The sequence below is a fragment of the Gopherus flavomarginatus genome, chromosome 3 (assembly GCF_025201925.1).
Source record: "Gopherus flavomarginatus isolate rGopFla2 chromosome 3, rGopFla2.mat.asm, whole genome shotgun sequence".
NCBI lineage: Eukaryota > Metazoa > Chordata > Testudines > Testudinidae > Gopherus > Gopherus flavomarginatus.
In genome coordinates, this window is record NC_066619.1 from 73,599,249 (window position 1) to 73,743,427 (window position 144,179).

The 144,179-nt window shown below is 42.2% G+C and overlaps 2 protein-coding genes and 2 long non-coding RNA genes across 5 annotated transcripts; 2 read left to right on the forward strand and 2 right to left on the reverse strand.

Annotated features, from left to right (window-relative positions):
- Window positions 1-12,793: 12,793 nt before the first annotated feature.
- On the reverse strand, window positions 12,794-77,947 carry PGGT1B (protein geranylgeranyltransferase type I subunit beta). Of its 2 annotated transcripts, XM_050945915.1 has the most exons (10): window positions 77,768-77,866; window positions 75,875-75,979; window positions 65,700-65,818; window positions 45,965-46,032; window positions 38,029-38,180; window positions 32,520-32,652; window positions 26,086-26,131; window positions 22,533-22,717; window positions 22,134-22,242; window positions 12,794-13,474 (listed from the first exon to the last, which is right to left on the reverse strand). In XM_050945915.1, the coding sequence occupies exons 3-10, from the start codon at window positions 65,779-65,781 to the stop codon at window positions 13,293-13,295; spliced, it is 957 nt and encodes a 318-aa protein (XP_050801872.1). In that variant the 5' UTR covers window positions 65,782-65,818; window positions 75,875-75,979; window positions 77,768-77,866; the 3' UTR covers window positions 12,794-13,292. The 2 variants fall into 2 exon arrangements, with proteins under 2 accessions (XP_050801872.1, XP_050801871.1); XM_050945914.1 differs by lacking the exon at window positions 75,875-75,979 and having other exon boundaries at window positions 77,768-77,947.
- A 10-nt stretch (window positions 77,948-77,957) lies between these two features.
- LOC127047619 (uncharacterized) lies at window positions 77,958-91,419 on the forward strand. Its single transcript, XR_007773419.1, has 3 exons — window positions 77,958-78,143; window positions 87,819-87,968; window positions 91,306-91,419. It is a non-coding gene; the product is annotated as an uncharacterized LOC127047619 (long non-coding RNA).
- CCDC112 (coiled-coil domain containing 112) lies at window positions 82,285-104,594 on the reverse strand. Its single transcript, XM_050945875.1, has 8 exons — window positions 104,501-104,594; window positions 99,774-99,895; window positions 92,659-92,780; window positions 91,426-91,515; window positions 87,060-87,135; window positions 85,710-86,100; window positions 84,373-84,789; window positions 82,285-83,554 (listed from the first exon to the last, which is right to left on the reverse strand). Exons 1-8 carry the CDS (start codon window positions 104,534-104,536, stop codon window positions 83,375-83,377), a joined length of 1,434 nt encoding a protein of 477 aa, XP_050801832.1. The 5' UTR covers window positions 104,537-104,594; the 3' UTR covers window positions 82,285-83,374.
- Window positions 92,789-98,521, forward strand: LOC127047625 (uncharacterized). Its single transcript, XR_007773425.1, has 2 exons — window positions 92,789-94,350; window positions 98,106-98,521. It is a non-coding gene; the product is annotated as an uncharacterized LOC127047625 (long non-coding RNA).
- Window positions 104,595-144,179: the final 39,585 nt, after the last annotated feature.

Below are 144,179 nucleotides of genomic sequence, written 5' to 3' on the forward strand. Positions count from 1 at the left end.
ACAAATTTATGTTACAAATCAACAGTGAACTGCTTCACTTTGTGTGGTGTGATTTAGACCTTGAAATGGCTTGCATACAAATAAATTTCAGCTGCTATAAATCCATTTACCTCATCTGAAGCTCTGCCTCCTTATCAGAATCTTACGAGTGTTGCATAAAGTAGTAATGTTTCCTGGTGCATCAGTGTGGAAGTTAACGTATAAGGGGAATGTGTATTTCCTGACCTGTAAAATGTTTCCTTTCCAAGGTCAGTTCTGGATTCGCTGGTTGGTCTCTCCATTGCTTGAATTTCTGCTGGGCAGTGAAGCTTGATACTATTTTCTTTTTTAGTCTTCCAGGATTCTTAGGTATTTGCCCTTTTTCATTAGATTGTGAATCCAGCCATGCACATACCCATTATATAGGTCTCATTTCTTGTTTACGGGTCTTCCCACATAAATCTCCACAAAGGGCTTAATGTTGCTAGCAGTCCTTACAGGGGGGAGGGGGGAAAGAGGTGCCTTTAGGAGAGTGGCTGGAACCAGTGATGCAAGCAGCAACATAATATACACAATCTACTGTAATGGAAATGAATTTAAGGAAAGATGGGAACCAGTTGTATGGATTTTGAATGGAGCGGAAGGAATTGAGATTTAGACTGAAAGATGGATACAGACATGACATTGAGGTACTAGCTCTTCATCTCACAGCAAGAAAATGCTGTTAATGGTTCAAACACCAGGAAAAGAGATACCACAAGAAAGATCAGATTATGGACAGTAGAAAAATATTCTAGTGTACAATGGGAGCAAGCTCAGCATTACACTGTACTGTTATACCAACAAACACTAGAAACCATTGAAAAGAGCTACGCACAGCCAAGAGCAGACCCCTCTGGCGAGAAACAGGACCTGCTTTTATTCTCCTAGCTACATTCAAAGAAGGATTTTATGGGCCTGTGTCCAAGTCAAGCAAAACTAGAGAACGAGTGTAAATGGTCTATGAATTTTACATAAGCTGTTCCCTACCACAGGGAATGGAGTAGATGGAAACTGCCAGCAGCTGAAACGAGAGTCAATGATACATAAAGAGCCCCCGTCACACTCCGGAGAAGTTTTACAAATACAGCACGTGCTATTTACCCAAATTCTCTGCCGAAAGCTCGCTGCTCAGGTGGGCAAGACTAAAACTCCCTTTGCAGTTGCTCTGTACTGTTCTCTTCTAAATGCCACAGACATTGTAATTTTTTCTGTCTCATCCATGCTCTGAATCCCCTCCGTTCCCAGCTACACGCTCACAATAGGTCAGGAGCTGGGAGCTCTTGAGTATGCAGGAAGGTTTAGCTGGTATTTTAAGGCCCCAAATTAAATTCAGTTAATGACATAAAGAAAGATCTTTCTGTAGTGGAGCCACGATCTCTTGTACCAACACTACAATGCTTTAATCTTCTCCCATGAGTGCTTGGCACATCTTGCAATGCCTGGTTTGGGGAGTTTATCTAAAATCTGCTTATAGGCTCACTGACTGTGGATATCATATTGCTCCATAGCACAGTTAGGGTCTTTCTTTCGATCTTGGGTCAATTAGCTCCACTGTTCAGTCCAGTTCAGATCAGCTGCAAAGAGAAGCGAATGCTGACAATAAACTACAGGCTGTGTCTACTTAATAAATACCAGTAGATACTTCCTGTTTCTGCAGGTCACACGCCATGGGGTACATAGTACAGATGGGGGATACAGCTAAATCAAGTCAGTTGACATGGGTTGGACTTCCCATCCATATTGAGAAGAAAGCCAACTAGAGTCACTTGTCCCCTCACCACCCAGAGTTGAGTCTAGACCATGAGCAAGACCTGCCATCAGTTGTTGAACACACTTCAAACAGCTTCTGAAGGTATGTCATGTGTGGACACGAAGCAAGTTTCAACCAGAAAGATACCTGGGACCAAACGCGAACTAACCTTCAACACCAATTACCATGGAAGGCAGTAAGAGCTTACTTTTTGTAGGCTAGGTCTACACTTGCCATGACATGTAGAGTACAGGCACTATAGGTGTAGCTACACACTGCAGTGAAAGACTCCAGCAGTGCAGAAAGGCTGTGTTGGGGTGAGGCAGCTGGACACTACACTGCTAAAAATAGCAACGTAGATGTGGAAGGCACTGCTTGGCATGTAGATAGGTGAGTGGGGGTTCATGTGTGTAGGACATGCTACTTTACTCACCTAAGCCATGCCTCACTGTCTACTTGGTTATTTACACCCAGGCTAGCTGGAAGTGCAGTGTCTGTATTCTACACATTGGCGTAAGCGTAGACATACCCATAATTTCACCCTGATGGAAACCGGCAAAAAGAGCATGAACATTAAACATTGGAAATGAGGGATCCAGTTCATGTAATACTAAAGTACTGCAAATAAAATAATGCATCAGTGGTGCTTTCTACCCCTTCATATCACTAGTGGCACATTATAGAAATAAATGTTTCCTGTTTAGACACGAACATTCTTATACCTAGTCTCTGACATCGCCTCTCCCCATCCTGATTTACACATGTTCAAAGCAAAGATGGACTTGTGCTGCAAAACTAACAGCTGGATTGCAAATGCATAAAGTTTTGGAGCATCAGGATCCAGAATTTTGGTTCACCCATGGTAGATAAAGGTCAGCCATGAACCTTGGATCCAGATAATTTCAACCATCTGGATCCATTGTTCTGATCTTGGTCCATTTCTAGGCTGTCAACCTTAGAGATGCAAAAGAAAAGGAAATTCAAAGTAAATTTCCTTCACTGAAGCATGGTCTGTGGTTTCCTCTGAGACTGTCTCACGTGACATTGCTGTGCTGTATCACATGCCCCTGGGAAGAAGTTCATTTCAGAAATATGGGTTAAGTATGTAGACTGCTATTAATATTTCATGCATTATTTTCAATATGCCATTATATATTTATAAGGAACCAGCCGAAGCATGTAACCATGCATACTATGAATATATAACCATTTTATGTGGCAGCTTTAGCTCATAAAGTCTGACAGTATAAAGAGAAAATCAGGTATACAGGGCTTTTAAAAAATATTAATTGAATAAAACTGGGCAGACAGTATTCTTCTTATGTGGCATCTCCATTACTGGAGGTTTGCAACCAGAGTAGCCCATTCTATGCGAGCCTCTGCTATGCGCTTTGTGGCTGGACAATCCTTTTGCTCCACCCAGGATACCACATTGTCCATCCAAGATCTTTTTTTTCTTCCTTGTGTTCTTCTGCCATCAACCTTCCTTCCAACACCTGTACAAAACTTTGCCTGACAAGTGAACCAGATTTAGTGGGGCTGATTTTCCTCACGCTGACTCTAGGGTAACTCCACTACGCTCAGATTGTTCACGGGTCAGACTCATTAACTGCTCCACATGAGTTTGTTCCTTCAGGGCACTCATATCTCTTCACAAAAATAAAGCAGTTAAAATTGGTTAATGAATGGGACCAAAAACAGCAACAACGCTTCTCTTGCTTGATAGTCAGTGACATGTTTACAATGTATAGTTTTTGAATAGTAGTGGCAAAGTGCTGGCCTTCAAATGCAAACTAAGCTGAACATTAAAGGACCAGAATGTTAGTGGTGTGTTCTACGCAGGCCTGGTCTATGCTAGAAAAGATTTTCCAGGGTAGCTGTCTTGGCAAAGCCTCTTAGGCCATGGCTACACTCACACTTTACAGCACTGCAACTTTCGCGCTCAAGGGTGTGAAAAAACACCCCCCTGAGCGCTGCAAGATACAGCGCTGTAAAGCGTCAGTGTAATCAGGGCGGCAGCGCTGGGAGCGGGGCTCCCAGCGCTGCACGCTACACCCGTAAGGGATGTGGTTTATGTGCAGCGCTGGGAGAGCTCTCTCCCAGCGCTGCCGCTCTGACTACACTCACATTTCAAATCGCTGCCGCGGCAGCGCTCCCGCAGCGCTGCTGGGGCAGCACTTTGAAATTCCAAATGTAGCCATACCCTTAGTGTAGACAGCTTATGTCAGAAGAAGAAAAAAAGAGAAAAAGAAGATTACGCTGGTATAGCTTATACCAGTTCAGTTACTGAAACATGCTGTACTGGCTAAGTTCTTTTATGGTGATATAACTGTATCCACACTAAGGCTTTTTTCCTGTATAGAAATGTTGCAAAAAATCATAAAGCAAAAGTTTCTAGCACAGACCTGGCCTAAATATCTCAATGGAGGCTCTTGCCATTAAAGCAAAATTTCCTATGCAGTGTCTGAAACTTTTTCTGCCAGTGCGATGTGACAAAGAAGCTTTTTAGTACAGCCAGTGTGATCAGACCACTTGTTTCTAATAGAAAAAAACCCCTTCCTTCACCTGCCAATTTGCTTCAAGTTGCCACAGAGGATGGCATCAGCCCAGACGCCTAGCAAAGCTGTTCCAGCTGCAGCGAGAGCAGACTGGCGAGAGGGAATGAGCGAGAGGGGAATCCAGGCCAGACTTGGTAGCTGCTCAACAGCTGCTGTAGAATTTTGTTTCCTTTTTTAGAAGGGAAACTGTGGGAACTGTTGGTCTCCAGCAGCATTCCACAGCTTGCCAGTGCCCTTAGATAGAGCACTTTCTGGGGACCCACACTACACACCTCTCACATGCTGGTCAGGCTGCCTGCCCAGGTTTCTGCTCCACAGCCCCATCCGCCTCCAGGCCACAGACAAGAAATAATTGCCTAACTGCCCTTCCTGATTCCTTTTATGGAAAGCGGCATGCTCCCTAATGTGGCTTCTTGGCCTATGCATGGGGTTACCAGGGTGTCACAGGTAGGCACGAGGGCATGCTACCACCTGGGCTTGCAGGGAGGAGAGTGCTAGGGAATTGTCATGGCAATGGACAATTAGTGGCATCCAGGCATAGTAGAAGAGTGAAGTGGATAGGCCCCTACCTAATATATTATACAGGAGCCCGCCAGCTAGCTTTATGGCTGGCCCTAATGTGCCCTTGGAGTCTGTGTTTTAGTAGGAACAAACTACCCAGCACAGTTTGTGGGAGTGTGCTCAGGAGAGCTCTAGCGAGGCGCCCGTTGCCCCAGGATAGTCTGATGGTTAGGGCCCTCATGGGGGCTGTAGAAAAAGCAGGTTCAACACCCTGATTTGGTGATTTGAACCTAGGTCTCCTACATCCTAGGGGAGGTCCCTAACCAGTGGGCTCCTGACGGCCTTCAGTGGCTGCACTCTGTTACAAGGAATTCCGTCCTGGACCTGAGACAGTTCAATCAACACTGACGTTCCCACAAAGGTTTGCTTTTGACAAATTGGCATAAAAAAATTCCCAACCAGCTCAAATGTGAGGTTCACAAATGGTGCGATGGGGGAGGGGGTGGTCCACTGGCAAATTGCCCCCAGTTGTAAGAGAACTGTACATACTTTTTTTTTTCTCCCAAACAGTCCACAATCACACTACAGGTTTTGCTTGTACTTTAGCTCCCTTGCTCCGTGAATAGATGTGGTCTGCTAGTGGAGTTACAATGAAAACAAATCCTCAAGGCATGGAGTCATCAGCGAGGAACAGCAGGCAAAGAGGAACTTCAAGCCTGGTAGTGTTAATAGTTTGCATGGTCCATTACTGTCTCAATATAGCACACTGAAAGGCAACCCTGGGCCAAATGTTACCACCTCACTGTTGTAGCTCTGTGGAAAGCCTGGGAACTATATTTAAAATCCTCCTACAGATTTAGCTCTTGACACAGCCTGTCTCTGGCCCCACTGGGCAGCTGCATATTTGAGAGGCTATTTAGGGAGGATGCTGCACAGCCAGCATGCTTCTGATCCTCAGGAGATTAACTTGCTCTCAGGTCTGCATGCTCAGACTGTACACTGTACTTTCAACATGGCTGCTTGTTTCTAAATTATCTTCTGCCCATTTGTAATACTACTCACATATTCATTCCTAGATGCCGGTTAGTTCAGTAGTCCATAAAAAACTAACAAAATAAAACAACCAAGAAAACAACCAAGAACACGCCCACCAGCAAGTAGACCAGCTTAAAAAATACTGAGTGTAGGAAGAGACAGACCAAGCACCCAAAGTAAATTACAAAGATAAGATTATATGGCCTTTAAACATTGATGAGCATCTACAGAGTTTACATTTAAAGGGTGTTTATTTTTGTTTTTTAAAATACTGTAACAGTCAACATGGAAGTGCCATGGCAAGAGTAAGAAGTTATTTTAAATTGGTTTATTTTTGTAGGACAAAAATCACAATTTAAGAGAGGCTTGCTAAAATAAAGGTTATTGTGGCACACCATGTAAACACAGGGCTGTGTCTAACATAACACCTTTAAATTAGCTGAACTAAGCCTGTCATTTAAAAAAATTTCCAGTTTACTTAGTTGTCTTGGAACCACAGTCAGACATAAGAAGCATTCATGTTTGCTTTCACTAAATTTAGGACTAGGTGATTAAAAATAAGAATAAAGTTCTATCCTGGCTTTATTCTGATGCTCCTGGTTGTCCTTGTCACTTTAATATCAGAGTGCCCTTTTGTGAATCTCCCATAAAATTACACAGACACATGCTGGATCCTCTTTCCTAGAAGAAAGGCTGCATTTTGCAAAACCTGCATATTATGCACATTGTGATTGTGGGGAGGGAGGGGGTGTTGTGGCAGGGCCATGGATGCACAAGGGAAAGGATTGGGCTACAAGAGAAACTTTAATAAAGCCTCACTGCTATGTCAGAAGAATGTTTTAATGTAGGTTTGTAAATCAAAATATCAGGACATAGGATGACCAACCCTGCCACTGGGGAGTTTCCATTTACTGGGGCTAGGTGCTTGCACACTGTCTGTGTCTCACTCATCTTGGCAGTGTTACAGGGTTCAACACGGATTAGCTCTTCATGGACAAAGTCCCCAATTTATTGTCAAACACAGGCTTCCCTTCACCATAGGCATGTTCCCTGCTCCCACCTCTTTTTTATTTAAACAAACTTATCTAGCCGCCTTAGCAATGAAAGCCCCATTCTCTATCACCAACTGATTTAAGGTATGTCTCCACAGTGAGTGGCAGCCTAGGGATGGGAGGAGCTTCAGAGCCTCAGCTCCTGCCCAAAGTACAACGTTTATATAGCTATTTTCAGTACACTAGTGTGAGCGTGGGGGTCAATTGAGGCTCTGAGACTGGCTGCCAGGGGGTGTGCAGACAGCCCCTCACTGCTTCAGGCAGGGCAAGAATGCAGGAGTGTCCCCGGGTAGTTGATTCCCTTCAGAATACAGATAGAAGGAAAAGAGCACTAGTGTAAAGGTTAGCTGTAGTGTAGTTCCTTACACAGGTGGAGAGAGAATTAGCTACCCCATCTTATTACGGAGAGCTCCAAAGCACACTGCTGTGTGAGCAAAACCATAGGGATGGGACACAGGAAGAGGGAGAAGAACTGCACCTTAAAAGGCATTAAACATGGAGGCGTTAAGAAGGAAGAACCTGGCCTATCCCTTCTTTCCCCTAATCCTAATGCATTTGTGTATTACCCACTGGTAAAAGCTGAGAATGTGTGACTTGTACAGTGATGGTTGCATTGAAAATAAATTACCACACTCCATAAATGAAAACCACATTCAAATAACCCTTTAGCCATTCCTCATGCAGGAGATCCTGTAAGTATGTTCCTTGGCCCAAATGCATCATATGCAGCACATTTATGCGATAAAAAGGTCCCCCCACAACGTAGAGTTCAACACATGGCACTCAGAGTTACTGGGGCACATTTATGTCATTCAAATCAAATCCAAGTTCTACCACCACCACTTCATCATCAACCGCTCAAATAACCCTTCTTGCCAGCCTTTTTTTTTTATTATTATTTTTATTTTTTTACACACAGCTGCCACCACCCTGCCCCCCGTTAATGGACTCATTTAAACCTACACTGCCTCTTCCAGTACATACAAAGTGCTGCAGTGATAGTTATTGTCTTTGCCCAGCATTAATCTGATCGTCACCCTCCACCAGCTCCCCACCCCCACTCCTTCAAACCAACATGTGGCATAAGCTATCAGACTGTGAGGTATGACCAAAAGGTGAAACGCCCTGTTTTGTATCATGCTGTAAATGGCAGATTACACTGGTTTTTAGCTATAAAACTGATTATTTTCTTCCCCGTGTGAAGCCAGTACATTAGTTTTCCAGTGTGTTAAAGGGTGGGAAGGGTTATGGGAGCTTGCTACTCAGGTTGCAGAGGGGAGGAGGATATAAACCCCTGTGCAGGCTACTCCCAAATGCATTAGCGCTCCTTCCCCACTCCACAGTACAGCTGATGCTGCTCCTGGCCACAGCTTATGCTCCATCGCCCTCCGAGGACTAGAAGGGCCTCAGTTGCTCTTCCAGCAACTCTAGGCTCTCCGTGACAATAAGATGGCTAGATTCATTTTTCTTTCTTAAACACTAACAACTACAGCAACATTTGGAGAAAAAGCACAGGCAATAACTCTTTAGGCAGTCTTCCTTATTTCCTATTGTCCATCACAGGGTTAATGAAACCGTACTCTGCGGCATCTACTACTACTACTTTGCCAAGATAGCCTAAGCAGTTCAATAGAACTGGTCTACTGTAGCATAGCAATTATGTTCCTGTGTGAATTACAGTTCCCTAGTGGCCATTTAGAAATGTACCAAGATTCTTATCTTTCTTCACAGAAAATGTTTCCTAGTTGATATATTGTCATGAACATCTGAATAGTAACTTTCTTTTTTACAGTGATGGAGACCCCACAAAAGAGCTGCTTATCTGAGGGATCCTCCCCTCTCCCAGCATGCCTGCTACATTCTACATCATTTGGGGCACTGGAGCCAGAGAGGTCTCTAGGTATGTCAAAAGCAGCTTTTGGAAAGGCATTCTCCATGAGGGCTCCGGCCTATGGAAATCATTTTCACTGCCCTTCCATCTAATAACCTGAAGCTTTAGGACACCCTGCAATGGAAGTCTGTAGCTTCGGGGGGGAAACAGGGTGGAGAAAGGGTTTATAGGATCTCAGGTGGGGATATTTCAGTTTTGGGTACAAGCCCCATTTGTGCAGAGATCTGTGGCTGGGTTTGGTTCTGCTCTCTCTGGGCTTGCATTTTAGTTTGTCAGGGCTACCGAGAGCATGGGACAGGTATTCTTTACGTTGTCTATGTTGAAATCAAACTGTTAGAAACGTCCAGAGTGACCCGAAAACATAGCGATGTCAAATGTACTTGGTATTAGCCATATGTATTAGAATTGGTGATTGGCCTGTTCAGACCCCTCAGGCTGGGTAGCCCATATTTATAAACTAGCTGAAAGCTCATGCTGTCACACAGATGTAATTTGTTAAGTCATGTGTGTAAAAAGTTGAAAAGGCTCTGGCTGGTAACAGACTGCAAATCCCAGTGATGACTGAACCTGGAGAAATTCTAATCAAGAGCTCTGAACCAAACTTGCAGTTGTTTCCGTAACTCCGCACTGACTCAACAGACATTCTAGGCTCCAGTGTGCTGTTTGAGGTTATGATGTGTGCTGGCTGTGTTGACTGTGTCTGAGGAGATTACAGTGGTAAATTTGTGCAGGGGGCATTCGGGCCAAGTAAACCATCATATGTGCAGTCTCTCATTCAAACAATGAAATTGTTGCATGCAAATTAGCTATAGAATAAGAGTGGTAATTGGTTGAGCAACCTCTGACATCCCAATGGTCTAGGTCGCTTGGCATGGCATAGCTACACCCTTGTGCTGTACAGCTACATTGAGGAATGTAATTTCATAAAGCCAAAATGGCTGAGCACTTAAAAACCCAACAGTAACAGACTGAATCCCAGTGACGATTGAAGCTGGTGATATTCAGAACAAAAAGCTCTCTCAGCTATGTTTGTAGTTGCTTCTGTCACTTCATATGGTCCCAAAGACATTTCAGAGTGACATTCCTGGACTTCTATTAGATGGATGCACGTCGTGACATCTTCCACCAACTATGTACAAATTCAAAGATTAAGATTACTAGGGAAGCCTTAATTTTCAATTTTTCACATTCCTTTAAAAGGTTTTAACTTCCTTGGTCTAAGGAAGCCAATTTCAATTTCTGTAGCAGGCTATGAAATCAGTACCACTGGCCTTCTGTATGGCTCAGAGGTAAACTGAATTTGCTAGTAAATAAGAGGTTACAGCTACCAAGTTACCACTCTGCTCCAGCAATGACAATTTTCAGCTGCCGACGATTAGTAGGTAAAACACACACACACACGGCATCATGGCAAGGAGGAGTTAGTAGCAGGGCTGCTGTAGTTCTGCATTTAGAAAGGTAAATCAAAATGTTCCTTCATATGTGCAGAATACCACCATCACAAAAACAATGAAAGGTCCTGGTTCAATTGTAGTTGTGCATAGTAGTACTGGGCAGTTCTGCAAACATTCTCTATCAGTACTTGATAAACTGGCAGCCATTTGTAAGCTTGGGCAAGTTAACCTCTCCACACCAAAGTTTTCCAATCTGTAAATGGGGGAGAACTACACATTTTTGTAAAGCAGTTTCAGTTCCTCCCCTGAAAGGCACCATCTGCAAGTGCCAAGTATTATTGCAGGCTTCCATCAGAATGGAGAAGCTGTGTAAGTGTAAGTGAATACATTCACTGCTTATTTAGGAATTTTAGCTTCACAAGTTTATAAACAGATCCTGTGAAAAGTTGAGGGTTATTATAGCTGGTCAGAGTTGTTATGCTTTCAAGCTACATTTTCAGCTGCTCTCCTGGTTACATAACTGTTTTCAGCAGATCTTAGAAGAGTTTCCAGGTTCTTCTCCATTTATTAATTCTCAAGAATTTCATATGGACAAGCATTTTCTTTAGTCAAGACATTTGCTGACCAAGCAAGAAAATGCAGGAAACAATTCACAGTAATATGAAATTTATATTTATGTCTACTAGCTTCAATAGTTTTGGAAATCAGAATCAAAACAGTTGCTGTTCTGGATTGTTTGGTGCCCATCGTTTGTCAACTTTGAAGACGACTGGGACATTAAGAATGACAAGTCATGCATGCCAGGTTGACTGTTTGCACAGAGACAGATCTTTGTCAATTTAAAAAGATTAAGGTTTCAAACTGATCAAAGTAATTAGTTTCAATGAGAGGCAAAGACATGAACAGTTGAGGGACTTAAGAACCAAGCCAAAGGAGTTAATGGGGAACAAATGTGACTTTATAATAATTTTTTGATTATTCCAACTCAAGAGAAACTGAAGCCTGCTGTCAACCATGCCCATATTCAGCCTGAAAAGATCTGGCTGAAGTTGTCTAGATGGAAAATGAGAAGAGAAGAGTGAGGGAAGGGAAGGGGAGGGTGTTAAATAGTTTAATTGGCATGCTGCCATAGTTTAAAATATTTACTGCAGGTTCACTAGATCTGTAGCTGGTTTTTGAAGCCAAAAAAAAAAAAGCAAATGGTATATTTGCTCTGAGAAGTGAGCCAGTTTTCCAAAATTTAAAAATGGTTATGGATTTGGCCAGGACCCACTGTTTTCACTGGAGTCCCATTTCTTGCCATTTTTCACAATGATTTTCCCTAAACACTGCAAGGCTAGATCACAGGCACAAGGTGTGACTCGTCAGCCATACATTAGAGAACCCTTTATGGATTATGCATTAGGGTCATGTGGGACAAAATCAATGCAGGAGACGTCACTCCCCACGCAGGCCAATAAAAGAAGTGCCATTTCATCACTTGCACCTACTTCCAGCACTAATGCTAAGAACACTGGCTCAAAACTTAAGAGTGCTGCTCTTCTGAAGTCTGCTGCTCCTACTAATCGTTGGGAAAAGCAGTGGGCTCTCGCCATGCGAAACCTGGCAGCTGGTTCTCCAACAAGGGAGAAATGCTTTTAAGAAAAGCTAGTTCCAACACCTACCTCCCATTTTCATCAGCAGCTTGATGTAACCTTAGAATGCCCCAGTGCTGCACTTCCCAATACCATGAGGAACTAAAGATGGGCATTGCCAGTTACGTATCTGTAAGGAAGAGGACTACCCTCCCCGTTCCCTTCTAATGAGTTGGAAAGGCCAGCCCCAGGGTCACTCTCATCCATAGCATGAAGAGGCTAAGATTTTCTTTATTTTCTCCTCTTGGATCAGTTTTAGGCAGATATCAGGAACATGCCACATGTTTGGCCTCAAGCAGTGGCTCCTCAGTGAACAGTAAAGCTGGAAATCTGTTTTTAAATGATAATTTGTGGCTTTTTGATACACAGGTCAGTGAGGTAATAAGCAAGGTTACGTGTATCATGTATTTTTCTGCTGTTTGTGAAATTTAAGCAATTGAGATGTGTCAAACTCAGAACAGCACCTCAACTGCACCTCTCCATTCTAACACAACTAGACATATTGGCACATGGCTGAAAATGTTCAATTTATTGGACTTTATTTGGAATAAAGCTATTTTAAAAAAAAGCATCAAACTAATTTTAAAATACAACCCTTTGCTCTTTATATTCAGACATTTTAAAGAGAATCAGGACTTTTTTCTCTGACATTGGAGAGAAATATTCTGAAAGAAAATCAAGACGTAATTGAATGGTATAACACTACCAACATTTCTGGCACTCTGCTCCAGAAACCCTGTGTGATGGCACCTTGCCAAATGGTACCTTTACCCCAGGATTCTGCTGGTTACTTTCCCCTCCCATTGTTAATGTAGTATATGCCGAAAAAAAAAATTAATTAAATTCTGGTTAAGGTAATAATACTTCATAGTAAGCTATTACATCTGCCTAATTTGTGCTATACAAGGGGACTATAGAATTAATGTAAGAACGCCACACAACTGTAGGAAGCCTGTCTATATTGAATAAAATAATTTTATTTTTTTGTTTACAAAGGTTATGGAAGCTGACATCTACTTTCAACTGAGACTTAACATAGGGGTTTCTCTACCTAAACGTGAGAAACATTATGGTCATTAAGAACTTTGTGAGGTTCAGTGCTATACTGTATGATAATATGTAAACAGATTTTGAAGACACTTTCCCCATTATAAACTTTGACACAGTATGCATAAATTTAAAAAAATAAAATACAAATGAAAACAAATTTGCCTCAAGGGATTTCTTAGAAGTACAAGCCATTTCAGGAGTCTGCAGTGACAAACTTCTACACAACTTAAATTTCCTTTTATCCCAGTGAAGAATAACTGGCTAAAGGCCATTCACTATCAAAGTGATGCCAGTAACATGGATTTGATTGTATGACTCCAGCACTTAAAAAGAGCACATTGGTTATACATGGCTTTTAACCCTGGGCTACAGTTACGCTACCAAACTAAGCCTGAGTCTAAATCAGTCATGTAGAGATGTGCACGTCATCTGAACACTGTTTAGAGTCCTTAGTTTTCCAGATCTGATGGAGGTGCTGAAGGCGCTCACAGGTTCTTGTGCTTACATTCAGGGCTGGGTGAACTTTGCAAATGCCCGATTCCTCCATTAATGACAGGCCACAGATCCCAAAGTATGCATGCAAAGCATCTGAAAACAAAATGGTAAAGGAGTTAGTTAAAATGTAAATGCTTCCTGGTGGATCATGCAGTAATAACCAACTGTTTGTGTTCCAAAACACCAACCAATTTTAAGTCAAGCCCTGAAAGATAAATGGCAAATAGAAGTTCCTAGTTATATTTTGCTTTATTTAATTCCAAATATAAAATAGTTAACCAAGCCCTACCGCACACTGAGTATGAGGAGATGGTCTGGAATGTCTGTCCTAAGATTAGATTCTAGGAAGCACAGCTACTTTATTCAGTAAGGAGCTCTCCCAGCTAGCTGATCACATAAGAGCCTGAGAGAGTCAGGAGCTTGTTTAAAGCATTCTCTCCCAGACATTCTGAAAATATTTCCTTCTAAAACCAGAAGAGGATTTTTTTTAGCATAGAAAAGTTACTTCTGTTACAGTATCAGCAACCTCTGCAGATGAGGGCTAGGTGATAGCTGACTATTCATTAAAACAGCAAGATGTATTTTGGTACTAGCAGCTACGAAAAGGCAGAATCTGGAAAGTACAAGTAACACTGTAACACCTCCACCAGCCCATCCAGGGGGATTTCTCTAACGCTGGGGAAGATACCTCTTATATGGCCCTTCCACCCATATCTATGCTCCATAACCTTTTTCATTTCATTGTAATTTCACAATAACCAAACTGAAGTTTGCAGAAAGATATCTGCACATACTCAGGCCAAATATCCAAAAGAAAGCCTCCTTATAAAGCATCATTGTTGTGCTCACTACACATCTCCTTCTGGGTGATCTCACTGAAAATGTGTCTGCCAGTGACAGCTCACCCCTGGGAAAACTCCCCAAGCATGCTCACTGAAATCGCTTTACAAAGTACCACTCAACTGCCCATATATGGCGGATTTAACCCAAAGGCTCTGAAGCTGTGGCAGGACAGTGCAGACAGAGGCCTTGGCTACACTCACACTTTACAGCGCTGCAACTGGGGTGCGAAAAATCACCCCCCTGAGCGCTGCAAGATACAGCGCTGTAAAGCATCAGTGTAATCAGGGCAGCAGCGCTGGGAGCGCGGCTCCCAGCGCTGCACGCTACACCCATAAGGGATGTGGTTTACATGCAGCGCTGGGAGAGCTCTCTCCCAGCGCTGCCGCTCTGACTACACTCACACTTCAAAGCGCTGCCGCGGCAGCGCTTTGAAATTCCAAATGTAGCCATACCCTAATGCAGAATTTAATGCCAGCCAAAACATACTGACTGTGACAGCCTGAACTGTGCACTGCTTTTTCTATTTGAAGCAATAACAAAAATCTCAAGGCGTTTGAAGGCCAGAAGTTGTGGAGACAAATATTTTGTGAATAAGGCACACAGGCAGAAGACAACCACAGAACATAGCAAATGGATGAAGTATCATTTGCACTGCTTCCTTGCCAAATCTTAAATTTAGGCTGTTGTACTCAAATAGTTTTACATTTAATGTTTTCCGTACATTTGTTTTGTTTTCAGATTATTCTCTCTCTCTCTCCATGTTTTATCAAGCTAATTCTCCATTTCCCATTTTCCTTCTGTCTCACCTATGCTTTGTGTATGCTTCCAGATCGCTCTCCTTTTGTTTGTATTTTGTACTGCACTTTATGTCAGCTCAGCTAGTATGGTGATGTGTGTGGTGTATAAAAATCTAGATATTAGTCTTGGTACTGTTTTGTGCTCAATATGGGGAAAAGGAAATATTTGGGGCCTATTCTCCTCTGAAGCTTTAACTGTGATGGGATTTACACACAAGTAGTGAGGGGGAAATAGATATTAATGGAATTACTCATTTTGAAATGATCCAGTTGTAAAAACAGATTTCTTATTGTTCTTGATACTTGTCACTGGGCAGCAGCAGAATTAATGCAAGACAGGGCAATCTTCTTAAATGCATAACAATGTGAAAGCTTTTTAAACAAAGAAAAAAGTTGGCTTTTGTTTGCCTTATGCAAACACTAGGGAAAGTGTATAATTAATTAATAGAACACAGGCCTATGAGTCAAGTGTTCCTGGATTTCTGCAGTGACAGATTCACCAGACAAATCATTGTCTCAGTTTCCCCATCTCAGCAGCTACATGGGAAAAATAGGAACAACAATGCTACAAGGGTGTTGAAAGACTTAATTTATTGTGCTCTGAAACGATAAAGATGTACTCTGCAATCCAGTATGCACATATCTGTCTAGTTTACTAAAAATGGAATATTCTCCATTTTGCTGTCCTCACAATTTCTGAGAATCAGCTTGAAGTATTTCAGCTACAGTTGTACTTTCAGTGATTTTACACAACAGGGAGCAGGGTTTCTTATTTAACAGCCCAGAGATCAAGAGTTACACTGGTCCAAACTTGCAGCTTTGCAGATCAAAACAGCACAAGGATTATGAACTGCATTTTTCTTGGCCCACCTATCAACAGAATTGTTAAGTTTAATTTGCAGGGCCATCTATGCAGTCCTCACTATCTTCAAATCCTGCTCTGTTACAATGAAAGCAACAGGGTTCTATAATTTCACTGACAGCATGCTTTGAATTGCAGATGTAAATGAGGACAGAATTAGGTTGGGAGAACCTTTACAACAGCAGAGAACATAGCCTGGGATCTGAAAGTCAGACTGAATTTGCAGGGACTGTCTGCAGTTAAAAAAAATCATTTAAACTGCAAATTTGTTACAGAAGCCATTGACTCACAAATGTGGAATTTTATCATGCCATTTCTATAGTCAGTCACCGTTCAGGGTAGAACTGCATTTTTATAAAGCAGGATAGTCTCTTTTCACCTATGCCACTCTAGCTTTTCTTAAAATCAGGAACAGGAACTTATGTCAGCAGCTACATGGGAAAAACAGCCGGGAAAAAAGGTGTCACAGTAGACGTATACAGCAATTGTAATTTTGTGAAGTCTTACATAGTTGATATTGAACAGCAGCAAAAAAGAAAAAAATATACCAATTTGTTACTAGGAGACATCCAGGCTTTTGGGATGTGTATATTTCATGAGCTGCCAAGGTTAGAAGAGAGTTGGGCATACCAGCGATTTTTTTTCTAGATGCAGATAATGCCAGAGTGATCAGGATAAAACGTTCATAATCCCTGCAGTTCCACATTCAACCTGCCCTGTTCCATTTTTGTGGTCAGGAAGAAAAAAAAGTTTATCACACGCATGCTCTAAAAAAAAAAAAAAAAAAAAAAAAGAGAGCGACGGTTACAGGAACACAGCAGACATGCGTTGCAGGAAGTACACAGTGAGTATGTGCGTGCCCAATACAAAAACCAAAGTAGGAAAGTTCGTTTTTACCCAAATTTCAGTCTTGAGTCTTCTTTAATACACACAGTTTTATAGTTTAAAATACATTTAAGAAACCTTTCATGCAGTTTAGCTTTTCAACAGGCTGCTTTTTTCTAGTGTATTAATAAAGCAAGAAGTGCACCTAGATAAAGAAAAGGGGGTTTTCAGTTCCCTTACAATGGTAATGATTGATCTACAAGATGCACAGCAAATACCGCTACACCTCACAAGACTTCAATCAATGTCCAAAGAATAATTTTTTCCTGTACAATTTTGTCTGAACTCTTCCTTATTCAGCACAAAGTATCCTAGCTCTTCAAGGAAAAAAGGTGGTTAGACGTTTGTTTAAATGGCTTTTAATGCAACAGGAGCATTCTGGAGCTCCTCTTGTACCAAGCTATAGGTCACTAAAATAATTAAAACTAGTCAACTAGCTAGTAAAGCTGCATATGGGGGCTTGGGATGGAAATAATGTTAAATGTTAAATCTACACCAGAAAAGCTTGAGCACATCACAAGAATGATGCCATTTAGAAGGGAAGGAGGAGACGAAAAATTAAGAGGTAACAGAGACCCAATGAAAATACTGAGGTGCTACAGCTGTTGTATAGCCTGGGGAAAAAAAAAAAAAATCCAAAAATCGCTTCTTGCTGAAAGTAACATTTTGATAGCTAAACGATTAGCAAAGTTATAGGATGAAGGAAAGATTGCTAAAAATCCACAAGCACTGTTTGCCTTTCCAAGCATGAACAGTGACGGGCCATGAGTTTTAGCCTTGAAAGTACAGATTTACTCTGAGGAACGTATGTAAAAGCAACATCTTACTCAATACAGCTGTCCATATGCATACTCAATTATTTCCTTTAACTTTACTTTTTATTTCTATTAGTACTGCAAACCCAGTTACCAGAGTAATACTTTACTAAGGTCTAGTCTATATACATAAATTGTACCACTTTAATTACACCAGAATGGTTCAAGTGATACAAAGTGTCTAGCATGGACACAGTAAGGAGTACAAAGGTGCTCATAACAGTATAGCAATTCCTGTAGAGAAGGAGAATAAGCTATGCTGGCATAAATCACTTTTATACCAATATAACAACTGTGTCCACACCAGGGATTATACCAATTTAAGTACTGTGGCGGGGGGGGGGGGAGGGAGGAGGAAAATCAACCCCTCCTACCCAATATAACAGTTAAATTGGCACAAAGATTACGTGTAGACAAGGCCTAGGTCTCAGTAAGTTATACCTGTGCAAGCCCACAGAGCGTGAAAACCAATGAGATTGGCTCAGGTGCTACTGGGGGTCTCATTTGAACTGCAGACTATTACCGGGGGTCATGCATGAGAAGGAAAGAACTCAGCCTGATCCCTGAGGAGTTTCTACAGGACCAGCAGTTACGTGCAAAGCGAGCTCATTTGATCTGGACACTGATATGATAAACACAGAAACTCACAAAGCCATTATTATAAGAGCAGAACCACTCTTTCAAACTTTAAATACTGTATGTGCCCATAAATTAGCGCTACTAACTGAAATATAGCTAGGCTGAAATTTCTGTCGCATGAAGATACTGAACAGTTGCTGCCTTTATTATGACTACATTTTATCTTCTTCTACTGAGTTACAGACTGTTTATCCTTATACTTTATCCTAAATGCTGCTACAAAAGTTATTACCAGTGCAAGGTTTGTTTTCACATTCTGATACATCTCCATTGAATCCCAGTATATTTTCAAATTGTATCCAAGATCTGATTACCTATTACTGAGCTACCTCCTTCCTACACATACATGGGCTCTAACAATTACACATATATCAAGCACATAATTAGGCATGGAAGGGGTTAATTTTTATTGATGTCAGTAAATGTCAATTTTACCATACACACAAATCAAAGATGAAAATATTTTCATCTATAATAACTGAAATTTACACTTAGGCAAAGAAAGAAAAATGTTGACTAAGAAGCTGAATTTTATTTAACTCTCATCCACATTCATGGGGTAATGGTATACCCTGTGAGTTGTGATAGCTCATCAACTAGTAGCCCTCTAACTAGACTGTTTTAGGACCTTGTCACATGTACACAGGTCAGCAAAAAAAGACTTTAGTTCAGCAACAAGAAGGGGGAAAAGGAAATTGTGGGGCCCTTACTGAATGAGGGAGGCAACCTAGTGACAGAGGATGTGGAAAAAGCTAATGTACTCAATGCTTTTTTTGCCTCTGCCTTCACAAACAAGGTCAGCTCCCAGACTGGGAACACAGCATGGGGGGTGGGGGCGGAGTGACCAGCCATCTGTGGAGAAAGAAGTGGTTCAGGACCAGGGGCGGCTCCAGGCACCAGCATGCCAAGCCTGTGCCTGGGGCGGCAAGCCACGGGGGGTGCTTTGCCAGTCTCCGTGAGGGCGGCAGGCAGGTTGCCTTTGGTGGCATGCCTGCGGAGGGTCCGCTAGTCCCGTGGCTTCGGCGGACCTCCCGCAGGCATGCTGCCGAATCCACAGGACTGGGGACCTCCCGCAGGCAAGCCGCCAAAGGCAGCCTGGCTGCTGTGCTTGGGGTGGCAAAATACCTAGAGCCGCCCCTGGGAAGGACTATTTAGAAAAGCTGGACGAGCACAAGTCCATGGGGCCAGATGAGCTGCATCCGAGGGTGCTAAAGGAGTTGGCAGATATAATTGCAGAACTATTGGCCATTATCTCTAAAAACTCATGGTGATCGGGAGAGGTCCCAGATGACTGGAAAAAGGCTAATATAGTTCCCATCTTTAAAAAAGGGAAGGACGACGATCCGGAGAACTAGAGGCCAGTCAGCCCCACCTCAGTCCCTGGAAAAATCCATGGAGCAGGCCCTCAAAAAAATCAATTTTGAAGCACTGAGAGGAGAGGAAAGTGATCAGAAACAGTCAGCATGGATTCACCAAGGGCAAGTCATTGCCTGACTAATCTAGTTGCCTTATATGATGAGATAATTGGCTCTGGGATGAGGGGAAAGCAGTGGATGTGTTATTCCTTGACTTTAGCACAGCTTTTGATACAGTCTCCCACAGTATTCTTACCAGCAAGTTAAAGTAGTATGGACTGAATGGACTAGAAGGTGGATAGAAAGCTGGCTAAATCATCGGCCTCAACGGGTAGTGATCAATGGCTCCATGTCTAGTTGGCAGCCGGTATCAAGTGGAGTGCCCCAAGGGTCGGTCCTGGGGCCCACTTTGTTCAATAACTTCATTAATGATCTGGAGGATGGCATGGATTGTACCCTCAGCAAGTTTGCAGATGACACTAAACTTGGAGGAGTGGTAGATACGCTGGAGGGTGGGGACAGGACACAGAAAGACCTAGACAAATTAGAGGATTGGGCCAAAAGAAATCTGATGAGGTTCAACAAGGACAAGTGCAGAGTCCTGCACTTAGGATGGAAGAATCCCATGCACTGCTACAGAGTAGGGACCGGGCAGCAAGAATCCCATGCACTGCTACAGAGTAGGGACCGGGCAGCAAGAATCCCATGCACTGCTACAGAGTAGGGACCGGGCAGCTAGGCAGCAGTTCTACAGAAAAGGACTTAGGGGTTACAGTGAACAAGAAGCTGGATACGAGTCAGTGTGCCCTTGTTGCCAAGAAGGCAAACGGCACTTTGGGCTGTGTAAGTAGGGGCACCGCTAGCAGATCGAGGGTCGTGATCATTCCCCTCTATTAGGCATTGGTGAGGCCTCATCTGGAGTGGTTTGTCTGGTTTTGGGCCCTACACTAGAAGAAGGATGTGGAAAAATTGGAAAGAGTGCAGCAGAGGGCAACAAAAATGATTAGGGGGCTGGAGCACATGATTTATGAGGAGAGGCTGAGGAACTGGGATTGTTTAGTCTGCAGAAGAGAAGAATGGGAAGGAGGGCGGGGGTTGATAGCTGCTTTCAACTACCTGAAAGGGGGTTCCCAAGAGGATGGATCTAGACTGCTCTCAGAGGCAGCAGGTGACAGAACAAGTAGTAATGGTCTCAAGTTGCAGTGGGGGAGATTTAGGTTGGATATTAGGAAAAACTTTTTCACTAGGAGGGTGGTGAAACACTGGAATGGGTTCCCTAAGGAGGTGGTGGTGGAATCTCCTTCCTTAGAGGTTTTTAAGGTCAGGTTTGACAAAGCCCTGGCTAGGATGATTTAGTTGGGGATTGGTCCTGCTTTGAGTAGGGGGTTGTACTAGATGACCTCCTGAAGTCCCTTCCAATCCTGATATTCTATGAATATTTATTTTATAGCAAAAATGTATATGAGATACAAATGTACTTCAAACATGTTGCACTGTTATCCTGTATTTTTAATAGTTCTGTGTACATGTTTTCTGCTAGTGAATATCTTGTATTATAACTACGTCTTCCTCACTAAGCAAGCAACGTGGAGAACAGTGAACTTGTATGTGCTGATCACTGCACATTGATGCTGATGTGTGAAATTGTATATATGCTCACACTGAACAGGACTCCTGCTAGTTTTTCAATCTGAGAGTTAGATTTAGCTTTTTCTCCAAAAACATTAAAGGAATTGTTCTTAGATTTGTAAAGCATTTGGAATACAAATTTCCCTTATGCCAAAGTTAATGTAATTTTTTTCCTCGACACTGAATGAAGATTAAGGATATTGCCTTTTTATATTTTGACATGTGATGTTGACAATTTGTGTTCTAATGGTTATATAGTTAACTTTTGGAATCTCAACCCCTCATTAAATATTGTCTGATGCTCCCCACTGTCTGAAACCCACTGTGTAATTTCTTGCAACTGTGAACATTTAAATGAATAAAAAAGTTTAAAAATAAATCCTCCTCCTCTTCCACCAGTTATAAAAAGTAAAAATTGAACTCTGCAAGCCTACAGATAGATGAAAAGTTATAGGTACCATTAGTACTTTAAGCTTTTTGCATTAGCTTTTTCAAAAGATTTAGCGATATTGTCTGATGTGCTCTTAGTATGTTTATTAAAAAGAACAGGCTCGGGAATATTTGTAAATGGGCCCTTGATAAATACCCATTACACAGTCTATGCTCTTTAGCTACAATGTTTTTAAATACATGAAAATACTATTCAGATACTAAATAATATGAACAGGTTGTTTGCCATTTTCTCTTTCAATAAGGGGCAGTTTATTTGTGACACTTTAAACAAGGAAAAGGGGCAGAGGGAGATGTATACTTTACATTAAACATATTAGCTTTCCAATTAGGTGCAACAGTAAGCCATAACATATATTTCTCAGGGGGAAGAATTAAAAATATTCCTTTACTTGTGTTAAAAATGAGCCAGCTCTTGGACCACTGGAATACATTTTGCAACACAAAACACATCAAGATTCTGAGAAATAAATTTACCTGGGTGGCTATCTGGCCACTTGGCAAATCCACCAACAAGACGATCTTGAGTTGACAAGATGTAATTTCTGTTTTTCTCAAAATTTGTATATTGGAATATTTTCAAGAGCTGGAAAAAAAAATTAGTGTTACAGAAATACCTACATAAAGAGAAGCTTTACCATTTTAACAGATATAAGTGGTGCACTGGGGCATAGTTATGGTAAGTTTTAGTATCCTGTCTTCTTGCAAGAAAGCAGCAGACATGTGTAGCCCAGTGCATAACTATACAGAGATCAAAATAGTTTAGTAATTCAAAGACCAAGCCTACTTCCACTGACTATATAATTAACTTGAGGAGATGAAGGTTGGTTAACCGAGTCAAACAGGTTAATACATATATTGTAGCAATTGTATTACCTTAAGTGTTGCTCCTACCCAAAATGAGTAGCAGGTATCTACAGGTTTGTTGGGTCGTCCATGATAGCCATTCTGTTGTCTCATTATGCACCATCTCTTTATTCTGTTCAGTTCTTTCTCTGAAAATACTTCCTCCAGTTTACCCATCAAGCACAGTGAGGCGATACCACAGAACGTGGAGCCACCTGTAAGAGAAAATTCTGTTTCTGCAACCTTTTCTCATTGAAGTTAAAACTTCTGATTAAGATCAGACAAGCTACCAAGTAGTAATAAAAAAATATCAAACAGAGAGTAGTGTAAAGGAGTACAGAAAGGTCTGAAGTCTAAAAACCCAGACAAATAAGGTGATCCTTAACCCAACACAGAGGTCAAAGTATTACACGTACTATTACAAATGGAAATTGGAGGGTCTCAGTGCTGCCCCATTTATGTAAATATTCTTGCTCATTTGCCCACTGGCAGTGGCACCACCACTACTCACTGCTGCAACATTACACAAGCAGCTAATGGGAAGTAGGAATCTATCTGAAGCAGTGGTGTCAAATTTAAAGAGGCAGGCTCAGCAAGTGAGCGAGCCACATCATTCCAGTACAAGGAAAAAGGTTTCAGTTAAAATACACCAAATTCTCGCATGCATGATTAGATTTACTTTGGAATCACACAGTGGAAGTTTCTCTCCCTTTCAAAGAGGAAGGGGAAGAAAAAGTCCCCTATCCCCTCCCAACCTCTAATTCCTACAGAACATTTACTACAGCTGTTTTCTTCCTGCTGCCGCTCCAACTTGGAGATTTACTTGTTTCAGGCCTGTAAACAGCTGGCTGCTGAACCACCTCACTCCAAATCACCCCTTCCTCATCCCAGATTCCTATGTTTCATCTACAACGCAACTGCCAGTCCTAACCAAACAAGGCTAGACACACTCTCTCTGAAGCTAATCAATGTTGATGCATCACCCAGATGAGTTGCTGCAGTTACACAATTACATAAATGTCCTCATTAAAATGTCTCCCAATCGGTTCAGTGACCCCACAATTATAGTGGGATAAAAACATAGCAGCGAAGGTAGGCCTGTTATGAACTGCTCTCAGCATTTGCCTGTTAAGCAGATACTAGTTCTAGGTTTCCTTTAATGGAGACACTGAATTGGACAAACTAGACATCTCCCAATCAGGCTACTAAACTATCTATGAGAGTACATAATATAATCTGCAGATAACTTAGTGTATTTAGTTGGCTCAGAGATTGAGTCAGTTACACACTGCTGGCAGTTCTGCACTCTTCCCAGCCTCCACATTGCTACACCTAATAGAAGCCCCAGCAAAATGCACTATAATCAGAGGTTCTTAAATTGCAGTGGTCCAGTAGGGACTGGTTGCTTACTCCACTTAAGTTTCACTTGCTGAACTGCAGTGAGAGCAAACATACCCACACTAAATACATTCCTAAAATCACTTTTCTATATAAGCAGTTACTATTGGTGCCATGGGGACGTTCTGTGATAACAGGAGGGAAGGTGGCCATAAGAAAAATCTATGTTAAGATGTGGTCTACACTATTTAAACATTTGAGGACCCCTGTATTATACCAAAGAGCACTACAATACTCAAATTGTGACTCTCTTACATTTTAAACTGAGGTTGAAGAGAAATCTGGAACCAAAAGGGAAATCCCAGTTTCTTTATGACTTCCATGCTAACTCAACTTGTAAGATTTTCTGAAACATGACTGTAGATAAAACAATGGTGAATTACCTCCCAGAATTCCAGCTATTCCTTGTAATTATACACGGAATCTGTGACACAGCCTCTGAGTAGGATAAAAAAAGTCCTGAGGAAGAACCTGAGTAAGCTGTAGATACAATAAGACATGGAGCCTGAGTCTCATTTAGACTAAGATCCCTTTACACCACTGGAAGTGTAAAGGGGCTTTGAAGTTGGTGCAGTGAGAATCAAGCCCATGGACTTTCATTCTAACCATTCAAATGTAGGAGACACAAAGTAACTTCAGCATACCATGGAAAAACATGGATGCAATTACGTAAGAAACCAGTGGTAAGATTACGACTGACTAGCATTTAGTAGGCCTCATATAAACACAAAGTCTCAAAATTAGAGATGATCCAGCTGCTCCAGGGTGTGCCTACCTTTCCCAGCACTGTCTGTTGCTGCAAAGGGAGAAATGGAATGTTTGTGCTCCAGAAAAACACCTAGTTAAGAATTCCTGACTTGAGTCACTATTTGCTTTTTTAATAAAAATTAACTGTAGTTTTAAAATTCAGCCCCAAGCAGACTCTGTGGTTCAACACAGGAAATGATTATAGGCTACATCCACAGCTGGTAGAACTGGGCTGTATCATCAGGAAGAAGTGCTGCAACAATTGACCCAGTGAAAAATGAGAACAGAGATCAGAGAGGGAGGAGATCAGAGAGTTGTTGAGGTAAGAGTACTGGAGTTAGGGCTTGGCTACACTGGAGAGTTGCAGCGCTGGTGAGGGGGTTACAGCGCTGCAACTCAGGATGTGGCCACACTTGCAAAGCACAGCCAGCGCTGCAACTCCCTGGTTGCAGCGCTGGCTGTACACCTGGTCTGCCTCGGGTGTAGCGATTCCAGCGCTGGTGATCCAGCGCTGGTCAGCAAGTGTGGACACCACCAGCGCTTTTATTGGCCTCCGGGGTATAAGGAGGTATCCCAGAATTCCTGTCCACAACAAACCAGAAGAATGGCTGAACTCTGATCTCCCCGTAGCTACTTGCTAAAAACAAACACAGCTGCTCTGTGCTCCAGCGAGCGAGCCAGCGAAGGCAGGAGAATTGCTTTGGAATGTTCAAAGCTGTTTGCTTGAGGAGAGAGGGGGGAGGGGTAATGTTGAGCAACTGTTTGTGTGGTCTGACGACTATTTAGGAGTGCATAATTAGCATTTAGAGAATAAGAGACAGGTGGGGGAAAGGTCAAAACTTTTAAAATGATTGAAGGTAGGCACTGTGTATCTTCCAGTCCTTACAACTTGCAAGGCAGGGAGCTGAGAACAGTGTCAGCTCCAAAAATCCACCTCTCTGTCTCCCCCACGCTCCCTGTCACACTCCACCCCACCCCCCTCTTTTGAAAAGCATGTTGCAGCCTCTTGAATACTGGGATAGCTGCCCACAATGCACCACTCCCAACAGCGCTGCAAATGTGGCCACACTGCAGCGCTGGTAGCTGTCTGTGTGGCCACACTGCAGCGCTGACCCTACACAGCTGTACGAACACAGCTGTAACTACCAGCGCTGCAGAACTGTAAGTGTAGCCATGGCCTAAGAAAATTCTTAGGACCTTATTTGGTCTAGTCTTGAGATGGAGACATTCATGGCAAGGGAAGAAGCCCACACGCTCTGGGAGAACCCACACGCTCTGGGAGAACCGTTTCATTTGTCCCTCTTCACCGCACTTTCCTGAAAACCCAAAACACCAACAAGGGAGGAAAGGCATGCATGCTGGATCCCAGCATTGTTTAAAGAAGCTTCATTTAATTGCTGCTGTTTTTAAGAATTGAGAAACACTTTAAGGTGCTTACCATGAGATTCAAGTCCAGCTCCCTGTGCCAGCCCATTATCATAAGACTGAAAAAGAAAAAGCTGTTTCAGAAATAGATTGTTTACACATGTATTTTGATATGTAACTTCTCACTTTATTAGCAAGACCTGCATCACAAACCACACCAACTACAACATCTATTTCAATTAGTTTTAACTGGCCAATAGCGTTTCAAAAAGGCATACATTGTGGAGCAAAAGTTATCATCACACTGACCTGTCAGCAAAGCAGCACAGTTTGAACACATGAGTTTTTAAATAGGTATTTTCTAAATTTTTTTTAAAAAAACCATATTGTTTCTGTTTCAAATATTACATGCTAAAATGCTAAAGTTAAGGTTCTAGAATTACACAGCATTACAGTGCCAAGTTAAGTGGGAAGGAAAAGCCAATTCTGTGGATGTTTTAAAATACATTCTGCAGGAGCTGTGTCCCCCTTAAGGAGCCAAAGCGTCTGCAAAACTCTAGACAAGACAAGAGACTATCCTATTTGTCTATGTCTGTTCCCAAATCAAGAGTCATTTACAGTACAAGAATGCAACAGTTAGGCCACTAGTTCATGTAAACAGCACAGTGCTTAAATACAATACATTCTGCAGAGAAGACAAAGGCCTTGTGATAAACTGCAACAACAATCTACACTTAAGGGAAAAGGAAAGCATCAGCATTCTGCTGGACGAACTGAAGTTATTCTATAAAATATCACCTTTAAAAATAGTTTAGTCATTCTGATGTAAACATTTTAAAGCAAAGAGTAAAGGGCTGATGTTGCATCCCGAGCTCACTCCATTTTCCTAGGAATTCCAATTCACATGATCCTGTATCAATGGATGTCTGTGCAGTGGGTGTTACTCGCCCATTGTGCCACAATACTGAAGCAATAGTATATACCGCAATGCGCTTTCGTTTCTGGGATTTTAAACTCAAATTTGTTTTATTTTAGTTGCAGTTAGACTTCAGTATAAACCCCCACCCCCCAAATCATTTAGTTAACTGAGTTAAGGTTGCTAGAGTGTAACCCAGTACCAGAGACCTAGGTAACAATCAACTAAGGATACGTCTACACTGCAATTAAACATCCGCAACTGTCTCATGCCGGCTGACTTGGGCTCACGGAGCTCAGGATTAGGGGCTGTTTAACTGTGGTTAGACATTTGGGCTCAGGCTCGAGCCTGAGCTGTGGGACTCTTCCCCCCCTTAGTGTCCCAGAGCCCAGCTCGAGCCTGAATCTGCACATTGACACCTCAGTAAAACAGCCGCTTAACGCCAGCCTGAGTCAGCTGACACAGGCCAGCAACAGGTTTTTAACTGCAGTGTAGACATACCATGAGACATTTAACACCCTGCCTACACTCCCACTCATCTCTTCTTCTTATCCTCAACTCCCTCGCACCCATCAAGCCACAGTCCAGATGTCTCCATCTTCATTCTGCGTGGAACAGAGATGACCCGGGCCGGGGGGATGGGGGGGAGAGTAACATATGGGTAGGGCATGAGAGACTTGAATTGCGAGAGGGACTTGGGGAAGAAGCAGGGATTGATCTGCAGCAAGTAGTACCCTGACAAACCAAGCATGTGTAACGAAAATGCAGAGTCTGGGACTGTTCAGAGGAAACATGACTGATGCATAAACAAAACAATAAATGATATACAGAAGTAATATGAAAAATGTTCATAGAAATGCGTAAACCACCTGTGGAACTCTGTCGTTAGACACCAAGTGCTTAAAGTAGGATTGCAAAAAGGATTCAATATTTATACTGACTATCCAGCGTTTGTGCGCACGTCATGCACACACAAAAATAAAGGCTCCATATAGATCCTCCTACTTCAGAGAATAAATTAAATCACTAGCAGAATTACGAAGCAAACTACCCTATGGCTAGGTTATTCCATAACTGTTGACTATAGACAGGTTATTCCTTAACTGTTGACCAGGGGTTTCTTATATCTTCCTCTGAAGCAGCTAATAGGGGCCACCATCAGAGATGGGATATTGACAAGACAGACCACTGGTCTGATTTCCACGTTCCTATTTCTAGCAAAACAGCAGGTGCCCAGCACTTCAAGATCACACGACTGTCACTGCCTGAAGGTAAATAAACTTTAAACAGGAGCATGGCCTTGGCTAACTTTGGAAAAGTTGATTCTAAGCAACCACTATGAACATTCGAAGACTGAGCATATGCAACACAAAGTTCCTGTAAGCCGTTAGTTGTGCATTTTGAGCATGGAGTCCCCATGTGCTACCAAGCTTTAAATGCCCATTAACTGCTGAGCAATGGCAAAATGATTAGCACTGGAGTTAAGAAGAGCTAGGCTGGCGAAGCTAGTTACCTCTATAAACAGAATAATTGTAAAAGGAGGTGGTGTGCTTTATGTACTGCAAAGTAATTAGCTCTGGGGAAAAGTTAAGTGTGCAACCCAAATAGTGCACTATGTTCAGCTGCACAATTAGTCTGAAATTTTAACAGACACAGGCACTAGTTGTTTTTGAGGATCTGATCCTGTTAAATTAATGGGGATATTTTTGTCTCTAATTTTCTAATTTTTATTTTAAAAAGGACAATGAAAAGAATTCTTCATTGCTACTGTATGAAAGTTAAATAATTAAATCCTATCCAAATTAGGAAATGTGTAAATCAATTAAGCACAATCTTAACTCCAACCCCTGGCCATTTGCACCACAGTCAATCTGTAGAGATATGATCATAATCAAAGTAGTTAATTTGTCCCTCTACTCTAAAGGGTAATGAAAAACGGCATTTATATTTATTGCATCAATGATTTCAAATCACCCCTGTTCAGTTCACTAATCTTTCTTCCCCCTCAGTATCACAAACTCACCCCTGAATACGAAAGTCAAAATGGACTTTAAGACACATGAACAATAAAAATTCTGCAGTCCGAACTTGATAGTTCTACTGACGAGGGAAAGCTGAAAAAATCACTGCAGAAACAGGTTCCGAACAGGAATAAAAAGAACCCACTTATTGCAGTCAGTAAAGGCATTAGGTACAACGCGAATACACAGAGAGCTATTATCTATAAAGATGCAATGTTTAGACAGTTACAGCATTAAAGTGTAGTTCTAGTCTGAAAAGCATGTTCTGTCTTAAAACTTTTCCCTTTCCTGATGTGCTTAATTCTACAATTCAAGTTGCATTAGCAATTTTTGGATTTAAAGTTTGTGTCTCAATTCTGACACAATAGGAAATTTTAGAATTTGAATGTAGGAGTTCAGCTACAAACATCTATTACAGCTAATCAATCTCACTGCTACTTAAACGAGTTATTTGTACCTCAGTTGCATGTCACAATTTGCATTACTAAAAAAATAAGTTCAAAAACTATGACTTGCACTCAGATATATAAAGAGACCTCATGTACTTGCAAATGGTGACATAAGATATGATGAAACAAAAGCACATCTTTGTATGACAGCAGTTCACTAATGATGCCATCTATTTTAACTTGTAATTAGTGGACTGTCAAAACAAGATACTATTGTAGAAAAATAATAGAGCTAAGCATTGGCAAGAAAAAAACCAAAGCAAGGATATATTTAGCTTGTATTAGATAGGCAAGTCTTACATTGAAATAAAACTAACTTCAAAAATAAATTTCCTGGCTACATCTGAATATAAATTTTTTATTTTAGGTTATTTGCAGTACTCAGAATTTAATAGCAACATTACAGATTTTCTTTCAGGGATTCTACACTTCATGCAACGGATCCATTATAGGCTGATTTAACTGTGGCTCTTATATTTGTTTATTAAACATCCAGCAAGACTTGTTTATATGGTGGGAAAAATCAATCATCCTGGCAGCCTACACAATACCACACACAGCAGTCTTAGTATAACAGCAGTGGTTAATTTTATTTTAATTTCTGATGATATAAAGCATTGGTTTCTAGCTCTACTGGTTCTTGAAATATTGGCTGCTAAAACGATATCATAATTCAAGTGTGGGGGAAGCAAAAGTGTAATCAGGAAGACGTGCTCTTCAGCTTCAATATTTTGCAAACTGTTGGGGTTAGAAAAGTGTACTAAAAAAGCCTAGGTTCCTAAATGTGTAAGTAAATGTACCTAGCCCCGATAGCAACACTTAAGCTCACCTATAACCAGGCCTGCACTGGGGTCACACCATGTAGCAGCGATTTTCTGACACTGGCCCAGAATTAAATATAGATGGCCAGGGAGAAGACACTGCCGGGGATTTCCCCGACAGAAAAGATTCCTCAGTAAGTATAGAGCTAGCAGAGCCTGTTCCTATAGATCCCTTATTATTTGTATTACTATAAAGCCAAAAGAGCCTTACTTATCAAGTAGGATCCCATTGTGCAAAGTGCTGTACAAACAGAACAAAAAGATGGTCCTTGCCCCAAAAGAGCTCACAATCTAAGAATAAGACAAATGACAACAGATGTGTATGCAGACAGATTGGGGAAGTACACGGAAACAATACTGATCAGTTTGACAGGCAGTGCTCTCAGCACGCCAGTGGCCTAACTATGGCCAAGCTTTTTATAGAGGGAAAAGGAGAGTTTTAAGGAAGAGAATGCGTTAATTTTGCAGATGTTTACTGGGAGCTCTTCCCAAGTGCGTGGGGCACCCTGGGAGAAAGCACAAAGTTGTGTGTCTGAAAATTTAACAAGTGGGCAATGGAGGCTTGTATCACAGGCTGATCAGAGGCAGGAGTCAATATCTTCACAGAGAACGACAAGACGTGTGGATAGAACATGAAGGACCTTCAAATGAAGACAAATAGCTTATGTTTGAGGTGACAGAGGTGGTGACAGCAGTGGAGGGATGTAAAGAGGAGTGACATGGTTAAAGCGACAGCCTAGGAAAATCATATTTGCAGCTCCATTCTGATTGGATAAGTGAAGTAAGATTGCAGAGTTAAGATGAGTGAGAAGGATATTGCAGTAATCGAGATGATGGGAACCTGGATGAGAGCGGTGGCTGTGAGGATGGATAGGAAAAGCTATATCTTAGAGATGTTGTTCAGAAAGCCTCTGCATGCTTCTGACATAGCCCAGATGGGAGGACCTAGAAAGAGGTCCAAGTTGAAGATGACACCCAGATTATGGGCCTAAGTGACAAGCAGGCTAGTGCTGTTGTCCAGTTATTGACAAAGAAGGGGGGAGGGGCTGGGGGGGAAGAAGGGAAGTCGTGGTGGTGAGGAGATTAAGAGCTCTGTTTTAGCCATGTTGAGTTTGAACTGACAAACATCCACAAGGAGATATCAGACCGACCAAGATGGCAGTTTGGATGGAAGAAGATAGGTCTGTAGGGAGAGAAAATACAGACAATAGCTGAAATGGTGTTTGCAGATGAAATTATCCAGAGGTAAGGTGCAGAGAGGGAATTGGACCAAGGACAGAGCACTATGGAAACTCTTCAGAAAGCAGGGGGAGGAGGTAGATGATGAAGAGAATCCTCCAAAGGTCATGCTGAAGAAGCAATGACAGCAGAAGAAGAAAAGAAGAGAAGAGTCAGAGAAGCCCAGGGAAGACAAGAGGAGTATGGTCAACTGTGACAAAGGCAACTGACAAGTCCAGGAGGACGAGGCTGGAGTACCAGTTCTAAGTTCTCAGTCATTTACAAATTACACCGAGCAATGTACAGCTACGGTAAGGCTTATATCTACGCCACATTAAAAGTCCTAAAACATTCTGATAGAAGCAACTCAATCAATCACCATTACGCTACGGCTAATTTGCGTGCAACAGTGTCCCTGGTGGAATGCAGCAGAATGCACAGATGGTGGCTTACCTGGCACAAATGCCACACCTATGTGACAGCATACGATTTCAGCTACTAGTTTTATACTATTTATAAAAAAGAAAATAGGAAATGGAGGACTGCCTATTTTTCATCTGGGTCAAAGTTACAAACTGGGAATGTCCATCTTCAGTGTCTACGTTATAAGTCTTACCATGCTGAGGGACCTACTGACTGCAACATGGCAACAGAGAGTATCCAATGTCAGTGAACAACTGAAGTCTGTCTTGCAGTATAGGAGAGATGGAATGATGTTTTAACCATGATCTTAGACTTTGGAACAGCTCTGCTTCTTTAGTCCAAGGCTGTTGCAGTCTAGAAACATGGTTACATGTTGTTCTGTCCAGTTTGTTCAGGAAGATCAAACCACATGTTAGCTGCACCAGGGAGATTACACTGGATCCTCCAAGGTTTGTGGTTTTTTTAATAGTTATAATACTACTGTACCACTACTCCTCTTTCAACTCAGTATACCAGGAAACACAAAAGGACTATATGAAAGGTTATGGCTTGTATTCAGTAGCGCTGGTGATTGTTTTAGCCACATGCTGCAGCATGCAGAAAACCTACGGTCTTAAGATTTGAAGAATATCACTAAAAAAAAAAAACCCACAACTCACCATACTTCTTCTAATATATTCTATCGCTTTCTTCATATCCATGCCTGACCAGTTGTTCAGCATGTAGCAAATACAGGAAGCACAGTATACAAATCTCATGTCATTCTCGCTACCTTCAAGCACAGCACAGAAACTAAAAGAAATACAGATTTTTCTCATTATGCATCGCAAAGGCTATCACATTATGAACACACACACAAAAAAGCACCCCCCAGGCTTGTTTATCATATACTTCTCACCTCAAGAGGAAATTCCTTAAATATTTCAAACTGTACTCTTCAGAAGGACAATACTATGTCCCTATTTGGAAGGGCAACTAATCCAACCACATATTTAAGTTTACTGAATTTTCTATTTTGAGGATATGCTATCAAGTGATATGAACCATTTACATTTAGTGGCTCAGGGAATTTTATCTAGGCAATGTCAGGGTATATGTATTAATATTTTAGTATCTGCATTCTTCAATCTGTTATATTCCACTGTTACAGATGAGTTACCATCATTACACCACCACATTTTTCTTTGCCTCTTAAGTCCTCCCTAGCAATCTTGGTGCTCATTTCGGTAAGACGTGGCCTTGGTTATTTAACCCATTTTTAATTACATCATGGAACAGATTACAAGAATGAACCTATTTAATTGGCATTAGGATTGTAAATATTGCGGTGGTGGTGGTGTTGTCATTCATGTTGTAGTGTTTAAGTTTTTCTTTAATCTTTTTACAATCGGAGAATATTTCAAAACTATTAGTTTGCTTGCCCTGATCAGGCACCGGCCTTGGATTTTGTGCTTTCAAAACCTCAAAAACAAGACTGCAATACATGTCTTGTCAGGAAGCTGTAAAGCATTCATTTAGCTCAAATATAAGCAGTTTACTTAGAATACTTAGCAGCTTTAAAAACACTTGAAGCAGGTTAAGTGTGCAGAAGTATTTTTAAATGGCTTCTTATGAGCACTAGTCTGGAGTACTAAAGTCATCCTTTTGTCTTTAAAAGCTCTACATAAACCTTAGCACTGGGCCATACTACAAGAGGACTGTGTCCAGTTGAGGTGCAAATCAATGTCTGCATGCACACAGGGCTATTCACGTGCCTAAGTTGGACAAACAAATGCACACTTGCGATTTCTTGACAGAAACGTCTGAGAATTTAGTCTATTAAATGTTAGTCAGTTGCTCTAGACAGTAGGCTCAATTCTGGAAATATCACATACTGTTGTATACACCCCCTTGAATTTGGAATTTTCAGTTTACGAAAGCAACTTAGCACTATATTTTAATAATTTTGAGTTCTTGAAAATGGTTTAACTTTATAGAAACCTATCATGTGCTATCCATGCAAGTCTCACCTGACTCGTAAGTTAAAAATAAATTAAGCTAACACTTCCATTTTAATTAACACTACAGTCTCAGTTTAATAATGAAATGGATCATAGTCCCTTCAGAAATAACATCATTACACCCTACTCTTCATTATATGCTCTTTCAAAGCTACTATCAGTTAAATTTTTAGCTACCCACATAGAATGTGTGACCTAAACAAGGACTTTTCATTAGCTATAAACCCAACCTAAATTGCTAGACATTTTTTAAACTTAGAAAAAACTAAGTCAAGGGATCCACGTTTTACAAATGTCTATCAGATATGTGGATCGGAGACATTTATAATAGCAGTGCAATTTATTTTAATAGCAGTGCAATTTATTTTAATAAGTAAAATGTAGGCTAATTAATCTCTTTATACTAACAGCCCATTATTCTGTCAATCCAATTTCCTTAATCAGAGAGGGATAAGAACTAGAATTTTATTCTTAGATGATTAAAATGGACAATAAAGCATTTACATGATCCTGATCTATCCAGGTTATGCACACACAAAAGTTGAATTGTATAAACAGTTAATTTGAGAGGGTACATGTATAATATTCACTGCTAAGCAACAATTATTCAAATAGTTTTACAAATAGACTAAACACGCAGAATCTGGACTTTTAACGTTATGAATGAGAATCATAACAGCACAACCAGTTAGAACCTACCAGTTTCTAACAAACTACATGCGCTTCTCTTGCTACTGCACACTTTATAAAGACCATTCACATTAAGTTTTCATTTCTAATCCTGATTTTTACAGAGAAATTTGGGAGTTGAGCTGAAAGTTATTTAAGTTTTAATCCTTCTGTTTTAGACCAGCCCTGCTTCCTTAAGAACCTGCTATATTCCAACTCCAAAGAATGGGGAGTGTCAGTTAGGCAATATGTTATTTGCCTCTTACTATATTTTATAGTATGGATGGACTCCCTTGGCTAGTATTCAACAGTCAAATTGGGGAAATTCTCTCCTCCAAAACTGAACGTGAGATGGTAACTAAGGGAAAATATTTCCTAAGTGATTTAGAGGTCAATTGCTAACTTCCCTTGCACTGCAGTCAAAACAAATTCCATTTACGGTCAGGTTTGCTGGGGTACTAATGCAAAAAACCATGGACAAACAGAGGATTCAGAAATGGAAGAGATGTCTTTACAGTCAAGATTCCAGGGCAGTTCATTCATGAAGGAACATACTCTCCTCAAAGATTGACAGCAGGACCTCTAGGGAAGTGCTATACACATTTCTACAAGGTCTAACAATGGATTCACAGACAGAATATAATAAAATCACAGATCAGAGCTTTACATGTAACCAGCTCTGGTGTTTTTTCTATAGTCTTCTACCCAACATTTCCTGCACATCCCTCCAAGCCTCTCTATTCTGGCTTAATTAAAAAAAAAACCTCTTTGGATATACATTTAGTTTAACATATTAAGTTCAGATTATTAAGTCAGTCTTATAGCAGAATGTGGGCTACTTTACAGACAGAGCAAGCCCTATCATCTCTTACATTTCTTCAATTAGCATCATACTTAACTAAAACTGTATTGAATTTCAAATACATTTTAAAGTGTATACATAGCTCTTACTGAAATAACTCTTGCTTTCAGTAAGCTATCCTGACTGAATCTGGAATAAAATTTAGGCTTATGAAGACCTACCAACATTATGATGGTCTTCAGAAAAAAGTCTTGAGTATTTCTAAAGCATACCTCTGGTTTCTAGAAGAGCACAGCTTAAGTTTCATGTTCTAATGTGGTACACATGCTTGGATTTTTGCTATATCTTTAAAAGTTGGGTCTAGGACTCCCATATACCTGTCATGAAAAAAAGGCTCAGAAGAGACTGTTCCATTTTCATAAACAAATTGTTGGCTTCGTTCAATCATACAGATAGTATTTCTGGGAGTCAGTGTCTTTTTGGCTGGATCCACAGAGAGGGAATTCAGTTAAAGCCTGGCATTCGTTTTTAGAATTTAGCAGCTTGGGGGTGCCAGACAGCAACTGAAGGTTATGCTGACATCAAACGTTTATGCTTTCTGTAATAGGATTAATTTTTTCTGCTCCACCTTTTCTGCAAGCAGAAAAAGCTAGTGATTGGTTGACTTAACAGTGCCTAAAGGTTAGTTCTCCTGACAACCTAAAAAATTATTTAAGAGTCTGAGAGCCCCACATACTGTTCAAAAATCTCAGTCTGTTGAAGGCTTATTAGAAAAACTTGAGTTTGTACACTGGGTCTCTTGCATCTCTCTTCTAATTACAAGGAAAGGAATCAACAAAACATGTTAATTATGCTTTTTACGGTCTTTAAAATCAGTCAAAAAGCTACCATAAGGAATCTACATTCCCACTAAAGACCAACTGGAAATCGCAAAACATAGAACATAAAAACAAACAAACAGTCTTCTTAACTTGAACTATTCTTAACTCAAAAATAAAATGAACAGTTTAAGTGTAGTGCTTACTTTAAAACAAGTTTTACACAGATAGGCAGTGCTTTTTAAGAGGAAAGCCAATATTTTCAGTCCTACAATGCATTAGATGTAACATGTTCTCAGCTAGAAAATATCACTGAAACAGCAGCAGCTGCTAAGGGTTTGTTTATACACAAAAGTTGCACAGCTTTAATCACATTAGTGTAATTTAAAGTGCTACAATCTTATCTTAGATGAAGTTATATTGCTACAGAGGTGTTTTATCAATGTAGCGATTCCTATACAGGAAGGAGAAGTATTAGGGCTGTGCTGGTTAACTAGTTCTGTTAAAAAAAAAAATCACACTAACTGAACAGGTTAGCACTGTTTGCAGATCAGTCTTTGAGACAACCACGTCACTGGTTGGGTGATGTTAAAACACTATTTTTAGTACTGAAACAAATATTGCTGAAAAAAATTGCAAGTTTTTTTTTAAATGCATACATACCCTTAATATATTATGTACACACTTAATGTAGTAACTAAGCTAAAACATTATGATTTATAACTAGAGTCATTTTGAGGGGAAGCTATTAGGTAAGGAAGTTTGTGATTTCATTAAAAATGAAAGTCTGATTTACTCTGCTATATTCATGTTGATGTTCCTCATCGAGACTGGACAAACTTGCTGTTTACATACAATTATGTACTAAGCTGCAACTTTGGGTTACGCAGACATATATTCTGCTGCAGTATAAAACTCTCTCATGTTTTAAAATAAAAACTACTTGTGGGAGTTTTTCAAATGGACATGCACAAAGATTTTGGTCCCAATGACATCTGCATCCTTCTAAACAGGACAAGATACCAGGGCACAGAGCCAGCAGTAGATGCTGCAAACTGGAGCAAAGGTCCTGGCATGGATAGAGCTCTGAATAATTGCATTAGCAGCCAGATAAGCATATTTCCTAATGACATTTAAACCTTTTGACCTTTGACTTCAGAGTTAGTTACCACTGAAGACACATTCCACCTCTAGAGACTAAGGTATTCTGAAGAGACTGTGCAGAAAGTCAAACTTTGCTGTAGCATAGTACTGCACATATTGCACTTCTGCAATCTTTCTTCTAGCAAGACCTAGTGCTTCCAACACCACAGAGAAATACACATGCTCCACATGCCATTTGCTCACTGTGTTGGAGGCAGACTGAAGAAGTTAGTGTACTGCTTGGAGGAGATGAGTATGGAGTGTTTTTTTTTTAGGGGGGAGCAGGCTGATCAATTGCCTCTCCCTGACTACATGCAGGATAACTCAGTATCTATTCCTGGATCTGAGGAACACAATAATGCTAGTTTATGCAATGCAGTTCAATCTTTACTGACTGCAAAATAAGAATCCAGATATGGTAGGGATCTTTAGTATCCTCTCCTGAAAGGCACGACAAAGCACTACCATCATGTCACCAGGTCAGCCAGTAACTTTCCAATAGTGAATGTGCACTGGGCCAAGAAATCATCCAGTCCTCGAAGGCACCAAGACCCCAATAGAGTACATGGTAACTTGCCTATATTCTAAAGTTTTCACATCAACCACAGCAAACAAACTTCTGGAAGGTGGAGAAGACATAACAGATATTTTATGAGGGTGAAGTGTATATTTTGTTCCATGGTTAGGTTTTCCTCAAAAATTTCCAATGTCTCCTGTAATAAACAATGTCCTGTACCTTCCATCTTCCAGTTGCAGAGCTCTCAGTCCTGCCAAGCAGGCATCTTTATTTACTCGACTCAAGTCATCTCCAAGAATAACCAAGCATGATAGTCCAGTGTATGTCATTGCTATGTGACCACTGTCATAGGGATGAGATATACCAGGACCCTAAAATTAAAAGAAAATAACTTTAACTTATTTTGATTTCATAAGCTCTTTAATTACAATTAAGTATTCAAAGTGCTGACAACATTTTAAAAGGTAATGTTAATTTTGTCATTCATTTTGCAGAACTGGAATTTATGTGACTAGACATGCCTGAATGCAACTATAATTGCATAGCTCCATCTAACACCTTTGCGGAGGAGCAAGAAGCTTATAAATACTTAAAAGAAACGTAAATATGAAATTGCAGAACTACCAACTGTGATATGGAACTTATTGCTTAAATCAGCCACAGTATCAGATGAAGGGAGTATTGCTAATATAACACCCATGTTTAAAAAAGGCTCTAGAGACAATCTTGGAAATTACAGACTGGTACACCCAACTGGTACCAGGCAACTGGCTGAAAACTACAGAAATCATCAGACAGACAAATGCAGTATGTTGGAGGAATAGTCAGCATGGCTTTTATAGCATTCCTCACCAGTCTATTAGAATTTTTTGAGGGGATGAACAAACATGTGGGTAAAAGGGATGCAGTCAGTGTAGTGAATTGGACTTTCAGAAAGCCTTTGACAAGGTCCCTCACCTAAGGCATTTAAGCAAACTCAGCAGTCATGGGATAAGAGGGAAGGTCCTCTCATGGATCAGTAACTGGTTAAAAGACAAGAAACAAAAGGGTAGAAAGAAATGGTCAGTTTTCACAAAAGAGAGGTAATTAGTGGTGTGCCCCAAGGATCTATACCATTCAATATATTCATAAATGACCTGGAAAAGTGGGTGAGGTAGCAAAGTTTGCACATAATACAAAAAATTACTCAAGATCGTTAAGTCCAAAGCTGACTGAAGAGTTACAAAGGGATTTCACTAAATTGGGTAACCAAATGGCAGATGAAATTCAATTTGTAAATGCGAAGTAAAACAAATTGGAAAACAATCTCAACTATACACACAAAATGATGGTGACTAAATTAGCTGTTACCACTCAAGAAAGAGATCTTGGAGTCACTGTAGATAGTTCTCTGAAAACATCCACCCAATACTCAGTGTCAGTCAAAAAAGCTAACAATGTTAGTAACTGCTAGGAAACTGATAGATAAGACAGAAAACATCAAAATGCCACTACATTAATCCATGGTATGCCCATGCCTTGAATACAGCATGTGGGTCTGGTCACCCCATCTGAAAAAAGGTATTAGGATTGGAAAAAGTACTAAGAAGGCAACAAAAATAATTAGGGATATGGAACAGTTTCCATACAAGGAGAGATTAAAAAGACAAACTGTTTATCTTAGAAAAGCCATGTCTAGGTGGGTGGGTGGGGTTGGGTATGATACAGGGCTATAAAATTGAGTGATATGGGAAAAGTGAACATTGAAGTGTTATTTATCCTTTCACTTAAAAGAAATAAGGGTCACCCGATTAGGCAGCAGGTTTAAAACAAAATGTAAATACGTACTTCACATAATGCATAGTCAACCTGTGGAACTCATTGCCAGGGGATGATGTGAAGGCCTAAAGTTTAACTGGGTTCAAAACAGAATTAGGTAAGTTCATGAACTGTCCCTCTGTCTGTAAAATGGAGATAATGGTCTAACTTTATAACTAAAGTGCTGTGAGATCTACTGACAAAGCACTATGTAGGAGCTAGGTATTATTATTATGATACATTTCATTTAGATGGATCCCCCAAGCAGTTGATAAGCTACAGTGGATGCTGCTTAATAGTAATCCTACTATCAACAACTTTTGCTTTATACCAACATTTTACTGTGAATCGATGCCACCCCATTGACTTTAATGTTAAAGGGCTTTGAACTCTACCAAGAGGCATGCCATTTAACAACTCTGGGGGACGGCTGCGGGGGAGGGCAGGGGAGGGGAGAGGGAAGAAAGGCCCTGGCTGTAAGCAGGATTGCAGGGCTGCAATCAAGGAAAGAAGCACTGGGGCTGCACAGTAGCTCTCCCTGTGCTCTGTCCTACCCTGGTGTTGGGGGCACAGACTTGGCATTGTCCCAGTGCTTCCTTCCTTCCTTCCCCGGCTGCAGCAAACCTGCTTGTGACCAAGGACCCACAGTCCATATAGGAGGTAACGGGCTGTAGCACCTGCCTCCTTGCCCAATGGGAGACACCGCCGACCCCTCCCCCACTGGAATCCCAGTGCTGTGGGCTCTGAGAGGAGGCAGCAGCAGGGCTGCAGCCCAGATGCTGGGGCTTTCCACATGGAGTGGAGGCTCTGGGGACCCATGGAGTTGCACAATGTCTCTCTTTGTGCTCTCTGGGTTGCTTCCTGACCTGGCATGCAGGACCCGGGCTCAACAAATTCCAGCACTTCCTTCCCTGATAGCAGCCCCATAGGCAAGTTTGGGGGGCTGCAGCAAGAGCAAGTACATCCCAGGGCTTCCTTCTCTGGCTGCAGCCCAGCAAACCTACTTTCAATCATACTGACAACTTCCAGGTTATCCCTCCACTGAGGCAGAACAGAGGTGCAGAATGGGAAGTCGTAGCGGACCTCACTCACTGTCCTTCTGCCGCAGCTACTCCCAGAGAGTGTCTGCGGAGAGGAAGAGTCTCCAGTCCTGACATTAACTCCACACCTAGGACCATGTTGCTCTTCCTACCACGGCTCAGACGACTGGTAAAGGAAGAGGGGTCCAAAGCCCAGGCAGAGAAGGCAGGATGTTGTTTTTTGCCATCTCCTCTGACACACCCACCAATCAGCAAACTGCATAGTACTTTAACTTGGAGAGGGAGTTCTCCCTGATGGGATTAGAACATGGTTTCAAGGATTCTAGTCACTTCAACTCTGAAGGTTGCAACACTATGTCCTTACATCGAATAGACCTTTCCCTCAATTACTTTTATTCTCAGTTGCCCACTGCCCATGATGCTCTTCTAAAATTTAAAAAAAAAAAGTAGAATTCTGACCCCAAATATATGCACCCAGGGGAGTTATCACGAATTCCTGATCTCTAGGACCACAGAATCAAGCTCAATCAAAATAAATATTCAGTTTATAAATGACTTAAAAGATAAAGTCTTTTTTTTCCCATAAAACCTGTATTTGGCGCAAACATTGCCCTGATAGCGTCCCTTGTAACTAGGAGGGTAACCAGATTTCTTTCCAAGTGTTCTACAATCTAACTTGTAGAAATAGATTAAAGTAAGCCATTAACAGATGAAAACAGTTTGGAAAAGTTCCATGATACTTCACAATTGCTTATATAACATGCAAGTAGGTCAATCATCTAAACTGAAAGGTAAATTGAATTTCCAAAGCTTTTAATGCAATGGGATTATATAAACAGGAATAGCCAAAATGCTTAAATTCTTTTACTTTGCAAGTCCAGGAAGAAGAGGAAAGATGCCAGCACTAATTATATACAACACTGAAAAAGTCAGTGTAATTCTTCCATTTGTCTGGTGACTTTTTTGTGTCCACAAATGACCTGCAGCAGCAGCTCCTGTCCCAGATCCCCTCTCTGGGCATTGCAGCCAGGCCCATGAGATCACAGCACCATTCAGGTTTGACCCAGCTGCCTCTCAGCCATCACCACAGGGTGGGGGGCCAAACCTGAGCCACACCGCAACCTAACATGCGAGGTCACAACATCCAGAATAGAAGCCTCAGTCTAGTTCGATGGGACACGGGAGCTACCATTGCCTCTGTGCCAGAGGTGAGGAAGGAGCCCCACCAGACCCTGAAGCTGCCACTTTGTGTGCCCAGTCCTGCCTCAGCATAGCAGAACGGGACTAGAAAACCTCTTGAGGCCCCTTCCAACCCTATATTTCTATGATTCTATATCATTTAAAGCCAGATTTATCAAGGCAAGGGTTCCAGAGTTTTTCATTAAATCACTTTAATTTATCTGAAAAGGAAAGAAGGTCGCATTGGCAATATTTTAAGGCTTTTTAATATCAATTATAACAAAGGCAGATCCAATTCCTTTTCACCAAAGGCAGTAGAGAATGCACTGATGCATGGATGTTAAAAAAAAAAAAAAAAAAAAAAAAAAAAAGTGCTGATATAGGAATAGTTTTTAAATACAAGAATGTACATTAACTGACTTTCACACATTAGCCCCTGGCCTCTTTCTACAAGCTAAATTACGGAGCATAGGACAGTGTTTTGGGCAGCAACAAATTTCCTGATAAGAGAAAATTCATGTCTTAAATTGTGTGCTGTTTGAACAGACACATCAAAATGAAAAAAGCACCAGTGAAATGCTAACACCCTGTAGCAATATTTAGCACTTTATCACACTCTTCATCTTCAAGGTGCTCTACAAAGACCTCAGCCAAACACCTTTTTGCTAAGCCCAGTTCCTCAAGCTTTGTGCAGGAGAGAGGATTTGGGCATAAATGAGTCGCCCAATGATTCATGGCCTGATTTAAAGTTTTATTTCAATATTATGAATGATACAGTCATTTAGTAGCCATCCGTATGGTGGATGAGTCCACTCACTCAATGTTGCACAAGTGCTGTGGGATAGCCATCAAGTTCTGATTATATGGTGATTTGAAGAAGAGGACTGGCTTACAGTATCAGACCAAAGATGTGTTTACAACCTTATTCAGGTTTTGGATTGTTATTTACATATTTAAAGGTTAATAAGATTTTAACAAGAACTCTTAAAAATTACAGACCCTCGACTACATTTATTTCTGTAAGACCATTACAGAGACTAATTTTTTCCCCATGAGGCCGTGAAACAGTTCAGTATGTAGTGGAATATGACTGAGGCTAATGCCAATCATAACAGGTGACAAATTCATCTGATTATTGCAATGTTAGAGTAAAATGATGCAGACGAGCTATGGTATAAAAAGGGGGCAAGATCCACAGCAAACCAAGAAATGAAGATTACGCTGCGAATGCAGTGCCTAGTGCAGATGTAGGGATATTAAAGAAGGTTTATATTAGACATGGTTTATATGAAAAATGATTTATTGTTAGAAATGATTTATTGTTAATTGATACTTTATAACTAAATGTTTATATTAGATATAAATGTAATTCCCAAGATTTAACCTCTAACCTGCAAACCATCAGCTGTGTTTGTGTGAAGCCTGCTCAAAGAAATACTTTGTATAAAACTTGTTTAAACGTTAATTGACTCTAAGGCCATGGCTACCCTAGAGAGTTGCAGCGCTGGTGAGGGGGTTACAGCGCTGCAACTTAGGATGTGGCCACACTTGCAAAGCACGGCCAGCGCTGCAACTCCAGAATTCCTGTCCACAACAAACCAGGAGAATGGCTGAACTCCGATCTCCCCGCAGCTACTTGCTAAAAAACAAACACAGCTGCTCTGTGCTCCAGCCAGCGAAGGCAGGAGAATTGCTTTGGAATGTTCAAAGCTGTTTGCTTGAGGAGAAAGGGGGGAGGGGTAATGTTGAGCAACTATTTATGTGGTCGGACGGCTATTTAGGAGTGCATAATTAGCATTTAGTGAATAATAGACAGGTGGGGGAAAGGTCAAAACTTTTAAAATGATTGAAGGTAGGCACTGTGTATCTTCAAGTCCTTAGAACTTGCAAGGCTGGGAGCTGAGAACAGTGTCAGCTCCAAAAATCCACTCTCTCTGTCTCCCTCACGCTCCCTGTCACATTCCACCCCACCCCCCTCTTTTGAAAAGCACGCTGCAGCCACTTGAATGCTGGGATAGCTGCCCACAATGCACCACTCCCAACAGCACTGCAAATGTGGCCACACTGCAGCGCTGGCCTACATAGCTGTACGAACACAGCTGTAACTACCAGCGCTGCAGAACTGTAAGTGTAGCCATGGCCTTAGTGCCCGTTCTTTAAGTGATACTTCGTAGTCGCTACTTTACTTTGTAACGGTCGCTGTAAGCTGTTAATTGGTTGATTGGCTCAGCGCGCTGAGCCATCAATTGACTCTGTGCCTCAGGCAAAACTGTAATTACTGCTTTGTAATCACCGCAGTAAGCCAAAACAGTAGCTGTTATAGTACATAGAGACCCCCACCCTCTGTAAGTTTTCATCTCACTTTATTTTTGAATGATAAAAGACAGGGAGTCTCACAAAGTGGTAACACCCCGAAAGGTAAAGAGACAGTGAAATAGATGGGGTTAAAATAGAGAATGTATGTGAATGAGTGCCCTAGTTTAAATAATGAATGAATGGTTAGGGAGTTACCAGCCTGAAGAATTCAGTGTCGGCTGAAGAAGGTGTCAAGTGGGATCAACCAGATGACCCCCGGAGGGCAAACTGGAATCCACCCCACCACCTCAAAGGAAGGAAAAACAAACATCTGACAACATGGAGCCAGCCACCTGCTGATTGATTTAACAACAGCAGAATGAAGCAACTCTCATGGACTGACATAGGGATAAATTCCTATAAAACTGGACTCTGAAGAATAAGTCTTTGAGTCTCTGGTTCTGCTACCACCCTCCAGGAGCATCAGGTGCGCACCTGACCCGGACTCGGCTCCACTCTTGTGTACAGGATACCTGGCCAGTATTCTGTCACAAGCAATGTTTAGGCTGGTAACTATAACATCTATACAGAACTTGTATGAATGATTGTGCGAATGAGTATATATAAGTGTATAAAAAATAAGTAGTAATAGGAATAAGTAGCCAAACAACGTTGTTTACTGTTATCTTTTGTTTCATTATGGTATTTACAATACATGTGACAAATGTCTTGTCTCCTTTAATAAGAGCCTGCTGGTTTTTATTGGTTTAATATAATTGGTATAATACAGAGATGCATTAACTCCCCTTCACAATTCTTTAGCCTTGCTGAATGTAGAAGGGAAGCTGGGGATGTAAATTACAAAAAAGGGGGTGCCACTCTGTGCGCCCACGCAGGAAACTGCTCTGCTGCCTTGGCTGATTTGCTATGCAAAAGGAGCAGGTAAATTGTTGCTCCAGTGTCAATCAACTCCTATGCACAGACGCCCACCCTCTCCTCCCAGTTTCAAACCTTCATAAAATCCTCTGATCCTATTTCCACTCTTCTCTCCCTATCCAGACACTTGGCTAGAATCTGCCTCCTGCCTGAAACTACATTCCATTTCCCACATATTAGCAGCAACTGACCTGTTTTCACCATCCTCCCAGATGCTGCACAGATCCCATGCCTTCTGCTGCCTCTCCCTGTTCAGCTTACCACTCTATTCGTATCTTCGAAGCCTAACAAAACCTCCATCGTCTTCAGCAGCCTCTGTTCACTTCCAGTTTCCCCATCATTAAATGCTATACCTCACATTTCCCATCCCCTTGGTCCTCAATCCCATTCATGGACCCCCCCCCCATAACAGATGTGAGTAGGGTCTCACCCATATTTGAGAAAGATTCAGGTGTCCTCAGGTTGAACACAGAAAGATAAATGTTGAAAACACTGAGTATCTCCTCTGCCATGCGGAATTCTGCTTTTTCTGGACATGGGCCACATGCAGTTCTTGGACCAGAGAAGATTTTTACCCAGTAAGGTCCAGTGGATTGCAATCAGGAACACCCATTTTCTAAACCAAGCACTGACTATTTGTTGTGTAGTTTGGGCAATCTACAACCTATATACCCATTTCGCCATGCCCACTTGTAAACAGAGAAACCGTACTGTGTGGGGGTGTAGTGGGGATTTTTTTTAAACTATGCAAATGTATGTAAATTAAATATTCATTTCTTTAAAAAGTTCTTGGTTCTATATTCACTTCAGATTCACTTCATGGTTATGCAGTTATGCTCTGAAGAAGCCACAAGATCATTTACTAGTTATTACAGGGATACTCACACTCACTCACAGAGCCAACTAACCTTGGATGGATTGAATGGCACCCCCAAATATGAAGATCCTCGGAAGCCACAGCGATTTAAATTTGATCCTAGGAGGGGAAAAAAAAACCTCATTTACTGTTGAAACAGCCATTTAAAATTACTACTCTTTGGATAGGATCCAGACACGTTAATTCAACATAATTCAAAAAACTACCATAGCTTACTTTTATCTTTTCAGTACATTGGCAATCTCAGCATATTTTTTCAGGGAACAGAAAGTTCTTTCAGAATGATCTTAGTGCCAAGGACCAAAGATGCTTCACCTGACTGAAATATTTTGTGCTAGCTGAAATTTCCTCCACGGTTTTGAAAGAGGAAATTGCCTAGTTGGAAAAACATAGTATAAACAGGTTGTTTTCCTCTAGATTTCCATCCACCAAGACTGTTTAAGATCAGCTCCAAAGCAGAGTCAACTACTATGGTTTTAAGTGAGCACTGATTTTTTAGCCATTTAATAATGATGGTAGATAGGCTCATTACGTTAAACCACACAGAATATGATCTAAAAATTAAAATAGCCTGAAAGGTCACAAGATATAACAGCATTGCTTATCTCTCCCCTCCAAAATCTATAAAACATGAGAAGCTTTTAAAAGAGAAAATTGCTCACTTAGCAATCATTCAAATCTGAAACGCTTATTCACAGGTTTTATATTGTGTTGATCTTCAGGATATCTGAGCAATTAGGACATACAGATGCATACCACACACCATCAAAAACGTCAAGCACAGCACAGGTCCTCTACACAGCTCAAATATGCCTCTCTGAGCTGTAGTAACATAGCTGGCTTGACTCAAGGGCTTCCAGAGATGAAAGGCTAGTTAGTGTTCCAATTCCATTCAACTAGGTGCTCGTAAGCCCCCTTAATTTTGCTTTTACACCCTTAGCTCTGATCTAAAAGTCCTAGCCCCTGTCTGGATTAGAGAAACTAACTAGACAATGTAGTCACACAGCAAGCCATAAGAATCGAATACAGATGAACTGTGCACAGATACAGAGGCATCTTACACTGGTGTGATTTACCACTTAAGGCCCCACTTTATATCTGTGTGTCCTGTCTACAGTAGAAAACTTACCAGTAACTACACTGATGCAAGTTTCTCTAACAAAAAGGTCCCTAGGATCAGGTTTCTCAGCACTGCAGTGAAAGCCCCATTGTGCTAGGGCTGTATAAGCAAGTAGCAAGAGTCTCCCCAGCCCAAAAAAAGAGAGTTCCACAATCCAATTTTACACCAGGCAACAAGTATGAAACAATGAGGGAAGAGAATGAGGACATGGTTAATGACATAAGATCATTGTTCCCATTATGCCTCTGGCATTTAAGGCAGTGGCAAAAAACTCCTCCACTCCTGACTGTTTCTGACAATGGTTCCCCAGCTGTGCCACAGGTTTTTCAGCTTGGTTTCCACAGCTCTTCGCCATGTTGTTTGCAGGCAGCCTCATTTTTGCTTGTCTTCAGGTGTCCATCTTATTGCTACTCAGGTGATGGAATCAGTTTCCATACAAAGCACATGACCAATCCATCTCCAACACCTCCTGGTAACAATGGTGCTCAGATCCTTTTAGCTGCACTGTGTCAATAGATCTTGGTTTGAGATTGTTCTGGGCCAAAAGATAGAGGATTTTTCTGAGGCAAGTTGTATGGAATGAAGTCAGTTTGGACATGTCATATGTTCTCATTCCCCAGCATTCTGCACTATAAAGTAATGTTGAAAATAGGCAGCTCTGATAAATCTTGAGTTTGGTTTTGTATGTGAATGATTTCCAGACTGTATTTAAGCTCCTTAAGGTGTTCCTGGCTTTACTGATTTTGTTCCGGATGTCCCGGTTTGTTCCACTGTGCTGGCTAATGGTGCTGCCCAAGTATGTGAATGTTTCTACACTGGTAAGAACAATCCTCTACCTGTATTGGTGATGGTGAGGCAATATTAAAGGTCACGATATCTGTCTTACTGTGGTTGATTTTCAGTCCAATTTGCTGGTTGAATACGTTGAGTCGAGTTGTTTTTTCTTGTATATGGTGTTGGATATGTGATAGGAGAGCGAGATCATCTGCGAAGCCCAGGTCTTCAAGGGGCGAGAAGTGTGTCTATTTAATGCCTCTTGCAGGGTCGTCTTTAGGATTTATGGGGCCCTACGCAGTATTATTAAACTGGTGCTCCCATGCCTGATGGCAGCCCAGGGGTGGAGTGGGGAGGGAGGGACGAGGCAGCAAAGGATAGTGAACCACCCTGCCTGCCTCATGGTGGCAGAGAGTCACAGTTCCCAGCAGAGAGCCCCGTACCCTCTCCCTCATGCAGAATGCGCGGCACCAATGCATTCAGCTCTGTGAATACGCCCCTGAATAAGGAGACTGCAGTGTGCACTGGGGGTGCGGGAGCCAACCTGCTCTTACCTGCTGTCATGGGCAGTGGGGTGAAGCTGTCACTTGGGGAAGCTCCCCAGCCTGCCAGTGGCCCCGCCCATACTCCACCCCTGTTCCGCCCAGGCCTTGCTCTCTCTCCACTGTCTCCCTTCTCTCCCTGATCGCCCCCTTCCAGCAAAATCCCTGAACCCAAAACGAAGCAAATGACGTTTGGAAAAAAAAAAAAAAAAAAAAAAAAAGAAACCCCCACTCTTCTGCAATTTCTTTCTAAAGAAAATGAAGCATGTTTTCCACTGCATGCCAGAAGGTGAAGAATGGACATGCAGAAGGTACCTAACTAAAAGAACTCAACTTGAAAATAAAAAGTCAGTTTTTTTTGATACATGCTGAAGTTTGTCAGAGATTTGTTTACAAAAAACTTTGTAGTAAGGGGAAGTCAGCTCTTCTCTGTTTTACATTTTCTTAATCCGTATTTCTAAGCTGATTTTATATTTTAAATGTACTCTTAAACCTTCATAAAATCATTCCAGATTATTACATATTTAACTCACTGAAAGACATTTTAAATCAGTCAGACGTTCAGTGTGTTCATAACGAGGTTCATTGCTTTTAGAAAAAAGGGAATACATTTACTTTGTGTGATCTCCATAACAATAGACATTATGAAATTTCACCAACTTTAAAAAACATGTTTCCAAAGATTTTAGGCAGAACAAAGGATTTTATACTAGAGCTCCTCCAGAGTAATGGTCACCAGACTTCAGCAGCTAGCTCTGGAAGCCTGGAGGAAGGGTCAGAACAGAGATAGAAAGAGGCAGGACGGTGGACACTAATGTCCAGGGATGCCCCAAATTTTCAGGTGTCCTATGCAACCCCGTATGCTGGGTATGCCTAAGAATGGCTCTGGCTTCTTGGCATGTCTTCTGTTGCATGCTGCATTACTCAGTTGATAGCAGTGTTGAAGAGGATTGCAGACATGACACCACTGATGTATTTCTGTTTTGACTTTAAAACTGAGCTCACTGTGATCAACACTGCATGTAAAGTTGAAATAAAAGCTCCTTGATTATAGGGAGAGGGATTCCATATGCCCATAGAATGAGCCATCGGTTGCTCCTGTGAATGCTATCAAAAACCTTCTCAAAGTTTATGAAATTTACGTAGAGTAATTTTATGTTAAGAAATTGAGTAAGTTTATGTACAGAAATTGGCTACAGCATAACTTGGTACTCTGAGGGTTCCATGTCATTTTTTCTAAAATTAAATAGGATCAGCTGTCTGACTGACACAATCAGAATCACTGGTTGGCCAATTTTTAAGGAAAAAAATACTTAAACTAAAATAGTAACAAACGTTTAGACTTCAGTTACAAATATATTTCAAAATCTTGCTCATTGAACAGTCTCAGGTTTATGATTATGGGACACTTTTCTTCCTTTATAGTTAGAAAGAAATATAGTAATGTTGCTTGTTGCATCTATGAATGTGCTGTGACTAGGGCTGTTTTGCAGTTAAACTGAATACAAGTTCCAATAGTTAAAGGAGATGATCCAACCCCAGCATCTACCTTTTCTTCTGTATGCAGTACCGTGGCAAACATGGAGTGACAATGCAATCATCTAAAAATACTAACATGTAATTTTATAAATATTGTATGTGGCCTGGTCAGTGAGGTGACGTTACTGTGTATTGCATTATTAGACTTCCCCAAAAGAATATGCGGATTTAACTTAATAGGTAACTGTTGCAAAAACAAACAGGAATGCAATGCAACAGCTCCCTCCAAATGCACACTTGGAGGAGCAATTACAGGGCAATGGCCTACCCCCAGCCCAACGTTACACAGCTGTTTTGCCAAAGTTGGGAGCCTAGAGATTCAAGAGACACCACAGAGTTAAAAGGACTTTTTGGAGAGAAGGGGATGCATTGTGAACTGTTTTTTCCAGGAACAAAACAATCAAGATGGAAGAGAGAAAGGTCCTGTGTGAATGTCAGCAGCAGTTGAACCCTTCCCAAAATTCCAGGGGATAAGCCTTGAAGAAGCTAGCTAGACATACTTACAATCTGTTTATTGTTTTAAAGACCATTTCCCTTTGAGATTCTAAATAAATACTTGGCTTTAAGAAGGCTCTCTGGTCACTGGATACTACTGATCTTTGCTTCCAGAGGGGCAAGTAATGAACATTACTAGATGACCTCTCAAGGTCCCTCCCAATCCTACACTTCTATGATTAACTCACAGCCTTGGTCCCAGTCTGAGAGTGGGAAGATGGAGAGATTCCAGCCTGAGACAGCTGGATGTCAGAGACCTGAATGGAGCTGCACTTAAAGAGCCCTGGAGGGGCCAGTGATGCACTTAGCAAGGGAACTGCGACAACTACAACAAAGAAGATGTGGTTTTAAAAATAAATTCATTTTTAGATATTCCAATTTTTAACTTCCTTTCAGTACTTTTACCTGTCAGAGAATGCAGTTCATGGATTCCTTTCCTGCATTATTTTGGTGTTTGATGTCAGAAACAGAATCCTGAACCCAGTAGCTAATTTTAAATTAAAAAAATGACAAAAAAACCCCACACCTCACAGTTGCTACTAGACTAACTTATTTTTGGATATTTATTTTAGTGAGTCTTCTGGTCAACTAGACCAATATACTAGTCAAGAGTTTTGGTATTTCCTGGCTAGCAGCTTAGAGGTAATGCCCTCACTCCATGGGAAGGGAGCACAGCACTCTAGTGACTAAGGAACTCCAAAGGGAGACATCTTGTCATGCTAAGTAAAAGGGCTATTTGTATTTCATGCCAATATGTGGATGCTTCCAAGAGTTGCATAGCTCATACTCCAAGTGGCAGTTCCAGAGTATAAAAATAGAAGGTTTTAAGCTGACAGAGGAAGTGATAAAGAGGAAGTGAAAACAACTAACTTTTAGCTGGGCAATTCTGGCATGAACAAGTCAGACCAAAATATTTATACGTCTGTTACATACAGACAGAGCACTGGCAGAGCTTTCCTTCTGGCTGGATGCTCCCTAGGCTGTTGTGTTTGGAGCCCATCTCACAGGGCTCTGAGTGCTCTTTAAGCCTCCTGAATCTGAACAGAGTCCAGGCACTGCCTCTGACTTGAGGTATCTAGACACACACTTGGGGTACAGGCTTGGTTTAGCACCCTCTCCTAAGAACGGAGACAACATGGTCCAACTGCCTAGCCCCTGGGGGCATGTGACAGTAAAAGCAAAACAGATACAGGTTTTGCCTTGGATTCTAAACACTATTTACTCTTTATTAAGCAGCATGAGAAATACAGGTTTCAGAGCAGCAGCTGTGTTCCTCTGTATCCACCAAAAGAACAGGAGCACTTGTGGCACCTTAGAGGCTAACAAATTTATTTGAGCATAAGCTTTCATGGGCTACAGCCTACTTCATCAGATGAACAGACTGGAACATAGTGAGGATATATATACACATACAGAGAACATGAAAAGGTGGGTGTTACCCTACCAACTCAAAGAGGTTAATTAAAATGAGCCATTGCCAGCAGGAGAAAAAAAACTTTTGTAGTGATAATCAAGATAGTCCATTTCAGACTGTTTGACAAGAAGGTGAGATACTTAACATGGGGAAATAGATTCAATGTGTGTAATGGCTCAGCCATTCCCAGTCTCTACTTAAGCCTCAATTAATGGCATCTAGTTTGCATATAAATTCAAGTTCAGCAGTTTCTCTTGGAGTCTGTTTTTGAAGCTTTGCTGTTGCAAAATAGCCACCTTTAAGACTGTTACTGAATGGCCAGAGAGGTTGAAGTGCTCTCCTACTGGTATTTGAATGTTATGATTCCTGATGTCAGATTTGTGTCCATCTATTCTTTTACATAGAGACTATTCAGTTTGGCCAATGTACATGGCAGAGAGGCATTGCTGGCACACGGCATATATCCCATTGGTAGATGTGCAGGTGAACAAGCCCCTGATGGCGTGGCTGTGATTAGAACCTATGACGGTGTCACTTGAATAGATATGTGGACAGAGTTGGCATCAGGATATATTGCAAGGAGAGGTTCCTGGGTTAGTGTTTTTGTTCTGTGGTTGCTGGTGAGTATTTGCTTCAGGTTGGGGGCTGTCTGTAAGCGAGGACAGGTCTGTCTCCCAAGATCTGAGAGAGTGAGAGATCATCTTTCAGAACAGGTTGTAGATCTTTGATGATGTGCTGGAAAGATTTTAGTTGGGCGACGGCTAGTGTCGTTCTGTTGTTTTCCCTAAACAAAATAATAAACACTTATTCCCATGTCTCAGTTTCCTCACCACTCTGAACAGTTCTTTGAACTTGAGCAGATACCTCAGGGATGTCCAGGACCCTTCTTCCGAAGCTTAAGGTTTCTTTCAGAAGTAAGGAGCCTCTTTCCCTCTCTAGTTCACCTAACTTTCTCTGATCTTGGCTGGTCCCACTAAACTGGACTCCACTGCTACCAAACCAACTGTCTGTTCCTCTCTTCTACCCCAACCTTCCTGTGTCTTGCTCTGTGCATCCCTTGAAAGCGCGTGTCCCCCTCCAAATACCTTTTTTTTGTTCTGCTGGTGATTTTCCACTCTCCACTTGACCACCCCTCTGCACAGAACCTTGGTCAAACTGGTTTCCCCACTCAGGCAACCCTCTTACCATTCCCATTGTTGGGTCAAAGCATAAATGTTAAGGTTAAAGACTTTCCATTGCCCCTGGTCTGATAGTACATGTTATGGCCCACTCAACAAATGATGGAATTTCCTCTGTGGATGTGGAATCTCCGATACAACAATTCCACAATATCAAACAGAATTCAGGTATCATACATAAAGGTTAGAACTGTGTCAGTTATTTTTAGTAAAAAAGTCAGACAGATCACAGGCAACAAACAAAAATTCACGGACACCTGTGACCTGGCCTGTGACTCTTGAAAAATAATGGGTGGTGGGAGGCTGACTGAAGCACAAACGAGAGAAAGAGCGCCCAAGCACTGCTGCGGTGGGAGTGGAGAGAAGTGTCCAGAACTTGTTGCCATGGAGCCCAAGGGCTCCAGGTTCCCTCGCACACACACTGGCGCTGAAGTGGAAAATTTCACAGAGGTCTCTGAAAGTCGCAGACAGACTTCCATGACAATCTTATTAATCATATGTAGACAGATTCCTCAAACCATTACTATGACCCAACAATAAATCCTTGAAAAGAGGTTCACACAGCAAATCTGACAAAGATATCAACATGAAAATCACTTGTCTTTGAATTTCTAACCTACTATAACTAAGGGTATGTCTACACTACAAACAAGTCAGTCTATGTTAGGTATGTTACAACCACCACAGTAATTACTGAAGTGGCTGATGGCCACACCACTCTCCTTCTGTCAATGGTGCAGGTCCTCACCAGGAACAATTCCACTGACTGAGGAGGGGCAATGTGGGGAGCTAAGAGCCAAGGCTCTCAGCTCCACATAGCTCCCTGCCAGGCCCTGGCAGCCTGCCTAGGTTCTCGGCTCCCGGCTTGAAGCCAGGGGGGAGGGAGAGGGAGGAGAGGAGCTGCCCAGGACTTCTCTCCTTCTTGAGCAGGGAGCTTCAGGGCAGCAGTCTGGCTGGGAGCGGGGAGCCATGGGCAGCCAGGATCTAGCTACCTGGCTTTTTTTGTCAATTTCACGGCTCCAACATGGCAGCTATGAAATTGACAAAACAGCCAACTGGCAAAGTAAGTAACAGTACTCTGTTGCCCTAAATACATCAAGATCTTGTCTATACTGCCACTTTACAGTGCTGCAACTTTATCACTAAGGGGTGTCAAAAAAACACACCCCTGAGCACTGCAAGTTTCAGTGCTGTAAAGCGGCAGTGTAGACAGTCCTGGGAGCTACTCCCCTCGTGGAGGTGGGATTTTTATAGTGCTGAGGGGGAGCTCTTCCAGCACTGGTGCTGTGACTACATAGCCGCGGCAGCGCTTTAACATTGCTAGTGAAGACATACCCCAATATAAGCCCTACACCTCTTGTGGAGGAGTTATTATGTAGATGTAGTATGCACCGGGACAAGGCTGTAATGTGTACACTGACAATTAGGTTGACGTAAGCTGCCTTATATAGACCTAGTTGTGTAGTGTAGATCAGGCCTAAAAGTAACAAGAAGATTGCTAAACTGGAATAGACAGCAACATTTTTGTTTTGATATTTTCCAGTTTATGCATTAATACAGTAACTCCTCGCTTAACGCTGTAGTTATGATCCTGGAAAATGCGACTAAGCAAAACGATGTTAAGCGAATCCAATTTCCCCATACAAATTAATGTAAATGGGATGGGGTTAGGTTCCAGGGAAATTTTTTTCACCAGACAAAAAACTATATAATATATAGATATATACACAGTATACGTTTTAAACAAACAGTTTAATACTGTTCACAGCTATGACAATTGTGAAGTTTGGTTGAGGTGGTGAAGTTAGAGGGTGGAAGAGGGAGGGATATTACCCAGGAATGCCTTACTGCTAAATAATGAACTAGTACTCGGCTGAGCCCCCAAGGGTTAACACGTTGTTAATGTAGCCTCTCTTCAAGGCAGCATAAACAAGAGGGAGGGGAGACAGCATAGCAGACAGATACACCTTGTGTGTGGGAGAGAGAGAGATGCACACTGCCCCTTTAAGTAAGCTGACCCACTCTTATGTGCATCGTCTTTTTAAGTGGATCAGGAAGTTGAGACAGCAGCTGCTGCCCCAAGCTCTTTCTGTCTGTGTCCCCTCCCTGCTCTATATGGAGAAGGGGTCAGTGAGGTACAGAAGGAGGGGGACACCCTGACATTAGCCTCCCCTTCCCCCCTCTGCACAGCAAGTAGGAATCTCTGGGAGCAGCTCCAATGCAGAGGGCAGGAGCAGCACATGGCAGTGGGGGAAGAGACAGCTGAACTGCCGATTGATAGCCTGCTGGGCAGCTGCAGCACAGGGAACTTAGGGGAGTGGGGAGCTGATGGGGGGCTGCCGGTCCACCCTGGTTCCAAGCCCCCCCACCAGCTAGCTGCAATGGGCTGCTCTTCCTCCAAGCAGTGAGCAAAGCATGCGGATGCCAAACGACCTTAGAAGGAAGCACTGCACAACTCTAAATGAGCATATTCCCTAATTGATCAGCAACAAAGGGAACAACGTTAACCAGGAGGACTTTAAGTGAGTTTCTGTACTTCTATATAAAACACTTTTGCTATTTTGTTACTGTGCAGTTGCACTTTCTTCTCATGCAGTAGGTTGGTGGTGTTCCACAAGGACTCACCCACTCTCCCTTGATGTTAATCAGGGTGTTGGCAACAAGGAGACAAATATTCCATTTTTTTTTTTTAAATCCAGACACTATTTAAGAGCAAGCTGTCAGAAACAGGATTTCTGGGAGCTTAAATCTATAACTTTAATAGACACTAAAAATCATGGTCTTAATAATAAAACACTAGATTTATAGCTTATTACAACTGTCTGTAACTCACTAATCCCTCCTTTCTGTCCTATGAACAGGGATGTTAAAAGGACCTTCAATGGTCTCTTAGAATATGTGCTAACTACTTACGCTAAACTATCTGTTCAATTTTGTATTTAGCTGTGACATGGAGTATCTTCCTCAGACCTAAAGAAGAGCTCTGTGTACCTTGAAAGCTTCTCTCAACAGAAGTTGGTCCAATAAAAGTTATTACCTCATCCACCTTGTCTCCGCAATTTCTTTTAGTGTTTTTTTTTTTTTAAAAGTGTAGACAGTGGCACAAGGAAATGCTATTACCTTGACTGTTTAAATACATGAAAGGACTCTAGCAAGCTGCATGTTGTTAGCTGAAACATTTAATTTAAAGGTACAGGTAGTTACAAAATAGCACCATCTAGTGTTAACTTTTGGTTTTAATGGTATGAATGCCTATTGAAAGTTTAATGCAGCAACAAAACCAAAATGAAGTTCATAACCACTCACTGTTCCAGTTATAAACAATCATAACAATAGACAGCTGGAAAAAGATCCTTTTCACCTGAGCAGGAGATAAGACTAAGTCAAATTATTCCCTTCCTTGAACCAGTTACCCCCCTCTCCCCTCCACATCCTCCCCCAGGGGAGTCAAACTTTTGCCTTGGAAAAGGCCAGATTATGTTTTAAATTATGGGCCAAGTCTACAAATGCAGAGCCACATAGTAACCCTGAGCCACACCAGAACTTCCACCAGTGACAACGAGAGTTTTACACAAAGATTGGAGGGAAAAAAAAAGTCTTCATGTAGTAACTAAAACTGTTCATTATGTGACTCTTGCACTAACAAGCATGCAGTGGAAAAAGTGATACAGGGCACCTCTCCCACCACTATTTCTGCCTTTTATTGCCATTTGTGCATGCAATTACCTGTTTTGTATGTATGTATAACTGCAGTTATTGCACACGCTAAGTAAAAACACTGAGTGCCTAACTTATCTGAAAATCCACACTCAACTTGGAAATTTGACCCTCAATATACCCTACTGAAATGGAGACTAGTTCTCACGGAGCTGTTTGAGACTCTGGGCACGTCTATTCTACATCAACTATTCCGACACAACTATGGCGCTGCAGTTGTGCCACTCTAGCACTCCAGAATAGACATGCCTACAATGACAGGAGTTTTTTCCCCGTTTATGTAGGTAATCTGCCTCTCTGACAGGTGGTAGCTATGTTGACAGAAGAATTCTTTCATCCACCTAACTGCATTTATAGCGGGAGTTAGGTTGACCTAACTAGGTCACTGAGGGCATGCAAATTTTTCACACCTCTGAGCTATGTAGCTAAGTTTTAGATATAAATGAGACCTCAGACAGCACTACAGTCTTCCGGATGTGAACTAATCTTTGTAAGCCTAAGGGTTAGAATCTGTTTAAGATTCTGAAGAACAAATCATTTGTTTTAGTCAATCATGTATCCAACTATATACTTCAAGTGGGCTAGATCCAAACCACAACAGAGGGTTAGATGTGAGTAGTCAAAGTGACTACCGATTAGGCAACTGAGTCAAACATAAAAGCAGAATCCTCAGTTGTAAGCATGACTTTGAACATATGCAATTAGACTTATTTTTCCTGTTTCTTCAGTACTGGAGCTAAGAAAATGGATGGATGAGAAATGATCATTGTAACAAATCTAAATTAAAAGTATGAGAGCATATAGGTTCAGAAATTGAGCTTTTACTTTACATTGTAGAATCTTTATTCCCTCCTCAAAACACACCCCTTCAATGGGGAAGGAAAGAAAGAAGAGAAGAAGAGTCACCTCCTCTACAGTTTAGTCTATACTAGAAAATGTTTGTCAGAATAGCTATACTGGCAAACCCTCTTGGTACAAGCTATACTAGCAAAAGTCTATGCTAATATAGCTTATACCAGTTCCCCAAACAAAATAATCACATCCCAACCAACATTATTATACCAGCAAAAGTCTCTAGTGTATACCTGGTCTAGGTCATTTTCAAATCCAGGAGAGTTCTGGAGAGACCAAATGTTCTTATCATTGTATCTGTAGTGTTCACCTATGATGGATATTAACCCATCATAGGAAGGGTGGGTTTAAAATCAGGGGGCTAAGAGTCCACTGTAACTAGCAACAGGTGCTAAGCACCTTATCCCACTATACAGAGGGAACGTGCACGGGTCTCCCTGCATCTGTCCTAACTGCTTTCTTTTTTTGGAAACACCCAACAAAAATCAAGGAAGAAATAATAAAATGGAGACTTTATTCAAGGCAATTCAGAAGCAGGCCTGACATGGCCCAGGTTGTGTCTAACTGCCCTGGCAGTAGGAAGGAATTGAGGGAGGCCAAGGCCACTCTACTCTCATAGTGGAGCACCATGAGGCACAGAGCACAGCTGCAGCCCACTGAACACTGCTATGTAAAAGATTCCGAGTTTGGAGGGGGGGAGGGGGAAGAGAGGATACACATGAACCTACAACAGGATACATACATTCAATTTCTAAAATAAACATCTGAATGTGAAATTGGACTCATTATGAGCTTCAGTGTCTGTTAATGCATTTCTATTAGGTTACTGTAAACTATACATTTGCTTGCTTATACTAACTTCTATTAAGGAACTGAAATGTTACATCACTTTTGAGGGTTGTAGCCCTGGTGTTGAGGTTCTCCAAACACTCAGGGACCTTTTCTTTAACAATAAGGCAGAGTGAATGCCATGAATCACACAAGAAGTGCACCATTAGTCTGTAATGAACACCATGGTGTGGCTTATTGCTATGGCAATATACCAATTACACCATTAAAATATATTTTAAAATATTGGAGTGTTGCGATTTGTACTTCCACTATGACAAACAGTTCCTAGTAAAAGCTATAGTAGATAGGGTTTTAAACATTCTCTATGGCTTTCATTTTTTTGAACTGTTTCGTGGACCATTCAAAATGCCTCTCCCACTCCATCGGCAGCCCAGCTGCCAGTTTAGCAGCAGTAAGCCAAGCCCATTTCATTTTACTTTTATAAAAAGTAAATTGTTGAATAAATATTTTCGCAAGAAAGCTGAATAATTATTAAGTACTGCTGAAATTCCAGCTTGGTACAGAGAGGGTAAGTGGGCACAGGATTTCTACCTGTTTTTTTCAAATAAAAAAATTCTAGTGCAGAGGTCAGCAACCTACGGCACATGTGCCAAAGGTGGCACATGAGCTGATTTTCGATGGCATGCGGAGCAGGATGAGCCACTTAGCCCACCGCTGCTGGCCCCTTACCAGCTGGGGTCCCACTGCCGGTCCCACTCAGCGCCCGCTGCTAGCCTGGGTGAAGGAACCCCAGGCTGGCAGCAGGCCGAGATCCCGGCTGGTAGGAGCCAGCGGCTGAAACCCCAGAGCGCAGGCGGGCGGAGATGCTCAGCCCACCACCAAAACCCCAGAGCTGGGTGGGCTGACCTGCTCAGCCTGCTGCGGCTCTGGAGTTCAAGCTGCTGGCCCCTCGACAGCCGGGGTCCCCGCCACAGCCCCACTTACCTTGCTTCCGGTTGGAGTTCCAGTGCAGACCTCCTGCCAGACAGGGTCCAGGCCTCCGGCCCTGCTTAGCCCTACCAGCTCCACTCACCTCAGCAGTGGATCTGGGGTTCTAGCCGGTTAACAACTGATCACTCAGAAGCCTGTGTGCAGCTTCAAGTATCCAAATATGTGCCAGACTGTCATAAACAGATAGCTAAGGGTTAATGTCTCTTTCACCTGAAGCACCTGACCAGAGGACCAATCAGGAAACCGGATTTTTTCAACTTTGGGTGGAGGGAATTTGGTGTCTAAAGTCTTTGTTTTCTGTCTGCCTTTTTTTCTCTGAGCTTTGGAGAAGTAGTTTCTACTTTCTAGTCTTCTGTTTCTAAGTGTAAGGACAAAGAGATCAGATAGTAAGTTATATGGTTTCTTTTCTTTGGTATTTCCATGAATATAAGTGCTAGAGTGCTTTGATTTGTATTCTTTTTGAATAAGGCTGTTTATTCAATATTCTTTTAAGCAATTGACCCTGTATTTTGTCACCTTAATACAGAGAGACCATTTGTATGTATTTTTTCTTTCTTTTTTATATAAAGCTTTCTTTTAAGACCTGTTGAAGTTTTCTTTACTGGGAAATTTCAGGGAAATTGAGTCTGTACTCACCAGGGAATTGGTGGGAGGAAGAAATCAGGGGGAGATCTGTGTGTTGGATTTGCTAGCCTGATTTTGCATTCCCTCTGGGGGAATAGGAAAGTGCTTTTGGTTTCCAGGACTGGGAACGGAGAGGGGGAGTCACTCTGTTTGGATTCACAGAGCTTGTGTCTGTGTATCTCTCCAGGAGCACCTGGAGGGGGGAAGGGAAAAAGGATTATTTCCCTTGGTTGTGAGACTCAAGGGATTTGGGTCTTGGGGTCCCCAGGAAGGTTTTTCAGGGGGACCAGAGTGCCCCAAAACACTCTAATTTTTTGGGTGGTGGCAGCAAGTACCAGGTCCAAGCTGGTAACTAAGCTTGGAGGTTTTCATGCTAACCCCCATATTTTGGACGCTAAGGTCCAAATCTGGGACTAAGGTTATGATACAGACATTGGAAAACTAAGCAAGGAAAAGAAGGGCAAGGATCACACTAAACTGATAAGATCTGCATTTTAATTTAGTTTTAAATAAAAACTTCTGAAACATTTTTGAAAACCTTGTTTACTTTACATAGAACAGTAGTTTGGTTATACATTATAGACTTGTAGAGAGACCTTCTAAAAAACATTAAAATGTACTACCAGCATGTGAAGCCTTAAATTAGAGTGTATACATGAAGACTCGGCACATCACTGCTGAAAGGTTGCTGACCCCTGTTCTAGTGGCACATTTTTAAAAACTGGTGCATGGATGCAACCAAAAAATGCAGCCAATGTGAAGAGCCATATTCCAAATTAAAATATAATACCATGATCTATTTTCACAGATCCTTCATATATAGAACCCAAACATAGGAATGGCCATACTGGATCAGACCAAAAGGGCCAACTAGCCCGGTATCCCGTCTTCCAACAGTGGCCAATCCCAGGTGCTTCAGAGGGAATGAACAGAACAGGTAATCAAGTGATCCATCCTGCCACCCATTCCCAGCTTCTGACAAACAGAGGCTAGAGAACACCATTCCTCCCAATCCTGGCTAATAGCCATTGATGGTCCTATCCTCCATGAAACTTATCTATTTCTTTTTTGAACCCTGTTCAGAGGCCCTCATTCAGGAAGGTGACAATACTGCGTAAGCAGGAAATAACAGAGCTGAAATTGAAAGTAGTGCAGATACAAACACCAAGGTCAAGACTGAGACTTAAATCAACCTTACAGTAATGTTGCCATTCCAGAAAACAAATATAGTAATGTTCATTTAGCATGTAAAGAAGTTAAAAAAAAAAAGTCCTTCCCATAAAAAGTGGGAGGCATCAAATTATTCAGTGACAAAGTCCTTGCAATGGAACATTATTTCTACAAAACCAAGCGATTGTCAGAGATGTTCCTTTTATATGATGGATTTGGTGCAGTAGCTTGGTAGGTTTTCACTCTAATTAGACTGGTATATCTGATTGTTTTGAGTACAAATCTGCTCTGTTTTACTCAAAAAGTAGCTACTTCATTAAAAAGGCAGTTTAGAATTCATAAGGAAAAATATATTAGTCCATAGGGGTGACATTACATCTGAATTATAAGACTGGACCAACAGGGAAAAAGATGTGCCATCAAAACCGTGGTCAGAACTCTGCTAAAGGAAGAGATGGTAGCTGAGCTACACTGTAGGCATCTGGCACTAAGCACCAGGAATTTTTATTTATTAAGACATTAATTAGAATTCTAGCCCCATTATTCAGCCACCCATTTATTCTGCATTTCATAAATAAACCAATTTGACTAGCTGAAATGTACTGAATATTATGAGTCATTTCAAAAATTGAAGAGCTGCCAATTTATCTGGTATTTTTAAATGGCTCCAGTTTTTCCTTTTTGGACACTCACTCATACCAATATCCAATCTGTTACTCTGTTAGTATTATTTACAATTTTAATCCACCTACTTCATCTATAAGACTCATTTTCTGGATAATAAGTGTGACTTCTTACAAATTTGTTTCCCAAATGAGCAATTTATAGCTGTGCTTTTTATATGCCAAACATTTTTCAAATGCTCAATGACAGTCCCAGCTCCAAGCAACTCACAATCAAAGGACAAATGAAAGCAGCTATAGGAAAAGACAAAAATAGGTGATCTATACACAATTAAAGATTCCTGCTCTCAGTGAACTGAAGTGGGATTTTCAATGAGGGTCCCACACAGAAAAGCTCAAGTGGTTGCATCATGCAGTGGGAGGCCTCAAGGAAGAGGTACAGAGGTGTCCATGCTAGAGGTTCACAAATGGTGGACAAGGCTGAGAATAGGAATAGTGTGTAGGGAACAGATAACATGAAGCTTGACAAGGCAGGGAAAGAGTTCTGTAAAGCTTTGAAGGTGGCAACAGGAAGCTTAAATTTGATGTGCTAGCAGATGAGAAGTCAATGGAGAAATCCAAAGAGGGAAGTTACAGGATCAAGTTAACAGACAAGGAAGCGGATCTTAGCAGCTGTATTTTGTACAAATGTGTGTATTTGAGATGCGAGAGAGAATGAATCGCAGTAGCCAAGATGAAGAACAAGAACCTGTTTGGGAGATTTCACTGTGGGAATGGAAAGGACAGATGCTGAAGATGTTGAGGGGCAGGATTTTGATAAGGCCTGGATATGTGGGGCAAGGGAACAGGAGGAATCAAACACAATCCTGAGATATGGGATTGAGTGACAAGTTAAGATAGCGGTATTTTTGACAGTCAGAGGGAAGATAAGGAATTCTGTTTTGTTAAGATGACAAGACATCAAGATGAGGGACTGGATGGAAATGTTACTGGTGAGGAGACAGATGTGTGACTCATCAGCATAGAAATGCATTGCCGCAGATGTGTTTTTTGCTAACTGCTCATGCCCATAGACCATCATGGGCTATAAGGTGAAAAGGCTTTACATATTGTGCTACTGCTTCAAAGGCAGCCTGGTTAGCAATCCTAAACAGCTGAACAACTGGAGTTGGTGTCTGGCCATTCTTAGAATGAAATGACACTGGCATTCCCCTTTGACTAGACAGGGCCAGAATATGCAGAGCTGGAGAGCACACTACAGGTCTATCTATTCCCATGCCTGTTATGAAGGGGTTGACTTTTCACCTGTGAGTTTTTAAGGTCTAATTTTCAGGATGGAGAGATTGCCAGTATGGTGTATGCTTACCGAAAGGATGTATGTGTGCTTAGTGACAAGGTGATAGGAGAATTTATTTAAAAACAAAATAAGCTGGTGGAGGATACACTAGATAAGGGTCTAAAGCAGAGGTAGGCAAACTACGGACCGTGGGCCACATCTGGGCCGCAGGACCCTCCTGCCTGGCCCCATAGCTCCTAGCCCAGGAGGCTAGCCCCCAGTCCTTCCCCCGTAGCCTCAGCTCACCCCATAGCTGGCACAATGCTCTGGGCAGCAAGCTCCTGGGGCAGCGCAGCTGCAGAGCCTGGCCTGACCCAGCACTCTGTGCTGCATGATGGCATGGCTGGCTCCAGTCAGGTGGCGTGGCTGTAGCGCCGTCAGCCACCAGTGCTCCAGGCAGCGTAGTAGGCGGCAGGGAGGGAACAGGGGTGTTGGATAGAGGGCAGGGGAGTTTGGGGGGGCAGTTAGAGGGTGGGGAACAGGGAGATTGAATGGGACAGTCAGGGGCAGATGTTCCAGAGGCAGTCAGGAAGGGAGGTTGTATGGGACGGTGGGGGGCAGTCAGGGGTGTGGATTCTGGGGACAGGGAGCGGGGGTGTGCGGGGACGGGGCAGGAGTCCCAGGGGGGCCGTCAGAGGAGCTGCCTCCCCTAACTGGCCCTCCATACAATTTCCAAAACCTGATGTGGCCCTCAGAACAAAAAACAGTTTGCCCGCCCCTGGTCTAAAGACGACTTTGCCCAAAATCCTGAATCTACTAGACAGTCCTGGAACAGAGCCAAAAACATCTGCTAGACCAAATGACAAGCGTAGGTCAGACGGTTCATAAACTGCCAGAGTGAGCAACAAATGCTTTATTCCAGTGGAAAACTGGGAATCAGTTATTTTGCCTTTGTTGAGAAAGTCAATTTGTTAAAAAAAAAAAAAAAAAAAAAACAAACAAACAAAAACAAAAACCCACATCCTTCAGTACTTCTGTTAAAATTGTTCACAGAAGAGAGTTAAATTTGGCTATATGAGAAGACTAGACAATACATTAGAAGTAAATATTTTATTCTTTTTGTAGTATGTATTCTATTCCTAAAAACACCACAAGAAACAGTTTCCATGGTTTTATTTGTCAATCCAGACTATCAATAACGTAAAGATTTATCACATAGTTTAGAAGGTAGAGTGGCTGAGTAATACTTGCAACTATATACTTTCTATCCATGCATCCCAAAGAGTTAAACAAAAAAGGTAGGTAGATATCCCCATTTTTTATGGATGGAAACACTGATCAGCAACATTAAATGGCTTGCACAAGACTACAATGTGAGCCAGTATTAGAGCCTGCAGGGGAATGTAGGTCTGCTGTCTCCCATTTTCTCGTCACTAAACCACAATGCCTCACAGGCATGGGTCCGTAATTGTGCCTTTGGGAACCTGCAATCCAGTCTATATATTTTCACTTTTCATACATACGTGGAAGTTGATCCTGCAGATCTTAACATAAAGAGTTCAAATCTCCCTCAGTTACATAGCTATAATGACCAGTAGGTCAATGTGTGTTATAGGCATTAATTGAGGGTACAAATGGAGCCCAGGAATAACCCTGGCACTTGGGTCTCCACTACCGTGCAAACTGTGTAGTTATTTACGCATGTGCAAAGTAAGTACGAGGTGAGTGTAACATTACAGTTCATTTCATACCCACTTTGCACATATACAAATGGCTAAACATTGTAAAGCAACAGACAGGATAACAGTCCTCGTGTTCATTAAATGTAATTGGATTGCCTGCTATTCCCTAGGATACAGCAACAGTACTGTTCATTCTAAAAATATCAGAATGGCTAAGTTACCTGTTTTATCTCCAAGAACTAGACTTTTTTTTTTTTTTTTTTTTTTAAAGAAATGGAAGGTAATATGCTGGTCTCATTTTGTACCCCAACCCTTCACTCTCCATTTTCAACAGTTGCTATCTTTCATTTCCCATTATTGCTCCACTGCTTCCTTACATGACTGACCTGTTGCTGCTTCAGAGTTGCTTACATTAATTATAAAAGTATGTTAGCTGCTAAATCAGTACAATTGTTGATAAGCACCACCTCTGCATGTGATGTGCACATCTGTCTCATAGAAGTAGCCTGTAAAGTCTCTAATGGAGACACTCAGAGTTGGTTCAAGTATGAAAAGAGCATGTGATAAGCTATCACACTTCATTGATTAGGAAACCTTACAAGCCACACAGAACTAATCGTTCTGCCCCACTGTTAATGATAGAGTTTACTAAAATTTTACTTGTTCATATCTTCAAAGTCATTTCATGGTTTCAAGTGAAATAAGTGAAAAAAAGTTACAAACTACTGGATTCTTTTGAAAAGTCAGCCGAAAGAGGCTTTAAAAAAAAAAAAAAAAAAAGACGACGACCCACAAGAACTGATAAGCACACTCAACTGTTATTTGAAGTTAATGGAAGTTGTAGGTACTCAGCACCTCTGGAAAAAAATCACATGGGTTTTCAGGGGGGGAAAAAAACTGTGCACTATTCCCAATATCTAGAAGCAACATAAAGGTGTTAATGTCAACAATAAAAAAAAAAGCTAAAAACTCACTCACTGTCTTCTGTGGGGAGGACCTGCAGGGAATAAATCCATTCTATTATATCATCTTTGTTCACCACATCTAAGGAATCCAACATATCCAGACCAGAGAGTGCGAAAAATGCAATTGTCAACCTAAAAGAAAAAGATACGACTTTCACTTCCCACCATAAATTTCACACTGGAGGTTAACAAAATGAAATGCAAAAATGGAAAAATAAATAAATCAATCAAACCTCAACTTTCAGATCTTGAGGAGTGTGACACATGAAGTCTAGATTGTACATAAGGAATTTTACCTGCTGCATGCAACAGTGTTTTTACATTTAGTTATTTCTATATTCTTGAATGAGGCTCTTCATTACATGAATCACATTTCCTTTGGTATGATTAATGAAGTGCCAGATATTTAAGTATTTGCATTGGAAAGAAAAGTGAATCAAGTATCCTAGCCTGCTAGTTGTAAGCCAAGCCTCTGAGGACTTGTCGCAGCAGCTGACACCCAAAGCTGGTCGGGGCCAAATGACTCGGGCTTGCAGGGCTCAGGTTATGGAGCTGTATAATTGTGGTGTAGATGTTTTGTCTCAGGCTGCAGCCCAAGCTCTGGGAACCTCCCAATTCCCAGCATCCTAGAGCTCAGGCTCTAGCCTGAGCCCAAACATGTCTACACAGCAATTAAACAGCCCCTTAGCCTGAGTCAGCTGGCATGGGCCAGCCATGGGGTTTTTAACTGTAGTTTAGACATACAATTAGAGGCTTGCTACAAGCACATGGATTGAGAATTGTTAAGGACAGCTAATGGACATTAGGGCAAAAGGAACAGAAGGAACATAAATCAAACAAAACCATTATTCAGAAAGGCTCCTGGGAATAAGGAGGTAGAAATGAGACAAGAATGTAATGGGTACTCTTCTACCTCAAGTACAAAGCCAGTTCCAGTGAACACACGTACATATTTCTAAAGCCACAGGAGTTTTGCTAACAGAGTGTAGCAGTGTCAATCATATTTTTGAGCTGTGGCTCTGACAAGACTTTCTTCTGGGTAATAGCCGCTAAAATACGCATTATCCCAAGGTGCCCTTTCTCAAAGAGTGCTGCATGTGACAGTACTGTATCTTTGTTCTTGTCATGAAATATCAAGCACACAATACCATACATCAACATTAGTGCAAATACATAAGATGTCTGGGGTAAATCAAGTGAAAGCTAATTTGGAAACAATGATGATTCTATGTTAAACTGACACTACCAAAGACACATCCAAATACAGAGATACAACACAGCAAGCTGTCCACCGAAAACTCTTCCATGGAGCCAAAGGGTCATTTTAATTAGAGAGCGGCAAAGTTCTTTGAGCTGCACTAGGTTAATCCTTCAAGACTTCTTACAGTGGTACCTTCAGATGATTAGAGATCTGTGCCACCACACTAGTCTTTGGCCTTGTCTACACTACAGAGTTGCAGCGCTGGTGAGGGGGTTACAGCGCTGCAACTTAGGATGTGTACACACTTGCACAGCACGGCCAGAGTGGCAACTCCCTGTTTGCAGCGCTGGCTGTACACCCGGTTGAGCCTCTGGTGTAGAGGATCCAGCGCTGGTCAGCAAGTGTAGACACCCACCAGCGTTTTTATTGACCTCCGTGGCATAAGCAGGTATCCCAGCATACCTTAGAAGCCTCTCTGGTAATCATGCAAACTCCACTGCCCTGGGCTCACCTGACCTCTCCTTTAAATGCCCTGGGAATTTTAAAAATCCCCTTCCTGTTTGCTCAGCCAGGTGTGGAGTGCAATTAAGCAATCAATCACTCAGCGACCATGCCTCCACGCACCAAACGAGCCCCAGCATGGACCAATGCAGAGCTGCAGGACCTCATAAGTGTTTGGGGAGAGGAGGCTGTGCAAGCACAGCTGCGCTCCAGAAGGAGAAATTATGATACCTATGGACAGATATCGCAGTCCTTGATGAGAAGGGGCCATGAACGGGACGCATTGCAGTGCAGGGTCAAAATTAAAGAGCTGAGGAGTGCTTACTGCAAAGCTCGTGAGGGAAATCGCCACTCAGGAGCTGCCCCCACGACCTGCCGTTTTTACCAGGAGCTGGATGCCACACTTGGGTGTGACTCCACTGCCAATCCAAGGAGCACGATGGAGAGTTCAGAGCAGGGAGAAGTGGGGGAGGTTGTAGAGGACGGCGACAGTGAGGCTACTGGCGTGGAGGGAGACACCCTGGAGTCCCAGGACACATGCAGCCAGGAGCTCTTCTCAAGCCAGGAGGAGGCTAGCCAGTCGCAGCAGCTGGAAGTTGCTGGTGAGGAAGAAGCTGCGGAGTGTGCTCGGGGTAAGCAGATTTTTATGTTTTGGGAGAGAACGGTTTGGGTTATGGCTTCCTGCATGTATGCCTAAACGTGGAATAGCCCATTGATTTGCTCTATCACGTCTCTGTAATCTGCCTCGGTCATCTCTTGAAAAGTTTCAGCAAGAGCGTTTGCAATTTGCTTTCTCAAGTTGATCGGGAGAGCCACCGTGGTCCCTGTCCCGGTCAGGCTAAATCGTCCGATCCATTGTGCAACGAGGGGTGGGGGGGACCATGGCTGCACCCAGGCAAGCTGCATAGGGGCCAGGGCGGTATCCACATTCCTGTAGAAGACCCTCCCTCTCTTCCCAGGTAACACGCAGCAGTGATATGTCTGGCAGTAGGAAACCCTGTTGAGAGCTTAGGGATACTTGAGTGCAGGGCGCCAGGTTCGCGTTTCCCCAGCCCATGGCGCTCTGTTGTTAACCCCTCCACTCCCAGCACGTAGCCAGCCATGCGGTGCGCTCCGGTGTTCCCCACCCCCCCCTCCAAGCAGGCATCCAGCTCAGCGGTGTGCTCCTGTGTTCCCCACCCCCCCTCCAAGCAGGCATCCAGCTCCGCGGTGTGCTCCTGTGTTCCCCACCCCCCCCTCCAAGCAGGCATCCTGCTCAGCGGTGTGCTCCGGTGTTCCCCACCCCCCCTCCAAGCAGGCATCCAGCACCGCGGTGCTTCCCCCCACCCTCACCAGCAGGACGGCGTGAACGCGGACCAAAGAACAACCCCCCCCCCCCCAAGCAGCTCAACACCTTCCTGTTCACTACTGTCCCCTCTTCAGGACACCAGCTACCTCCTGTACCCATTGCTGATGAACCCTAGTGACCCGTTGGTCAATTCCCACTCCCAAGGGGAAATAGAGGCAAAACCACTCACCCCATTGCTCGCCATGACTTAGCTTGCCTGCCCTCTTTGTGTTATGTGAGGTATGTGAGAAGGATGCTACCAAAAGTCTAAAATGTCCTTCAACGTGTGATAATAAACAATGTAGCCTCTGTGTATTACATGGTTCTCTCTCTCTTTTTTCTAGTGACCTTGACTACTGCAGCCGGATCACCGGCCTCACGTAGGTTGCAGAACTTGAGACGGAATCCTAGAAAATCAAAAGAGGAATTGATCAAATCTGTTATGAGCCACTACAACAGAGAAAGTAGGAAGACACAGGAATGGAGAGAGAAGACGTATGAATGGAGAGAGAGTGTACATGAATGGAGGCAAACAGAAAGCAGGAGAAAGGAATTGTCTCCCAAAAAAACCACAAAGCAGATGATAAGCCTCCTGGCTCGCCAAACTGAGTCTTTCGAGTCTCTTGTAGCCATGCAGACAAATATGTACCGTGGCAACCCACAGCCCTCCCAAAGCCCTCTTCCTTGTTCCCCAGTATTTCCACAAAACAACTTTCTCCAGCAGCCAGTTGCTTATTATCCCCAGCTGCCCCCAACACCTGTACGATCACCTACCAGCCCTGATAACTATAATTCTTACCCTGTTCACTCCACCCCCATTATTCTGCAGCATAGTAATCCTGAAGTGCAGCAGACATTGAATAGTGATCAAAATAGGGCATATTCAAACCTGTGAATGTACAGTCCACCACTCCAACCCCCATGCCTGTTATGTACTGTATGTTGTATAAAGGTTTTTTTTCTTTTTCACTACGTTATATTATTGCTGTAAGTGGTAAATATTATACACCAAGGTAAAGCAAAGCACATCAAATGCATCAAACATTACTGTTGGCTCTCAGCATCAAATTGCTTCCTTAAAGCATCCTTAATCCTTGAAGCCCTTTCCTGGGCCTCCCTATTAGCCCTGCTCTCTGGCTGAGCAAACTCATCCTCTAGGCGTCGAACCTCGGAGGTCCATTCCTCACTGAATCTTTCACTCTTCCCTTCACAAATATTATGGAGGGTACAGCACGTGGATATAACAGCGGTGATGCTGCTTTCCACCAAATCTAGCTTCCCCTAAAGACAGCGCCAGCGTGCTTTCAAACGGCCAAAAGCACACTCCACAGTCATTCTGCACCGGCTCAGCCTGTAGTTGAATTGGTCCTTGCTCCTGTCAAGCTTCCCTGTATATGGTTTCATGAGCCAGGGCATTAAGGGGTAAGCGGGGTCTCCAAGGATCACAGTGGGCATTTCGACGTCCCCTACTGTGATCTTGCGGTCTGAGAAAAAAGTCCCGGCCCTCAGCCTCCTGAACAGGGAACTGTTCCTAAAGATGCGTGCATCGTGCACCTTTCCAGGCCATCCTGAGTAAATGTCAGTGAAACGCCCACGGTGATCCACAAGCGCTTGCAGAACCACGGAGAAATACCCCTTGCGATTAACGTACTCTGATGCCAGGTGGGGTGGTGACAGAATAGGAATATGCGTCCCATCTATTGCCCCTCCACAGTTAGGGAACCCCATTTCTGCAAAGCCATCCACAATGTCCTGCACGTTCCCAAGAGTCACGGTTCTTCTTAGCAGGGTGCGATTAATGGCTGTGCAAACTTGCATCAGCACCATTCCAACGGTAGACTTTCCCACTCCAAACTGGTTTGCCACCGATCTGAAGCAGTCTGGAGTTGCCAGCTTCCAGATTGCAATAGCCACCTGCTTCTCCACTGGCAGGGCAGCTCTCAATCTCGTGTCCCTGCGCCGCAGGGTAGGGGCGAGCTCAGCACAAAGTGCCATGAAAGTGGCTTTTCTCATCCGAAAGTTCTGCAGCCACTGCTCATCATCCCAGGATTGCAGGACGATTTGATCCCACCACTGAGTGCTGGTTTCCCGAGCCCAAACGCACCGGTCCACGGAGCTGAGCACGTCTGTTACTGCCACAAGCAATTTATTGTCTTCACAGTGAGGCGATTCAATATCATCGTCTGACTCCTCACTGTCACTCTCACTTTGCAGCTGAAGGAACAGCTCCACTGCCATGCGTGATGTGCTGGCAACATTCATCAATAAGGTCGTCAGCTGCTCAGGATCCATTTATAACAAAAATCGCAGAAAAAGCGCTGTAGAATCACAATGCCGCCAAACTGCTCGGAATGTGTAGCAAAGCACCACGGGGCGTTGGAACAGGAAGCGAAAGACACTCACACTTCCTTCCCCTTCCCACAAGCCACAGCGCCGAAATGGGACGAGGTGCTCTGTGGGATAGCTGCCCACAATGCACCACTCCCAACAGCGCTGCAAATGTGGCCACACTGCAGCGCTGGTTGCTGCAAGTGTGGCCACTCTGCAGCGCTGGCCCTATACAGCTGTACTAACACAGCTGTAACTACCAGAGCTGCAAAACTGTAAGTGTAGACATGGCCTTTGTGAACAGCATCACAGCAAAAACATTTAGAGTCAACAAAATGGAAATTCAAAAATAATTAAGTTCAACTAAAATTAGAAGACCATCCAGTTTTGGCAGGCATGCACACAATATTTTCCAGACTTGACAAATGTTGCAGTAGATAATCTGTGTGCTACTCCTCAAGGTAAATGCTGAAAGATCCTTTTTTACATTATACTGCATGGCTAAATGAACATGAGCACATAAAGAACATACCAAGTCAAATACTAGGAACTTGCTGTAAGAAGATCTGAACACACTAAAGATTGTACATATGGAAGGAGAGAGTGCATAGCTAAAATGTAGTGGAAATGTGTAAACACTAACTAAATAAGCACAAAAAGGGGTCTAACTGAACAATTTGGAGCTATAATTTCCTGAACCAGAGAGGGTGCATTAGGCTAGCAGTACACAGTTGCCTTAAAACTTCCAGGAAGATGTCAAGAATAGATTTATAAATTAAGTGCTGGATTTCAAAGAAAAAAAAAAAGGATTCATACTAAAGCTAATACAAATAACTTTTGCCAATTCTTAAGCTGATATATAGACTTCATTTATAGCATCCCCATTTTGACACAAACATCAAATTGGCAATATTATGAAAAAGAGTGTGATGGGTGTTCCACCTGCCATTTCAGGTACTGCGTACATTTCAATTTATAGTAAGTATCAAACATATGTTTGACACATTTGCCTCCAAACTGAAATTTGTGAAGTCAGGAAGCTCGTACAAATCAAGAGGTCCAACAGATGTACTGATTTTGAGTCCCCTCTTTTATTTTTTGAACTCAAGCCTCAATCTGAAATTAGAGAAAAAGGTCCACACTGATTACCAAAAGCCTCAGAACTCCTGGTCCTCAAGTATGGACAGAGAATATATTTTTCAAGTACAATTCAAAAACCTTTTAAAAATGACTGACTATTTGAAATGTTGAACAAGCAACATGGAAAAGTACTGTAATGTATCTCAAACTTCAAGTAGACCTGACTCTAGGGTCAGAAGATTTTATGGTCTTCTCCTTGTAAAAGAACTCTGCAAGCATATATGGCGCTGGGCGTGATGGTAAGAATTACATTGCTAAACTATCACTGAAAAGTTGCATCACAGAATAACTAGAGATTAAAATAAACGTAAGTGATTGTGGTCTAGTGGTTTCAGCACAGAATATGGAATGCAGCATCTGAGTGCTTGTCTTTGTTCTCATATTGACTCCCTCAATGTCTCTGAACAAGTCACAGCCTTTGATTCAGCACCCCCATTGCTAACTTGGGGATAACATTTTGTCTACACTCACAAGATTACTGTGAGAATTAGATAACATTCATAAATTACTGTTTATAAAATATTAATCTAAATGTTAGCATACTAGAAAAAGGTTGTGTGTGCAAATAGAAGTTTGATGTCTCAAGCTCTACATGCTCTGTTCAGGATACCTCTGCTTTTAATTAAATTGAAATTTTAAACCTGAAAATGCTACCAACTTTTTGGGTTTATTAGAATACCTGAAAATATATGTTACAAACTGATAACTATGTTAAATCAGTTGACGTTATTTCAATATCATGCCCCATTATACACAACACTACTTACGTTTAATTATTTAAGTAAAGTACTCTATAAAAGCTACCATACAGTTAAAGATTCTCTCCACCACTAAATTGCCAGTAAATGGAGGGCTCCTGAAAGTGAAATCAGCACTAGCTTAATCAAAAATATTGCAGGCAGGCTCCATGCAAGTTTCAACACAACTCCACTAATACACCTCAAACATGGTTTACAAAACCTTGCTATTTTTAAGATGTGCAATGTTTTGGTGACGTCAATAAAAAGCTAGTGCTCTCTAGATATAAGAGCTTCAAACTCATTTCACTTTTGACTTGCACTGATATTTCAATGCAAAGATCAAAGACTACTTCACTAATCTATTGCACAATTTATATAATTAATGAAATGCATGGTAGGATGGGAGAAAAAGGATAATGTCTAAATCTGTCTTCCAGATAGTTGCAAATACTGGGAAATCCAAGTATAACTAGGCAGGTCAAAAAAGAATCTGAAGAGCAACTAGAAAAAAGACAACTAGCAGCAATTTTTTAACAAAAACATCAGAAGCAGGAAACCTGCCAATCAGTGGGGCCACTGGATGACTGAGGTGCTAAAAGAGCACTAAATGAAGATAAGGCCATTGTGGAGAAGCTAAATGAATTCTTTGCATCTGTCTTCACTGCAGAGGATGTATGAAGGAGATTCTCACACCCGAACCATTTTTAGTGAACAAATCTGAGGAACTGTCCCAGATTGAGATGACAACAGAAAACAACAGTTTAGATCAAACTGATAAAAAGTAATAAGTCACCAGGATCAGGTGGTATTCACACACAAGTTCTGAAGGAACTACAAAATGAAATCGCAGCACTACCAACTATGGTATGTAACCTAGCAATTAAATCTAATTCTGTTCTAGATGACTGAAGGATAGCTAATGCAACACCAATTTTTAAAAAAGGCTTTCGAGGCAATCCTGGCAATTATAGGCTGATAAGCCTAACTTCAGTAGCAGACAAAGTGGTTGAAACTATAGTAAAGAACAGAATTATCAGACACAAACACGATTTGTTGGGGAAAAATCAACACAACTTTTGTAAAGGGAAATGACTCAAATCACCAGAATTCTCTGAGAAGGTCAAACAAACATGTGTACAAGGGTGATCCAATGCATACAGTGTACAAGTCTTTGACAAGATCCCTCACCAAAGACTCTTAAGCAAACTACGCAATCACGGGATGAGAGGGAAGGTCCTCTCATGGATCAGTAACTGGTTAAAAAAGACAGGAAAAACAAAGGGTAGGTTTTCAGAATGGAGACAGGTAAATAGCTGTGTCTCCCAGAAATCTGTACTGGGACCAGTGCTGTTCAATATACTCAAATGATCTGGAAAAACAGTGAGGTGGTAAAGTTTGTACATTACACAAAATTACTCAAGATAGCTAAGTACAAAGCAGTCTGTGAAGAACTACAAAGGGATCTCGCATAACTGGGCGACGGGGCAACCACATGGCAAGCGAAATTCAATGTTGATAAATGCAAAGTAATTCTTATTGGAAAACATACTAACTTTACACACAAAATGATGGGGTCTAAATTAGCTGCTACAACTCAAAGAAGAGATCTGGAGTCATCATAGATTGTTTTCGGAAAACATCCACTTAAATGTGCACAGCCGTCAAAAAAAGCTAACAATGTTAGGAATCTCTCTCTCTTTTCTCATGGTTAAGACAGTGAGTATAATAATGCTACTATATAAATCCATGGTATACCCACACCTTGAACACTGCATGGAGTTCCAGTCCCTAATCTCCAAAAAGATATGTTAGAAATGGAAAAGAAACAGAGAAAAGCAACAAAAAAGATTAGCAGTATGGAACAGTTTCTATATAAGGAAAGATTAAAAAGACTGGGACTACTCAGCTTGGAAAAGAGACAACTAAGGCGGGATATGATAGACCTCTATCAAATCAAGACTAGTGTGGAGAAATTGAATAAGGAAGTATTATTTACCCCTTTCACATAACACAAAATCCAAAGATCACCCAATAAAATTAATAGCAGCTTTAAAACAAACAAAAGGAAGTACTTCACACAACGCATGGCTCAATCTGCAGAACTCACTGCTAGGGGAAGTTGAGAAGACCAAAAGTATAAGTTCATGGAGGACAGGTCCAGCTATTAGCCAAGACAGTCAGGGATGCAACCCCATGCTCTGGGTGTCCCTAAGTATCTGACTACCAGATTCTGGGACTGGACAAAGGGGGATTGTATCACTTGGCAATTGATTCATCCTGTTCATTCCCTCTGAAGCATCTGGCATGGACCATTGTTGGAAGACAGAATACTGGGCTACATGAACCATTGGTCTGACCCAGTATGGTCTTTCGTATGTTTTTATGAAATATAATGTAAGGAATAAACAACCCTATATTGGCCCAAGTGATAGGTGTGACCTATTAGGTCTTTTCCATCTCTAGGTAGGACTTCATGAATATTTCATCCTTTTGTCACGTACCCATAGATCACTGTATGCGTCTCAGATTTAAAAAATCTCTTATCTGCTCTCAAGCTCCAACAGGCATTTTACTTTCCTGTCTTTTCCCTCCCATTTGTTTATTTTTGGTTTTTCCTAGGAGCAGCACTCAGTGGACATTCTTTGCTGCCAAAGTGGGTAAACTTTAAAAGTTGTTTTTTTAAATAAACCTGTTTTAAATGTATGATAAATTATGTTACAGTCTAAAATTGCTATAATCTGTCAACATAATTTAAACAAAATAAAACTAATATGCTGAAACAATAAGCGCTCCTCAATCTGTATGAGTTAATGCTGCTTTTTTATATTCAGAATCAGGGAGAAAACACTTTAACTTCTGACACCAAGCTTTATAAATGGCATAGTATGTCTGTCACCTACTACGTTTAAATAACTTCCATTCTTTATAATGGAGTGAATGATAGTAATTACCTTCCCCTCAAATATCGGTACTTTCAGCCATACAGAACAATTTGCATCTTCTTTAATTTTTGATACCAGGTTAGCCAAATGCTTGAGTCCATTCATCAAAGTAATCTATAATTGTTCAGAGTATGTTTAAATTCACATTAGAAACTAATTAAGTAGAAAAAAAACTAATAATTTTACTCAGCTAATAAAAAAACTAAAAATCTTGGTTTTGGGCATTTTAAATTGAATTCCAATTTCCATCCAAATGCATGATCAAAAAGTTAGGTATTAGTAAATAAACACATCATTCACCATAGTATTTAATTTCCATATTTGGCACCTGAATAGATGTATATTGAGTTTTACAGTTACTTTAACAGATGTATAAGTATAGTGCATTCTCCTGGGCAGCAGAAGGAATTATCAAAACTAGTGTAATAACTATATTCAGTTGTCAATTTTATTATTTACATGTCTTAATGGCTATATCAACCAATGAGAATTTATTTTCTCAAGGAAAAGATTCAAAGTACACACGGAAAACACAGCTAAGATTACAACAATCAAGGTTTTCCACTTTCTGATTTAAATCACTGCTTTCAAACAAGTGACTTACTTAATCCAACCTGCATGCCTGCTGACCTTAAGTACACACTGCAGGCAGGAGCTCCTTCCAGTGTGAGGACCAGCCACGAGGACTGGAAGGATCAGCTGCCTACCCCAACTTTCTCTTGGCTCTTTTTGTCCCAGATCGTCTTAGGAGGGTAAAAACCGCAGTCCTGACTACACTAGTATTCGCAGGTGCTCTCATATCGCGCCTCTAACACTTGTAAGAATGGTTTCAGAATGGTCACTGTGTTTGTCTGTATCAGCAAAAAGAACAAGGAGCAGTGGAAAATACACAGACTATATATAAAACAGACTCCAGCAAGAAACTGCTCAATTAGAATTAATTTGCAAACTGGACTCCGTTAAATTAGGCTTGAATAAAGACTGGGAGTGGATAGGTCATTACACACAGTAAAACTATTTCCCCATGCTTATCTTTCCCCTACTGTTACTCACACTTTCTTGTCAACTGTTGGAAATGGGCTATCATGGCTATCACTACAAAAGGTTTTTTCCCCCTCCTGCTGATAATACCTCACTGTAACTAATCACTCGTTACAGTGAGTATGGCAACACCCATTTTTCACATTCTGTCAGCGTAACAGATATATCTTCCTACTGTATTTTCCACTGCATGCATCTGATGAAGTGGGTTTTAGCCCACAAAAGCTTATGCACAAATCAATTTGTTCGTTTCTAAGGTGCCACAAGTACTCCTCACTCTTTTTACTCGTAAGAATGTTAGTTTAGAAAGAGCAATGGTATTTTACCACAGTGACATTCATACCTGCATGATCAGAAAATATTTTGGTAGGAACACTTATGTCCCACCTACACCACCACCCTCGCGGTTACTACCAGCAGGGCAGCTGCGCTGGCGAAAGTGCAACAGGGACCGTTTTCCCATCACAGGCTGCTGCAACCACCCGTAGAAGAGGACGAGCCGTTCAACGCACATTACCCCGAGCCCCAACACGAGCTGTCCCTGAGCAGCAGCTACGAACCGTCTGTCTGGCACCCACGCGGGATCAGGGGCGAGCGGCTGCGCTGAGACCTGCCCTAAAGCTGGACGCGGGGAAGCCAGATCCACAGACCGCGTCACAGGCCAGACCCCAGCGCTGGGACATCGGAGTGGCCGAGACCAGCGGGCGGGCGGGACCCACAGTCTGGGAGCCGGCCACGAGAGGAATCCGCCCTGGAGGCGCCTCGATGTGACGGGCCCTGGGACGGCCCCAGCGCCCCCACCCCGGCGCCTATGCGGGAGCAGCAGCAGCTCCGCTCCCCTCCCCCCGGCGGGGCTGGTACCTGCTGGTCTCCAGGGACGAGTATCTCTCGGGCAGGATCTGCAGGCAGCGCTGGAAGAAGCGCACGTGCCGCTCCTTCAGGAAATCCAGCCGCTCCTCGTCCCCAGTGCCCGGATCCTCCTCCTCCGCCGCCGCCGCCATCTTATCCGCCCTCCCCACCCTGGCAGGTACCCGGCGCGCACAATGTGCGTCACCAGCCACAGCCGGCGCCCGCTCACGTAATCTCGAGGTTCGCGTGTCCTTCGGGACGAGAAGAGGCCTCGGTATCACGTGATTCAGGGATGCAACACTTCCGGCCCGCGCTGCAACTCGTGCAAACTGGGCTGGTTTTCGGGGGTGTGGCCAGAACGCGACGTGCCACGTGTCTGCCCGCGGGGGTAAGTTCAGCCTCACAAACGAGGGGGAGTCGCCGGTCCTTGCTGCTCGGCTCACTGCGCGGTGGAACGAACTATGGCAGCATCAAGCTACGATTACTAACTAATAGTGACAGCGCTCTGGTTTGCTCATAGTTTTTAGACCAATCCAATATATTGTATTTCCAAATCATTTTTAACTTTTATGGTGTGCCCGGTATAGCTAATCAATAAATGATGTTTGAAACTTTCTTTCTAACCAGGGACGTCACCAACATGTTTTCACAGATTCAAATTTGCTCCAACTAATATAGTGGCATTAATATTTCCCCTTAAATAATGTCTGAGTAGTAAATATAGGGAGATGAGGCATAGGACCATAAGCATAGCCCAAAACATTCATCCTGTCTCATTTTTCCATTCTCTCTTCCTTTTAGAGATGTCTTCCTTTCTCTTTCCTCATTCTCTTCCTCCAGTTCCCTCTTCAAACCTTGCCTCTTCCCATTTTCCCGTCTTTGCTTCCTATTCACTCCTCCCCACTTCTAAAGGTGAAGAGCCCAGGGCTAAACTCAAATTGCCTTTTGCTAAACTCCATCTTCATTCCTTCCTACTCCCTGACCCAATCATATTAAGTCAAATCATGTGAATTTCAAAACATTCTTACACAACAGTGTGTACAAGATAAATGCCCTCTAATGCTGCTGTTCAAGCTTTTCTTCTTTTTCAGCATATTGAAATAAGAGTCTCACCACAAAAGGAGATATGTACACTGAGTCCCTGAACTAGTGTGAAAAACTTGTGCATGTAACAGTAGATGATGTATCTGATCTGATGACATATTGTTTGCTACATCTAAGCACAGACACTGTAGTACCAGTGGTAAGCCCATAATCATCCCTCTCCAGTGAAATAAACCAAATGAGAAGTCAGGGTTGAAAGTGGCACACAGGAAGCCCAGCAGAAATATTTAGGATGTGCTTCTCTCTAGTCTCTAGGGAGGATACTTGTTTCATCTGGTAGGAAGAATATAAGTTCATGTTAGATGTGGGTGAACTCTGGTTTTAAACAGTTGTGGATTTTGATGCGAGTCAGGCCCGAAGCATGCAACCAAAAAGAATGAGATCATGAGAACGAAGGGTTGTTTGTATCAAACTTGTAGTGATCCTGGAAATAACAGTATTATCTTATTTAAGGTTTGGGCTAAGCAACAACAATAAAGAGAAAATGTTAATTGGGCACCAGGTGCAGTAAATAATTGGTTAGAAATGCACAGTCCAGTAGCTACAGAAAAATAGGGCAAAGTGAGATAAGGTGAAAAAAGCTTGAAGAAAGCAGAATATAGCCCCAAATTACTTGAGCTAATTTTAGCTAAAGTCCAATAATAGCAGTGACATCATTTATTTGCAATAGTGCAAGTATATTAATACATCTAAATATCCTGAGCAAGTAAGGTTTTCTAGATGTTCTTTGTCAGAGCTTTTCCTTACCCCTCCGGAGACACATAATGGGAAGGTATCTCCAGGAGATTACAAAGCATTTTAAAAAATCTATTCTGGTATGGTACAGTATAAATCAAATGAAAAACAGAGGTTTTCAGAGATGATTTCCAGTTTTTGTGCAAGTAAGGAATGAATGCAGGCAGTGTCAAGGAAAACATCTACAAGTTTCCCATCTTACAAAGGGAATTTTTAAATTTTATTGCTGAAAAACAGAAGCTGAAGTTCTTTTAGACTGCAAAGTGGGATATCATATTATATACATTAATTGCCTTATCTTATTTATAGGATTTGAATCAATCACTGTAAAAGCCTATGATTTAAAAGGCTCTATCAGCTACTCATATCTTATACAGAGAAGAAATTACTATGTTCCCAGTCAAATAAAGAATCTGGTTCAGATTGCAGATGACTAATGACTAATAGGAAGAACAAATAAAGGACTAGGGTACTAAAAGGAAGTTTATAAAGGTGCAGGATATGATTTACCATGGAAGAAGGAAAGCCAAACATTGATCATGATGGGACTAGTGCAGCAGAAGGGAATGAGAGGTAAGAAAGTGATTGGAGCAAGATTTAAAAAACTGAACTCCTACAGTTATGAATCTAAGTTCATATGTAGGCACCTAAACAGCCTGATTCTTTTTTAAAGAAGTGCTGAGCAATGGACAATTCCCACTGACTTCAATGGGAAACCAAAGATCTATTCCCAGCTTCAGCATTAACAAGCATTGTGGCTCAGGTCAAGTCACTTGCCCTGCTTTTCACCTTCCCCTTCTATAAAATGAAGGTAACACCTACCACTTATAAGGCATTTTGAGAATCTAGGATGAAAGGCACTACACATAACCAAAATAGTATTACTAAAACAAGAACTAAACAAAATAAATATTTATTTTGCAAAATAGTGTAGTATTCCTTATCCAAGTCACATTAACACTAGTACAAAAGTTTGAAGCACAGATTAGTCATTCTATTATCACTCCATCTAACTGCGAGATATTTTATTTATTCAAATATAAAAAACCACAATCTTTTAAAAGTTGCTAATTACAAATGCAGCATATGTAGTAGAAAACATGAAGGAACTGACACGCAGCATTTTTGTTAGTTAAAAATACTATTTCTTCCATTGTTTCCCCAAGTGACTATATTATATATGGTCTACGGTCTAGAATAATTTGTAAGAATGGCAATTTTGATATAATTGATTGTTGTTCTATGACATCTACATTTATATTCTGTTATTTCATTTTCAAATTTATGAAATTGTGGATGATATGCCAGTTATCAAATACATACCATAATGAATACACTGTTAACATAACAAAAAATTAAATGGGCAGAACTTGAAACCCATGTAATAATACACAATATTCTTCATTACATAAAAAAGTTTTATGAAAATTTCTAAGGACCCAGTTGGTCACTTTATTTGTATGTAATTTATCTTCTCGTATATGCAGATGTTCAGCTATAACCGTTGTCTCCAGGTTGGGATAGCTCTATGGGAAAAAAATAAGGCTGAATAGCTGATCATTGAGTGTATTTTAAAAATATATAAATCTAAGTCTTTTTCTTACCTATGTGGAATATGTAAAAGTGGCTGCACATCTTTTGGTCCAATCTCTTTTGTGCGTTCCTCCCAACCCTTGGTAGGTTTGTACAGTCTAGATGGGTCCCTGGTTACGTGAACTTCAACCTGTCAATAATATATTGTTATGCAGGGGGAGGGGCGAAGGGAGGTTGGGCAGTCACACCAACTCTTGAAGTTGTTGGGTGTGACAGCTGCCTCCCATTCAGTCTAAATGAGGGAACAATTAAATGCCCCCTTTGCTTAATGCATGCAGTGTAGTTGTAGCCCTGTCTGTCCCAGGATATTAGAGAGACAAGGTGTGTGAGATAGTATCTTTTATTGGACAAACTTCTGAAGTTTGTCCAATAAAAGATACTACAGTAAAAGCTTTGTTATCCAGCATATTGGGGGGAATGCAGGGGTTAGTCAAAAATTCCAGTTAACTGAAAGTGATACTTACCAATGGAATACTAATTTTCAAAGAATTAGAACACAATAAAATGAATAAGGTATAAAATAGTATACAGGTACTCACCAATCCAGTAGTAGTACTGTACTGCAGTGTGGTTGGTTTCTTGAAGCACTTAGGTTTATACAGGTAAAGTTTTCTATACTGTAGGTTATCTTATGACACTAAATATCACTATGGGCAGCACATGGCGTACACCCATATCACTATGGGCAGCACATGGCGTACACTAAACTATATAGAATATAATTTAATCTTTTTTTGATGATTCAGAAGGCACTTCAGGACCCTGCAGTGCCTCTGATGTTGATAATAATGACCCTATTATCATTGTAGATGTAGAAGGTGTAGGAGATTGGGCTGAATCTGTAATGACCTTATAACACACTTTTTTGAATAGATTCCTGATATCATCTTGCTCTGCTCACTTGTCTTCTACCTCTTTTGCATAAAAGTAGAGTGCAGAATGTGCAACTGCATAACCTCCTGGCCAGTATACTAGTCCCGGTTACTAGATTGAAGATTTATACTGGGAGATATCAGAAATGCCAATTAATAGAGCTTTCTGGTTGATAAAGTGTGGGACAACTTTTTTTTTTTTTTTTAAATCTGGTATCTCACCCATCTTGTCCCTTTGCTGGGGGAGGTGGGGGCCGTTTCTGATAAACAATGCAGGGACGGGATTGATTAGACTGCAGCTGTATGTCTGCGTGAGAGTAATGCAGCAAGAAACAGCAGAGCAGCGAGGAAACCCCATATTGAGTCAGAGGAGGACTTATAGAGTGACCATGAGAAAAACGTTGAGAGAGCTTTTGGATAAAATGCTGGCTGGAAAAAGGCTTGGAACTGTGACCAAAGAAACTGTCTCCTGCTGTTTGATTCCTAGTGCATTCAGGGAAACTGGACTTTGTGTACATTCTTTGTAAATAAACAGGATTGCATCAAAGAAATACCTGGACCCCATTATCAATTTCTCCTAACACAACAAAATTTGTAAGACCCTGATTACTGGCTAACAATAGGAAAAAACAGTGCCTTTCCATTTGTCACAAGAAATAAATACATTGGCTAAATGAATAGCATAAGGAAGGTAGGTTTCAACCTGTATGATGGTCCTTCCAAGAAATACAATAAATCTCATTTATGACAAGAGTCTTTGACCCACATGGAGCTTATTGCAGGATTGACAGGTTTGCTCCATGTGCTTATGGACAAGAGCAGGGACAGTCTGTCAAACATATTTTCCCCCTCTTAATTCTTAGTAAAATTTGTGCAGGAAAAAGGTGCAGGATTGGAACCCTGAAGACTGACGTCCACTATAAATTCACAGAATGAGCAGCAGCTACTGGATGCTCAACATTTGTGAAAAACAGGCAACTTATTTTAAGTGCCTAAATAATGATTCAGGTGCTTAACTTTAGGCATCTATAATTAAAAAATGTTTAGCCTTTGTTCATATGTGTTTTGGTATCTTTATCTGCTTTTCAACCACTAAGGATAGCTATTTAAACACATTTCAAAAGGAAAATAAGTGTGTTGTTCTTTTAAGAACAATTATGCGCTTTTTCCACTGTAAAAAGCCAAGACTTTTCCCATTCTGAGGTGGGTTGTTTGTTAGTTTGCCATGACAAAAAATAATCTTCAGCTGTAAGAGGTCATTTGGATAAGAAAAATAATTGCCTTTTAGAAGGCGGCAGCAGGAAGAATAAAGCTGTTAAAAATAAATTACATGCATGAAGATATGTTTGATCAGATTATAACAAGAAAAATCAATCAATTCAGTAAATATGTTAGTTACCTTCTCTCTTAACTTTGCCAGTCTTTTTTCTTTTTCTATTTTTTCTTCCTCTTTTGCCTGCTTTTCTAGAATCTTTACTTCAAGTTTATGAAGATCCTGGAAAATATACCATGGATGAAATATTGAGCACTTTTGGGAAACAAAAAGAATAAAGCACCAATCAGCATCATATGATCAGAATTTATTTTGAATGCTTTAGAAACCAGACATGTCCTAGATTTCATATTGTTTAAGCACAAAAGTGACCATTTGATCATCCAATCAGACTCATATAAAGTAGGCCATTACATTTCACCCAGATACCATTCTAGGGAACCCAATTATTGTAGTTAAGACTAAAGCATTTCAGTTCTCAGGACTCGGAACTTTGTGTGCCACAGGCAGAGTACAGGAAGAAAAACCAAAGCACACAATTAAATTATACAGGCCAGTTTCTAAAATTTACCTTTTGGAAACAAACCCTTGATATTGTACTGCTATATATTTGCAAGATTTACTTTCCATTTTTTGTAAACAAATGATAATGAAAACAAATATTGATATAGGACTGGTGCCCCACCTAGGCCCCGATTCGGGAATATACTCAAACATGTACCTAACTTTAAACAGTTAACTAGTCCCACTGAACTCAACAGGAGTACTCTTGTACTTTAACATGTGCTCAAGTATCTTGCTGAATTGGAATACTGAGGAAAAGCAACAGAACATTATTTTAGACAAAAAGATGAGCTGTTCCCAAGACACAGACAGAGCTATCTTCATACAGATGTAGTTTGTGAATCAAAATAGCTCTTAAAGTTGAAATAATTGTTATTGATAATTAACTCCCTAGTCTTCCACATTCTAATACTATATCTACTCTGTACCACAGATCCAGAAGATTTGAAACACGAGTGTGGGGTGTGACTACTCACTCTCTCTTGAAACTTAGAAATTTCTTCTGCAGCAATTCTCTTCCTCTCTTCCCTTTCAGCCTCCTCCCTCTTCTCCTTTTCAAGTCTTCGGAGCGCCTCCTGTTCCTCCTTCTGCTGAGTGTACTTTTCTAGCAGTAGCTTCAGTTGGAACTGGCGCTGGCGTTCCTTCTGTTGCTTTTTCTCTCTCTCTTCTTCCTCTTTCAGTCGAGATGCTTGTTTCATTGCAAATTCTATTTCTTTATGTCTTTTCCATGCTTCGACAGCTGCTTGTTGCTTTTTCCTTTCTTTCTCTGCTTTTTGCTTCTGAGCTGCTTCTTGTTGAAGATTTTCTGTTTTGAACATTTTCTCTGACTTCTGCTTTTGCTTTAAGATTTCTTGTTTTTCTTGTTGCTTCTTCATTTTCCACTTTTCAATAGACTGCACGAGAACAGTAAAAAAAAAAAAATCTTATTCTTCTTATAAAATCTTACTCTTCCAAGATAATTATTTCTAAAGGAGACACTAGGAGGTAGGAACTCCAGACAGATGCTTCTTTACCTTGGCAAGTAGCTTACAATCTCTTAGTTTCCCCACATGTAAAATGGAAACAACTATTTATCTACCTATCTCACAGTGTTTGAAGTTTTATATCTACAATAATTTGAATATATAAAGTTTTATGGCATCCACTTGCTGCAGAATGATTGTTAGGCTCATTAGTTAACTAGAATCAGATGTTTTCACTGTGCAAACATTTTTCAATTCTTTTTATATTATCTCTCACACACATATACGAACAGTAAAACTAAACTTTTTGCTTAAAAAGAAATCAATCAATGTTTATGCCAGCTAATCTATTACCACAAAGCAGACCCAGGTCCAGGACCCTCCTCCAAATTTCTATTTTCAGAACCATTGGAGCCAAGGTGTGTTGCAACTGTTCTAGTCCTTCTCTCCCCGTCCTCCCCCCCCCCGCCACATATCTGTCTTGTCTGTTCAGACTCAAAGCTCTTTGGGGCTAAGACTGTCGACTACTCTGTACAGTATCTAGCACAATGGGGCTCCTTCTTGACTGGTTCTTAGGTATGACTACAATCAACATGAATAATAATAATTGTAATATGCTCAGCTACTGCACACAGCACTCCAACATGTGCTTAGAGCATCATCTGCTAATGATTTCTTAGACCACCACCAACAAAGTGAAAATTTTAAAGAGAACTAGTTTTCTGTAGGAAAAAAGCTTTGTCTGCCATCACGGGTTGAGGTGGATGGAAGAGGGTGAAAAGCGTGTGTGGCTTTTAAGAAATACACTTGTTTAAAATACAAACATACTTTGAATCTTAAAATTCTCTTACCTCTTTTTTTCTTTCCTCTAAAATCAGAAATTCTTGATACCATGTCTCATGCTGTTGAATATCCTCTTTTGTTCTTCCAGAGAGATACTCAAGGGCTTCTTCTATATAGGATGGCTTTCCTTTATGCTTTGTCCATACTTTCAAAAAGTGTTGATGATCATAATCATCCCAGCCTCCTTGTCGCCCTCCTGTTTGCTGAAGGAACCTTTCAAATTCTACTACTTCTTCAGGTAGATGATTTTGCAGTGTTTTGTCTACTGGAACCTTGCCTGATGGTAATCTGAAAACTCTTTCTATGGCTGAACTACCCAGTGCCCATGTGTCAATTTTTTTCTGTAAGGCACTGAGCTCATTAGTAGCAGTCTTCTCCTCCTTCATAAGCTCTTCATATCTAAGTAAAAAAAACAACATAAACACACATTGATTTTTAAATAAAAGATCAGACAATACCAATGAGTTCACCTGAAATAGACTTTGTGATTATTCAATTCTCAGACAAAAACTATGTTAAAGTGGGGCTAAAGTTCAGATTAAGTATCACTAATTTAGGATAAAATAAATTACATTACAACCTCAGAGTTACAAACACCTTGGGAATGGAGGTTGTTTGTAATAGTAAACAAACAGGTATGGTTGTTCTTTCAAAAGTTTACAACTGAACATTGATTTAATACAGCTTTGAAACTTTAGTATTCAGAAGAAAAATGCTACTTTCCCCTTTTTTTAGTAGTTTACATTTAACACAGTACTGTACTGTATTTGCTTTTTTTGGGAAGGGGAAGGGTATGTCTCTGCTGTTACTGATTGTGTACTTCCAGTTCCAAATGAGGCGTATGGTTGACTGGCCAGTTTGTAACTCTGGTGTTCATAACTCTGGTGTTCTACTGTACAGAATTTTTGTAATTATCCCCAAACTAAGCATTATAAACCCAGGAAAGTCAGAGTTAAGGTTACTCTTAAAAGAGAACTAGATGGAAATGCACAGGTAGGGCACCCAAACAACCATACTCCTTTCCTATATTGCTATCATTAGGAGGGCAGGGAGAGAGAAAAGGAAAAAAATGTGCCTTTAAAAATCAGTTTATTCTAATCCAGACCCCTACTATTGGAATGCCTTTACCATAATCATATGGTTATTGCATGATACTACTATAGGTAATCTAGTCATAAAAGTTTGCTTTGAATATATGTTTACTTAAATGATTCATTATAAAAAAAGGAAATAAAGGAACAGGATGGAAAAAAGGAAGAGAAGAGTGATTTATACGATATATTTACATTATATTTTATTTGGGTTTTGTTTGACTGATTTCAGTTATTTCGAGACTGTAAAAGCATGTAGAAACTTACATTAGTCGCTGTTCTTCTTTAAAACCATTTATTGCATTTTCAGCTTCTTCCATCATTTCCCTGAGCTTTTCAACGACTACAAAAACCAGAAAGAGGAGTAAATATCACTTTCCCTATAGCTGAATATAGTTTTTATATGCTAGACCAGGGGTCAGCAACCTTTCAAAGAAGAAGAGCTTGCGGGCAGTGCATGGAGACCCGCTGCTCCCCTTCCCCCAAGGGGCATGCAGAGACGTGCCAGCAACCAGCCACTTCTGACAGCGGTGTGGGGCCAGAGCCCTGCTGCGACGCTGGGCTGTGAGCTGCCTATGATAAGTGCCTACTGGACAGAGCCTGTACCTCGCACTCCCTCAAGAAACAGCTGCCCACAAAGGAGCAGCCAAAAAGCTGCATGTGGCTCTGGAGCCGCAGGTTGCCAGCCCCTGTGGTAGACACAAGAAAATGTGACATTTCTTAATAAGCTAACATGAAGAATAAAGATATATAGCAGAGCAGGCAGTTTCTATTTAAAACATATACATCCCATACAGCCTCTACTTCATACACATCTCCAATAGGTAAAATAAACGTTTACTAAATTAATTGACAAATATGGTAAAATTGGATTTCCTGAAATAAAATACGATTTCCTGAAAAAAAATTTCCTACAATAATGAATTAATAAATAACTGATGACACAAGGGAATTCTTTATTTGTATTGTTAGAGTATTCTATTCTGAGTAGACATGCTTTTATTCCTCTTCATCCTTCTCTACTAGGAAACTTAATGCTGGTGAAAAGAATGTGACTGAGAGTCTTAGTTTCCAGTCCTGCAACAGGATGTGCAAGGATGGGCCCTTACAATCTCATGGAGTCTTGAAGAGTGGAGCTATGCCAGTATCAGGTGAAGTCAATGGGACTCCTAGCAGGTATACAGGTCTGCCAGCATGCTTCCCATGTGTGCAGCTTTTGGGGGTGGGTGGGAGGGATTTCCCCCCCAGAGGTGAGGCATGAGGGGGGCACATGGGGTTACATGCCACTGCCCCCCTCGCTCCTCATTTCTGCAAACACAGAGCTGCCTAGCTTGGAGGCTGCAGTCTGGTCTCAGGCTCCACTGACTCTGCACCTGAACACAGCCTCCTAGGTCCCAGTGCCAGTTGTGCTCCCCTTCTGTGATCTGGGAGCCTTCCTATTTTCTGTGGAATAGTGAGTTCCCACAGTGGGGCTGGGTAAGTGTGCGGGGGGGGGGGGGGGGGGGGAAATGGGAGAAGGGAGGTGAGTGGAGGAGGCAGTGGGGAAGGAAGGGAGGTGGAATAGGGCAGGGGTGAGGGGAATGTGGGAGTGAGGGGAAGGGGATGGAGAAGAAAAGGGGATAGGGGAATCATGGGGGAAGCAGGATCCCAGCATGCGGCATACCCTTGGCAGCAGCTGGGATTGCCCCATTAAGTAGGCCCATCAAACCTTCATCCTGACATGCCATACCCCCCTACACCTGGACCCTTCCAACAAGCCCCCCACACTCAGAGCCCCACCCTACTGAGCCCCAACCAGCTGCACCTGGACCCCTACCCCATTAAGCCCCGCTCCCCCAGCACCTGGACCCCCCCCAATTGCCAGACCCAGACCTCCCCACCAAACCCCATCTTCTCACACTCCAGGCCCCTGCCACTGAGCCCAACCACCATTATCTTGATCCCCTGCAGAGTCCCATTGCCCTTGCATCTGGAACCCCCACAATGAGCTCCTGTGCATCCAGATCTCTCACTGAGCTGCCCACACCCAGATTGCCCCACAGAAACCTCTCACCCCAAACCTCACCCCACACTAAGCCCCTCCTATCATAACCTTAGTCCCAGATTTGGACCTTAGCGTCCAAAATATGGGGGTTAGCATGAAAACCTCCAAGCTTAGTTACCAGCTTGGACCTGGTACCTGCTGCCACCACCCAAAAAATTAGAGTGTTTTGGGGCACTTTGGTCCCCCTGAAAAACCTTCCCTGGGACCCCAAGACCCAAATCCCTTGAGTCTCACAACAAAGGGAAATAATCCTTTTTCCCTTCCCCCCTCCAGGTGCTCCTGGAGAGATACACAGACACAAGCTCTGTGAAACTACACAGAGAGACTCCCCCTCTCTGTTCCCAATCCTGGAAACAAATAGTACTTTCCTATTCCCCCAGAGGGAATGCAAAATCAGGCTAGCAAATCCAACACACAGATCTCCCCGATTTCTTCCTCCCACCAATTCCCTGGTGAGTACAGACTCAATTTCCCTGAAGTAAAGAAAAACTCCAACAGGTCTTAAAAGAAAGCTTTATATAAAAAGAAAGAAAAATACATACAAATGGTCTCTCTGTATTAAGATGATATAATACAGGGTCAATTGCTTAAAAGAATATTGAATAAACAGCCTTATTCAAAAAGAATACAAATCAAAGCACTCCAGCACTTATATTCATGCAAATACCAAAGAAAAGAAACCATATAACTTACTATCTGATCTCTTTGTCCTTACCCTTAGAAACAGAAGACTAGAAAGTAGAAACTGCTTCTCCAAAGCTCAGAGAAAGCAGGCAGACAGACAAAAGACTCAGACACAAACTTCCCTCCACCCAGAGTTGAAAAAATCCGGTTTTCTGATTGGTCCTCTGGTCAGGTGCTTCAGGTGAAAGAGACATTAACCCTTAGCTATCTGTTTATGACACCTCCACACTTGGATCCTGCTGGGCTGAGCCTGCTCACCCATACTTGATGCGCCTGGCACAGAGGGGCAGGGCCCTGAGGTGTTTCTGGGGCAGACCCAGCCCTTGCACTGTGTCAGGAGCAGCCTCACCGCCGAATCCCTGTACTGGGGGAGATGGGGGCTTCAGGGTGATCTTCCACCTCGATGCAGCCAATGGCCTGAGCCTCCCCACTGCCATGCTGGAGCCACATTTATTTACTGACAAATAAAATTTGCAGAATTTTAAAATATTGTGTGCATAATTTTTAATTTTTGGTGCATAATTCCCTCAGGAGTAACTGATTTAGTTAACCCAATGGAAACCCTTGTATGGACACACTTATTTCAGAGTAAGAGGGACCCATTCTGGATTATCTTGAAATGATTCCCAACATAAGAACCAGTTTTCTCATGTTACCCTGCCAACATACCTCCATCTTGGAGAGAGAATCTCTAGGGGTGAGAGTCTTAGGCTTTGTCTAATAAGAAAGTTATATGTTAATATTTCTTCACACCATGCACAGTCAACCTGTAGAACTCTTTGCTAGAAGATGTTGTGAAGGTCAAGACTATAATAAGTTCATGGAGGATAGATCCATCAATGGCTATTAGTTAGGATGGGCAGGGATACAAAACCATGCTCTGACGTGTCTCTAGCCTTTGTTTGCCAGAAGCTGGGAATGGGCAACACAGGACAGATCACTTGTTGATTAATGGTTCTGTTCATTCCCTCTGAAACACGTGGCATTGTCCACTGTCAGAAGACAGAATACTGGACTAGATAGACCATTGGTCTGACCCAGTATGGCTGTTCTTATGTTCTTAACTACAGTAAAACAATTAAAAATGGTTAGTTAAATATGGTGCAATCCCCTGTGGACACAAGAGAGTTCACTGGTTTAACTAGCTTTGTTTTTAAAACCCAGTCAGTTAAATTGGTACAATTTCTCATTAGACAAGGCCTTCATTCAGCTTCATGTTTTTTCAATCCTTGGCATCCTATTGACAGTTTAGCAGAGAGACCAAGGTAGATGCAGACATTTGCAGATAGAAATTGAGTTGGATCAACAACATAATGAATGTAAGCACTACATAACCTTGAGCTGGTAATAGATCTTGGTCTCTAACCTGGACTGCATTTGAACTATTAAGCTACAAATGCATGTCTCTCTCATTACCAGTTCCCCAAGTGTTTCAACTCATCTAATCCACCAAGTGTGCTTTATTCATTATCAACAGAATATTCCAGCTTATATTGGTACAGATGGCCTGGAAATGTAATTCCCTATGGCCCTTGCTTAACATCCTCAGCCATCAGATGGGAGAGAGGCATACGACTGTATCTAAATCCCCAAAAAATACTTGTTGCACTTAGCATTACAGTACAATTCAAGCAGAAGGACATTGACTTCAGCACAGAAGGTACCACACCCCCAATAGGCTCCAGGGTCCCAGGCCAGTGCCAACAGAAAATAAAGGGTTCTACTCTAAAGATGATCTCAGGGAGCCTCCAGCCTTGACTAACACTTCCCTCCTTTCTTTGAAAGGACATCCATAGCCTGCACTGATGGCATAAGCAGAGACCTTCCCTGCAAGACAGTTATCCAAGAAAATTAAACTTTTGTCTATAAAAGGCAAGTATTTCAAACTCCATCAACAAGACTTACATTCCGGTGTAGGCTTCACATCTTTCAATTGTCGTTGAAGTCTCTTAACATTATTGTGTATTTTTGCTAGTTGTTGCTGGATTTTAGCTTCTGTGGAAGAAAAATAAGTTAGTCAGTCATGTTAAAAGTTTAATTGTACATCAAATTGAAATTTCTTGCCTTTACCCTCAAACCGCTAAGTCATTCAGCCCGACACCTCTGGTCTGGTCACCTTTCACATCTTCTCTGACACACCCTCCCATTCCAACAATGATGCCAGCAAAAATGCCAGTACTAATACCCTCTTCATCATCTTCTCATAGAAGCAGCTCCATCCATTCTTTCATGCTGCCCCTTGTGCTGGGAACACCAGTTCTGACTCTAGCCACTTCCCTTGCCCCATTCAAATCCCTCCTACTCACCTCTGTCATAAAGCCTATAAAATGTGGAGGAGAGAAAAGCTATCCTTAACAAACAAAACAGCACCATCAAAATGTGTATTAAATACTGAGTAATATGATCTTATTGCTATCTTTTCCCTTCCTTTCGCTGATCTGTGTGTTTAGTTAGACCCTAACATGTTAGGTCATGTTAGTTTGTATGCTCGTCTAATTATTTTATGAGGCACCTAGCATATCTTTGGGAGTGCAAAAAATAATTTAAAGATTTTGTGTTTGGGGACTTTTTGAAAATGCCTATTTCCAATGATGGTGTCACCTCCCCTGAACGACACATCAGCTCTTTTCTGAATATTGAGTGTACTACCCTGTATTTTAGGCACATTCAAAGTGTGAACCAACTTCTGCAATCCACCCTGCAACCAACATACCTTCTCATGCTGTCATCTATCCTTACCAGCCCTGGAATACATAACTGGACATTTCAGTGCCTGGATTCTCTAGGACCCACCTCCAATGCTTCAAGCTTCTGCAAATCCAGACACTGAAATATTCAAAGATCTACCTTTTTTAAGTGCTCAGTGTGGGAGACACTGAGAATCCTTGATTATTTGGTGGTGCTGTCATAAGTTTATTGTACATTAACTAAGCTATATTAAATCTTGTTATGTTTAGGTTCATACTTTTTAATTCTTCCACAATACTGTTCTTTTTATAGTGCACTCTCTCTTATAAACAGTACATATACAGTAGCAAAAATATTTTCATGAGCAAGTATCAGAATTTGCTTTGTTCTATGAGCTAATACACCAGTTAAGTGAGTGAGTGTGGACAACGAAAGGAACAAATATCCTACTTTCAGCTTTCCTGTTGTTAGTCATTTTATGTTCCAGTTCTTCCAGTGTGCTGTATTCCACCCTGAAATCACTCTTCTTGCTGTAGAGATTACCATTTTTGTCTTTTTCTATATTCACAAGTCTGGGAAAAAAATGTTGCTTGGCTTTGAAATCACATTTTAAAATCACTTGAAAATTAATTAAAAATATAAATTCACAGTCATTACCAATTAGAAATTACTTAGACTAACTCTAATTAGTGGTCATTATTTTTGACTGAATAAACGAGTTTCATAAAGCGCTCCGGACAAGTGCATCATTACAGAATTTAAAAACTGGGCTTTAATACAGGAAATATTAATCAGAAAGGCTGCTTTTAATTTATCATGTAACTAGTGTGTTCTCACTTGGAAAGATTAGATTTTTATCAGTAAATGTTGGTAAATGTCAATAAATTAAAAAAATCAGAAACATCCTTTGCAAGATGTATGCGTAGTGCAAGCCACACAGTAAGTCTGACAGAAGTAATCAGAAATCTGGTATTCAGCAAAGGCAGACAGATGTACAATTCTGCTCTTCATGTCAACAGATCATTCTAAATAATGATTTTATTTCTAATGAGCGTGCGGTCCTTCACATCCTTTAGAACTGTCTCACTTTCTCCCTCAATTTATAACTACAGTACTTTCTTTACACTCAATGTTCTACATCAGATGAGCCTTATAGAAGATGTACTGTTAGATGCCACTTTCTTCCTCAGAAGTGGCCACACTTCAGTGGTAGATGAAGTTGTCCTTACGTATCCATTATCTGCTTCATAAGGGTGTGGCTAATCATTTTGAGAACCAGATGAAACTCATTACATATGTAGAGCCCAGTTTCCCCCTTTCCCCTCTGACATTCCCTGCCATGATGATCCAGTGGTTAGGGCACTAGCCGAAGAACTGGGAGACCTGGGTTCAATTTCCTGCTATACCATGGATGCCCTGTGTGACCATGACAAATCATTTAGCGTCTCTATTCCTCAGTTCTCAATTTGTAAATGAGGATACAATTATTTCCCTACTGTACTTGGGGGTTGTGAGGATAAATATATTAAAGTCTGTGAGGTGCTGAGCTACTACAGTGATGGGGGTTGCACAAATACAATAATTAGACCTACGCCAGGGATTTTATCAGTCCTCTGGGGGGACAGAAGGGAAGGAAACCAGTGGTTAGTTGAGCATAAGCAAATAAGCAAGCTTGGATTTAAGGTTTAGTTAGAGGTGGGGAAGTCTACTGCCTCCAAGCTGTTGATAAAACTGCTCCCAGATAATGCTGCAAATCCCAGGCCAGATTAATTAGTGTAAGTGGCTACACTAATGAATGTTTGTTTCAAGGTTTTTATTTTTTTCAGTTGGTATCTTTAAGTTGCAGTGCTATTATTTTCTAACTTTGTTTCTCTATTTTTGTAAATAAAAGAGCCAAAGGAATCTATTCTTGCAGGGTTCCATTTATATTTTATGTTTAGTGTTTAATATTTCATTTAAAAACAATAACAGAATATTATTTGTGTTCAGCATCCTATTTAGTTTTTCTGATGTTTCCCCAGCACCAAATAAAGCTAAAACGTGCTAAAAATACATTTATACTGTTCTTGGGCCAAATGAAAAGGAGAGAATGGATGTTCTCTGAGGAAATGCCTGGATTAAACCAAGAAAGAAGAACACGAGGTAAACTCAAATACATTTTGGGGCATGAATTCTAGTATGCAGGAGACTAGATTAAAAACAAATTAACATGGTTGTCATTTAGCAGTTCCCAAATTCTGTAGACAAATAAAGTCCTTGGAACGCTTTCAGAGTCAGCTGCCTGGTTTCACAGTGACAGTTCTTTTCACTGTCCTCCTGCTTGATCACATTAAAAGAAGCTAAAAATACATTAACTACGTCCCTATTACTTGTCTACGTGACAAATTGATGTAGTTGCCACAAGATTGTTATTTGATCATGAACGGTAGGGGAGATGTTCCAATTAATCTTGAACAAGGGCAGAGATAATAAAGAAATTATCTTGTTGTCTAAGATTGCAGTTCACATTTTAAAAATGTATGTGAACTGATCTAGGTGCATAGTGCAGTGCAAGCAACCCTTACTAAGAGCTATCACTGAAAGGCTGAGCACAGCATGGTGGAAGACAGCAGGGAGGACAAGCTGCACTAATGTCGTTCCATACATAGGTGGAGCTATAATGTAGATGGACAGATTTACTCCAAAGTAATGTGCCTCTACAACTGTGTGATTGGAATGTGAAAATGAGATGTTTTAGAGATATCAAAATTGCTAACTTTGATAGTGGCATTTTTTTTTAAATACACAGATCAGCTGGTATGACCAGCTGATTCTGATTGTATTCCAACTTACTGTTGTCATCATCTGTATTTAAAAAGTGTCTGGTAAGGTATCATATGTAAACTGGTAACATGCTGGTCATTAATATTCTTGCATGGTATATGTACAGTAATATATGAAAAATTATAAACATGGGTAGCAAGAAAACATTCTACAAATACAGTAGAAGCAAGAGGAAGCCAAAGACAGGGTTAGACCCCTTACTCAATGAGGAGGGGAAAACAATACCAGAAAATGTGGAAATGGCAGAAGTGCTAAATGTCTTTTTTGTTTCAGTTTTTACCAAAAAGTTTAGTAGAAATTGGACATTAACTTAATGAATGCCAGTGAAAATCAAGTAGGCTAAAATATGGAAAGAACAAGTTAAAAACTACTTAGACAAATTAGATGTTTCCTAGTCACCAGGGCCTGATGAAATACATCCTAGAGTACTCAAGGAGCTGACTGAGAAAATATCTGAGCCATTAGCGATTATCTCTGAAAAGTCATGGAAGATGGGTGAGATTTCAGAAGACTGGAAAAGGGCAAATATATTGTCAATCTATAAAAAAGGGAAATAAGTACCACTCAGGGAATTACAGACCAATCACTTAAATTCTGTACCTGGAAAGATAATGCAGCAAATAATTAAGAAATCAATTTGCAAATACCTAGAAAATAATAAAGTGATAAGTAACAGTCAGCATGAATTGATCAAGAACAAATCGTGTCAAATCAACCTAATAGCTTTCTTTGACAGGGTAACATGCCTTATGGATAAAGGGGAAGTGGTAGATGTGGTATATCTTGACTTTAGTAAGGCTTCTGATAGTGTCTCACATGAATTTCTCAGAAACAAACTAGGGAAATACAACCTAGATGGAGCTACTACAAGGTGGGTGCAGAACTGGTTGGAAACCGTTCTCAGAGAGTAATCATCAGTGGTTCATAGTCAAGCCGGAAGGGCATATCGAGTGGGGTCCTGCAGGGATCAGTTCTGTGTCCAGTTCTGTTCAATATCTTCCTCAATGACTTAGATAATGGCATAAAGAGTACCCTGATATAGTTATCAGACGATACCAAGCTGGGAGGGGTTGCAAGTGATTTGGAGGATAGCATTAAAATTCAAAATGATCTGGACGAACTGGAGAAATGGTCCGAAGTAAATAGGATGAAATTTAATAAGGACAAATGCAAAGTACAGTGGAACCTCAGAGTTATGAATACCTTGGAAATGGAGGTTGTTTTTAACTCTGAAATGTTCGTAACTCCAAACAAAACATTATGGTTGTTCTCTCAAAAGTTTAAAACTGAACATTGACTTAATACAGCTTTAAAGCTTAACTGTGTAGAAGAAAAATTTTACTTTCCCGTTATCTTTTAGTAGTTTACGTCTAATACAGTACTCTACCATATCTGCTTTTTTTCCCTGTCTCTGCTGCTGCCTAATTGTGTACTTCCAGTTCCAAATGATGTGTGTGGTTGACTGGTTGGTTCGTAACTCTGGTGTTCATAACTCTGAGGTTCTACTGTACTCCACTTAGGAAGGAACAATCAGTTGCACACATACCAAATGGGAAATGACTGCCTATGAAGGCGTACTGCGGAAAGGGATCATAGTGAATCACCAGTTAAATATGAGTCAACAATGTAACACTCCTGCAAAAAAAGCAAACATCATTCTGGGATGTATTAGCAGGAGTGTTACAAGCAAAACACAAGAAGTCATTCTTCCACTCCATACTGATTAGACCTCAACTGAAGTATTGTGTCCAGTTCTGGGTGCCACATTTTAGGAAAGATGTGGACACACTGGAGAAAGTCCAGAGTAGCACAACAAAAATGAGTAAAGGTCTAAAAAAAATGACCTATGAGGGAAGATTGAAAAAACAGGTTTTTTTTAATTTGGAGAAGGATGAGCGGGGACATGATAACAGTTTTCAAGTACATAGAAGGTTGTTACAAGGAAGAGGGAGATAAATTGTTCTCTTTAACCTCTGAGGATAGGACAAGAAACAATGGTCTTAAATTGCAGCAAGGGCGGTTTACACTGGACATTAGGAAAAAGTTCCGGTCAGGGTGGTTAAGCACTGAAATAAACTGACTAGGGAGGTTTGTGGAATCTCCATCACTGGAGATTTTCAAGAGCAGGTTAGAGAAACACCCGTCAGGGATGATCTAGATAATACTTAGTCCTGCCTTGAGAGCAGGGAACTGGACTAGAAGACCTCCTGAGGTCCCTTCTAGTCCTACTATTCTGTGTGCTGGAAATATGTTTTTAAAATGTGTTTGGCAAGTAAGGCTGAAGTCACTCCACCCTATACAAAGGAATGTGGTCCCACCTGCTTGAAAGTGTCTCCAGTGTAAACTGAGCAAGGAGAGACAATGCAAGTACATTTACATAAAAGGCAAAGTCAATAAACTGGAAAGTGGAGGAGTATGACAGAACGAACCTCTATGTCCACACCCTACAAACTATTGTAGTAATAATTGCTCCAAGTATGCCTTGTGAGGTACCATTTGAAAACTCATAATTTTCTGCTCATTACTATCCTGGTAAAATATGTTTGGCAACATTGTATGTGAAGATACAGTAGAACCTCAGAGTTAAAAATATCTTGGGAATGGAAGTTGTTCGTAACTATGAAATGGAATCATAAAACTGGACAAAACATTATGGTTATTCTTTCAAAAGTTTACAACTGAATATTGACTTAATACAGCTTTGAAACTTTATTAGGCAGAAGAAAAATGCTGCTTTTAACAATCTTAATTTAAATAAAACAAACACAGAAACAGTTTCTTTACCTTGTCAGTTTTTTTTTTCCTTTCCCTTTATTTTTTTAGTAGTTTATGTTTAACACAGTACTATTTGCATTTTTCTTTTATCTCTGCTGCTGCCTGGCTGCACACTTACATTTCCAAATGTGGTATGTGGTTGACCGGTCAGTTCGTAACTCTGGAGTTCGTAACTCTGATGTTCTACTGTATAAGATTCCACTGTATGGTTTTATTAACACATGTTGCTAACTGAGGTTAGCAAACAGGTTTGTCTCAAACAAAGAAATATATGCTCTGCTTAATTTGCATTTATGCAGTAAACAGTCATCCAGCAGGATGGTGAGATAAAAAGGTGAGGAAAAGCAATAGGGAACATCCTTCCCCATAGGATTTCTCCTGAATCTTAGCTGAAAACGTTTTTCAAGAGGGGGACTGAAACTATAAAAAGGAGAGATGAACACCCTGAGATTTCCCCCCCTGCCCCACTTGCATTCACAGAACCTGAAGCATTCATTGGATTTTGGGAGAAGCGGTCCTGATCTAAGAAGTATGGTCAATAAGACTGCTAAAAGCATGTGAGAAAACGTTGCTTTGACTTTATCATAGTTTGTTAAGTTAGGCAGCAGTTGTGTTTTATCTTTATTTTCTTGTAACTGTTTCTAACTTTTATTCCCTGTTACTTGTACTCACTTAAAATCTCTCTGTAGTTAATAAACTATTTTATTTTATCTAATCCAATGTGTTTAAATTGAAGTGTCTGGGAAACTCCATTTGGGGTGGCAAGTTGCGTGCATATTATTTCTACTAAAGAAGTAATAGGCTTCATATAAACTGGTATTGTCCAAGAGAGGGGTGGGCAGTAAAGGACTTTCTGAGCAAAAATCTAAGACTGGAAGTGTCTTGGGGTCAACCCAGCAATACAACCAAGACTAGTAAGAGCCAAGGTACGGCTGGCTGGCTGCAACACACACACAGACATAACTGGGAGTTACTTGAATGTTGGAGGCTGTTTGTGAGCAGTCCAGGCTGGAGGCTACAGCAGCAAAGCATTGAAAAAGGCACCCCAGGTTAGAGGGCAGGGGTGACACAGCTAATCATTAGGCTGGACTGTATCCTGGTGTGTCACAGGGAGATATCCTCTTAACTATCTTGACGAGGGCAAGAGACTTCAAAAATTAACATGGCATCAGTTGCCTGGTGGACACAGCAGACCTCCTGGAGCCCCCAAGGAGGGCTTTCTGATTCTGTAAACAAAGGTAAAACTTTGGAAGATATAAGCAAGGAGAGAGAGCCATTTTGGTATCCTTTACTGTGCAGATACAAAAGGCTAGAACTCTTGTACATAAGAGAAAAGTGTGGAGCTGAAAGGGGCTTGAACGTCTCTGGAAAATGACTATAGCTGAGAAATCTACTTAAACCAAGACTCTAGTTAGTTAAGTTAGAATATGCTTCTAAAAGTAAAACCTTACTTGTTTGTCTGTAACCATGTCTATCCTTATACTTCATATCACTTAAACCTAATAGTGAATAAAGTTACTTTACTTTTACTATAATCCAACTCAGTGCTGTGATAGGAGTAAAGGGTTTGCCAACCCCATTTAAGTTAATAACCTTCTGGGTAGTATCTCTTTGAAGGAGCAGCAAAACTTATATGGTTTTGTGAGTTACAGTAAGTAAAGGCTGTACACTACAGAAAGATGTCTCTGCAGAACTCGGGAATAGGAGTTCACTTACTGTTACCTGCTATATAAAGTTTGGACTGGCAGAGTTTGCTGGAAAGGCAGACAAGCTGGTGTGTCCGGAACCTGAGACACAGCTTAGCAGCAGCAAAGCTCTCACTTGCTGAAGTGAGAGGGGTAACACAGAGGCTCACAATTCTGGAACCCTTGCGGATAGTCACAACTACTAATCTTAAATCACCTCAAAACCTGTCATCCACAGCAATGCCATACAGAATGTGTTTATGGTGATATTCTTTAACTTACTGATTTTTTAGTTTTTCTGCTGTTCTTATGAATTCAGCTTTCTTAGTTTGATCAGCTTTAATTGTCCAGTTCTGAAATTGAAAGTGTTGACCGGAATCTGGAGTACTGAAACAGCAGTCACTCTGTACAAAACACAAAAGAAGGCATTCTTTATTATTATTCATTATCAATAACATAGTAGCTAAAAGACAAACACATACTGTGGATGTGATTTACCACTGTGTTTACTTCAGTTTTACACAACTAAACAGTTGAGTTCAGCGTAACTCAACTGATTTTAGTGGAGTTACACCAGGGTAAAGCTGGAGTAATGCAGTGGTGAATTGGGAATTGCATCTGTAATATGCTCTTAAAAAGAACAATAATACAACATTATATCACTACAATCAAACAGTAGTTGCCTGTCATTGGAACTGCCACTCTGGATCAGACCCAGGGTCCATCTAGTATCCTCTCTGATAGTGACCAGTACCATATGCATCAGAGGAAAATGCAAAAAGCTTGCAGTACACAAATGTGGAATACTCTCCCCCCCCTCCTCACACTGCGGTCTCTTCCTGGTTTTATCCCTCCAATCATTGGGGATTGGCTTAAACCCTGAAGCGTGAGGTTTAACAGCCCATCCACATTTTCTGTTATAACTCTGGATATTCTTGATATCATAACTACTAGTAATTTAGTGTGCAGTTTTGCAATCCTCACTCTCAGACTACTAAAAGGTTGACAACAGTTAGGCTGCTGATGTGCTAAGACCACTGTCTATCATGCTGGCCAGCATTGTCTCATTGTTTCTTGGTGTCCCCTTCCTGTCTGTTTCACTTGTTGTCTCTTGTTTTACACTTAGATTGTAAATTCTTTGGGGAGGGGACTATCTTTGTTCTGTGTTTGTACAGCACCTAGCACAATAGGGTCTTGGTCTGTGACAGGCTCCTAGGTGCTATTGCAATACTAATAAATAAAAACATTGAGAAACACTGATGTGAGTAATCCCATTTAAGTTAATAGACAACTCCACTAAGTGATACTAAATTAGAGTAATGGTTGTAGAGATAAGGGCCCTTAGCTCTTACATAGGCAGGTTCAGTAGTATTCGAAGATCAGTGATTGAATAAGCATTTTACCCCCTTAGACTGAGCGTATGTCTATACTATCCGCTGGATCGGCGGGCTGTGTTCGATGTATCAAGGATCGATTTATCGTGTCTCGTCCGGACGCGATAAATCAATCCACTAATCGACACCCATACTCCACCTCAGCAGGAGGAGTAAGCGGAGTTGACGGGGGAGCCGCGGCAGCTGACTCGCCGCCATGAGGATGGCCAGGTAAGTCTAACTAAGATACTTCGACTTCAGCTACACGAATAGTGTAGCTGAAGTTGAGTATCTTAGCTCGAAACCCGGCCCCCGCCCCCTCATCCCCCCGCTAGTGTAGCCCAGGTTTTAATCTACCTCAAATCAGCAAAAGGTAGCTGGTTAACAAGCATTAGGAGTTCTCTATAGGAAAAATCATCCTAAAAGTCAATGACTTCTTAATGGGAGGGTAAGGAGACTCAAATCCCCATGACCACTGCAGCTGGAAGAAAACAGGTTATTTGGCTCGGGGTTTATTAAGCCATATAAAGAATACATGTCTCCTCTGCAGCACAGTTGAATTAATCAGACTGCTCCAACTAAAGAGTATTTATTGGAGCATCTGAACTAGCATCACATTGGTAGAAATGCACCTCATTCTGTCTATTAGGGTTGCCACTTTTTTTTCCTATTGGACAAATGCAAACTGGAAAAAAATGGAAATAATAAGATGTATACTAAACAGACTGCTTACTGGCTTTGTTCTGCTTGCAATCTTTCACCCTCATTTCCTTCACCAGTATTTTCTCTATTTAGAGTGTGCCTTGGAGCAGGAATGCTATCCTTATATCAATCTGTAAAGTGCTTAATGAATTGTTGGTACTATAAAAATAAATATCAGTAACAGACATTACATGCTGATATGAAACATCTGCATGGAATGCTAATGCATCATCACAAGCTGAAAACAAACAAAGTTAAAATAAATTCATCTCCTTGACCACTATCTAACTATGTTTATTTAAAGCATCCATGCTCAAGCAAAAAGTTTACACTCTGTAATCAAAGTGGATTATAAAAGAGTTTGGCCAGCCAGCACGTACAGGGCCAAATTATGTCATAATAGGATTTTTAAACAAAGGATTTTCTATGTCTACTTAGACTGCAGCTTTGTTTTTTAACCATTTGAAAATGTAGTTTGGCCATGTCCATGATATGTTTAAAGAGGCCACTCTTCAGAAACTATAAAAATGACATCATGGAATATCATATTTATTATGTCTCCATGATTGCATATCAAATGTGCTCAGTTTGGAAGACCATGAGATGGTATGGGAGTCAAAGATGGCATAATTTAGTCAGCAGTACCTTTATTACTGTTATCATGCACTAGAAGAACCCAGCTTGATTTTTATTCAACATGCCACATTTAGTCACTCAGCAACCACTGAGATTCTGGGCTCTGTAGAATTAAAAACCTACGTGACACCTGTGAGAATCCTACAATTCTATGAGTTACACTATATCAAGGGTTCTCAAACTTTTGTACTGACGTACAGGCTTTCACACAGAAAGCCTCTGAGTGTGACCCCCTCATAAATTAAAAACACTTTTTTATATATTTAACACCATTATAAATGCTGGAGGCGAAGTGGGGTTTGGGGTGGAGGCAGGGCCGGTGCAACCATTTAGGCGAACTAGGCGGTTGCCTAGGGCGCTGAGATTTGGGGGTGCCAAAAAGCGCCCCCCAATTTTTTTTTAAATGGTTGACCGGCCGCTGCTGCTGGGACAGAGCAGGAGTCTGAGCGCCGGCAGCCCAGGGTGTCCCCCGGGTCAGGGCGCCGCCGCAGCAGCCCACAGCCCAGGGGGTCCCCTGGGTCAGGGCGCTGCTGCGGCAGCCGGCAGCCCAGGGGGTCCCCCGGGTCAGTGCACCGCCGCGGCAGCCGGCAGCCCAGGGGATCTCCTGGTGAGGCTGACAGTTTGTGACCCACCATGTAATAACCTCCCTACCCTCAGTTTGAGAACCCCTGCATTATATTATCCAAATGCTGGAGTGGAGATACAGAGTTAGGATTATCAGTAGGAAGCCAACAAAACAGAACATCATAATGGGAAAACCCTGCAGAATGCAAGATGAAACCAAGAACTAACCTTGAATTAAATTCACCTCTACCCCACTATAACGCGACCCGATATGAGTTCATGTATAGCGTGGTAGCAGCAGGACTCCGGTGGTGCTTTAAAGGGTCCAGGGCTCTGGCTGCTGTGGGAAGCCCCGGGCCCTTTAAATCCGTTGGAGCCCAGCAGCTGCTACCCCGGGGCTGCGGCAGCAGGGCTCGCTGGTGATTTAAAGGGCCCGGGCTCCCCACAGCGGCTGGAGCCCTGCTGCCGCTACCCCGATATAATGGCGTTTCAGCTATAATGCACTAGGGATTTTTGGCTCCCCACAACCATGTTATAGCAGGGCAGAGATGGTACTTCTAGAGATGAGGTGGGTGAAGTAATATCTTCTATTGGGCCAAATACAGAAATTGGTCCAATAAAAGATATCGTCACATTGTCTTTCTAATATCCCGGGGCTAACACTGCTACAACACTGAATACAACTTAGGTCAGTGTGGGTCCTGCCTCCCTATGTGGGGACTGAGGAACATTCGGGGTAACAGGGCCACCCAGCCCCAGCTCTGCTCTGGACCTGGCTCCCAACCTCCGCCTCGCCCCGTGCCTTGGCCCCTCTCTGCCCCCAACTCAGCTCCCAGCCATACCCCCAGCCTCTGCCCTTGCTGTGTCTCTTTTCCTGCCCCAGCCCCGCTTCCAGCTACAGCCCCTTTGCTCCTATGTGCCCCCTCCCCCATGCCCCCAGCTGCAGCTCCACTCCTGGCCTCAGCTCCCAGGAAGAGGGGGCAGACAGCAGTCGCACAGCCGGGAAAAGTTCGGGGACAACTGATTTAGATACTTCTAAACAGCCTGTCACTGGGGCATGTAATTGCAGTGTGATGGACAAGGGGACAATCAGGTAACATGGCAGCAATGTTCCAGAGCAGATTGAACAGGCTATATGCAGTGTTGCTGTAGACATGTGGGTCCCAGGATACTAGAGAAATAGGGTGGGTAAGGTAATAGCTTCTGTTGGTGAGAGAGCCAAGCTTTCCTGTGCCCCACAGGGCTCTTCTTTAGGCCCTCAACTGGCCCAGGTACTTTGTAGGGAAGGTCCAGGAGTGATTTGCGGTGCAGCACTGATGGGGGCGGGCTCTGGCACAGCCCCGCCTCCAGCACAAAGCCCGGGACAGGCTGGATTATTTGTTTTAATCATCTCATGATTTTTCCACCAGCCTCTGCTCTCTGGGCCGAAGCTCAGGCACCAGGAGCTCCCTGACGTCACAGAACGTCCGGTACTGCTGTGACCGCGGTGCCTCCCTTCACCCAGGGCTGCAGGCGCCCCAGCTAAGGGGCGGCCGCGCGGGGCCCCAGGCCGGCAGCGGGTCTTGGGGACACGCTTTGGGCCGCAGCAGCTTTTCTGTTTTTCTGGCAGACACAGGGTCCGGCTCCCCCCGGGCTCTCTCCCCGCCGGCGGAAGGGGGAACAGCCCAGACTCCCTTCGACAAGGATGAGCCGCAGCGGAGTCGCTGCCCCGGGGCCCGTTTTCGTCTCCGTTACCTGCTGCTGCCCGGACGCCGTTGCCATGGCCGCCATCTTGGAGGCCAACGCGACTCCCTCCTTCGGGCGGGCCGTCGGGTCGCAGGAACATGGGCGAGGGGCGGGGCTTCGCGGGGCGGGGCCACGCGCGGGGGCTGGGTCGCAGGCCTGGGGGCGGGGCTTTGCTCTGGTGCGGGGACGGCGCGCTCTTAGCGGGGTGGTGGTGTGAGCAGCTAAGCTCCGCCCATCCCAACCCGGGGAGTCAGGGTTCCACAGCCTGACAGGCACGTGCCGAGTGGCTGAGTCTCACCTGTGGTGGCAGCCGGAAGCCGGGCCGCTGGCGCGTCTGATTCTCCTCCCAAACCCTAATTACTCAGACATAGCCCGTGTCCGGGTTCTGGGGCTCCCATCAAACGTGTGCCGTGCTCACACGACTCCAGCGTTGACAGGTGGCTGAGGTGTGGCACGTTATGACCCGTTACAAGCACAGCACAGGCTGTTTAGGGGACTGCTTAAGAAGAGTCAAATTATACCACCCAGTTGTCTGCGCTTTTGCAATTAGATGTTTTTACCCAATCGGTGCGATTGCATTTTTAGTACTAGTCTTGCAGAATTTATGCAAAAGCTTCAGCGTGAGTGTAATCTGAGCCGATTATTTATCTGTTGTTAACCACCAGGTACTTCCATCCCATGAGTAAGGACCAGCGATCTGATCTTTACTGGCAAAAAACTACATTAACATTGTGTGTTAAATTTACAAAGTTGGAAAATGTAATCCTTTAAATTAATGTATAGCTAATTTTAGCCAAGGAGTTTCTACAGAAAGGATTTTGCAATAACGATTTTGGTTTTTTTGAAAAACTATATGCAGTATACTATTTTTCCAGTTGACACATCATCTGTATTTCACAGGTCAGCTGTAGTTCAGAAAAAGGTTGAATCTGTTTTTGAGTTCAACTGCAGTTTAGTTTTTTGTATGTTTTTTTTTGCCTTTGCAATGATTAACAATAGGGAAATGTTCCTACAGAACTACAGTATTTGAACCATCTGAGTAAGAGTTGCAGTTAGAATATGCTGTTTCTGTTAGTGCTCATGATGTGGAAGGAAAAACTGTATCTTTGTATGAACCTCTGTGCAGATTACAGATTTCCATCTGTAATTCAACTGCTATTGATTGAAGGCTACTGGCAGTGGCCATGCAAACATCTGCGATTAACTTGGCTGCACCAGATCAGTAATAACCTTTATGGAGCTTTTAGACACCTGGAATAAAGGTAAGCAATGTGGCCATGGACATTTAGCACTATGCCCCCTTGCTGACTAAGGGCATTGGTGTTATGTTGTTGATTGAATGCTACCTTACTCTGCTTACTCAAGGAGGTAATGGACACCCATATACTTAAGGCCCTGTATTTCTCCTGTCACCTATCATTGTGTTGTATCATACAAAGGAGCGATATTTTGCAGCCCTTGCTTAACACAAGGCTATGGAGATGGCGTTATACATGTTTTCATTTCTGATACCAGTTATTTGGAATGTCAAACCAGTGGCTGATTCAATTAAGGCGAGTTGAGGCTGCTTTAATTGCCATTGCTCCACGAATGTCAAACCACTGTATTCCTGCTGCCACCTCCATTACAATTACTACTTTAGAGTAGTATCTAATGCCTGATCCAATACCTATTGAAATCTGTGGGAAGACTCCCCTTGACTTAATTGGACAATCTGTCTTGTGTAGTTTCAGTACTTCTCCAGAATGGTCAGCTTTCTAGTGTGTTTCTCCAGCAGCTGGGAAAATATAGCACAGTGTAATAAAGGATTATCTGGTACAGCGAAATCCTCTCCAGCTCATTGAGGAATAGAAGTTTATTGATAAACTTCAATACTTCTTGAATGGGAGGACAATAGCTAGATGGACAAGCCTGAGATGTGGGAGATTTCAATGGCGAAATAAATGCAGTGATACAGAGGATTCTCCAAATGATTAAAGGAGGTTCTCTTGGACAAAACCTTCTCCTGGACACTGACTTCCCAATCCTGTATGGTGTTGAGAGCCGCCTTCTCATCCCCTTGTAGGATTGGGCCTTGAATGCCTCACAGTCATGGAACTTAAAACAAGAAAAAAAATCAGACAATATCAGGAAGGAGACAGATCAGGTGACTGGACTCAGATGACTTTCAGAGTAACACTAGCAGTTTAAACCCAATTGAAAGTCTCTGAAAGAATCCAGGGGAGATAAATTTCTCCAACCAGGAATGAACCAGGCAACATTAAATGGAAAATACAAGGAAGCCTCAATTTTTTACCCCTTAAACTTTAGAAAACTTGGTTCTCAAGTAGTTTATTGGACTTGGACTGTTGCAGCTATCATGTACAAGATCTCATTTGTAATTTGTACAAAAGCCATGTAATCTGCAAGGAGGTCCCTATAAGTAAAAAACCCTGAAATGTAAGAAAAGCAAGTTATGCTACTACCTATACTTTCTTCTCCCCCATAACCTCAACCCCTCATGACAGGTCTGTGGCTGAGGTTAGTCAGGGTAGGCCCCGGCAGATTTTTGAGGGAGACCCAGAGACAAATGGCTGATATATACATATTATCTCTTTCCTTCATGACCAAAGGAGCTGGGAGATTTGTTTGTTACTAGCTCAAGCTCTATTTATTTGTGGATTTAAAAGTTTTCATACTGATTTATTGATCTAGGAAGACGGGAGCGCACGTCCTTTGTTATGCTGCAAAGACGAAGAAAATGTTTTAAATGTACTCAGTAAATTTTGTGAAACTCTCATGGTCTTATATTTTTGCTCACATCCTTTATTCCAGTGAAACTTTTAAACAGCTGTCAGTTGAATTTTTCTGCACACTGGAAATAATCTGTTCAAATTGTGGTTTTGCTAGCTAAAGAGATTTCAGGAACTGATGCTGTTCCCAGCTGCAGAACACAAAAGCATTCACAGATGCTAACTAAATGGCCTATGCTGAAGACATTTTATTGCCTAATTGGTGTTTTTAAGAGCATTTTCCTGCTTATTTTTCCTTTTTGTTTTTTATGATTGTGATTACATTTGATTTCTTTGTGTTGGTGATTTTTATGTATCAACTCTGAATAGAAATTAGGAGGGAATGGGAAATGTTTCAAAACCTGAAAATAGTCTTCTGTGTAAATTGAAGATTGTTCTTACAGACTGCTACCTGCAGTAGTCTGAAAAATATCTTTAGTCTTTCCATTACAGTGTTTTCTAATTTTGTCTGTATCTTGCATTACTCTGATATCAAGAGACAAGATGTATCCTGTAGTACCTGTTTGTATTTGCTTTGCTTCATCCACCGCCAGTTTATCAACAATTCTAAGGTTTCCTTTAGTGGAGTTAGCAGTTGAGAGCAGTTCAGACCTTGAGCTATGCAACACATCAGGCTTCAGCAAGCAAATTTATTGAGGGTCTCACAGTCATACTATGATTTCTCACCCATTTCCAAATGGCAGAGCCATATACAACAATTCACAATTTATTCCCCATATGCCCCAGAATCCTTTGCACTATTTCTCACTGCACTTAGTTGGAAGTGCCATGGTACACGTAGTGGTTCATAGGTATTTCTGGCATCTCAGCCCATCTCCATAGTCCTTGAGACATCTGCTGGTGCTCCTCTTGGGTGGTCTCTATGCACAGGCTGAGAACTACTGACCCAGTTCCAATGGGGATCACATGGTTGAATAGTCATTGGAGGTGGGATACAGTTCTAATTTGTGTCATTTATTTTGTTTGCAGTAACTGCTTCTTATTAACCAGCTAAACACATAGAAAAGAGTAAGAATGTCAGGATTTAGCTCTTATTAGATCTTACTCAGGCAAACTTGCATTGATTGCTTGATTTGGTCTTCAGTGGTAACGAAGGAAAGATATGCACTTGCTGAGAATGTGATAAAATCTTATTTACTACCCCTCTGTTTACTTTATATGTATAGTGCATGACATTGCATTCGTGACACACGATGCTACTGCAGTTAGTTTACATTCTTTAAGAGTGGGCAATTTTGGGGGAAGAAAGGGATGTGCTAGTTAGAGGATATTTAGGCCAAACTTTTCAGAAGTGGCTACTGATTTTGGGTGCTTCTGTTTTTGGATGCCCAGCCTGAGATACCTTGTGCCTGACTTCCAGAAGCACTGAGTATTTATCTTCAGATCAAGACAACAGGAGATGTGGGTGCTCAGCACCTCTGAAAATCAGATACAAGACTGTTCTCATTTATGGCAGGGCACACAGCAGCTCCAGGCCTGGGGGAATCCAAAGGTGAGCATTACACCATGTTTTCACCCTCACACCTTCAAATCAGTGCTGTGTGCAATTCAGCCACACATCAGGATCTAGTCTGAGGGCAGGGTTAATATTGGCTTCTGCTAATTCAGTTGTGCTGGCCAGTTGTGACTGGAACAGAATTTTAATAAAAAAGTAGGTTTGTAAATGAAGTAATGATCTAATCTAGAGACTTTTTTTTAAAGCAGTTTTATTTTATTATTAATGGAGATATACCCATCTCCTAGAACTGGAAGGGACCCTGAAGGGTCATTGAGTCCAGCCCCCTGCCTTCACTAGCAGGACCAAGTACTGATTTTGCCCCAGATCCCTAAGTGGCCCCCTCAAGAATTGAACTCACAACCCTGGAATTAGCAGGCCAATACTCAAACCACTGAGCTATTTAACAAACCTATGCTCCAGATATGTCACCCAGACAGCCACAGTAGCAGAAACCAGTACTGAAAACTCTGTTTTAAAATGACTTCTTATCAGGAGGTAAAGGTTTGCCTAGCTGGGGGCCTAAATATTAACATTGTTTTATTACGTGAGTAACTTGAAAAGGCCCTTGTTTAGAATAGTCATGGAAACCATGCTAGCAACAACCATATTTAGTTGTTGCTAGCATGATTTCTATTGTAATGTAGGCAGTCTAATCAAAACAGGCTTGCTTTGTTTTCCATGACTCACAATATGCACTCTGCCCTGACATGCATTATATTCAGCCTAGAAAACAGACAAAAGGAATTTTAATCCTCTGCAATGAGGCTTTGTACGTTGCCATTTTGTGACAAAACATACACACTATTGCTAGCATTGATGCAGCGCCAGAAGTGGTAGCAATGGGGGAATGCTAGTGCAGACAAGGAGACAAGGCTCTCTCAGCTGCCAGCATTTTTAACACTGCCATTTGGACCTTCTTTGAGCAGGAAGTTAAAAAACAAGAAATTCAGTATAGACAGCCTTAGAGTAATTCAAATTTCTGCAGAGTGGGCCAGATCCTGAGGTTCATTTATTCAGTCCTTACTGAGGCAAACTCCTATGGAAAACTAAGTAAATACTTCAGGATTTGGCTTTACAATATCCTGTCAATAAAAAAAGCTTTTTGGCATTGCTTGTACCATTTTGACCTCCCTTCAAATGCCTGTAACACCTTCTGTCCACATATTAAAATGTTTACTGTGGTACACAAGCAGTGAAGAGGAAGGATAGTTGTGGATAAAGTGCTAGCCTAGGACTTTGGAAACCCAAGATTCCTGAGGCAAGTCAGGTAGTCGCTCTGCGTCAGTTTCCCATCTCTAAAATGAGGATCATGTAGTTTGCGCCCTCAAAGGGCTGTTGTGAGGATATATACATTACAAGACTGTAAGATGCTCAGACACTAGGGTGATGGAGGCCATTTAAGTACCTAAGATAAACATAGGGACACTTGCTCTGAGCAAGTCCAAACTCCATTCTATCCCACAGTTAATAGGTCCCTCTGTTACAGTGCCTGTGTGGGCAAAAAGTGCAAACTTTGCAGCTGCAATTGTGAAATTAGTCGTCCCTTCAGTGACAGATTTGACATTAATAGCTCTCACTTGTCAACCGACTCAGCTATTGGCTGCACATGGGCTTGCGAGCATCTGAGGTGATGCTCAACTAGTCGCAGCTTTGCCTCTCCCGTCCTCAAGAACAAACCTCTGTAGTAAAGGAGGACACAATGAAAAACATTTTTTTAATGTGACATTCTATACCTTGGGGGAGCATACTGTAACCCCCATATTCCTTTTTATATAATCGTGATCTTACATATAAAGCTTGCCTTGTAAGGTATCAGCAGATCATAACCTTTCCCTGCTGAAAGTCCTTTCTCTATCTACATATGTATATCATTCATGCATATGCAGTTATGAGAATGGTGTTGTATGGTTGTCACTAAAACATGTTGGAAGTTGGGGAATCAGCCAGATATAGCTCCCCAGATGCAACAGCAAGGAAAGTAACCAGTGCCCAGGCAGGGTGTCAAACAACTCATCAACAGCCACTGTCCAGAAAAGGAACTACAATTCAATGACTCACGTGCATGAGGCCACACCAGGGGAATTGTTCAACATTGCAGGGAGACTCAGCAATGCCCCCCAGACATTCCTGGACTTGTGTTCCCCAAGCACATGGGACTGAGGGTATAAAACAGAACACAGAGGCCCCATGCTTGGCTTTCTCCTGCCACACCTATGCTACCAGCAACGAAGGGCTTGTCTACATTGGCAATGTTAAAGCATGGCACAGTGCTGGGAGAGAGTTCTCCTAGTACTCTAAAAAACCCACCTTCATGAAGGGTGTAGCTACCAATGCGGGGAGCATGGCTCCCAGCGCCGGTGCACTGTCTATGCTGGCATGTTACAGCGCTGAAACTTGCAGTGCTCAGAGGGGTGTTTTTTTCACAACCCTGAGCGAGAAAGTTGCAGCGCTGTAAAGTTCCAGTGTAGACAAGCCAAAAGACACACAGAGAAGACTGAACACTCCAGCCGAGGAGACTGGCCCAGGTTTAATGGACAAAACCTGTATATTAAGGACTGTAATATCCAGTGCGGTGAGAAAAACTGCACAGTCTAATTGGGTTGAGAGTTTAGACTGTGCGCTTATATTTTATTTTGGTAACTAACTGACTTTTTGCCTGTCACTTATAATCACTTAAAATCTATCTTTTGTAGTCAATAAATTTGTTTTACTGTTTATCTTTACCAGTGAGTTTGTATGAAGTGTGTGGCAAAACTGCTCAGGTTTGCAAAGGCTAATGTATATCCACTTTCCATTGATGAAGTGGTGAACCAAGTAATAAATTTGCACTGCTCATCTTGACAGTATATTCCTGAGATACAATGCTAGGAGCGGGAGGGATTTGGCTCTGGTGCCTTTCTCTGTGTGATTTTTGAGTGGCTCTGGGAGCATTCATGCAATCTAACTGGGTCTGGGGCTCCCTATGTGATTGTGCTGAGTGATAACAGCACCTGGAGCGGTTTGCTGCTGGTCACTAGCAAGGCATTGTGAGAGACAGCCCAGGCTGGAGAGAGTTAAGTGGGTACAGTGATCCCACGGTCCCAGGCTGCACCCTGGGGGTCCCATTACAAGCACATAAAAAAACATACAACATGCATTTTGAAAAAAATATTAAGCTGGAAACACAGAGGAAAACAATCAAAGATTTGGTAGCAGCTAACCCATGATATGCTTAACTATTTTGGGATAGCAGAGCTGTCACAAGATTGCCTCAGCAGCATCTGATATCCTAAAACCAGAACAAAGAAAAGGGATTACATAGCAATGTACCCATCCACCATATCCCCAAGAAAATGCATTTGTCTCAACATGCTGCCCCAGCACCCACTCACTGCCCCACTGCACCCAATGAGGGATACCACCCCTGATAGCCCCAGTGCATTAGGCAGCAGAGGAGGAGATGAAGGAACTCTCCGGGCTGGCTTAAGGGGCTCAGAGGGGTGTCCTTCCTCAGGGGACCTAATGTCCAGACCCACTCCTATCTCTGGATCAAAGAGTGAGCCATTAGAGTAGCTACATAACAAGAACCAGAAAAGTCAACCCAAATTAAAGACACAAAGTTACTTAAAAAAAAAAAAAAGGAACTGGGCTTATTTAGTCTGCAGAAGAAAAGAGAAAGGTGGGATTTGATAGCAGCTTTCAACTACCTGAAGGGGGTTCCAAAGAGGATGGAGCTAGGCTGTTCTCAGTGGTAGCAGATGACAGAACAAGAAGCAATGGTCTCAAGTTGCAGTGGGAGAGGTCTAAGTTGGATATTAGGAAATACTATTTCACTAGGAGGTTGGTGAAGCACTGGAATGAGTTACCTAGGGAGGTGATGGAATCTCCTTCCTTAGAGGTTTTTAAGACCCGGTTTGACAAAGCCCTGGCTGGGATGATTTAGTTGGTGTTGGTCCTGCTTTCAGCAGGGGGTTGGATAGATGACCTCCTGAGGTCTCTTCCAACCCTAATCTTCTATGATTAATCAATGAAGTCAAGCTCCTTACCTCCAAAAGATGGCAGCACACACTGTAAGAGTGCCTAAGCATCCAGGCAGGCTGGTCACCCTCTACCATCTAAAAGTGTGAAGTCACAGCAGAGCATAACCCCTAATCCTTATGGCCCCTTGGGCAGGACAAATCCATTCAATGAATCTATTGGGATAACAAAAATGTGAACAGGGCAAATATCATCTATGAATCTATAATGAATAAGCATTTGCTCCAAGGAGCTGTGCCAGGAATTATGGCAACAATCCACAGGCCCTGTAACGCTAGCAAGGAAGACTGCATGTATGCTGAGCACCAAGTATACCTAAATAGGATCGCTAGCATGGATGCACTGCACTATTACAACTAGTACTGATAATGGTATAATTCTTTAGTGTAGATGAGGTTTAAGAGCTGGTCACTGTCATACTGAGTTAAGGGAAGAAGAGATTTACATCTGGAGTTACTATTCCAACTGTATCTCTGGTTTGCCCACCAGATGTCATCTGAAAAACAGCTAATCACTTGTAACAGCATTGAATTTCCTGATAATTTTTCTTTATAGAAACAAACAGCACATATTTTACAGTCTCCGATATACGTAATAAAATACTGATATGTAAAACCAAATGGGATAGAAAGTTTCTGAATGGAAGTTCGCTAGGAAGGAGTTTGTTTCCTTGATATGCAATACACAAAGAGGCTCTAAACCTTGTCCCTAACCTCCTTTCCTTTCTTCTCCCTCCCATCTCACCAGTACATGCTCCAGCACCACCAGATGCTTTGTGAATACTTAAAATGGACAAGTGTCTGAATATAAGTGTGCATGTAACCTTGGTAATTTGGTACCACATGCAACCACTCCAATATACCCCTGAAGTCTTTGAACTGGTTCCTATGGTATTTCAAAGGAAACTCCATTTTCCCAGTACTTCTTCACAGGAATCAAAGGAACAGTTTTGTGGGGTATTCTGGAATCTATAGAAAAAAAGTTGCAAGTTGCTTTTCTGTAATAAACAGCAAACTGAGAACTGGAACATTGCTTCAAGGCATAATGCCAGAGGAAAATCAACATGAGATGCTTTGATGGTAACAGAAATATCCAGTTGATTGTAAATGATGAAGGACCATGACATTCTTCCAAAATGATAGTGGAAAGAGAAAGATGTGAAATGTCACACGGATTACTAATTGTTTGCTTGTTTTGTCCAGAACAGCCCCTTCAAATGTCCAGCAGCAGACTCTATAACAAAGGGCATTAGTCCACTAACAGGGCTGCCCAAAGAGGGGGGGCAAGTGGGGCAATTTGCCCCAGACCCTGCAGGGGCCCCCATGAGAGTTTTCGGTGGCAGGTCTTTAAGTGCCGCCAAACACACTTGGAGCGAGTGAAGGACCCATTGCCAAAGACCTGGAGCTTCTTCCGCTCCAGGTCTTCGGTGGCAATTTGGCGGCGAAGGATCCTTCTGCTCCGGGTCTTCAGTGGCACTTTGGCGGCGGGTCTTTCACTCACTCCAGGATCCGCCGCCAAAGTGCCCTGAAGACCCAGAGTGGAAGGACCCCCGCCGCTGAAGACCCTAGGCCCCCTGAATCCTCTAGGTGGCCATGTCCACTAATAGTGTTTTTTATACAGGATTCCTGAAACTTGTTAGGCTGTCTCACATGCCATATTAAACACACTATACTTCCACATTGGAGCCAGTCCAAAATTACTATTTGTACTAATAAAGGCTGTAGATCCTGCCCTAAGACAGCTAGATCATGCAATACATACAGCCCTAAGACCTGGATAAAAGTCAGGGGCAGCAAGTTATATGGGTCCGTGGTGCCCATGCTCCAGCAATATTCAGGGCATGGGGGCCCGGCTCCACCAATATTTGGGGCCAGGTTTCTCCCCTGGCCCTGCCTGCCACCCCCGTGCACCTCCCCTGAGCTTCCCTGGCCAGCGGGCAGCTACCCTGCCGCTCTGCACTGTGCTCTGCTTTGCCAGCTCCCGGCATCAACTACCACCGCAGGGTCCTAGCGCCTCCCAACCACTAGTGCCAGGGCAGGCTGACCCAGGCTAGCCCTAACCCTGCCCTTCCGCCTCAGATGGACGGACTCTTCCCTTTTCCAGCAGGATTCTCCACCAGCACAGGGGGGGCCCCTGCCACAGTCATTGCTCCTGCCCTACACTGGGCAAGAGGCAGCCCCATCCGCCACCCCCAGTGAGGCTACAGTGAGGGGCAGCAGCAGGGGAGGAGGCACACATGTGATGGCAGCCTCCCCCACCCACTACAAGGGAGGCAAGGGGGCTTCCTGGACCTGAGAGGGGCCCTAGGAGCATGTGCAGTGACAGTGGTGCGAGGTGAGTGTGCTACCGGTGGGGGGGAGGGGGGCCCCTCCCCCAGAGCTCACTGCTGCTGTCGGAGGTAGGGCTGAGGGGCGAGGGGGGGGGAAGTCCTCCTCTCTGGCTCCTGCCAGGGGCAGCTTGCCTGCACCCTGAACTCCTCATCCCTGGCCCCGCCCCACTCCAGGGCCCACACCCTCAGCCAGAGCCCGCACCCCAACCCTTTCATAGAATATCAGGGTTGGAAGGGACCTCAGGAGGTCATCTAATCCAATCCCCTGCTCAAAGCTGGACCAACACCAAGTAAATCATCCCAGCCAAGACTTTGTCAAGCCAGGCCTTAAAAACCTCTAAGGAAGGAGATTCCACTCCCTGCTCCCCAGGTAACCCATTTTAGTGCTTCACCATCCTCCTAGTGAAAATTTTTTTTCCTAATATCCAACCTAAACCTCCCCCACTGCAACTTGAGACCTTTACTCATTGTTCTGTCATCTGGTACCACAGAGAACAGTCTAATCCATCCTCTTTGGAACCCCCTTTCAGGTAGTTGAAAGCAGCTATCAAATCCCCCCTCATTCTTCTCTTCTGCAGACTAAACAATCGCAGTTCCCTCAGCCTCTCCTCATTAATCATCTGCTCCAGCCCCCTAATAATTTTTGTTGCCCTCCGCTGGACTCTTTCCAATTTTTCCACATCTTTCCTGTAGTGTGGGGCCCAAAACTGGACACAGTACTTTATGTGAGGCCTCACCAATGTCGAATAGAGGGGAATGATCACGTCCCTCGATCTGCTGGCAATGCCCCTACTTATACAGCCCAAAATACCGTTAGCCTTCTTGGCAACAAAGGCACATGGTTGACTCCTATCCAGCTTCTCATCCACGGTACCCACTAGGTCCTTTTCTGCAGAACTGCTTCCTAGCCATTTTGTCCCTAGTCTGTAACAGTGAATGGGATTCTTCTGTCCTAAGTGCAGGACTCTGTACTTGTCCTTGTTGAACCTCATCAGGTTTCTTTTAGCCCAATCCTCTAATTTGTCTAGGTCCCTCTGTATCCTATCCCTACCCTCCAGCGTATCTACTCCTCCTCCCAGTTTAGTGTCATCTGCAAACTTGCTTGACTGCAGTCCACGCCATCCTCCAGATCATTAGTGAAGATATTGAACAAAACCGGTCCCAGGACCGACCCTTGGGGCACTCGCTTAAAACTGGCTGCCAACTCAACATGGAGCCATTGATCACTACCCGTCGAGTCCGACAATCTAGCCAGCTTTCTATCCACCTTCTAGTCCATTCATCCAGCCCATACGTCTTTAACTTGCTGGCAAGAATACCGTGGGAGACCATATCAAAAGCTTTGCTAAAGTCAAGGAATAACACGTCCACTGCTTTCCCCTCATCCACAGAGCCAGTTATCTCCTCATAGAAAGCAATTAGGTTAGTCAGGCATGACTTGCCCTTGGTGAATTCATGCTGACTGTTCCAGATCACTTTCTTCTCCTCTAAGTACATCGGAATTGATTCCTTGAGGACCTGCTCCATGATTTTTCCAGGGACTGAGGTGAGGCTTATTAGCCTGTAGTTCCTCAGATCCTCCTTCTTCCCTTTTTTAAAGATGGGAACTACGTTAGCCTTTTTCCAGTCATCCAGGACCTCCCCTGATCGCCATGAGTTTTCAAAGATAATGGCCAATGGCTCTGCAATCACATCAGCCAATTCCTTTAGCACCCTCAGATGCAGCGCATCTGGCCTCATGGACTTCTGCTTATCCAGTTTCTCTAAATAGTCCTGAACCACTTCTTTCTCCACAGAGGGCTGGTCACCTCCTCCCCATACTGTGATGCCCAGTGCAGCAGTCTGGGAGCTGACCTTGTTTGTGAAGACAGAGGCAAAAAAAGCATTGAGTACATTAGCTTTCCACATCCTCTGTCACTAGGTTGCCTCTCTTATTCATTAAGGGGCCCACACTTTCCTTGACTTTCTTCCTGTTGCTAACATACCTGAAGAAACCCTTATGTTACTCTTAACATCTCTTGCTAGCTACAACTCCAAGTGTGATTTGGCCTTCCAGATTTCACTCCTGCATGCCTGAGCAATATTTCTATACTCCCCTCTGGTCATTTGTCCAATCTTCCACTTCTTGTAAGCTTCTTTTTTGCATTTAAGATCAGCAAGGATTTCACTGTTAAGCCAAGCTGGTCTTCTGCCATATTTACTATTTTTTCTGCACATTGGGATGTTTATTTCCTGCAACCTCAATAAGGATTCTTTAAAATACAGCCAGCTCTCCTGGACTCCTTTCCCCATCATGTTATTCTCCCAGGGGATCCTGCCCATCAGTTCCCTGAGGTCTTTTCTGAAGTCCAGGCCCTATTCTGCTGCTCCCCTTTCTTCCCTGTGTCAGGATCCTGAACTCACCCATTTCATAGTCACTGCCTCCCAGGTTCCCATCCACTTTTGCTTCCCCTACTAATTCTTCCTGGTTTGTGAGCAGCAGGTCTAGAAGAGCTCTGCCTCTAGTTGGTTCCTCCAACACTTGCACCAGGAAATTGTCCCCCACACTTCCCAAAAACTTCCTGGATTGTCTGTGCACCACTGTATTGCTCTCCCAGCAGATATCAGGGTGATTAAAGTCTCCCATGAGAACCAGGGTCTGCGACCTAGTAACTTCTGCTAGTTGAGGAAGAAAGCTTCGTCCACCTCATCCCCCTAGTCTGGTGGTCTACAGCAGACTCCCACCATGACATCACCCTTGTTGCTCACACTTCTAAGCTTAATCCAGAGACACTCAGGTTTTTCTGCAGTTTCATACTGGAGCTCAGAGCAGTCATACTCCTCTCTTACACACAGTGCAACTCCCCCACCTTTTCTGACCTGCCTGTCCTTCCTGAACAGTTTATCCATCCATGACAGTACTCCAGCCATGTGAGTTATCCCACCAAGTCTCTGTTATTCCAATCACATCATAGTTCCTTGACTATGCCAGGACTTCCAGTTCTCCCTGCTTGTTTCCCAGGCTTCTTGCATTTGTGTATAGGCACTTAAGATAACTCGCTGATTGTCCTGCTTTTTCAGTCTGAGACAGGAGTCCTCCCCTCTTGCACTCTCCTGCTCATGCTTCCTTCTGGTATCCCATTTCCCCACTTACCTCAGGGCTTTGGTCTCCTTCCCCTAGTGAACCTCCTCAGCCCTCCTCACTAAAGCCTCTCCCCCCAGCTCCCTCCTGCACCATGAACCCCTCACCCCAACCCTCTGCCAGATTCCTTCCCACACCCCAAGCCCCTCATCCCCAGCCCACTCCAAAGCCCTCACATTTTACATTATTTAAAAAAAATATATTGGCTTACAAGGCAGGTGTGGTGTGTTTGTATGGTGTGTGTCGGGTGGGGCGACTTTGTCCCATTCTGACCACCACCAAAAATTATACAAGCCTTCGACCCCTGATAACAGTGTTATCCATCAAGACCAATTTGTTTAATCTCCTGCATATATGAACAGTACAGATCCTGCAACACAGCGAGATTAAAATCCAGGGGAGCTGAGGATGCTTAGCATTTTACAATGATTACTCAGTTCCTTGTGAGATTGAGCCTTAGTCCGCTCATTCTAATGTTCCAATTGGTTCAGGCAGACCGAACTACCTCCCAATGACTAGAGACACAAAGGTGGCCTTCCTTGTGCTGCACCTTCATCTCAGTTTCATAACCTAGAATATGCTCTGTCCTGCCAGTGTCTAAACAATCCCATACTCCAATTAACCGTAGACTAGTCAGTGATTATACTGCACACACTCCTTGACTTTCTCCAGATCAACACACTCCACCCCACTGGCTCCAGAAAATGTTCACATAAAGCCAAGTTAGGGAAAATGTTCCTACTAGTAAAAAGGGAACATGTTCAGCTACCTGTGTAATGGCGAACTTCACAGGATTGGCTTTTTGTATGAAACATTTTTGTACAGTTTTGTTTAAAAGTCATTCTGCAAAAAGCCCAAGTATTGTAAGAACAGGTAAAACAACTAGGGGCCTGGAGACAGTGACCTAGTTTCAGCAAGTATTTCTAGAGAAATTAGATGGTAGATAAGATAAATCTGCCATCTACTATCCTCAGGAATATCCACTAAATTAGGCCACAATTTTCAGACCTTTGTCACCCTGTCCTCATTTTTTAAAATTATTTAAACACAAAAAGAAGTGTCTTTCTATCAGGAAAAAACTGCTTTATGCTTACCCAAAGTGAAAATTGAAATTCACAGTAAAAGTGAAGTGGAATATCAAAAGTGAAGTGAATTAGAGAATAAATAAATTGATAAATTCTGTCTAGGATCTCAAATGAATAAAAGAATGCTGAATTGAAGCCTCACTCACTCCTGATTTACAGCCATGTAACTGACACCAGAATCAGACCTTTCATTAGTTCAGCCTGATCCTTCCCTTCTCCTCTCCACCCCCCATTCCTTTTTTGCCTTTTTCCATTGTCTAAGATTTCCTTACATCTCCTCACTTGCAAGTAATCCCAGGACTATTCTAACTCCTCTCTCTCCCCTCACTCCTTTTCCTCCAGAAAAAGAACAAGAAAGTTATTACAAATATATCTGAAGGAGAAAAACAATGGAGTATTGCTTATACAATGAAACATGAAAAGTTCTTTGTAACTAGCATAAACTAAATCTCCAAATTGTTTTCAATGTGCCAAAAGCAATGCAATGCTTCAAAGTCCAATGCACAAGGAGAGCTGCATAACAACAGTGATTCATGTTAGAGCTAACAGCATGGCAACCAAGGATAAAACAGTGCTGAAGCAAAACTACAGAAAGCTTTAGGCTTAGCCAAGTCTCAACAAAGCAATAAAGCAGAAGCACTGCCTCATACACATTTGTATACACTCTTTCAATCAGCAACCTGATCCGCTGCAGGTAGTTAAACCTGGCACATCTGATAGGTCACATTTTAGACCCTCAGTCTTGTTGGACCTTCAACACCTTCCTCAGCAGTTGTTTCCTTCAGGTCTTCTTCATCATGACTCCTATCAGCTCCCATGACTCTCTAAAAACTGTGTGTCTTCATTCCTGACTAAAGTAGTCAAATTTGATGCACTTTGTGCCTTCTCTTTAGAAGACTCCCTTTTAAAAGCACCCTCACAGGAAAGGTGCCTTCTCAATTGAAAGGTTTTGGCTATCTGGAATCCTTTCTTCTTTCTTTTATTTAAAGGGCAAGATACTGTACCACACCACCTCAAATCACCATGAGCAATACTCTAAATATAATAAACAAGAAGTCAGAGATAGATAAAATAATTCCTCAACAACATCATGAAGATTTATTAGAGAAGTGTGCCCTGCAGAAAAAATTACTCCCAAAGTTGTGAAGAAAATGGCTTACAGGCAACAGCTGACCTTAACAAGAAGAGCAAAGAAAATGTGGCTGTTTAGGAATGTTATATCACAGACTGCAAAGAAAGATTCATCTGGCTCTGTCACAGATTTAGTACCTGATCCGACCCCCAGTAAAGTCAGTGGGAGTTTTGCCATTGACTTCATTGGGGTTGGAATAAGGTCCTAAGTTTTTAATCACATGCTTTTATTTTTCTTTCCTCTATTTCCTAGAATGCATCATAATGAGCATAATAACAAAGTGATTAAATTAGTAGAGACTGGAACTGAGGAGCCAATTTTTCATATTTGCTGTGTCCATAATTTGCATTACAATCACAGTAAATCTGCATGCAAATAATGACTTAGGCAATTTACTGATCGGTGACATACACAGATAGTGACTGCAAACCATCACAGCAACCACACCCGCAAATTGTGAGCAAACCGTTCTTGTGCATGCATTCTGAAGATGTCTAAGGACCCAAATCATGTGAATTTCATTTAAAATATTCTTCACAGAGACAAATCTTTGCAACTCAAATGAAGAAACTATAAATTAAAAGTCTGCTTTTAGCAATAGTAAAGAAATACTCATACTATCCAAATCCAGGTCCAAGATTGAGCTTTAAATGGCAACAGCAATTACTAATGATCAGGGCTGTAAATTGCAATCATAAGTTCACAGGTTTTCCAGATTTAATTTATATTCATTTTGATATTGAGGTTCCACAGCTCTCAACTCCCCAGTTTGGCTAGTAATTTCTTATTTTGTAATTTCTAATATTTTATTCAATAATTCATTTATCAAACAGAATAGCTTTTAGGTCAAATGATATATTACCTGTAATATTACACCATGCCCCAGAAAAAATGCATCTTAAAACATGACCAGTGTCTGTGTAAAAAAGTTCCCAGCATCCATTGTGACAGAATACACCCCTGTATTCACACCCTACTCACTACTGTAATAATATTCGTACAAGATATGCCTTGTGAGATATCATTTGAAAACTCATAATTTTCTGGTCAGTACTCTCCTGATAAAATATGTGTGATAACATTGCATGTGAAGTCATAAGATTTCCTTGTATGATGTTATTAACACATGTTCAAACCCCACAACCCAGACCAGGCAGAAGTCAGGTCTGTCCTAAACAAAGAAAGGACAGAATGCATGCTTGTCTTAATTGCATTTAAGTAGTAAACAGAATCATGAAACAGAGAGATAAAACAAAGAAAGTTCAAACAGGATCAGGCAACATCATTTCCTTGGTCTCAGCTGGAAATGTATTTCAAAAGGGGGACTGAAACTATAGAAACAAGAGACAAACATCCATAAGGTTCTCCCTTTTCTTTCTCCCTGGCCATCACATTCTCGGCACCTGAGATAACAAAGGGAAACAGCCTTTGGACTTTGGGGGATGGGGTCTGGACCTGAAGAGTTTGGTCAGTAACCTTGCTGGAAACATGTGGTGAGAAAGTTTGCTTTGCAACTAAGTTAGTTTCTTAAGTAGATACCAGTAAGCATTTTATCTTTATTTTTCTTGTTACCTTTTCTGACTTTTACACCTCATTACTTGTACTCACTTAAAATCTCTCTCTCTCTTTGTAGTTAATAAACTTGTGTAATTCTTTATCTAATTCAGTATGTTTAAGTTGAAGTGTTTAGGTAACTGTTTAAGGTAATAAAATGGCATCTTATTCCCTTAAAGGAATAATGGGCTTAATATATTTGTACTATCCAGGAGAGGGCTGCGCAGTACATTTCTGGGGGGAAAATCTGGGACTCTTGTGTGTACTGAGATCACCCTACAATAAACCAAGGCTGCTGAGAGCCACGGTATAGCTGGCAGGCTGCAGACACTCAGGGTGTGGTTTGAGTACCAGAAAGCTGTTTGTGAGTGACCCAGCTGGGAGCTATTACAGCATGACATTGAAAAGCACCCAAGGTTGCAGGGCAGGATTAGCACAGTCCCCCCAATCTGAACTGTACCCTTGGTATATCAGACCCACATCAGCCCTAATATAGGTTGAGTGTTTGGTCAGAGAATCTAGTGTCAATTTGTGGTGCAAGATGTGTTCTTAATACAACTATACATGTTTTCTCTGGGGACATAATCCACTTCCTCCATTGTTTTACCGATATCAAATCTATACCGTAGGACTGCTCTGTCTCAAGGTTAAATGTTTCAGCTAAGCACTCCTAACAAACTTAATTCCTGCAATGATTCTGTGGGTAAAATCACAGCCCCAAGGAAGTCAATGGGAGGTTTGACAACTTGGTTTGTGTAAACTTGTTGGCATATCCACTATCTGTGTCTAATCTCAAGTTTTTGACCCAAGAATTAGATTGTAGGAAGATTTTGCAGGTCCTCAGCACTGCCTCCAGACCTCGGGAGTTTTGGTGTTACCTCTGCAAGAAGTGCCACCGGAGCAGACTCCATAGCCAGTGATTAACAAAACATGGAGAAAACAGAGCGCAGGAAGCATGCAGAATTTTTGAGCTCCACCATTGTCCAAATTTAAAAATACATAGAGCGGGGGGGGGGGGGGGGAAACAGGTGAGAACATATTATGAGAAGAAACAGTTCAAGCAAGAGGAACAGCACAGGCTTTTCAGTTTCCCATTGTGTTCCCCAACAGCACTCTTTCTAACCATTGCTATATCTATGCATTTTGGTTATCCACAGTGCCCATTCTACAGTTCCCAGTATAGCTTCCTGAAGCAGGGGCTTATGGGAGAGAACCTGCAAATTACTGTGGCAGCATATTATTTGCAATAATGTATGCTGACAATATTTACAGGAAGTCCTTTACCTATATAAACTAACCATACAAATTGATAAGGGATTCATGTCAGTTGTGGTCATTGCAAGGTGGCAGATAGCACTATGGGATTGTAGTGGGAGGACCAACTGGACTAGTACTGCTGCAGCACCTCTGATTCCTGCCCACAACAGCACCAAAATGATTTGCGCTGAACTGGAGGAGGACAGAGGTATCCCCAAGTTTTGGTCAGAGGTGGTGGCTCATGTTGGTACTGGGACCACGTGAAACATTAGCAGCGCTTTTGTATATGGAAACTAAGGGTACATGCTACACTGCCATCGGAGGTGTGATTGCAGCTCAGGTACGCATACCCATGCTGGCTTTAATCTAGCTAGAGCGGCTAAAAATAGCAATGAATGTGTAGCAGTGCAGGCTGTACAAGCCCACCCAGAATCCGAGGTAAATACCTGCATTACTAGCTTGATCTGGGGTCTGTGCCACCATGTCTTCACTGCTGTTTATAGCCACACTAACTAGATTAAAGCTAGCCCTGGTATGCCCACCAACGATGCAATAACATTTCTAATCACAGTGTAGACTGTAAATGTCAGACAAGCATTTCAGGTATCTGAATTGGAACTGGAAACACCAATTTTCTCCAGCATAGACAGGGATGAAAAATAGTGGGACAGATCCTCCATGGGTGTCAGTCTGTGTCACTCCATTGTCCTTAGTGGACCTTTGCCAATGTATAGTCCCTGAGGGTCTATCTTATAAATTGTTTGGGTGAATTAATGCCACATTCAATGAGTATTCTTGAGCCAAATCAGCTCCAATAACAAGGCTCTGTTCTCACTATTTTTTTCTTATGTCAGAGATGTGTCCCTTTCAAAGCAGAAAATGAACACAGGCCAACAAAGCACTTTTGGCTAGCCCCCAAACATCGCAAAAAGAGTTGTGTGTCAAGCTGATGTTTTCAGTGGAAATGAAGAGAACATCAAGATGTACCAAATACCTCAGCCTACATTGGAGAAGCAAATTTCCTTGACATGCATAATATGATATCCAATACATAAGGAACTGTAGGTAGCTAGAATAGAGCAGAGGCAGCATAATACAGTGAATAGGAAATACTCCAACTCTGCTATCAAATTGCTGTGTGACCTGGCACAAATCATAATCTTTGTGTGCACCCCTTCCCATCTTTACCATGGGGGAAATACCTTTCTTTGTGAAGTACTGTGAAACTATGGATGGAAAATGTTATGTAATTACTACGCATCATTATCGTTACATATTTATGTTGTTCTTAAAATAAGAGCCTCAACTTTATTTGATTATGTGGATTGAAATACAAATACACCAAATCATTTTGAATATCGCTGGCAGTTTCCCTCTCACTTTAGTGACATTGTGTTATCCGATTTAATATCTCTGTATTACTTGTCAGCCACATGTCTGAAAGACATTGTGCAGAAGATACATTTGACCAGACAAACATGCAGTCTGTGGACAGTAGCCTCTCCATTGTAACTAGCATGTATCATAAACCCTCTGTGAAACAACAGCAGTTAGTTATATAACTTGCAGAAACTTGTTGTGACTGAAAAGCCATTGTAGGACATGGCAGCGACTGTGAAGTATGCTCATTTGCCCCCGTCACAGCACTGACAGAATGTTGTAGCAAAATGAATTATATTTTCAGCCACCAGGTATTCTGCAAAATTGCTCAAATAGTGGGGAAAGATGACGGACGGTAAGCCTGATTCTCCTCTCATTTACATGGGTGTAAATCAGAAATAAGTCCAATGATTACACTGGTATAAGTAAGAGGAGACGCTATCTGGCTATGAAATGTATCTTGGGAGATGAGTGAGGAGGGGGTATGAGCGAGGAGGGGGTATGAGCAACCATGCCATCTGTTGCATAGCTCACTGATAGCTTTAGCCAAAATGCGTTGAGCACTATACCGTACAGCTTTAGGACCTGTTAATCAGGTGAGACAGTTAATAGGGAATCACAAGGATAATGGGTCAGCAGAATTGCAGCAGATAAAAGTAATCATTTGTAGTGAGCTGAATGCAAGTGTGAACTGGAATCTAAAGACTGAGACCAGAAGGCTAGTAGTTTAAATGCAGGGTAAAGCAATATACTCATGGAGCCAGCTGCTAAATCAATCTGTGGTGATGTCTGTGAAACTGCTTAATGGCATGTACAGGAGTCAGTTTTTCACATTTCCCATTCATACTAAAAATAATAGTCCTCACCCCATTAATACTATGGATGTTTCTAGTGGCAGATATTATGGGTCTGATTCTTCTCTCATTTATATCAATTTAAATCAGGAGTGATTTTATTTTGCACTTGTGTGAGAGAAGAACCAGGTCCTGCAGATTTGGTCCAGGCTCACACTATGACCCTCTTTGTGCTGTTTTGGGAGCACAAAGGGGTTTTAATGTTGTTCTACATGGATAACTGAGGACTGTCTCATGCTGGCACTATCCTACTCACTGTCATTTTCCCTAGACTAACAGGTGTGGTGAGGACAAGCCCGTGGTGAAAGGTGGTATAGCTTCAGTGCTTAGTCCTCGAGGTCCAACACAAGTTGTCATCATTTGGAGTCGCCTTCAGGCTGCTCCAACTTATGTCCAGGGCTAAACTACTCCCCGAGCAGTCCTGGGGGCATGAGAAGTACACAGACAAATTAAAACTACCTTTGCCCCAATCCTACCTTCCACCCTGCAATAGTTATCTGATTTGTTCACGTCAGCTCTTGGTAGCCACATACTACTGAACCAGCTGCTAGACTGCTAGGCCTGCTTTCCTTTCCAAAGGCACACAGTCATAGAACACCTAGACCCTTCTCGATGCTGTATAAAGAAAACAACTTACTGAAACAAAACACCATTCAGACTGACAACTTGCATTATTAAAGCCTATGTTAAAAAGGGTATTAAACTGATGGCAGAGGACTGCAGTATTTCATTTGGTAATGTATAGATTTGGAAAGCATCTTTCAAATAATCTAATTCAAGCAGAAAAGGACCTACCCTATCAACAGTTTCCTCAGAAATCTTTAGTGATTGTTCTGCAACATCCTCACCATTAGGCAAATTGTTCTAACCTGCCTTATCTCCTCAACAGAAAGCTTTTCCTAATATCCAATCCAAATTCTTATTTTTTTCCAACTTGGCTACTTGTTTTATCAATCCATTCCACTATGAATAATGCTCTCCCCTCTTCTAAACCATCTCCTTTCAGTTAGTTAAGAAGAGTTATCATGTCCATTCTCATTAAATATAGTTTTCCTAGGAGGAGCAAATACAGATCCTTCAGTCTCTCCCTGTAGGTCAGAGTATCAAGATCATTTAGCATTTGTGTTGCCCTTCTTTGAACTTTACCTTTTGCATTGTAAGATTGTTTGTTTTGGTTCTGCAACACCACTACATGGAGAATGTCTAAAAAGTTTATCAAGTGAAACAGCCATGTGCTAGGTCCTGGGGATGTCTCAAATGGTTGTATGATTGGATCCTTCATTTATACTTCTGCTCTGTATTGTTCTTTACATTTAGAGGATCCTGATTCTCTGCCCAGCCCCAGTTTAGTTTAGAGCTGCTTCCGGGCTTCAGATTCATGGATTCCAAGTCCAGAAGGGACTATTGTAATTATCACATCTGGCCACAAAACTCCCCAAAATAATTCTTAGAGCAGATCTTTTAGAAAAGCATCCAATCTTGATTTTAAAATGGTCAGTGATGGAGAATCCCCCACTGGTTAAAAATGTTTGCATTATTTCCAGTATAAATTTCTTTAGCTTCACCTTCCAGCCATTGGATTGCGTTATATATTTCTCTGCTAGATTGAACAGCCCATTATTAAATATGTAGGTGCTTGTAGACTATGATGACTCTGAACCCACTGACGATCTCCTATGCTTGGACAGTCCCCAGCTGGGGGAATATGGGTGGTTTCCACTCTTTTTGCATCACCCAACTGGGACAAAAGGAACAGAGTGTGGTAGTGAATCTGTCCCATTATCTTGCACATCTTTACATTAAAGCTCTGAAGTCAGATCTTCCTGTACAGTAAGGCTGCTTTGTGTCATGCCTCAAAGCCACTTGAACAGGCCCTGGAGGATTTACCCTATGTTGGGGGATCCTCAAGTGGCACAGAGCTACCATAGTGGCTCCTATGAGTTCCTTCTTCCCTGGCTGATGATGCAGAGGATGTGGCTGGGGAAAAGCTAGTTTGTCTGGAGCATCCCTATGCACTGACTGCCAAAATGTTGGGTTAGGGATATAAGCAGCTGGTGCAAAATAGAACAGTCCTGAAGTTGATCTACTATATGATGGAAAGCAGCCTGATGGCTGGACATTGCCAGGAAGAGCACAGCTCACCTGCAGCTCAGGGTTTGGGGAACTCCTTTCCACCCTAGTCTCTTTGTGAGCACAATGCATTATAATTTAGACTTCTAATGACCAGGTTATTCCTGTGCACCCTGTTTCTTCCCTACCAGCTGCACTTACACATTACTGCATGAGCAAAACTGCATGGAATTGTGTGTCCCCAAATAGCACACCCCAAATATCCTCTCACAAATTAGTTTGACAAATTTTCAAACTATGCAGAGCCCTCTTTTTTTCCTATGCTGCCAGGCTTTATATCTACAAATTTAATCTTTGTCAAATTTATAGTCTACGCCAAAGGCTGGATCCTGCAACCACTTATACATGCAGCTAACTTTACTCACTTGAGTAGTCCCCATTACTAACATAAGTAAAGTTATGCACATGCAATAAATATTTGCAAGGTTGTGCCCCAAGTTATTAATGAGTATGTTGCATAACACCAGTCTCAATATAGATCCTTAAGGGACTCCTCTTGGGTACATCTGACCATTCTGATTTAATGCCATTGATAATAAGCTTATCTATCATCCCTTTATTTTCTTACCTGGATATTATACAACAAAGTTATGTCCCTATGAGCTTCCTCTGTAGTGATGTATCTTACTAAAATCCAAATAAATTTCTGTCTGTCCTCCCCCTCGTTCTAATCTATCTGGTCTGTTGCTGTACCTTACAAGCCCTGTTGGAGGGGATAGTTTAAATTTTTAATCTGTATTTTTACAGAGGGTAGCCTTCAGCTATAGTTTGAAGATGTGGAAAATGAATAAAAATTCAAGAAAGGTATTTTATCTTATTTCAACCTGAGTTTTACTGTCCCCTGAAAGAATGACTGAGATCTTTATAAATATCCCAGAGGTATTTCTGAAGAAAAACAAAGCCATCTGCTGGGGTCACGATCGGCAATTAGGGGAAATCAGCAGCAAGGGAATCTACGCTGATTGTCTGTGTCTCTTCAGTGCAGCTCCTGAAAATTAATACAGAAGAATTATTGCCAACCAAAATACACAAACATCAAGCTTTTTCACATCTGTTCCACTTGCCTAGTTGATGTTGTGGCAGATAAGTAACAGCTAGGGTTGGGTCAGAAGGTGTTCTGTAGTGATATCAAATCAGGCTATATTTCTCACTACAGTAAATCCACCTTAAACAACCACCCAACAGACAGAAAAAAATGTTTGCATAATTGAGGGTAGACTTCCCAATAAAGATGAAATAAAATTGTACTAAATGGGTCAGATCCTGGTCTGTGCTGTGCCTGCTTTCCACAACACAGGCCTGATCTACACTATGCGTTTAAACCGATTTTAGCAGTGTTAAACCGATTTAATGCTGCACCCGTCCTCACTACGAGGCTCTTTATATCAATATAAAGGGCTCTTTAAACCAGTTTCTGTACTCCTCCCCGATGAGAGGAGTAGCGCTGAAATCAGTATTACCATATCGGATTAGGGTTAGTGTGGCCGCAAATCGACAGTATTGGCCTCTGGGTGGTATCCCACAGTGCACCATTGTGACTGCTCTGGACAGCAATCCAAACTCGGATGCAGTGGCCAGGTAAACAGGAAAAGCCTCGCAAACGTTTGAATTTCATTTCCTGTTTCCCCAGCGGGGAGCTCTGATCAGCACGGGTGGCGATGCAGTCCCAAATCCAAAAAGAGCTCCAGCATGGGCCGTATGGGAGATACTGGATCTGATCGCTGCATGGGGAGACAAATCTGTTCTATCATAGCTCCGTTACAGAAGATGAAATGAGAAAGCATTTGAAAAAATCTCCAGGCTATGATACAGGGTCCACAGCACAGTGCTGTGTGACAAGCGTAACGGAAAGCCAAAGAATCAAATGGACGCTCATGGAGGGAGGGAGGGGGTACTGAGGACTCCAGCTATCCCACAGTCCCCGCAGTCTCCGAAAAGCATTTGCATTCTTGGCTGAGCTCCCAATGCCTGTAGGGTCAAACACATTGTCCGGCGTGGTTCAGGGTATATGTTGTCAATTTACCCCCCTCCCCCCGTGAAAGAAAAGATAAAAAAATCATTTCTTGGCTTTTTTATAGGTCACCCTATGTCTACTGCATGCTGCTGGCAGATGCGGTGCTGCGGCAATGAATAGCAGCATCCTCTCCCCTCCCCGGTGGCAGACGGTACCGTACAAAAGGACTGATAGTGGTCCTCATCATCTTGTGAGTGCTCCTGGCTGGCCTCAGATGAGGTCAGCCGGGGGCACCTGGGTAAAAATAGGAATGACTCCCTGTCATTCCTGGTAGATGGTACAGAACGGCTGGTAACCATCCTCATCATAGCAACTAGGGGCTGAGTTCCATCAGCCCTCCCCCTTTCATGTCTAAAGAAAAGATTCTGTACTGCCTGGACTATCATAGCAGCGGGATGCTGGGCTCCTCTCCCCGCCACCATTTAATGTCCTGCCTGGACTATCATAGCAGCTGGAGGCTGCCTCCCCCTCATTTTATCTCACTAAAAACTCAGTGTTTCTTATTCCTGCATTCTTTATTACTTCATCACACAAATGGGGGGACACTACCATGGTAGCTCAGGAAGGTTGGGGGAGGAGGGAAGCAACGGGTGGGGTTGTTGCAGGGGCACCCCCTAGAATGGCATGCAGCTCATCATTTCTGTGGGATCTGACACACAGTGGCTGTGCTCTCTGGTTCTCTGATACACTGGTTCTCTAGTACACTTGCCCCATATTCTAGGCAAGACTGACTATTTTTAGATAAACCATAAAGGAGGGATTGACTCAGGGATTCATTCCCATTTTTGTATTTGCGTCCCCGGCCGACCTCAGTGAAGGCCAGCCAGGAGCACCCATGACAGCAGCAGATGATACAGAACGACTGATAACAGTCATCTCATTGCCAATTTACAATGGCACAGCAGACGGTACAGAACGACTGCTAACCGTCTCTGCTACCTTGTAATGGCAAATGAATGCTGCTGTGTAGCGCTGCAGTACCGCCTCTGTCAGCGGCATCCAGTACACATACGGTGACAGTGACAAAAGGCAAAAAGGGCTCCATGGTTGCCATGCTATGGCATCTACCAGGGCAATCCAGGGAAAAAGGGCACGAAATGATTGTCTGCCATTGCTTTCACAGAGGAAGGAACGAGTGACGACATTTACCCAGAATCACCCGTGACACTGTTTTTGCACCATCATGCATTGGGATCTCAACCCAGAATTCCAATGGCTGGGGAGACTGTGGGAACTATGGGATAGCTACAGGATAGCTACCCAGAGTGCAATGCTCTAGAAATCGACGCTAGCCTTGGTACATGGATGCACACAGCCAAATTATTGTGCTTTGTGTGGCCTCGTGCACTCGACTTTATACAATCTGTTTTACAAAACCAGTTTATGTAAAATCAGAATAATCCTGTAGTGTAGACAAAGTACTCCTAAAGTGTGCATACCTGGACCTGGGACGATCACTCCAATAGGGGTTCTTTCAGTGTGATTGAGCTGGAATAGCAGCTCTGATTAGAGCTAGTCAAAAAAAAATGGGATAGAATGGTTTCTTAGGTCCAGCATATATATAAAGAGAGACTACCATACCACTAGCTCTCTCTCAAAATTTTTCAAAAGGTCTTGGTTTTGTTTTGATGCAGAACAAAAACATTTGGAAAACTTAAAACATTTAACGAAACTGAATTCTTGTTTTCTGGCCATCCCTAGCTCCTACACCACCTGCTTCTTCCTGCAACCTGTGTAGGGGGTACAGGTAGAAGATGTAGGAACTGCTTGTGTTATTAACAGCCAGTGCAACACACAGCAGGTCTAATTGTTCATTTTTGCTGTGTGCTGACTAGTTTTTATAACAATCACTATCAGATTTTGCTGAACTCATCTAAATTACACACACATAGTTCTCTGCGGGGTGGAGGTCAATACTCAGCAGGCTTTGGGGAACACCAACTCAGAAGCTTGAAAGTTTGGCCCTTAAATGACAAATCATGTGACCCTTCAAATATATTTCACTTACTATATTAAAAAGTAGGAGCAAGCTATTCAAAGAACAAAATATACAGGCTTTTAAGATGGTCCTTTTTGGATAAGGTTTTGGATAAGGTGTGTGGCAAACACACACATGAGTAGTTCCATTGATTTCAAATGGAGAGTTTATAGGAGGGAGGATTTTCAGGATCGGGTTCTTTTGTTGATCAGAAAGACACTAAAGGTAGGAAAAAATCCAGTTAAAGTCATCTTGTTATTTTCAACGGCCTAGGGAATAAAAGAATAAAAAATTGGACTGTATAAGCTAAGCAGTTCCAAAGTAGAATCCTTTGGGTTGCTGTTGGAATCTGTAACTAGTACAATGACTGCCCAGAGACACATGGCTCTGGCCAACAAATGGCCTGAAATAGTTGTCAACATTGATAAATAGAGTGGAAATGTGCTAAGAACATAAACTTGATAGATATATTCTTACAGATCTATTCTTTTAACAGATGTTCATAAAAGAGGGCTCCATTGTCTTGTAATGTGTGTTGTGAATGGTACTTAGTTATTTAATACATATATGTCTTTAACAGAAAGAGATTTAGTTTCTATTTTACCATCTGGAGCTCAATCAGGTTTATTCCATTCTTGATAAACAGGTGCCTCATTATACTTCTAAGCAGCTTTAACGTTGTGGCACAAAGCAATATGGTCCAATTTATACTTTTAACAGATATTCTTTAAATTAGCCCTTATTTAAAATCACCCTTGACTACTCAGAGCCTTTTTTCCTTATCAAGTGGTCTCAATATTTCTTGGAATGGAATAATTTGTAAAATATAAAGGCATAGGTGAATGTCAACACCTGGACCTTCATACTCATGAGGCAATGGACTCACTGGCACTCTTATTATTGTGATAATCTGCATTGCAATAGTAACTACAGACCCTAATCAGGATCAGGGCCCCATTGTGTTAGGCACTATTCCAGGAGCGGGCAAACTTTTTGGCCTGAGGGCCACATCGAGTTTCAGAAATTGTATGCAGGGCCGCTCAGGGGAGACTGTCTCTCCCCAAACAGCCAGGCATGGCCCGGCTCCTGCCCCATATCTGACCCCCTGCTTCTCACCCTCTGATGGCCCCCCCAGGACTCCTGCTCCATCCACCCCCCTGCTCCCTGTCCCCTGACCACCCCCAGAACTCCCACCCCTGACTGCACCCCCGCAGCCCCATACAACCCCCCCTCTCATTCCTGACTGCCCCCCCGGGACCCCAGCCCCATCCAACCACCCCTTCTCCCTGTCCCCTGAATGCCCCCCACTGCCCCATCCAACTCCCTCTCTCCTGCCTGACTGCCCCTATTCAACCTCTGTGGTCCCCGCCCTCTGACTGCCCCGACCGCTATCCACACCCCTGCCCCCTGACCACCACCCATCTCTCTCCTCTGTCCTCTCTCCAACCCCCCCTGCTCCCTGCCCCCTTACCGCGCTGCCTGGAGCACCGGTGGCTGGCGGCGCTACAGCCGTGCCGCCAGAGCACCAGGACAGGCTGCCGCACTGCCCAGCTGGAGCCAGCCACGCCACTGCGCAACACAGAGCACCGGGTCAGGCCAGGATCTGCGGCTGCGCTGCCCCAGGAGCTCACAGCCCTGCTGCCCAGAGCAATGGCAAAGCGAGCTGAGGCTGTGGGGGAGGGAGAACAGCAGGGGAGAGGCTGGGGGCTAGCTTTCCAGGGCAGGAACTCAGGGACTGAGCAGAAGGGTCCCTCAGGATGGATTGTGGCCTGTGGGCCTTAGTTTGCCCACCTCTGCACTATTCAAAGGAAGACCCACTCACTGTCCTTAGAAATTTACAATCTAACTTGTTGCATATGCGCAGCCCCCTGCTTCCATGCAGACAACAGGGCTCTGCAAAGGAGCAGGAGGTCTGCCCATGCAGACAAGTACAGGGGCCAAAGCAGAAAAGCAACATTAGAGGGTGAAGGAGAGGGAGACAATCAAATACATACAATTATCACTTGATTTCACCCTGGGCACTGAGATTCAAAAGATCTGATCAAAAGCACAGGATGGAATGCCTATGAGTCATGACTAGCAATGGGAAATTCTGATGTGGGGCTTGATCCTGCTCACACTGAACTCTCTAGCAAAACCCTAGACTTCAACAGGAGCTGACTCGGGCTCACAGATAAAGAATATAGGCCCTTATCAAAGAACCCAAATTTCTGTGTAAAAATGACTATTTCTCTAAGGGGCATTTGGGCTCTGAAATTCTAAGCAGAGCAAATCTTCCTAAAAATAAACCCTTTACTCTTTGAAGAACATTGCTTTCACAAGCACTGCTGTGGGAGGAGACTTTGAAGTGAATGTTCCTCTTTTTAAACTCTGTTCTGAACCATGACAGATTTTTCACCCTTGTTTTTTGCCAGGACTTAACTACCTTGCTAACAAATCATAAGTGCCAACTCCGTGGGTGCTATGGGGCTGGAGTACACATGGGGGGAAAAAGAGCAGTGACCCCACTGATCAACTCCTCCTCCTGCCCAGTGCCTCTGACATACTCATAGACTCATAGACTCTAGGGCTGGAGGGGACCTCGAGAGGTCATCGAGTCCAGTCCCCTGCCCTCATGGCAGGACCAAATACTGTCTAGACCATCCTTAATAGACATGTATCTAACCTACTCTTAAATATCTCCAGAGATGGAGATTCCACAACTTCCCTAGGCAATCTATTCCAGTGTTTAACTACCTTGACAGTTAGGAACTTTTTCCTAATGTCCAACCTAAATCTCCCTTGCTGCAGTTTAAGCCCATTGCTTCTTGTTCTATCATTGGAGGCTAAGGTGAACAAGTTTTCTCCCTCCTCCTGATGACACCCTTTTAGATACCTGAAAACTGCTATCATGTCCCCTCTCAGTCTTCTCTTTTCCAAACTAAACAAACCCAATTCCTTCAGCCTTCCTTCATAGGTCATGTTCTCAAGACCTTTAATCATTCTTGTTGCTCTTCTCTGGATCCTCTCCAATTTCTCCACATCTTTCTTGAAATGTGGTGCCCAGAACTGGACACAATACTCCAGTTGAGGCCTAACCAGCGCAGAGTAGAGCGGAAGAATGACTTCTCGTGTCTTGTTTACAACACACCTGTTAATGCATCCCAGAATCATATTTGCTTTTTTTGCAACAGTATCACACTGTTGACTCATATTAAGCTTGTGGTCTACTATGACCCCTAGATCTCTTTCTGCCATACTCCTTCCTAGACAGTCTCTTCCCATTCTGTATGTGTGAAACTGATTGTTCCTTCCTAGGTGGAGCACTTTGCATTTATCTTTATTGAACTTCATCCTGTTTACCTCAGACCATTTCTCCAATTTGTCCAGATCATTTTGAATTTTGACCCTGTCCTCCAAAGCAGTTGCAATCCCTCCCAGTTTGGTATCATCCGCAAACTTAATAAGCGTACTTTCTATGCCAACATCTAAATCATTGATGAAGATATTGAACAGAACCGGTCCCAAAACAGACCCCTGCGGAACCCCACTTGTTATACCTTTCCAGCAGGATTGGGAGCCATTAACAACTACTCTTTGAGTACGGTTATCCAGCCAGTTATGCACCCATCTAATAGTAGCCCCATCTAAATTGTACTTTCCTAGTTTATCTATAAGAATATCATGCGAGACTGTATCAAATGCCTTACTAAAGTCTAGTGGACCCGGTTGATCAGCTCCTCTGCAACCCTCCCAGAGCCTCCCACCCACTGCAGATAAGCTGTTCAGCAGCATGCAGAAGGTGCTGGGAGGAGAGGGCAGAACAGGGTGGGAAGAGGTGGGTGGGGTGGAGTTGGGGCCTTGGGAGAAGGGTGGAGTGGGGCCAGGGCCTCAGGTGGAGCAGGGATTGAACTCCCTTGGAGAAATTAGAAAGTCAGCACCTCTGTAACAAATGATGTGTTTATCCGTTCTGAGAACAAAATAATTGCTGGATTTCAGAAAGAGTTCTAATGGAAGTAACTAGAATCCTCATTTCTTTTGCTCCTACACAATTTTCAGTATTTCCAAAGGAACCATAAAAGCCTGAAACTGTAACAACTTCTGAGCTCTTTCAAACAGCTGGAAAAAAAAGGGTGGGAGGTGGCAGGTTTCCTGCCTAGTTTTTCAGAATGAAGAGGAAGGTTTTTAATCAAGGAAACCATTCAATTTACAAGAGAAAAAGGGCATGCAAAGGTATGTTTCTTTTCCAAGGGAACTTTACCAGAAGCTGTTCTAGTTCACTTTTAAAGGGGAGCAGCTCAAGCTGTCTCTACAAGTCTAAGTACCTGAATGGTTACGGAGCAGGACACCCTGAACCTTTCCTTAGGGCAAACCAAAAAACGTTTCTAACTAAAGTAAAATGTATGACTTGCTGTGGTTCAAAGTAGGGAGAGGCTAGATTAGCACAGATAGTTGTTATTAAAAACTGGGAATATACAGGTGTAAAATAATGCATGTCAGGTCAATTTCACTATCTGGCATATGTAGGCACAATTCCATTGAATAGATTTTATATTTTTACTTCAGTATTGTAATTATCACATTCCGTTCTCTCTGCCTCAGTCTCCTGTGGGGTATCAGCGTTACACAAGGGGCCTAATTCTGAACTAACCTAGAGAAGTTTTACATTGGTGTAACTCCATCAGCAGCAAAAGAGTTTGTCCTAATTTATACACTTGTCACTGAGATCAGAATCAAGCCCAGTATTATTCATTTCATGTCTCAAACTGTTAGGTAGTGTTGCTGTGCGTTTTGAGGGCCTGGTTCAGTGGTGGTCTAATGTGAGTTGGATCAGGCCTTTAAACACTATAGTTGGTTGGAAAAATTTTGTGAAATATTATTTTGCCTTTTTTTTTTTTAAACTACCTCAGAAATGGCTGTATTTTAGTGGTGGGTAAAGAGGTTCTTGTGGGCATGATGCTGCTGCCCTGTGCAAGCTGGATAGTACTTTCTCATGTGGGTAGTCCCATTTGCCTCAATGGGAGTATGCATCTAATTACTACTCAACAAGAGTAAAGGTCTCAGAATTGGGTCCTGTGTTTGTAAAGCAATTTAGAATGAAAGATCCCTTCATAAGGTTAAATGATTATTGTTATGGCAATATCTTTCTTGGTTTTGTTTTTTTACTATTCATTCAGAAGACTTTCTTTTTCACAAAATCAACAGAAATCCCACTTATTAGGATACCAGAAGAAAAAAATAAAAGTAAATGACATTTTCCTGTCGATATCTGAGCTTAAACACGAAACAACATACTGTTCTACTCTTTTGTTCCTACGGGGATATATTGTATAATGATTCTAAAAATATCTGTCAAGTAATTTGCAATTATAAGGAGAGTAACTCCATTGGGACTGGAGTCTTGTAAAGTGTCTAAGGGTTCAATGCCAAGATCTCTGCAGAAGGGCATTTAGCACTGTGTACTTTTCAGATCATACACAGTAGAGCCGCTGTAGTAAAACGATCATAATACTTCCTAGTTTCAGCTATTACCTGGCAAGGACATACATAAATCTGCTTAAGTACTGAATATGAAACTGTTTCTGAGCCCAAATGTATTATTTGGGTTTCAAAGGAACACACAGTGTAGGAACTGCAATAGCAGAACAGAAGGATGGTCCATTTAGTCCAGTATCCTATCTCCAACAGTGGTTATTGCCGGATACTCCAGAGGAGAGTGAAAAACCCACATAAGTCACAGAATGTGCAATACTACTACACCATGAGGAAATTTCTTCCTGACACTAGACAGCGATCAGTTCATGCTCTCAAATTTAAAGCATACATATTAGATTTTCCTTGAAAGTTTAATAATTGTTCCTATGTAACTTCAAGCTATTCTTACTCCTATAAATGCCTATACCTTTTCTCCCCCTCAATCCTGACAGCCTAACTGTTTCCCTCCATTGAAAAAAACTCTTTGTGAATCAGTGGGTTTGCATTTAAAATGTAAATCTTAATGAATAAATATTTAGATTATTTAACCTCTTTACAAGATCTGTAAGAGGAGCAATATAGCTATGTTAATACCGCAGAAGAAACAAAGTAATCTAAATTCACCTTTACATTAGAACAAACAAGTGAAGGTCCCATGGGGTGAAACGTCTACAGGGCAGGGGAATACTACAGATGGCTACAACCTCTACTACCGTGTGGGAAGGTCTCTTGCTCTTGGGACCTGGTACAACTCAAAAAGTGGATGGCACTGTCTTGGCAGGGAGCATGGCCTGAACAGCTGGGCTTGTGCTGATTTAGTTCATCCTCTCAGCGGCTTCCACCATAACTGTATCCACAGAGCTCCACTAGATAAGCTACCTCTGGGATGCAGAGTAACAACCAAACACACAGTGAATCCATAGCACGCTGCATAACTGTGGGGGGGGACGAGACAAAAGGAAGAAGGAAGTGGAGCACATCAGGAGTTGCTTAACACAGCTGACTCTCCCTCGTGGCACAGTGACAAAGATTTTGCTGTCATTGGACCAATTTCATAGAATCATAAAATATCAGGGTTGGAAGGGACCTCAGGAGGTCAAGTAGTCCAACTCCCTGCTCAAAGCAGGACCAATCCACAACTAAATCATCCCAGCCAGGGCTTCATCAAGCCTGATCATAAAACCTCTAAGGAAGGCGATTCCACCACCTCCCTAGGTAACCCAATTCCAGTGCTTCACCACCCACCTAGTGAAAAAGTTTTTCCTAATATCCAACCTAAACCTCCCCCACTGCAACTTGAGACCATTACTCCTTGTTCTGTCACCTGCTACCACTGAGAACAGTCTAGATCCATCCTCTTTGGAACCCCCTTTCAGGTAGTTGAAAACAGCTATCAAATCCTCCCTCATCCTTCTCTTCTGCAGACTAAACAATCCCAGTTCCCTCAGCCTCTCCTCATGTGCTCCAGTTCCCTAATCATTTTTGTTGCTTTCCGCTGCGCTCTTTCCAATTTTTCCACATCCTTCTTGTAGTGTGGGGCCTAAAACTGGACACAGTACTCCAGATGAGGCTTCACCAATGCCCAACAGAGGGGAATGATCACATCACTTGATCTGCTGGCAATGCCCCTACTTATACAGCCCAAAATGCCATTAGTCGTCTTGGCAACAAGGGCACACTATTGACTCATATCCGGCTTCTCATCCACTGTAACCCCTAGATCCTTTTCTGCAGAACTTCTACTTAGCCACTCGTTCCCTGGTCTGTAGCAGTTCATGGGATTCTTCCATCTTAAGTGCAGGACTCTGCACTTGTCCTTATTGAACCTCATCAGATTTTTTTTGGCCCAATAATCTAATTTGTCTAGGTCCCTCTGTATCCTATCCCTATCTAGTGTATCTACCACTCATCCCAGTTTAGTGTCATCTGCAAACTTGCTGAGGGTGCAGTCCATGCCATCCTCCAGATCATTAATGAAGATACTGAACAAAACTGGCCCCAGGACTGACCCTTGGGGCACTCTGATTGATACCTGCTGCCAACTAGACATGGAGCCACTGGTCACTACTGGTTGAGCCTGAGGATCTAGCTAGCTTTCTATCCACCTTCTAGTCCATTCATCCAGCCCATACTTCTTTAACTTGCTGGCAAGAATACTGTGGGAGACTGTATCAAAAGCTTTGCTAAAGTCAAGGAATAACACGTCCACTGCTTTCCCCTCATCCACAGAGCCAGTTATCTCTTCATAGAAGGCAATTAGGTTAGTCTGGCATGACTTGCCCTTGGTGAATCCATGCTGACTGTTTCTGATCACTTTCCTCTCCTCTAAGTGCATCAGAATTGATTCCTTGAGGATCTGCTCCATGATTTTTCCAGGGACTGAGTTGAGGCTGACTGGTCTGTAGTTCCCTAGATCCTCCTTCTTCCCTTTTTTAAAGATGGGCACTACATTAGCCTTTTCCCAATCATAGAATCATAGGGTTGGAAAGGACCTCAGGAAGTCATCTAGTCCAACCCTCTGCTCAAAGCAGGGCCAATCCCCAACTATTTTTTTGTCCCAGATCCCTAAATGGCCCCCTCAAGGACTGAACTCACAACCCTGGGCTTAGTGAGCCAATGCTCTAACCAGTCATCTGGGACCTCCCCCGATCGCCATGAGTTTTCAAAGATAATGGCCAATGGCTCTGCAATCATATCCGCTAACTCCTTTAGCACCCTCAGATGCAATGCATCCGGCCTCATGGACTTGTGCTCATCCAGCTTTTCTAAATAGTCCTGAACCACTTCTTTCTCCACAGAGGCCTGGTCACCTCCTCCCCTTGCTGTGCTACCCAGTGCAATAGTCTGGGAGCTGGCCTTGTTCATGAAGACAGAGGATAAAAAGCAATTATTTTGCAGTGGAACAGAGAGAGAAATTAAAGGGCTAGATTCTTTACAAAAGAAATCCCATCCTCAGAAAAACATTCAAAATCCTTAGTGGTATGGAATCAAAGCTTTACAGGGCCAATGGGCAAAAATACTGCCTACAAGGAGTAATGAAGCAACGTTGACTAGGGAGAACCTTCTCACTTCATGGAGAAGCCCATGAAAACATCAGATGAGTTGCCAAATGTCTGTTGAGCCATACCAAAAAGAGTTGATGGTCCTGTCTAGCAAAAAGCAGCATTTAGGAAACTCATGGGAATAAGTCTGTCAATAACATAACACCACAGAACTGATGATAGTGACAGTGAAACCAACACATACAAGCTACTATGTGCTGGAGGTTTTGTTTAGGATTGATCACAACTTATTTTGTTTTGATGACACTGGCTGAGCTGAGTATGTGCAGATTATATGACTGAATGCTTGTTCTTTCTTCATGGTAAAATATTTCTATTGAGTTTTTTCCAAAATCTAGATGTAAAGTATTTATGGTTTAGTATCAGAATGCTGGATGCCAACCCAAGTTCAGGAAAGAGTTCCTGCTCTGGCTGACTGTTTGTGTGTTGTGTTGAGATCTGCTGTCTAGGGTTCCTACTCAAAATCCATTAAGGTGTCATCAGCTTGTCTGTTTGGAGTGACTTTTGACCTGATTCTGACCTTGCTTACATCAATTTTGCACCAATGTAACTCCACTACCATTAATGGAGTTACTCCTTATTTACATCCATGTTCAGGGAGATCAGAATCAAGTTGTCTGTCTGAAGTGTGAAAAGAGCTAACCATAGGGCAAAAAAAAAAAAAAGTATATGTTGTGACAAAGTTCCTCCTCTACCTTGGTGGGTCCTGGGCTTATTGGCAGATCTGCTCACCTCAGTGATCTTCCCCACAGTCTGGATCAACTCCTCCTGTGTCTGATCAGGAGTTGGGAGGTTTAGGGGGGAACCTGGGCCCGCCCTCTACTCCGGGTTCCAGCCCAGGGCTCTGTGGATTGCAGCTGTCTATAGTGCCTCTTGTAACAGTTGCATGACAGCTACAACTCCCTGGGCTACTTCCCCATGGCCTCCTCCAAACACCTTCTTTATCCTCACCAGAGGATCTTCCTCCTGGTGTCTGATAATGCTTGTACTCCTTAGTTCTCCAGCAGCATTCCCATTCCCATTCCCATTCCCTCTCCCTCTCCCTCTCAGCTCCTGGTGCCTCTTGCTCCCAGCTCTTCACACACACTTCCTCTCCTCTGGCTCCTCCTCACCTGACTGGCGTGAGCTCCTTTTTAAATCCAGGTGCCCTGATTAGCCTGCCTTGATTGGCTGCAGGTGTTCTAATCAGCCTGTCTGCCTTAAATGGTTCTAGCAGGTTCCTGATTACACTAATGCAGCCCCTGCTCTGGTCACTCAGGGAACAGAAAACTACTCATCCAGTGACCAGTATATTTGCCCTCTACCAGACTCCTGTACCGCACTGGTCTGGGTCTGTCACAATCTATAGTTTTCTCGGTTTTTGCTTAAAATGAGCCTGACCAAGTACACACACATTTATCAGACGAATGTGCATCATCAGGTATCATTTCCTAACCCACCTGACTTTGATCATATCTAAATTCATTTGTGAAGCTTATCTTGTGAACGGAATATAGGGTTCACACAAACATTGCCTGAGCAGAAAATAGACTTTGATCAAATATCAGAGGACAAGAACTGAGTTGCTGAGCTGGTTCACATCAACTTAAAGTGCAATAAACAGTAAAATGTCTATTGTGATTGAAGGGCATTTGCACAGTTTGAATCAAATTGCAAAACTCAGGAGTTAGGAATTATTAAAAAAAATACTTCCATTAGAAACATTGCAAACAGATACAAAAATCAAGATGAACCCAGAGAACATAGAAACATGGACTACAATAAATAGTGTAGGAAGTGTATAACATTTGCATCCTACGAAGGCAAACAATCATTTGAAATGAAGTCAACTATGTGAGTGAGACTGGCACATACATTTGTGAAAGTCACTACTGTTTAGTTTGAGTCAATAGCTGCACCAACATATAATATCACATGCCATCTTGTTTACTTTGTTTCATTTTACTCTTCTCCTGTTTTCCCTTGCAAACGGACTCAATACTCCTAGTAGTCAATGTACTGTTTGACGAGCCATTACACTATATAATTGTGTAGTGTAGAATTAATGTGAGCTGTACACTTTTGTTTGCTTTACTTTGTGGTTATAACTTCTTAAACAATAAAAAGAAATCTTAAAAAATCCTTTTGGGGGAGGGCAAAGGTAGTTCTATGCCACCTTTGTGATCTGCTTATCCTGGGGCTGGCTAGGGAATAGTCTGGTCCTCTCCGAGCAGCATGAGGGGTGCTCTAAATTATGCCTGACTATCCAAGGGACTGTTCCAATGGCTGAGGGATTGCTGGGGCAGAGAGAAGCCCTGGCTTTGCCCAACTCTCTGAGGAATGCTCACTGCACCAGGGAGCAGGAAGAGGGCAGCACAAGAGTCACTGCACCAGCTCTATGTCACACAGGGTTTTTTGTACACCAGGGGAATCATCGAGGAAGCAATTAAATTGGCAGGCCGGCTGGCTGTTTTATGCCACTGGAGCAGTGCAAGTCATCCGGATTAGAACAGAGAATTGGCCTCTGCATTTATTTACATGTTCTAGTGTTTATATTTTTGTATGAATCATTTGTTATGGATTTTGCTAAGCGTTGATTAAAAAAAAACAACCTTCCCATTTTCACCTGTCAGCACCAGCTATGCAACAATGCTTCTTCTAATCATAAATCATCCACAATGGCCTCTTTTCTCTGAGTTATGGACTGTTCTTAGCCTAGAGAATATTGATGTTAAGCTCAAGTGTCAGCAAAAACTTTGAGGAGCTCAAAAATAGACATTGTACCCGCATTATTCAGGGGCAAGTCTGCTGCTGACTCGGCAAACCAGGCATTTTGGGGGCACACACACATGCCAGATTATGCTCTCAGCAGAGGAGCATATTTTATCACTCTGGTGATCATCTGAGTTATTTGGAAAGTCTGGAATTTCCTCTTAGATGTGAACACACATGGATCATTTCCATTGTCAGCAGGCTAAATTAGTACAATTTGCTCCTTCTCAGACTTCTCTTGAAGTTGCCTGAAAGCTCCAGTATAGTTCTAATGCTGAAATCATGGATAGAATCCCTATCTATGTATTTTATTTCATTGTTGAGGAGTCAACTTAAACACTGTCTTTGCACAAAATAACATGATGGTTTCTTTAGGTTTGTTCTGCAACCTGGATTTGTTAGTTTCTGGCCAGGAATATTTCTGTGACTTTTTCAGAAAAGTAAGAGTTGGGTTTTCATGAGTAAATACAATGCTCTAGCTTGTAAATATTACAAGGCATGACTGATGTGTGTGCGTGTGCTTGCGTGCGTGCGCGCATGCACACACCTCTGGACCAAACATATTTATGTAAAGGCTACTTGTACAAATGAAAATGTCATCATTCCAAGTGTGACATTGCCAAGCAGTTGAAAACCATATTGAGTTTCAGTTCTGGCACAATGTTAAGGTTTCAGTTGTTTTGCACAGAGTCCACAGTTCATGTGAAGCATACACTGCGTAGCAAAGTCCTATTCCAGTGTGGAACTGAAAAAGCTCATAAGCAGTGCAGAATCGCCAGATTAGCAACACCAGAGCGGAATGAGAAGCATGCCAATTTAGTGATCAGCCCAATTATAAGAACTCATAGAATACTTTGTGTGGGGAAATAGTCACTTCTGTTTCATTAATAAATAGCATGAAGCATTAAAACATTTTAAAATGTAGCAAAATTGGCTAGTTTAAATACTATAAATAGAACAAAGAAGTGGTCTGAAGTGAACAAAGGGCCACACAGTGGGAAACTTATGCTAGCAAACCCCAATTAACTCCTAAAAAGATGGAATTGCTTTGCAGAAAACACCAGGCATGCCATTTAAATAGCCTACATTTAGTTATGAAATATGCCCTTCAAAGGAATTACACTAGATCTATTCTCTGATTAGTAGTAATTATCATCCTTAAGCAAACTTCCTGGTGCAGGGACAGTCTCTTACTATATATTTGTACAGCATCTAGCACAACAGCGTCCTGATTGTCGTTACAGCTTCTGGGGCATTCTGCAAAAGAGATAATAAAAAAT

Bases quoted from the DNA above. Each gene is read 5' to 3' on its own strand.
- PGGT1B (XM_050945914.1), bottom strand. From the start codon at position 77,907: ATGGCGGCGGCGGCGGAGGAGGAGGATCCGGGCACTGGGGACGAGGAG. The intron at 26,132-32,519 runs GTGAGTTGTGGG...TTTCTTTTTCAG, and splicing joins AATATATTAGAAGAAGTATG to TCTTATGATAATGGGCTGGC. The intron at 22,243-22,532 runs GTAATACAATTG...TTTTTTTTCCAG, and splicing joins GGGTAGGAGCAACACTTAAG to CTCTTGAAAATATTCCAATA.
- CCDC112 (XM_050945875.1), bottom strand. From the start codon at position 104,536: ATGGCGGCCATGGCAACGGCGTCCGGGCAGCAGCAG. The intron at 92,781-99,773 runs GTAAGTTAAAGA...TTTTTTTCCCAG, and splicing joins GCAGAAAAACTAAAAAATCA to ACTTGTGAATATAGAAAAAG. The intron at 86,101-87,059 runs GTAAGTTTCTAC...TTTTTTACTTAG, and splicing joins AAAGAAGAACAGCGACTAAT to ATATGAAGAGCTTATGAAGG.